Here is a 144179-nt window from a genome sequence, read left to right as displayed (position 1 = left end):
ATCCATGGTGACGGTGAGCCTCTGCAAAAACACATAAGATAGTGGTTAGTCATGATTATTTATTGATTTGTAAATCAAAGCAAAGTAAAGCTATAAATTTTAAAAACGATCTAAACCAAACAGCATGTTCCACGTCTGTCTGCAGTCATGATTTACAGCAGGGCTCTGTGGTAAAGAGAAGTGGTTATGATGAAGTGTTTTATATCAGTAAGGAGTCATTAGTGGTGTACGCCATATTACGGGTTGGCCCTGAATACAGCTTTACTGTTGAATTATCTGTCTGAGCAGGAGACAAGAGAGCTCAGGTCATTCTAACATCGTTTAGAGTCACTGTCAGATTTCAGCACTAATGTAAAGCACTAATGGTGGATTTATGAATAACACAAGCCTGAGGAGCACCCAGAGTAGCCTACCATAAAGCTGTGCCACCTAATTGAGATAACTGAAGAGTTTAACCATGTAAAAAAAAAAAAAAAAAAAAAAAAAAAAAATTGTTTTCCCCTAAAACGCTGGAAACAAACCATAGTGGCTACAGCAGTGACTTCAAACTTATTTTAAAGCACTTTAAATTGTTCTTAATCCCCTGTGGTGTTTTAATAGGATTTTCTAAGGCTTTGGACCTGTCACAGCTAGTACTTAAATGAGACAAAAGCCATTTATGTAATGATTTTTCGACGACTTGTATATCCTGTAAGACTTTCTCTTTACCATTTTGACCACCAGTTATTGTAGCCTGTAGTAACACAGCTACTTGGTAAACCAGCCCCTTAAATTATGTTTAAACAATAACGAACAAATAAAACTTCAAAATAGAGACTTGAAGTTATGAATAATTGGTCTGCAGGCGGCAAGTAGTCATTTTCAACAAACTCACCGTGAATATAGAAATAGGTATGTTAATCTGATTAGCTGTTGCATAATTCAAATGGGGTGACGTATAAAAATGATAGAAACTGAAAAAAACCCGCTTTTCCTTAAAATTGGAGTGTAAAATGAGAGATACTTACATGAGACACTACGGCGAAGCTGTCAGGTTGACGGTCTTCTTCGCTGTCCCGTTAACAGGTGTGAACCGGTCTTTTCAAACTTTATGCTAACTCACAGCAGGTCATTGTTAAAGCTGCAGACTGTTTGAATGCTCCTGTTTGAGGTTTATATAATGAGCTGACAGAGTACACGCCTTCAGTCCAGTCATGAGACCCATGCTGCCCTAAAAAGCTAATGTTTAACGTGTTTGTAGACACAGAAAAATAATTACAGTTTTCAGAGATTATCCTGCCTTGAATGTAAAGTCCTCAAAATTTCCCCAAACCCCCATGAAGACACGAATGTCTTTTGTTTTGCCTAAATATATCTCCATCTTGTGCCTAAAGAAAAACGATTAAAGTATTTAAGGCTACAGTGAGTTTACAGTAATTGGGGTTTGTTGTTTTTGTAAATTCAGAGTAATACTCCCCTAACACTTCTGCATGCTATGTATAGTTTAAATAATGTATTTCTATCAATAAGGAAAAGTAAGGTGCATACTTGACCACAGGTGATCTTCCATTAAACATAATGGCCTCTAGTGCCACCTGCTGGTCAGACTTTATATTTCTTTTTTTAAATGAAAATAGGACAGGCGCTGCTCTTTGTTCCTGCAGACTTTTGTATTTTGGTTAAAGGTGTATTGTTCCTATTTTTTTCTTTTGCTTCTTTATGAGCAAAGGGGCATCAGTAGAATTAAAACAACACCTGTATGGGAGCCCTAAAGCCTTGGTTCTCAACTGGTGGGTCAGGACCTAAAAGTGTGTCACAAAGCCATTTTCATGGATAAAAATGTGGGTAAAAAAGTCTATGTTGTGCTATTATTTTGAGGGACATGTCTCCATTTCTTTGTTGTGTCGCATCATTTGTTCCAACCCATGACCAAAATACCTTATTTTGATATAAAAAACAACCAGCTGTAATTGAAAATTTAAGACATTTTGGTCCCGATTTGTCATAAAGGAGTTGGTGGTGGGTTAGGATAAGGGGGTCCTGGATGTCTGCCTGTAAAAAAATGTGGCAAAAAATCTATGTTGTGCGTTTATTATGGAAGACATGTCTCCATTTCTTTTTTGTGTCGCATAATTTGTTCCAACCCAAGTCCAAAATATTCTTATATCAAAAATAACCAGCTCTTATTGAAAATGTAAGAAATTTCAGACTTGATTTGTTGTAAAAGCTAGACTAAGTTGAGAACCAATGCCCTGCAGAGCCATTTTCTTTTAGAGGAAGATATACTTTAGCATTCCCTCAAGGAAACATGCGACATGCATAGACTGAAATACATGCACATGACTGTACATGTGCATGAGTTTTAGGCATGTAGGGCATTAATGATTCACTGCAGGGCTGACATGCCACAACCTAGGACAGGGGAGGGCAGGAAGACGGCTAGACACAAGATTGACATATGTCAACACGTGAGCTTCTCAGCAGTCAAGGTCAAGCTCGACAGCATCCTTTCTGTCTGGGACTTTTCTCCCCTGGTAATATGCCCTGAGACCCTCAGCAGTTGTTGGGCCCTTGGGATATCTTCAGCATGAACAGGGGCTCATGGCAACCCTACTGCCTGCCTGGACGGTACCCTAGGCCATGCTTCCTCGCCACATCCACCCCTTACTCCACCCTAATGGTGTGGACTTGGTTAATTCTGCCACAGATTTTTTTCCCCATGCCCCTGGTAATATGCAAGGACATCCAGAGCACAACCGGGGTTGTGTCAATCCACCTTAATCAACACATCCATTTTTGGCCAAAAACACACCTAAAAGTTCTGCACAGTACTGTACAAACAGGTGGCTAATGGGCACGAACCAGTGGACAGATGGCAGGGTGAGTGCTAGGGCCAACAAAGGAACACTGTCTGAGTGATTCAGTGCCTTGCTCAAAGGCACATTGGAAGTGAATGGCACCTTTCCAGCAACCAGACCAAATTTTTTACTTGGTCTGACCAGGAATCGAATCGGTAACCCTTTACATTCCTAGCCCATGTCTTTATTTATTTAATTATTTAGCATTTATTTGACATAGACACACAGTAACATTGATGCTGTGATATTTAATCACACACAATTTACCGACTGAGGTAGTGTTTCTCAACATCTTTATGAGTTTCCATGTTTTCCCAAGATAAGAAGTCATTTCTGGTTGTTTCCCCCCAACCTTGACTTATGTTATTTTGAAATAACAGATTTCCTGTCATAATGAGTCGGTTTTTCAATATCTACACAAGACTATATATTTTTTTAATCTAGTGTTGCCAAAATGTTTACTTGTTTTAATCTCAGAGTTTCTAGTTAATTGAGATTAATCTTGATGTGACAGACTTTCAGTTAGTGTTGACTTAGGCAGCCTCAGTGGACAAAGCTGTACTACTACTTGATTTTACACTGTATGTTTATAGTACTGTTTTCTGACACTTTTACCAGTCAGATGTCTGTAATCTCTGATAAAGAAAAAATCAGTCTTGTTGCTGATGGTCTCATTTGCATTTGTTGGCCATAAAGAGGCTTCTGAATTTATTTTATTCTGTTTTCTAACCATCTCACAGCTCCTCAAAATAGCTTTAAGTATAGACAATTAATAACCACCTGCATAAGTGAAGCCTACACAAGCAGAACATAGACAAACCGTGACAGACTGTGTTACTGATCAACTAGTTATTTAACATGAACTGCCACTTAAATGAGAAACTTCCGTACACCGTCAGGCCTCCTTCACTGTCAGCACATTTTGGCTCTTTTCCGAGCTGCTACACTGCCTCCAAATCTGCTGATCGCTTCCTCTTCATTATTCATTTATCCGGGGGTATTAACGCCTTTCGAGTGGAGTGGTTTTACATCTTAGAAGTCAAAAGTGCACACAAATGATGCTACCTGTGTGGAATATTTTGACCTCTCCAAACCATGTGACCTGTCTGGATGGCAGTGACTCACAGCCCTGCTGAAACAATGCAAAGTTTGTGGAAAATATTCTACCCGTTATTAACCTAGAGCATGTAGGAGCTTAAATGACAGGCTTCAGTTAATGTCAGAGGGCAAATCCTGTGACAGAGGCTACGATTAGAAAGTTATACATCAGTTCATGTTGGTCAACCAAGAATGAAAAGAATCCAATAAATTTGCATTTATGAGTGTGAAATAATGTTACAGATGTTTAGACTGTTAAAGAGAATTTAACCATGACTGTTTGTTCAATTTATTCATTATAGACGCTTGTCAACTGTGGAACAACTTACTTACTTAGGCCCAAAACCCCCTGCATTGGGAATAGGTGATGTGCGAGAGCCCTCCAGCATGTTCTGTCCTGAGCTTGAACCTCTAGTTGGTTCTAGGAGAGGTCAGTCCTTTTGGGGTCTGCCTGGAGGTCTCGTCATCAGGTGTTTTTTGGCCTGCCTCATTTTCTCTTCCCTTGTGGATTTCAGGTCTGGTGTTGCTTGTCGCTGGTTTTATGAGCATTTATGTCTGATCCATCCCCATCTTCTCCTCCCGATTTCATTTTCTATCGGTAGGTGGTGGGTCTTCTAGAGATCGATGCTGCTGATTTTTTCTGGCCTGAATTTGAAGGATTTGTCTCAGACAGCTGTAAATGAAAGTATGATCCTTGTTTATGGTGGTTTTCGTATTCTCCATGTCTCCAAACCATACAGCAGTCCTGACTTTATGTCGAAATTAAAAAGCACGATCTTTCTGTGCTGTAAGATCTCTCTGGAGCTCCTGATGTTTTTGGAGATGAGCAAATGTTGCCCTGGCTTTGCTAATTCATGCTTTGACGTCTGCATCTGTGCCACTTTGTCTATGATACTTCCTAAGTAGCTGAAGGACTTGACCTCTTCTTGTGGGCTTTCCTGTGACTGGCTCTGTGAACTGTGGAACAAGACAAATGCTAATTCCCCTAGATACAGCCATAGAAGTAAAACAAAAAAACAAAAAAACAAACAAAAAAAAAAAAAAAACATACACTACAAAAACAACAGCAGCTGGAAATGGCTAAATGTTTGTTTTCCACCAGCATCTTGGTAGGGAGGTTCCTGAACATTAGTAAGTAGGTAAAAAGGATGCAGCATTTTTTTACTGCCTCATGTTGTGTGATGAACTAGAATTAAACTGTAATATTTGTCACTTGCATGCTTTTTATTCTGAGCCCAAGACTGTTATACCCACCCTGTAAGAAGGAGCACTACTTCAGGTCATTCATTCCTGCTCCTGTCAGTTTTTAACACCATCAGGGGAAATTTCACTACACCTCATACAGATGAGGGAACATAAGTGTATGTATGTGTAAATGATGTATGTATATATGAATCGATATGCACAATATGAACACTACTCCCACGGTCCCAAAGATGTTGCAGCCACCTTTCCAATGTGTGCAATCTTCCTCTTCTCTTTAAACGTATGGTAAATTATTAGTATTATTTTTCAGACATGTAATGTTACCTGGAATTTAATCCCTCTTTCACATCAGTGCCATGCACACTGTGTGTGTTTTTACTTATGATCTGGCCTGGTCCTTCCACAAGCGAAGGTGTACATATGAAAACAATACTGTTATTGTTATCAGTACTGTTATTTTTGCTATGCTGTATTGTAGTACTGCTGGCACATTCTCTTTCTTTCTTATTACTGTTATAATTTCCAAATTACTTGTCCCTCCCCTGTTGAGTCTTTGATACAACCAAATTTCCCGCAACAGGGATTGATAAAAGTTTATCTTATCTCTACACAGGGTGCATACTGTGTTAGGTCTCTCACAGCCACCCTAACAATGATGGAAACAAATCCTTCAGCTAAACGCTGGTTAGCAAGCTAGGCTACACCAGGGAGATCAATAATGAAGCTATGATTTAAGCTAGCAAAGCACAACAACGTGGTGGGCCTAAATTACTCAACACCAAATAAATAGCATAATGGTAATGCTTGAAAATGACTGTTGAGATTCATTAAATTGATAAATGTTATTTCTAATTTTATAAAAGAACATACCATGGGAACAGTGCCAACCGTCAGGAGTACACGGGCTGCACCACTCAAGTCTGCAGGGGCACCAGCAGAGGGCGCTTATGTTACACGAGGTAACAGTATTAGTGAAAAATCACAACACGTTTTAAACAATATTTTCAAAAATATAATTGTAAATAACTGCAAGTCAAATGCAAGTGGAGTAATTAACACTACTTTATACAGGTATATTTTTTTCCCCAAATTAACTAGAATCCAAAAAACACTTTTAAATAATACAAGGCTCAGATATTAAGTTAATAAATGTTCAGTTGTCTGAAATATTTGTCATTTTGGTGCCAAGTTAGGGCATATAACAAAATAATGCAGGGGGGAAAAAAAAGCAAAAAACATTCTCTACAAAGAAAAATTTAGCTAACATTGGCCACTGCAGACAATTATTTGTAGTTGCTTCATTCCAGTCAATTTTTTTGTCCATTTGTTTTGTTTATTTGTTTCTGCACCCCTATCCTGAGAGGAAACATAAGAAAATGTGATCAATTTTCTTTTACTCTGCCCTCAAACACTTAGAATCAACACTCACACTTGACTCACTGATTTGTTTATACTTTTTACTCCAATTTAGAAGCATGTTTAGCATTTCTTCTGTTGTTTTTAAAACTATTATTCAAGTTCGATCAAATTAACTATGTCAGTAATTCCATATAGATCCATATTAACAATACAAAATGTGTGCAAAAATAGAATAAAACATTCTGAATGTTTAATGGGGCTTTTTAAACTTGGGGGTAAATTCACTTTGCAATTGAATTGTTGTTTAATGAAATCTCCTGCATTCAGCAAGTCCAAGTTTCAGATTGGTGAACACCCAGCTGTCTGACACTTAGCAACCCTTATTTAAACAATCTGATAGCTATCTGTAATCATTTAAACACAAAAAGGTTGAACAAGAAGCTTGAAAACAATACAAACAGCTGCACAACAGTCATTCAGGACAATCATGTTCTCATGAGCTTAGCGCTGTAATTTTGAGTATTTACTAAATTCTTCCTGCTTTGTTGAAAGGGATCAAACGCCTGACTGACAAAACAAAGAAGAAGAACTTTCCCAAGGACTTGGCCTATCATCTGCTCTTCACTGCAAAACCTAATTACCACTGCTGCAGTCAAATTCAGTTAAATGATGTTTTCTATCATGTAGGAGCTCCACAGGATTGCAATTATGTTTTATTGTTCCCTGGAGCAATAATGTGCATTTGTGCAGCTGCTTGAGAAGTTTTTCTGTTCACATTCTCATGACCAGCTGTTCTGCATGGCTAGAAATTCATCTTTCAGCTTGAAATATATCTGAAGAGACTTGACTGAAGAGACTTCTATGTGACTTCTATGTGACTTTGCATATATCTTTGAATAATTAGATATATAACCAGACTTTTAATATACCCTATCTTTAAAAGGTAAAAACTCCAAACTTTAAATTCAGCAGACACATAACAATGACACAAATAATATAACTTTAAAAATAATGGATTTCTGATGAATAAAGCAGCAAAGTGCAGCAAAGTATGATGAATGAATGAATGAATGAAGTGTGATGCAGGTAAAAACCTGGCATAAGATCGCCCTCTAGTGGTATACTGAGCTTTTTTCCCTCTATATATCCTACTTTGTTTAATTTCTAAAGGTCGCCCTGTCAAACAAACTCTCCACAACAACCAGCTCAACTACAGCGTCGTTTTTATCTGTTTGTGCAGCTCATCATGCAACATGAGAGCATTTGTATTTGACATTGTTTTCTGTTTTAAAGACTGGCATACCTCAGGGCCTCTAGATGGCATCAATGCCCCTATTCAGGTTACACTGATGGATGAAGATACTACATGTGGAAATACCAGTTTAGGCACTTAATGAGGAGAAGTATTAAACAGAAGTTTGGACTCTATTTACCACTGTGTGCAATCATTTATTTGAATATAAGTGCAATATGAAATATGTTTAAGGAAGTCTTGTGCATTTGTTTCAATGTAAAAAACTCACCCATTTGGCATTCCCCTTCCTCTAAACCCTCTTAACAACTTTCGTCCACAGGATTTTCAACTTGTCGTAACATTGACCAGATTTCACACTGAAAAAATTGCCCAACTCTGTAGTTTCAAAGACAAATGCTTTTTCAAATGTTGCTTATAATATTTTAAGTTCGACAAGATAGGGCATGCAAATAAGCACCTGAAGAGCTCTGCTGGTTCTCATGCTCAGGCCTATGTTAGCCCAACCCTTCATTCCCCTCTTCCCTCCCTCCTGTGCCTTGCCAAACAGGATCTGTAGGATCTTACAGAGTCATTTTCTCAGGAGACAGGAATGTCAGAACACAAGGCCTGCTGCCTGCTCCGACATGCATCCAACATTCCCTTGACTTACAGGAAAAAAGCCCCGAATGTGTTGCTCATGCATCCATTTAATTTCCACTCAGTGTGTGGCAACAAGCTCTAATGTTAAATGCTACGTGTGCACCAGACGTGCTGCAGACTCACACTGACTCACCTATGAAATTAGGTTGTCTGGTGCACCACCCTGTCCAGCTTTTACCAGACTACGTGCATGTGTGACCCTTGACTTTCCACAGATTTTACTCACTTTTGTTACGTTCATATTGCTGAGAATAATAACTAAAATGTCACTTGTAAACCCACATATTCATAAGGTACTAAACGAAATGTATATCACACAAAACAATGAAGAAAGTTTGATGTTTTTATTTTAAAAGTCTTTTTAAAAGTCTTTTTAAAAGTCTTTGTTTTGTATACAGCTTAAAAGCATATTTTATACAGCAGATAGGCAAGTCATTGAGACTATAAGGCACCCAGGTGTATCAGAATATAAATATAATACAATAAAAGTGTCAAAAAGGCTGACACAACAGAAATGTAAAGGATTACTGATGATTTTTCAATCATCCCATGTCACCCACGTCTACAGAATCTTTTTATTCTGATGCTATCCACAAGCAAATGGGAGAGAAATGAAACACAAAGGACATCCTGATTCGTGCTACATTCGTCTGCGTCAGTTTTTCTCAGACGGGACACAAGGCGCTCCAAAGGGACAGCACTCCTGCATCTGATCCCTTGCCCTCTCAATGCTAGCGCTGGCTTTTGCTCAACAAGCAGAGCTGCACGCAGTGAAATGTTAAAAGTCACAAAGTTTCTTTTAAGATCTTTTAATTGATGGACCAGTGGCTGGAGGTTGGCGATGAGCTGCTGGCGGACTCTTTGTAGGTTGGGGAGTGAGTAACGCTCGGGCTGCTGGGGGGTGTGGAGGAGCAGGAGGACGACTTGGACTTGATCTGCAGCCACTTGTCTCCCAGTGCCTTGGCAAAGTGGTCATCGACCGAGACGCTGATGGAGAGCTGCTGGGAGCGAGCTGCTTGCTGGTAGTTAACTCCGAGACTTCTCTGGAAATGCTCCTCGACCACATGGTCGTAGCTGGATTTGGAAATCACTGGAAGAAAGGATGAATGACAAGGTTTAGATACACACCTCAGTGAGTCAGTAAAAGTGAGGTTCATTATGATGTGTGCATGACTATCAGGGAGTGACCGTCTGCTGGGTGAGATCACTCAGAAAGTGAGAGACTGACCTGATGAGGGGTTCCTGTGGATGTCAGACCTGCAGAAGGGGTTTCTGGATGAGGAGACGCATGTGATCACAGAGGGGCGCATCTGAAAACAAAGACATGAAATGTTATTTGAAGCTCCTTTAGAGCATTTTATGAAACAGTAAAATTATATTTAAATGAAACTGCTGCCAGGGGGTAGGTGGCAGACAAGGCCCTCTAAAACAACCCTTGATTAAAATTTCCACTCAAAAAATTCCCTGAGTGATATGTCTGACTGTTAAATGGCAGCAGGATGGGATGCAGATGGCATTAAGGTGAGGTTGCACCCCTATCCTTATCTTCTGGAGGGGTAGTGAGGCTTCTGATTGGACCTGTGGCTCCTTTCCTGCGTGTTTTTCCCCACTCTCTCTCCCTGACATCTTACACTATATGCTGTCCTGTCCTCTCTGATTAATGGCAAAACCTCAACAACTAAAAAACAAACATGTCCAAAACAAAATCAGCAATGAAATAAGAACTACTGCGCTGTCCAAAGGAGGAGCCAAAATCAAGTTGAAACCAAAAGTTCCTCACAAAAGTGTTAAGACTTTCTTTCTGCATGGCAGAAGCCCAAGTCTGTGCCCTGTGTTCTTCCCCAACGTTAAATATCTCCTAAACCTGACTGTGCACTTCATCTAATCACAAAAAAGGCGCACAATCCAAGAACCAACCTGATCTAAAAAGCAATTAAACAGGTTGGGTTTGCCTGTGGAAAAAACAGCTCCCTCCCAGTGTGGTAGCACATGCAGGTCAAAGAGAAAAACAGTCTGTTTGGTCTTGTTGATGGCATTCCTCCCTCCATCGCTCACATTTTCTCCCTAAATCCGGCTGGATTGCATAGCTCGGGCAAGCTTGGGCCTGTTTATGCGCTGAGTACAGATGGGAGATGTACCACTGCGGTGGGTAGCCTGGAGCTAGACTACAGACTACAAAGGGACATACAGTACGACCACTGACATAAATCATAAAGGCCTGAATATCTGTCATCTTTAGGAAATTCCCTTAGGAGATGTAGAAGTGTTTGTTTCCTGGTGATTTACCTGGATTTGAGTGTTGGCAGGGCTCTTAGCCTTCTCTTCTGTGCTCTCTGGTTCTTTCCTTGGCTTCTTGATGAGGGCGAGGGGTTCATCCATGACTGGTGTGTAGTAGACATGGGTGGGCAGAGGGCTGGTGGGGCTGGGGGTTGGACTCCAGGTGGATGTGGGACTCTGGGGCCTGTTAAAGATAGCTGGTGCTGGCACTGTTCTTTGGACAGCTTTACCGATGCTTCTGCTCAGCACACGCTCTCGCCTAAAACAATCAAGAGTCAGACAATTTTTCGATGACTTTTGAATAGGGAATTTGCATCTTATAAATCATATTTAAAGCATTCAGTATCACTGGATGTATGACAACAAAGTGACACTAACCTTTCCTCCAGTGTCAGGCCTCTGTCATGGCTGCGCTTGCGTTTGATTGGATACACAGTAGGGGCTCGAGCGCGTTCATTTGTGATGTGCCTGAATCTGTCCTCGCTTCTGAGGTGAGGCTGACCTACAAAAAAAACAAAGTTTACAATTTGAATGAAAAGGCTTGTCAATCATTTCACAACAGATTTGGCTTTGCTCATGGGCTGGATCAGTAATCCAGGTAGACGACGCCATCATTTACTGGCATTGATGATTTTACTACGCCGACAGTAGTTTGTCACCCTGTTGTAGTGACGCACCCATGTTTTGATCCATGAGACCGACCTGCATGGCAGCAATTCGTGGGAAAACATTTTTTTTTCTTTTTGTCACCGTTAATTGTAAACTCCGTTAACTTGTAGAACTCGATCAACCTGATTGGTGAGGGTTACAACACGACACAGCTGATTCAGTGCTAACGGTAAATGTTGTTTTTCTGCATGATGTTTGGCAAACAGCCCTTTCACACAGTGAAAGGGCCATTTTCCAGGGCAGAATCAACAGCTTTTTGTCATGGGAAGTGACATACATCACACGGCTTTTAGGGTTCAAGCACCCTGGTTTGGGCGGCACCCCTGTTGGAAAGTGAGAAAACATAATCTGGGTTTTGCAACAAGTTGGGACACAGCTGTATTAAGATGATGATGTCAAGGATGCGTTCAGGTAGTGAAATTCACTTTATATTGGACTAGGAGGTTATGGCTATTAGACACTAAAAATGGATGCCTTTATGGTTGCATTCACATTGCTTTTTACTTCGATCTGATTTTTTTGTTCACATCACTTTTTGAAAATGTGGCCTGCATTTAACTTATGTGAGAAGGTCATGGATCCACATATGAAAAGATGGTTCCATTTAATTTGAACTGCTCAAACCATCATAGAAAATCAAATCTGAGTCACACAGGCACATAAAAATGAAAATGTAAATGCCACTTTGACCTGCTTTAAGAATGCAGCCATATACTTACAAAAGCGAGTAAGACCTTTGTTATTAAAGTTGACTACTTAATGCAGTCTTGTACCCAAGTACATACCTAAAACATCCAAACTAATGTGGGCTACATGAATGAATGCACTTCTGCACACTGCAGATATACCCTTTGTTACATTTCCCATAGCAAATTTTCTAAATGAGTGAAACCTTACCTCACTTCAAATAATTTAGATGTGCCAAAAGTTTTTCAAAGGAGCTTTAAACTTGCTTTAAAGGGAAACATACTAAAGTTTGAATGAATTTGCTCTGATGTGTTACAAATCAATCATCTCACATGTTTACAACTTGCCCTGTTTAGCATTACACTGCACTATAATTGCACTGTCCTATTGTTTGGGTATTGTTTGACTGTATGCACCTTAAAAAGCACATTGATTGGGCATTTAAAGCCCCTTAACTGTATTCAAATGAGCCATTCAGTGCTATAGACATCACAGTCACATCTACTGTTATTGAAATGAAACACTTGGATGCAAAACAGTAAAACAAAGGATTTGTGCATCAAAATTGCATCCTGAGTGCTCAATCCCATTACACATTTTCTTCAGTGTGAACACCTGAGAGCTGCTGAGAGCACAGAGCGCTATTGTGGAGGGAGGGAGGGAGGGAGGGGGCAGGTATAACCACACCTATGCTGATTTTCTAATGCCTGAGGCATGGATATTTCTTCCTTATTATCAGTGGGAATACGTGACCTGACCTTCTGGTTTCCTGCCTTTAATCCTTATCAAGGATGTGGAGAAGAAAACAGCAAGCTTAATCAACATTAGGGAAATTTTGTTAAATTTAAAGGGCCTTTAAAACATAATGAGCATCAATGAGTATGTTTCTTTTTATTTTATGTCATTCTCCTTAAGGGATTTTTCTCTCTTCTCAGTGATAAAAAAGCTATAATTATTACATAAAGTCTGTCTTAAAGTTGATTTTCTCTAATTGTCTTTATTTCAACCATGTGGCTGTCATAGTTGTTCTAGATTCTGTCAATTTAAACGTGAATGTCATGAACACAAGGCAAAAAAAAAATAAAAATAAAAACAGAAAAGTGCCACACTTATTAACACTGATAACATTTAGTCATGACATTATGTTTAAGTATTATTTTATAGCATAACAGAGACTGAGATTGAATCATTATCCATCATTATGAGACCTTATAGTAAACAAAAATCAATCTCACCTTCTAAAATGTACACCTTGAATCCACTGCTCATCCGAGTGATGTATTGGAAGTTAGCGACTGCCATGTCTTCTCCTCTTTGTCTGCGTGAAGCCAAACACACACCTTGACTGCAGGAGCGTCACACACAATGAGCCTCAGTTATGGATTGTATTGGAAAAGGTAATGAGATGCTGCGTCTGAGCACGGCCAGGTAAAGGATCAGGTGAGTGCAGATAGGTGCAGTCACTTCCCTGTGACTCATACCTAGCCTCCTGGTTGGCTGCTGTGTGGGCCAATCAGAAGGCCTCGTTTGGTCAGTGTTGTTATTGTCCTAGAGGAATGAGCTCACAGGTGAGTGTCTGAAAGGTAAAAGTGGAGTTGGTTAATGTCAAAGAATCTCAGAATCCACACATCAAGGGAGGATTTTACTCTTAATATGTGAATCATTTGGTCATCAACCATGTTTTTAAATACATATTAAGATCCACTTTAGCCTTGAAGAAAGTGAAGTGTGCCTTTGTTTCCCTCATGATCCAGCACCTGTCCCCCTCCCCTCCTCTCCCCTCCTCTCCCTCCTAATCTGCAATCTCACCAAACTGCATTTTTTCGAGCTCTTAGCCCACCGGAGCTCCAGTCATTCCTCTGACCTGCCTGTACACGCATGCAGCTGCTCTGAGAGCCTGCTTCACCAGTAATCCAAAGGCTTTTGTTGATGGCCAGACAAAGACTCTTAAGTCCTGGAAATGTTGCTGCCATGAGAACAATCTGCCTGAGCATACTGAGGAGTTTGGACAGAAGCAGAAAGTCTTAAGAGGCCACAAATGTAGGCATCTTTTACCACAGGGACCTCTCGAACATGGAATAAGAAAATCTGAGTTAGTGTTACACATACATTTTTTATTTTATTGGTGTTTGCACACTGGACTATTAATAAACAAAATTAATGATTGGCTTATATGAACATTTTCAATTTAAATAAATAATCCTGGTGGTTTTTGTCTTTTTAGTGCCATGGTAGCCAATAAAAAATACTTGCAAAAATAAGAAGTATCAGCACATGTAAAGGTTTTACTGTTGTGAATGAGAAGTATTGTGTAAAATTACATATCAGCTCAACAGTGCCCCCACCAGGTGAAGCACTGCAATAGCATGTCAGCAACCATGCACAAGGGTGCTGAATACATGCATTGCTAATAAGAATACTAAACTGGAGTTTATGACATAATAATGCTGAAAAACTAGTTTGCTCACAGACAGATTCCAAACATTGTTAACATTTAAAAATGTAAAGAATTTGGCTTTAAAATGTAAGGAATGTAACCATGTTTTTCTTGTTTTGTAGCTTAATTACTTCATCTCAGACAGCAAAGTGATATTCTGTTGTTTTCCCTACCATGTGTTTAAGTTTTTCAGCTAAATAAAAGAAATTTGATTATTATATACTCATTTTTTATTATCAGAGATTGGTTGCATCTGTGATCAATCAATAAGTGAACAGTGTCTGCTTGTTCTGCCTCTCTCTCTCCAGCTCAGTGTCTCACACAGGCACACAGACACTGTACAGAAACACTACAAGTTTTCTGTAAATCCACGCATTTTTATGGCACTTCTCCAGTGAAATGTCAACCTCTGCTTCTGTTTTGTAACTTTAGAGTTGCCATGCTGGCTCAGATCTTTGTGGCTATGTTCACACTGCAGGCCTTAATGCTCAACTCTGATCTTTTGCTCTGATCTGATTAGTTTGTTTGCCTGTTCACATTGCAGTTGAGCTCCAAAAGAGCAGATACAGGTGCATCTCAAACAGTTAGAATATCACTAAGAAGCAGAGGCGCTCAGTAACTAAGTACAAATACTTTGTTACCTTACTTAAGTAGAAATTTTGGGTATCGATACTTTACTGGAATAATTATTTTTCAGCCGACTTTTTACTTCTACTCCTTACATTTTAAAAGTAGCCTTGTTACTCCTATTTCATTTAAGCTTGTTTTCATTCCAGCTTGTCATCGTTCAAAAACACACACACACACACACACACACAAAAACAAAAACCTATCCAGATAAATTTCGCCATCTGGATAGAATGAATTTGATTGTGGTTGGATGAGAAGTATAAACATAATATCATTGCGACACCCTATCGGTTTGTATGCGATCCATCGCACCTGTGCACGACACAAAATCAGGTCACACTCCAGCAAGGAAATATCAGACTGACACTTAGATGTACATTTACATTCCAACAAAGGCTATTGATAACATGCCTCTGAAGATTGACTGTTGCACCATTACAATACTTAAAGGCAACTAGTCATCATATCTTCTGCTCCATGAAACACATGTTAATGCTCAGTAGTACACATATATGGTTCTTGAATGTATTTGGATTATACTAAAATGCATTCATTTTCAATGGGCATAAATGCAGCTGAAACAGGTGCATCACAATTTTTTCAACATTAAAATTTTAATATAACATTAAAGTCATCATGGCCTTTAGAAAAATGTTTTTTTGTGAAGGTGGGGTAATGCACTATAGGCCCCTGTGGTGCTGCCTGAGCTTTTGTCCTTAATGGCATTTTTTCCCCCTTACATTACTTTTACTTTTACACTTTAAGTAGTTTTGAAACCAGTACTTTTACACTTTTACTTGAGTAAAAGCTTGAATTGATACTTGAACTTCTACAGAAGTCCTTTAAAAACCTAGTATTTATACTTCTACCTGAGTAATAAATGTGAATACTTTTGACACCTCTGCTAAGAACTTATTTTGTTCCTCTGTTTTATTCAAGAAACTTCCATATATTCTAAATTCATCTTATACAAAGTGAAATATTTCAACACTTTTTTATTGCTATAATGTGAAACTAAATTAAAAAAGAAAATCTAATCAACATATCTTTATTCAATATTTTTACTTTCTTTTGAATGTATGGATTTTTTTTCCCTGTAACAGTCAGATCACTTCCTATACCGCAGCCAGCCACTAGAGGGCAAATGAGATATTTCAGCTGAATATTTCTGTGGCTGCCATGTTGTCTATCACTGGGTTTGATCCTAATATGCTGTATAGTTATAAGTAATACCTGAGTAGGAAATCTGCACTCACAAAAACACCTGAGGCAGAAAGTTGACGCAGAAAACGGCAGCTTTAATCAAGAATGGACTGATTAATATGTGTTTAACATGCATTATATTTGCTAGTAACGCCTGATGATTTCTGAAAAATGGATGAAACACAGAGTCACTCTAGATGAAACTGTTTCAATCTCGATTGTTTTGGGAGCTTTTTGAATAGCTGCAGAGAGTTTATTAAAAACATTATTGGAAAAACCACAACATTTTTTTTCTCTGCACATTTTCTTAATTTGATAATGCTCTGAGGGCCAGCTGGGAAGATGTGGGGGGCCTGAAGTGGCACCCGAGCCGCCAGTTGATGATCATCATGTTAGAATATCACAAAACAGTCCAAAAATGGGATTTATAATACAGAAATATGACCTTCAGGAAAATGATGCTCATTTATGCACTTGGTAATTAACCTTGCAAAGCAGATGGATTCACCCATTACTGTGTTTCTCACTGGCGAATCCATCTTACAAAGTTGCCATTTGAACCTTTTGGGCCCGGTTAGAAAGTGATAGGACCAATCAGTGACGAAAGGCAGTACTTTCGGGTGCAGCGGACTCATGACGTAAGCAAGCAGCAACAAGAGGATGATGCAATTATGGTGGAAGACATTAGCGTGGATGCTGCTAAAGCGTAAGTTTTATCAAAACTTAACGACATTTCTTTGTTAAAAGAAGAACAAAGAACAGCAGTGAGTTGTTTTCTTTTCAAAAACGACAGAAGTCGTGTACTGACATGTCTACAGCCACCATGGTTCGTGTTATGCAGTTCTCTATGGAGTTTACTTCTTGGTAGGGGCGCAGCTCGGTAGCAGCTACGTCACGTGTTTTGTTGCTCTGATTGGCCCATAAAGATGTGACAGACAGAACGTTCATCCAATCCCCTTCCGAGTTTTCCAAACGCTGTCTATGACTGGTTTACCAGATGGATGTGTGAAACAAATCCATCTGGCGTGTCAGGTGACTCAGTAATTGTCTGAGCTCCTTTTGCACAAATGACTGCATCTATGCTACGTGGCATGGAACCGATCAGTCTGTGGCACTGCTGGGGTGTCATGAAGCCCAGGTTGCTCTGATAGCAGCCTTCAGCTCATCTGTACTGTTCAGTCTGGTGTCTCTCATCTTCCTCTTGACATTTCCCCAGAGACTCTCTACGGGGTTTAGGTCAGACCAGTTTAAGTGCTTCATTTTTTACTCAGCACTTGAAGCTTTTTAAAATGTACTGAAGTACAATACTTGCCTCAGGTAAAGGGCCTCATAAGAAACTGCTTACACTGAGAAAAATGAATCTGGGCAAAAGTAAATTCAACTTAATTTAATCTTCGATATCAATAATAAAAATCCAAGTTTCTAGCTTGACATAAGTAAATCTAATTTTGTAGTCAGTTTCTTTTGTTGAAAATACAAGACACTGAATTCTTTCCTAAACAAGAATAATTTGGGTCATGTAAGCCAATCTTCCAAAGTTTATCCACATAACTAAGCCTGACTTTGTTACCTTTACTCAGTTTCATTCTATGTTTCAAAACTACAAAACCTACTTTATCCATGAATAAATGCCAGAAATTTTGGAGAGAAATTGGAGAGGCTGGATTAAAGACTGGATCAATAAATCAATCAACTAATCAATGATTTACTGATGTGGAAAGGGCCACTGTACAGTTCATTTGGAGCTTTAAAAGTGCAAATTCACTATATTTTCCTACCTGCTGGGCTGTTTCACCACCTTATAGCACTAAGAGACAGTTTTTTGTCTTTTTTTTGCATGCTATCGATGCATAAATGAAAAGTTACCCCCAGCCACATGAATAATCCTAAACAAGAAGTCCTTCTATATTTATGTAAGAGATGTAAACAACGACAGATATGCGATGGTATTGTGTTTCAGTCGTCGTCACACTCTGCAGTCTGGGTCTGGGACTGTCTGACTCCCCAGGGCTCTGTTTTGATGTACGGCTCCTGGGTGTCACCAACAGATGGCGCATCACTAACAAACCTGTTTGACTCTGCTGGAGATTAAAAGTCACACCCAGAGTCAGCTAAGGCTAAACAGTGTGTGGGACGCTGCAGCTTTATTAAACTCACCGGGAAGCAACATCACATCAACAACCTGCACCCCGAGGAGTCAGCGGCAGGCTCCTGTCTGACAGAGAGCGACGCCCCTGTCACCCTGCTCTCATCAGCACCAGCATCCCATCAACACAGAGCTGCATCAAGACAGACACACACAGGACAAACACAACAGGAAGTTTAAAAATATTACCTTTACAAGAGTAAAAGAAATACAGTTTTAAATCCTTTAGTCAAACTCTCTGACTTAAGACTATTACTAATTATTGTTTTCTTGTTAAAGTAAATTTGTCTAAAGAAAAGAAATACTAAATTACTGAAGGCAAGGTCATTGAACTTCAAGTTTCACATTCATCATCACAGTCCAGAGGAAAAAACTAGCAAAATTTCGAAGAAAAAAACCTGATAGGTAACATAAAAATGTAATGAAAATATACTCTTATTATCTGTAGTCTTACTCACCACCAGCTGACCAATCCTTGAACCCCCATAACATGACAAACATCTTGTGAATGAGAAGACCAGCTTTTTAGGTCCTCTTCCAGGCATTTATTAGTGGTGTTATTGTTATTTTTATTCTAACATTAAAAAGAAGTATAACAGTCAGTGAATGACTGATAAAGAAAACAGGCAGATATTATGCCCAGCATTAGTAATAGCTAAGGCCAGAAGCTTTATGTTTTCAGGTTATCTGTAAGAATGAATATCCGTCAGATAACCTAGCATACCAGATGGACTGTTTTATAAATTCTTTTTTGTGAACCAAAAAGCTCAAGAACACTTTGAGGGCTTTCAAAAAACTTTGCAAAAAGGACTGCTCTGATTCAAGGATGAACATAGTTGCTTTCCAGGAGCTATGCGAGATGTTTTTTTTCTCTGTGTCTTTATTTTCTTTTACTTATTTATTTATTCATGTATTATTAGTAGTTTTTTGGTCTATTTTTGTATGCCTCTGTTGTTTTTCTGTGTAAATTTTGTGTCTCTTCTATGTATGTGTATATGTCTAAGTGTATCCTTCTGAAAAAGCACAAAAAAAAGGATGAACTGGTTTTTGGAGCTCAAAAGTCAAACGTCAAGGTCACCGGGCTTTCTGTTCATCCTTTATAAGATGTCTATAAAGCACACTTTGACAGTAACCACCTCCAACCTTCTTCTTGCCAGACTGAGTGGGTTGGCCTGAAGGCCTGAATCTTTTAGACTGGTAAAAGTATGTTGCTGCTGAGTGTTATGATTGATAAGATAAATGACGAGACCCTGATGATCACAACATTGAAATTTTGTTCTTGTAGCCAAACTGAAAAAGACTCTTTTTTTTAAAAATTTAACTTAAGAACTTACAGGATGAGATAAGATGAAATGAGATGAGATGAGATGAGATAAGATTATCTTTGATTAATCCCACAATGGGGAAATTTGCAGTGTTACAGCAGCAGAGAGGACAGCAGCATTCAACACACCATGCACACTGGGTTATAAACAATAAATTAACTTCCATTGGTTTAAGCCATGAGAGCCATTATGCACACAGTGCATGTAGGAAGAAAGTGGTAATGAGTCAATTATTGCACCAGGGTATAATGAAAACAAAAATATTGCACCAAGATATAAAACATAGCTGTAGTGCATTATCACAGTTTTTGGAGTGAGAGTTTTTGTAGTCTGTTTACTCCGAGCAGGTTTCAACACTGCATTATAAAAATGCTTTTAAGATTACACTTGATACTTTCTTTTCCTGCATTTGCATAAATAAATATGCCTGGAACAACCTATTTCGCTTCAAAGTCCTTCTTGACATGAATAGAGCTATAAATTCCTACTGTGCCCATCTTATGTAACTTTTTATACTTAAAAATGAACATCTAACAGTTTCTGTCCATTTTTAGGTAGCAGAAGAGAAAACTTGATTTTTCAGGAAGGTTTCAGAATGATGAGGACACTTTGAGAAGACTAATATTAAAAAAAAAATGATGTCGGCTAACTGTAAAAGATGCTTTAATTTAAACATGCAACTGAACTATTTAAGCCGAATGTTGTACTGTTATGCAGGCATATTCAGTATAAATTTGCATTTCAAATTGTTTGAAAATAGTATGTTGAAACTTTCTTTTAAGCTACAAAATTCTAAAAAAGCATGCTTCTGGACTAAGGCTGGATAGTTAATTGAAATTTAGATTCAATCACAATATGGCCTATTGCAATTTTCAAATCTCAGAAGGTAGAATATTTCTTGAACCTGAAATGTGTGTCAAAATACAAGTTAAATAGAGATGTTATGCTCTACACATCATACAAACATTCAAGTGTCCATTTGTGAAAAAATCCTGCTTTATGAATGTTTTGTTATTTAAACAAATATGACAGTTTCCCCCAATACAACAATCAATTTATTCATTAACAGTTTGTTGTTATATAGAATGACTGAATGATTTATTATTATGATATTATTATTGTTATTATCATTATTATTATTATTTATCTTTTTAAAAATATATAGGAAGAAGACGAAAAAATGGCAACACCAATATAGGGGAAAAAAGGCAATTGGATTGTTTTTCCAAATTGTTCAGCCGTACTCTGGACCCTCCTAAATTTGGGCTAAGCTCACACTCCAAGCTTGGCCTTTGGAAATCGGCACAGGCCAAAAGTTTACACAGGAGCTTACAAAATAACATGAAGTAAATATGATTTTAAAAAGTCAGTTACGGCTGACATCTTTTTGTTCTCATAAATAAGTCTTGAATTTGAAACCCTACATAAAAATACAAGAAGACTGCATTCTACTTGTCTTGCGTTTATTTTGAAAGCACTAACCGGAAGTCGTCCTCCTCGCAGTACCTAGCTTGATCTGGTCCAGCCTCGCAGCCTCCTCTCCCTCAGGATGACTGGGAGTGACGCAGGGCAGACGGTACTAAAAAAACTGGGGCTCGAGGGGAAGGACAGCTGAGCGGAGTGATGCAGGACGGACTGAAGCTTTGATTTCAACCGCTCGAGCCCGGTGTCCGCGTGCACAGAGGACATGAGAGTCACCTATGTGTAGTGTTTCCTGTTACAGAGAGAAAATAAGAATAGGCATCATCACTTAAGCTGTGGGCGGATCATTTAAGGATACACTCTCAGGTAGGTTGTTATGACACTTACTACTGATTGGTGCTTGTTTTTATAGGTGAGTTAATTCACAAAATTACATTTAAATCAGATGTGAGTGTGAAAGAAGGATTTAATCGTGTGAAGCTTTTTAAAAAGCTATTATCAGGAGTCTAGGTAATTTACTGTTTAAATGATTAGCTAATTCCTGAAGCTAATCAGTCACGATTCTGTACTCAGATTAAAATAACAGCACCTTCTTGATAACACAGAGTTGTCTCTCTTTAGGTTGCACTGATCCTCCTTCTGCTCATGGAAAAGTAGCCTAGTCATCCCATTTTTTCACTGAACACCAAGTTGTAATCTGCACCCAGCTGGAGGGTATTTGGACACCCCTTTCCGTCATTTTATCAAGCTTCCATCATGAACTACCTGCGTCGACGACTCTCGGACAGTAATTTCATGTCCAACCTGCCCAATGGCTACATGACGGACCTCCAACGCCCCGACCCTCCGCAGCAGAGCCCCGCAGTGTCGCCCGGGCCGACGGAGAGGCGTCAGTCCACCAGCCAGCAGCAGCAGCCTGCGGGAGGTGGAGGTGGAGGCTCCGGCTTCTTCTCCTCCATCTCCCACGCTGTCAAACAGACCACGGCTGCTGCTGCAGCCACCTTATCCGAGGCAGCGGACCGCGCAGGAGTCTCCAGCAGCGCCAAAGTCCTCCTGGTTATCGACGACCAGCAGACCGACTGGTAAGAGCAGTGCGCAGTGCCAGCACGGTGCAGCGTCTAGACTCAGATGTGTGCCAGACTGTGGGCTGCAGTGGCCTAACATCGAGAAGGTCATATGATTCACTCAGTGCTGGGAGGTATATCACGTGCAGCAGCCCGCTGGCGTCTAGTTCAGACCACAAACACCTTGCTGGTTTAAAATTGAGCCATGGAAAAGGCGCAACAGATTGCAGGCAGAGAAGCCATTTTCAGTATCAGCTTGTATCACAGTGCTCGTTCATGCTGACATTAAAACGATAGCATCAGGTCTCTGGGCGGGCTGCTGCCACCATCATGATTCAGTTGTTTCCACACTGAGTGCATGTAAGGACACCGCACAAGAAATATGCATGCACCATGTGTAGCTGAGTTTCTCTACCTAAGCAAATAGGCTGCTGCTGCTGCGTGCTCATTAGAGCTTTATTCACAAGGCAGAGGCGAGACAGTCAGCTATAGTAGGTGAAAATGACACCCCAGGGGGAAAAATAAACTCTACAGTGCAGATCTATGCACCAAGACATCAAAAAGCCTCCAGTATCACAATACAGACACCTAGTGGTTCTCCCCCTCACTCACATCAGCCATTGGATCGGTTTATCTGCACTGAAATATGCAGTTTATAAGCTGGACTGGTGTTTATGTCCTTATGTTCAATTTTTATTTCCCTTTGTCCCAGATAGGAAAAACCTGCCCCCTCCTTTATAGTTAATGTTGCAAGTAGGATTGCCAAAATACAAATACTAGTAAAAATCAAATGACATTGATACCTGTATTGATACCATGGCAGCAAAAGTAGAAGTCCAAGGCACCTGTTATTGGATAGTTTGTGTTTCACAGGAAAGCTCCTGCACCCATAAACAACATAAATAAATTGCATTTATTAATTGCAGTTATCCGTGCATTACTCTGTACATTGATTTTTTTGGTGTTTCTCCTCTTTTAATAATATTCATCAGCAGTGTGTTGTACAAAGGTGCCCAGATAACATCACTCGCTTTTTTTTTTTTTTTTTTTTTTTGCAATTACATACGATTTAAAGAAATAAAGACATACTTGGGGGGCTGTAAATATACCTGGGTGGCCCACCCAAGTATTGTCTATGTGTGTGAAACACTGCTTTAACATTGAATATGAATTTATGCAATTTAGGGCTCAACTAATACTGGTTTTTCAGGGCAGATACCAATACCAATTATTTGCAGGATATGAGAAAGACATCTAATATTTGGAACAAATGTGCAGCAGAAATGCACCATTAGAAAGTGTCTTTAATCTAAAATTAAATATTAGAATTACAACTTGATAGAGAGAAAACTGCTGTGCAAAAAAGCAAGGGTACTTCATAAAATATTTCTAAAGATGGAAATCTCTGTAAATGGCACACTTCTGACTGTTCTTTAATGTATTAACCAGTCCCACCAGTGCCCTCATTTTTTCACTACAGTAATATTAGCAATGCCACAGAGTTAAAATACTCTGTTCAAACTTTAAATATTGCTTCTCCTGTAATTGTGACAAACAAAATATACTTAATGCAACAAATGTAAAATTACATTTCAGATTAACCTCTGGTGCGTTAATGTGTTCATCACTATAATGTGGTAAAAGTAGAGCTTGTTTAGACTGACTAAGATTTGGACAGGGGAGGGTAAAAATAGAGCCAGAGGGGAATACACACCTGGTGTGGCACCAAAGAAGTGCACTTTTTAATTTATTCATTCTATTGGCAATAGGTTAAAAGACAAACAAAAATATAGACAATCCAACAAACGTTAAACATAAGCCTGATTATTGTCCAGGCTTGTAACTGGTCAGTTATTTAGACAATTTTGTTTTGATTTATTCCCTTGCTTGCCATAAGGTATAAAATGAGGAAAAGGACCTAATTTCTGTAACCTTGCTAAGCAGATGGATTTGCCAGATTCCATGTCTATCATCAGGCAGATCCATCTTCATTGAATCAGCGTCAGTTGAACCAACCAGCGTAATTTAAGGAGAACGCAGCGGTAGCTGTTGAGGTTTAGTCATACCGCGAGCCAATGGCTGCCACTGCAGTAGCAAATAGCTGGGCTGTAGCTAAAGTATAGTGACAGTTTTATCAACTGGACCACATTTCTTTACTAAATAAAGAGCTAAGACCAGCACTGAGAGATTTTCATGATGTAAAAGATGTTATTTGTTTTTCTGTCAACCTGCTTTGGCATGATTTTGCAATCGTACTGTAAGCTGGTGTATACAGGCCCCAGGGTAGCGATTAGCTTGGATGTAGCTGTAGAAAAGCGGCCGTTTAATCAGACCTTGACCACATTTCTTTATTAAAACAAGGGCAAAGAGCCACACTGAAAGCTTCTCTCAGCAGAGAAGATGTATATGCACATCTCCTGATAGGTTTCAGCATGAATTTGAGCCACTGACAAGCTCTGCTGTTCAACCACTATGGCAACGCTAGCTAGCCTGCATAGCTCAGGTTAGTACTGGAACTACAAAATGCTCTCACCTCATTTGTCTTGTAGCTCTGATTAGACCATCATGAATGTTACAGGCAGAATGTTCATCCAATTACCTTCCAAGAATTTTTTGAAAACTCCTGCAATTCCTAAATGCGTTGTATGGGAGGTTTCCCAGATCAATGTGAAATATATCCATGCAATGGATACATGAAGCAGTTGATCTTGCATGTCAGGTTACAATTTCTGATCCAGCAAAAAGCTTTTATTTAACAAAAGACGAAATTAAAACAAAATCAAAGATCAATACTGTGGTACTGTTAGCCTGTTCTATGATAAAAATGTCCTTTAAAGCTTTGGTACTCTGTCATACTATCAATCATTAAATTAGTGGCTGTTTTGTTTTAGGACACACAATATTAAAAAATATCAAAGTACTGAACATTTTGACAACCTTACTTGCATGGTGCCTTCAAAAAGAGCTGAAAACACTTCACCCTACTGTGTTGGCCGGCATTACCCTGTCACAGCACTTGCTCTAAGTGGTATTATGTTCCACTGATGTCAGCAGGTGCTCTGTGTTTGAGTTTTTTGTGAAGATTTAAGATATTATTGCTGAAGTAGAACATTTCAGCAGCAGAGAAATGTTCAAAATGATAGCTTTTTGTCCTGTCTGTAGTGAAACAGCAATTGGACTGAACACCTCCTTTCACCTGCAGGGTGAAGGTCTTCAGAGGAAGAAAGGTCCATGGAGAATTTGACATCAAAGTAGAGCAGGTAGGACACATGTATATGTCTTCTTCTTTTAGAACTTTCTTCACCTCCAACACAATGACAGGGAAGCTCTGAAAGAAAGAAAGTGAGTTAAAATAAATCAGCCCAGACTGTGAACTTAAGTGTGTGTCTGTGTGTGTGTGTTGGGGGTGGGGTGGGGGGTTACATCACTATTTCAGCATACATTTAGTCAATGGATCACACAGTCTCTGATCTATGTGTGTCGAGACAAAGTGAAACAGAAAAAAACATTCCTGCCGGTGTTAAATGTCTTTACTTTAATCCTATTTTAGTTTTAAAGCAAACCAAAATAAATCTGTAAGTCACATGATGAGTCATCCTGTTTACTGACAGGTCTACTTGTATTCCAGGAGCACTGATCAACCACAGGCATAATTAAGAGATAAAATGATTAGTGTTTTTTCACTACATAACAGATGAGTCATTCAGTACAATGGCTGTTACTGTGTTCAAAGAGAGACATTTGAGGCTCAATCCCCCAGGGATTCAGTGAGACAGAGGACAGAGGCCCTGCACTCATTCACTGTTTTTACTTTTCCACATTTAGATGAACATTTTGTTTGGTAAGCCTTCCAAAAGGTCATTGTGTAGCATTTAAATCTAAGCCTCAATAATGACAGCTGGCTCTATGTGAATCATAGCAGCTGACCAATTACTATTTTTGAATTATAATACCTGGCCTGGTAAAAATACACCCTCTTGAGACCCAGCAATTCTCATGTTTAAGGCTATTTGTTGGGAAATATCCATTAATTTCCATACAACTTCGGTGGTATTTATTTGAAATGTGTCTTGGAAGTTTGGATGGATTTTGGGGAATTTTCTTAAATTTTTATAGGAATTTTCATAAAGAATTTTGGGGATATGTTTGTAGGCACTCTCATGGGACTTTGAGGAGCTCATTTGAATTATGGGGGGAATTTGAATGGAAATTTTCCTTAACTTTCTATTGAATGTTGGATTTTTTTTTTTAATTTTCCTTGGAATTTTGGTTGGAATTTACTGTGAAATTTTAGGGAATTTGCTCAAAGATCTTCTGGAATTTTCATGGAGTTTTTCTGAAAAGTTTTATTTGAATCTCTGTTTGTTTTTTCCTGAAAATTTCATTAAATGTTTGGGGTATATTTGAGGGCAATTTGGGCTTGTTATGTTTAAGAATTTTCACAGAATTTTTTTTAATAATGTCTTGGAAATTTTGGGGAATTTAGAGGATTTTTTGTGTTTTTGAAATCTCTGATAATTTTACATAATGACTTAATACACCGTACATCTCTTAATGACTGACCCGGACCACACAGACAAAACGTACGGTCAAAAATTTACTCAGTAGTGTTGTTTCAGCAGGATCAGGGCCTTCTGGAGAGATGTGCTGTTTTTGGTTACTCATTAGGTTTTAGACATATTAGGCCCCACTTAACCAAAATATGTGGGAGAAACTAAAAGTGCATTACAAACAAAAGCTCAGGTCTCAGGAGGAAATACCGATAAAGTGACGTTTAATCCACAACACACCCAGCAGCCGTTTAGGGAGAGCCTGAGGCATTTTCCTTCCCTCTTTTTCTGTTCTTCTACTTCATGTTGTGTTCATGTTTCCATGATTTCCCTGGTGACTCCTCAAAATGAAGAACACACTAGAGTCTTACGTGTCACCCCTGCACCCTCTTCAACCTGGCTGATATATAGGAGAGGTAGTCATTAAATGTTGTTGCTGCTGTTCGTATTTTATAGGCTGTCTTGTAGAGACTGAAATTGATGTTTTCCTTTTAGGCGGAGTTCTCTGAAATCAACCTGGTGGCCAATGCAACAGGAACCTACAATGTAAACATTGATGCAATCAGAAGTGGACACAAGGTTACAAAGTGAGTACACTGCCAAATATTCCTGGTTAAATAAATTTTATAACCACAGTGCCAAACATTCCTACCAAAATTAGTTAGTGCATGTAAGCTCAAACTCAAGATAGATTTTCTTGATGTTTGGCAAATATTTTTAATTATTACAAGCAAAATAAGCCATATTTCCTAAAAAAAGTTTTTTTTATCTGGACCTATCAAGGAAATGTGGCTTAGAACAAGTACAGTTAGATTTTTTTTTTTTTTTAAAGAAGTAAGACAAATGCAAATGAAAGAGTTTTTACACTGTGAAACTCTATTACAACAGCACTTACAGGTAAGTTACTCACTGCTGCTCACTGTTTTGAACAACGTTTAATGTTTTCCTAATGTCCTCTCTCACAGGTCCTTTAAACCAGACTTTGTGCTGATCAGACAGCATGCCTTCAGCATGGATAAGAATGGAGACCACAGGAACATGGTGATCGGCCTGCAGTACGCTGGACTGCCAAGTGTTAACTCTTTACACTCAGTCTACAATTTCTGTGACAAACCCTGGGTGGTAAGAATTACTAAAGACAGTAATTTCCTCTTACATCAAAACTCACATAAGCCCCTTTCACATGTGGACTGTGCTCCAGAAATTTCCTTGCGGGGAGCATCAGTTTACGCTTTATGCTCAGTACGAAGCATGTTGTACATTATTACAGCAAACAATTTTGTATATGAAAGAAATCTCAAAATGTAGAGTTTGATACCCAGGCTCACTTGTCTTGAGACCCTGGGATAACCTAGGATAGGCTGGAGAAATACTTGCTGTAAACATCATGTAAGTCACTGATCATCAACTGGAGGCCCGGGGCTACATCAGGCCCCCCATAGCTTCCCATCTGGCCCTCAGCCGCTCAATTAAATTCAAAAGAATACATTGCTGTATTTAGGGTATCTTTTCTTTTTTTCCTTTTAAGATTCCTACAGATATTTAAGCAACTACAAAAATAAGTGAGATTGAAACATTGTTTTAAAGATCTGCTTAATGTTTGATCAGCTTTATAAAAATCCATCTATTATTAACCATTATTAGCAAATAAGAAACATGACAAACTTACTCTTAAGTCCACTCTTGATTAAGCAGATTTCTGTGTAAATTTAACAGGTTGGGGGGGGGGGGTATTTTTCACTCCCTGAGAATTAAAAACAAAATATATTTTCTTTTATGTGTTTGTCACCAATGAGGATGCAGCATATTCACATCAAACTACATGGTAGTCACAGAAACATGTGGCTCAGATATCTCAATTGCCCTCTTGTGGAGCAGTATAGGGATTTAACTGTGTGAATAGAGACTGAGTTCACTGCTAAAGGCTAAAAATAAGGTACATTTCAAATAAAATAAAATTATTTAGACAAAATTGTTTCTTTTATTTAGTTCATTCAACACGCCAGCCCTCATGGTGTCTGCATAGACATAAGCAGGCCTTTGTACAAATGTAATTGATGACCCCTGATGTATGTGGGTGCATGATGGTTGCCACACATCACATGTGTGTTGGTTTGACATGTTGGCTGGGCTCATCCTCAAAAACTAATGCAAAGCGGACAATCCTCTACATGTGTTATTGCCACTGCACTGAGACAAAAATGCCTGCCAAACTAGGTGGTGACAGATAAATTTGGTCTTAAAAGTTGATGTTAAACCTGTTAAAATATCGAAAATCAGATCACTGTTTCATATCAACCAATGACCATGTAAACTGGTGACTTAAAGTGTCTGGCTGTTTGGATTACTTTAGTTTTTCATTAAATACAAATCTGAAGTATATTTTGACATAATAATAAACACATGCAGTCTGGTGATAGCCACCAGTTAACATGATCATCAAATAGGCCGAGACACCGTGGGTCTTACGACCATGCACAGATTAAAATGTGTAAAAAACAAAGAGCAGGCGATGTGTTCTGACCTTCAGTCATCAGTCTGAGCTTATCTGATCTTACTAAGGATAATTAATTTTCATTTTATCTTCATTCTGATTTCAGAATTAACATTATAATTACCTCCTTGAGTTACATCCCACACATCAGGTCGTTGTCTACAGCCTGAGTTCTCTCATGTACCTGCAAGAGTAGTAACGTGCATGGTGTATAGGCAAGTATATTTACAAGAATGCTCATGACGCAACTGGATGCAATGCAAGGTGAAACAGCAGGTATATCTCCAGCCATGGACCCAGAACTCACTGGAAGGGGTAAATATCCTTCCTGGCCTGTGACTGCCTTTGAATCCCCCAGGAGGAGTGAGAAAACGTTGCCAGGTAGAGGCATGTCTGATTCAACTCAGTCTGCAGCCACCGCTACCTGTCTTGTGATTTCTGCAGCATCCCTTTTATGCCATGTTCTATTTCCTCCCACTCCCCCTTCTGACTGATATTATCTCCATCTGTAAGGGACAAGCAAGTGATTACAACGTCAAAGGCAGGCTGTGTTGAAATGTTCTACAAACTTTGATGTGCAAAAGGGGCTCTAAATGTCGGTAAAAATCCTCCATCCTTCATGTTTGTGTGTATTTCAGTTTGCTCAGATGACTCGAGTCTTCAAGCTGCTGGGCCCAGAGGAGTTCCCGCTGATTGAACAGGTCTACTATCCAAACCACAAGGAAATGGTGAGTCCTCCGCCATCTGCTCTCCTCCTCTCTCTCCTCCCCCTTTTCCACTAGTGACTCCGTGCTAACAAGCCTTAAAGAGACACGCACAGACAGGCACAGGTCACATTTTAGGAAGGTCATTCTCTTCCATGTCAATACTCCATCTCATGCAGCAGCTGAGACCAAAGTAATTATCTCGGGAGTGTCTTTTGGTTGGATGCAGTTTTCATTATTTGTGTGCTAAATCAGTGTAGTTAAACCGAGCCTGTTGCAGCAGAGCAGACGTGTCCACCCCTGCAGTCACAGGCTGACAGCACTGGGCTTGCTTTCAAGCTTCAATATGAATCACTCCTGTTTGTTTTAAATGGATGGAAATAAGAGTTTGAGGTGGTAAGTGTTAAAATGTGATCATGCTGTTGTTTTAGATTACCTCTCCTCGCTTCCCTGTTGTGGTAAAGATGGGCCATGCTCACTCAGGAATGGGAAAGGTAGGACTTAATTCAAGAAACACAATTTTACTCTGACCATTTTGTCTATATATTAATATTTGTACATGTGATACCCAAGGTGAAAGTGGACAATCAATATGACTTTCAAGATATTGCCAGTGTGGTGGCACTGACCAAGACTTACGCCACATCTGAGCCGTTCATTGATGCAAAGTATGATGTCCGCATCCAGAAGATTGGTGACAATTACAAAGCTTACATGTGAGTGAAATTAGAATATTAAAAAGCCTACACATAGGTGCAATATTGTAAAAAATTAAAATAAGATAAACATTCTTGTTATCAGGAGGACATCCATTTCTGGAAACTGGAAAACCAACACAGGCTCATCCATGCTCGAGCAGGTTGCCATGTCCGACAAGTAAGAGTTCTGAAATGCATATAAGATATGGATATTAATCTTAAAATGACTCAATGTACTATTATACATCTGTTTAACATATTATTGCAGGTACAGAATGTGGGTGGACTCTTGTGCAGACATCTTTGGAGGGTTGGATATCTGTGCTGTGGAGGCATTACATGGAAAAGATGGAAAGGACTACATTATAGAGGTAAGAAGAGAAGGCAACACAGTGATGTAAAGGAGATATCATTTATTTTAAGGAAAATGCATCAATTCTATCACCTTGTTTGAATCGTAGGTTGATGATTGCTCGATGCCACTGATTGGGGACCAGCAGGATGAGGATCGTGTTCAGATTGCAGAGCTGGTGGTTTCTAAGATGAGCCAGATAGTTTCTCACTCCTCAAGCCCTTCCATGGTCCGAGCCGCAGGAGGACAGCCAGCACAGGTGCTCAAACCACAGCGATCTCTCACTTTCATTTATTTTTGCTACTTACACTAAGTCAAGTCTGGACCCAAATTCAAAACAACAAACAGAGAGCAAATAGGAACAGAGAGGAAATAGGAAAAGTATGTTGAACCCTGAAAAAGCGATCATTGGATGAATAATTAACATTAATGCATATGGATACATAATGTACCAGCATAAATAATTCAATGATTTAATATATAATTAAACACATATATGCTCATGTGTTGGAGGTTTCTATCCATGCATGTTGTTAAAGATTTAGAAATCAAAGACCTTGAATAAAGTAGTTGAATTTAGGTTTGTGGCTGAGCCGTTCCAAGCCATCCTGGCTGCAGACCGTACATCTCTGATGGACACTCACAGACTGTTCATCTGAGAAGCCGTATATCTCACAAAGGAAATACAGGCTAAAAATTTCCAAAATAAAATTGGATTAAACTTCCATTTAAGGGAAGGGTAAGGGTTAAAGTAACATTTAGGATACTAATTGTTAAAAGTTAATAACCTGACCTGCAAAACCTTATTACAAAGAGTTTAATAAAGCTGAGTAAACAGTCTGCTTATAGGAACAAAGCTTGTTCTACATGAAAACAATCCAACGCAGCAGGTATTGCTTAAGTAGCTCCATTAGCTGCATAAGCTATGTAGATAACATAGCTACATAGCTTACATAGCTACGTAGATCAGGGATTCCCAACCTGGGGTTCAGGCACCCCTAAGGTGTGTGCCAAAGATCTCGGGGGGTGCAGGACCCTGTGTGCTCTGATGTAGTCAAAATTAGATGTACATATATTATTTAAAATTCATGATTACAGACATGATGTACAATGTCATATTAGGGCCAGCCTAAAAGATTTTAAAACATGAAGAGCGTGGAGGATCTTTAGTCATGATCAAGTTTATGTATGTTGACCTATTATGTTGGGATTTTGTCAGTGAAAACAATTAAAATTTATGTTTAATTTTTCCAAGTGGGCCCTTGGGGTGCTTAACTTTCTTAGATACAAAGTAGAGGGGGCCCTAAGAGGAAAAGGTTGGGAACCACTGATGTAGATAATGTAGCTGAAGCTAAGCTTACAAAGCAGCTAAGCTACATAAATATGTTATCTATCTAGCGACATTAGCTTTAGCTGTGTTTGCTAAAGTGCACACTGCTAAAGTTGACTTGGCTTATTTAGTAATGTTAATTATGTAGTTAGCATAGCTGTGATAGTTTTAGCTAACAAAGCTAAAGCAAGCCACTGTTTGTGTAACTACTTCTAAAACGGGTCCATACATATTTTTATCACAGATTAAACTTCTGTATTTTCCTCTGATTTAAAAATACATGTTGCTATGTCTGTGATGTTTGCAATGTGGTTAGTTCATTAGAGTAATGGCCAGACTTTGTTTATGAACACAGTTAATTAAAAAAAATCTAAAAGTGGATTTTATTGTACTGGCAAAATATGGCACTTCTTTTTTGAGATATACAGCATCTCAGTTGAACGGTCTGCAGCCAGACCCCTTTTGAGTTTTTGTGAAATATGTTTATGGAGATGTTTGAAACAATAACAGTGCATTAATAAAGACAAAAGATGAAGCTAGGCTATTAAAACACCTACGACAAGCATTCAGTTAGTGATGAATATAAGCTAAACCCCACACAAGACACTTTATGATAACATATTATGGTTTGTAGCTTTGTACCCATAATCCCATGATGCCCGATTAACGTGGCTGGTTATATACAAAAAAACAAACAAACAAAAAAGTCAAGTCCACTGAATAAAAGTAGCCTTTGAAAATTAACCTGACTTATATTTGGTTCAATAATGTATGATCCTGAGGGAACATAGAGGAAACTAAACCATCAGTATCTTGTATAGATTTTAGACTGAATTTGTTTGTATAAATGGGTGTCTTTAGCATAGGTTTGGAGCTTTTTGGCAAATTTAGGGGGATTTTATCTGGGCTGCCCATAAGGGGGGATAAAGGGGTAAGGTTTCTGGGGTCCAGCAAAACATTACTTATCAAAGTAACAGTATGCACATTTTATATTTGTTGCTTCAGAAAATGTAAACAGTTTAAGAATGAAAACCTCCATACTTGAAATGTTCTGAACTTTTTTTCTTTCTTTCTGTGCAATGGTTATTCCATAGGCTGGGTAATAGGTAGTTTTTGGAGGACTTAGCTATGCCAGGACCTGAACAAAAGCCGAGACACTAGAGAAGGGAAAGAACAAAGGACTTTTTTTTTTTGTCAGCTTCAAAGTTGACCTGAGCCTTGGAGATGAATGGTGGCCAGGAGGCTAGTGCTAATGTTGTTAGGCCATGCTTTGAAATCATTTAATCGGGTTTGAGAAGGGCCTTTTTATTTGACCAATGAGGGGTCTTGTAATTTCAGTGGGCAGGTCTGAAGAGACAACACATATAGAACGGGCCAAGTCCTGACTGCTGGAGGAGACAGTACAGTAACAGATGACAACTCTGACATGATATAATGGCAAACGTCTTACAACTTGTGACAGAGTGATTTCCTGTTTAAATGAAGACTCTATTTTACCCTTTTGATAATGTTGCTTGATATTGCTATGTGTTTATAGAAGGCAGTGTCTCCTCAGCCTGTCTCACAGTCCAGAGTACCACAGACTCAACAGCGCCCCTCACCTCAGGGTAAGACCATCACTTTCTACTAAAAAAAGACTGATGTTTTTGGTTCTTAAGAAATGATTTTTTTTCTTTGTTAGTTATTTTATTCAAGTCGAGGCAATGTAAATGAAGATCTGTATTTGTTGCATTATATTTTCCCCTGTAGGTGGTCCTCAGCAGAGTCCCCCATCCCAGCAGCGTCCTCCGCCTCAGGGCCAGCCCCCTGCGCAGGCCCAGCAGTCTGCTGCCAGTCCTGCTGCTGATGCTAGCTCTAAAGCTAGCCAACGGCCTGCAGGTCAGGGAGCCACTCCAGGTCAGAGACCTTCATCTGGTCAGGGCTCTCCTCAGCGAAGCCAAGGGGGTTCACCTCAGACTCAGAGGCAGCAGTCAGTCCCTCAGCAGCAGAAACAGCCGAGGCCCGCACAGCCTCCTAGGCAGCAGTCTCAGGGGGGCACAGTGCAACAAAGGGGTCCTGGCCAGCAAGGTCGTCCTGGGTCAGCCACCACTCAGCAGCCCCGACCAGCTGCTCAAGGCCAAGGGGGCCCAGGTGGACGGCCCCCCGTTCAGCAGAAGCCCCAGCCTCCACAGAAGCCAAGTCAGGACAACACGGGCGGCTCGCCACAGCTGAAGTAAGTAACCGTGTATGATAAATGATGTGGGATCAGATTTCTTTCATTTTTAATGAAGGAAACTTCACAGCTGACCTGAACAGAAGATCCTTCTATACCTCTGCCTGCATTGAAATGTGCATGCCACATGGGAAATTTATTCTTGCTCTTTGTTGACAAGTTATCCACCTGAATGTGCATGATTTATTGATTTTTACATTTGTCAGTCCTCCAGCAGCAGTTTCAATAACATTTCAGATTTGCTGTGGAAACTGATACATAAATAAAACAACAACAAGCTAAAGCTGGCTTGTTGTTGTTAGCCATACTCAATATACCGCATCTTTTGTTCATGTTATAATACAGAAGAAAAACAAATCTAAATGTCAGTCAAGATAAAGCAGTGAGCCAGGCTTACACTGCCCCTTTATCTTTATTAACATGTCAACATAACAGTGACTTTCTAGTCTCAAACAGCTTTGTCCTAAAGCATACCCTGGTTTTGTCCATTGTACTATAAAGGGGACCATAATTTGAAAGATGAACATTGTTTTGAAACAATTGAAAATTGTGACTGACCATGGGAGAGAAATATAAAACTATTCATCAAAGTAATATTTACCTAGTAATACTAAATTGGTTCGTAAAAGTGAGTGTCATCAGTGTAGAGGTGGATCTATATGACATATTAAAGGAGTTTTCACTGATAACATCAATAAATAGTAATGTACCATTAACAAAGGTAAGTAAGGTCAATGAAACAAAAGTATGGAAAGTAAAATAAGTGACTGCATAAATATTCACCCCCTTTAAAGTGACTGACCTCCTTCATCAAAAGGTTCGGCCAAATGGTGCTAGTGCAGTGAATGTTTTTCAAGTGATTGTAGTATAAAGACACCTGTGTCTTGAAGGTCCAGTCACTGGTTTATCAGTATTCCTGGCTACCATTGCACCATGAAGACAAAAGAACACTCCAAACAACTCAGAGAAAAGGTTATTGAAAGTATACATCAGGTGATGGATACAAAATTTTTTCAAGGATTTAACTGAACATCCCCTGGAGTTCAGTTAAATCCATCAACAAGAAATAGAAGGAATATGGCACATGTGTAAATCTGCCTAGATCAAGCTGTCCTCAAAAAACTGAGTGACCGTGCAAGAAAGAGACTAATGAGAGGCCACCAAGACACCTATGACTACTCTGAAGGAGTAAAAAGCTTCAGCAGCAGAGATGGGAGAGACTCATCTTCACCAGTCTAAGCTTTATGGGAGAGTGGCAAAGAGAAAGCCACTGTTGAAGAAAACTCATATCTTGACTAGTGTTAGCCAAAAGGCATGTGGGAGACTTCATGGTCAAGCTGAAGAAAGTTCTTTGGTCTATTGAGAACAAAATGGTGCCTTTGGCCATTAGACAAGACACTGTGTTTGGCAGACACTAAACACTGCATGTTACCAAAAACACACCATCCCCACAGTGGTGGCAGCATCATGCTGTGGGGATGCTTCTCAGCAGCCGACCCTGGAAGGCTTGTAAAGGTGGAGGGTGAAATTAATGTAGCAAAATATAGTAAAATCCTGGACGACAATCTTATTCAGTCTGCAAGAGAACTATGGCTTGGGAGAAGATTTATTTTCCAGCAAGACAATGCCCTGAAGCATACAGTGAAAGCTACACAGAAATGATTTAAAGGGGACATATTATGCTAAAATCACTCTTTCAAGCCTATCTAACAAAAACATGTGCCTCTGGCCTGTCCACAATCCCCTCAAGTACCAGAAAAATCCATTCCCTCTCCGCTCTCTCTCTCCACCTTTCAGAAAATATGTGCTGAAACAAGACGTTCTCAGATTTTCCCCTCATGACCTCATGTGGGGAGTAAGCACCGTCCCCGGGTTTGGTTGGCGCTCCCCACTTGGGAGAAAGTTCCGCCCTCCTCTCCTGATCTTCCTCTCAGCTGTCAGCTGATGCATTAAGCCACATGCATTTCCTGAGAGGGGCGTGGTCAGGGGCGGAGTCAGACAGCTCAGTAACATTTAAAGCCACAGACACAGAAACAGCTCATTCTGAGCAGGGCTGAAACTGAGAGATTTTTAGACAGAAAAATCCTATACTGGAGTGTTTTTTCAGCAACAGACTTCACAGGCAGTTTTTGGGGACCTCTGAGACCAATATAAACATGTCTTTAAAGAGTAAAATATGTCCCCTTTAAAGGCATCAAAGTAAATGTTCTGGAGTGGCCAAGTCAGCCCACAGCCCAGAGCTCAATCCAAAAGAGAATTTGTAGCTGGACTTGAAATGGGCTGTTCATGCCAGATTCCCACAGAGCTTGAGCAGTTTTGCAAAGAAGAATGGAGTAAAATTGCAATGTCCAGATGCACAAGCCTAATTGAGGCCTATCCACACAGATTCAGTGGTAAATAAACCTACTAAATACTGACTTAAAGGGGTTTAAAATTTATCTTGTCACTTATTTCTTTTTACATATTTTATTTCATTGAAATTACTTTGTAGAAATCTGTTTTCACTTTGACATTAATAATTTCAAGTTTAAAACCCAAAATATTTTGACCATGATTGATTTACAAAATCACTAAAAGGGCAAAACAACCAAAAGGGTGGGTACTTTTTATAGGCACTTTATATTTTCTCTCACCCAGTCAGGCAAGTTTATATAGCATCTTATAAACCACCTTTCAGACACCATGCAATCCAAATGCTTTACAGAGACATAAAATAATTTTAGTCAAGGCCTTAAAGTCATTGCACACAAAATTTCCTCAGTTGAGATGTAAAGTGGCCCCCTGCTGGCCATTATGAATAATGTAAGTTTAGGTACTAGTACATAGTAGTAGTGCATTTTTAAAATGGGCAAAAACTATCAGAAAACATACCAAATTTCATCTATGCCAACCAACATGAACTAAACTCAAAAAGCTTTTATTTTTTAACAGGGAATGACACCAAAATCAATTTTCAATCAGAAGCTGTCAAAGCTGCACAATTCCACTTATGTTTCCTAATTTGAAACCCTTCACACATTTTATCAGAGGATTTTTCTGCAGAAGATTCTGTTTTATTGCTTCTTGTGTAGCAAAACATACTGTACCAGATGGCTTCATGGAAACATAACAAATGGTGCTATTTTTAGAAGCAATTTATCAACTAGAACTCTTTACGCTTTCTTGAATTTGGCATAGAACATTCATCATCATACCCTGATGAAACACATGCATTTCTTTACATCCTGAAAAAGTAATTCACTATTCTTATCATATCAGAACTACTCTGAAATGATAAGCTAATACTGAATGACAGCAGAATGAATGTGCTGTTGTTTTCTTTATCTAGCTCTTTCTCTCCGGTCTCTCTATGTCTCTGTCCTGCCGTGCTTCAGTCTTTTTCATTCCATGGGTTTGCTGCATGACTTTAATAGCCTCTTCCTCTCCTCTATTGCCGTTTTCCTCTCTTTATAGCAAGTCCCAGTCTCTTACCAATACCTTCAACATTCCAGAAACCCCGGCGCCGCGAGCCAGCCTTAGCCAGGACGAGGTGAAAGCTGAAACCATACGCAACCTACGCAAATCTTTTGCCAGTCTCTTCTCAGACTGAGACGGTAAAAGAACCCCCTCCCCTCCCCTCCCCTCCTCTTACCGACAGAAAGATGGACAGGAAAACCGAAGGAAAGATCCCCCTCAACCAACAAGGACCAACAGAACTCCGTCTACAATTCATGTACATTGACCCTGATATGAAAATGTACACACTGACACCCACACTGCCTAAAATCTTTTCAAATGAGCAAAAAGTAGAAGAATACACAGAAAATTTAGCTACTAATGTCTGAAACATTCCTAGCTTTACTTCAAGCAAAAGTAAGTCATTTACTTATGTCACGCTACACAACACAAAAGCCTGTATATGCATGAGCACACACGCACAAACACACACAAATAAGAAACGAGACACAAAACTTGTTTGCTGGTGCCGTAAAGTCATTGTGATTCTTCAGTTTGAGTTTTGGCTGGTTTGCCGACAAACAAGATGAATAAAGGGACTGTGTGAAAATTATTCAGGACTTCAACATCAGAAATGTTATTTCAGGTGTAACTCCACAGCTAAAGTAAAAACAAAAGTACTCCAACACTTTCGTCATAAATTTAACCATTTTATTGCAAAATGGATGTACAGTTTTACTTGGCAGAGAAGGCTCTGCTCAGTAGATGGCATGGCTAGAAACCAATAAAATTAAATGAGTTCAAAAGAAATTAATCCACAGTAGCATGAATCTGCAAATGAGGGTGCAGCAAGCTTTCAGCCATAAAGGAGGAGGCTGGGGTGGAGGAGGTTAAGCTTTGCCAGCAGCAGCATAGTGCGTCAGCATTAATGCAAGCAGGGATTAGTGAAAAGTAAATTATGTTTCAATAATCCTCTGTATTGAGAGGAAGAGCTGTGATTGACTGTGGGAGCTGGGAGGCGATAATTAGGCCATCAGCTGATCATAGCTGGGTGTATGACTACCATGTCCTGCATGAACTAACGCTAGGCTTCAATATGTGAATTATCAGTAAATAATCAAGGTATACAATCTAAAAAAATATCTTGCGAGATAAACATAAAAATACATGCAACAGCAAGACTAGGCCTGCTAATTAAGCCTGTCAGTGGGAACAGGGATAAGAGAAGCTCTAGTATGCTGTTTTTGTTCCGGCTTAGTATTTGAAAATATTATTTTTAATGGCAAACTTTTCAAAAATACTGCTGACCTCTTTCAAAAGACCAGATCCCAATTAAAGTTATCCTAGCTGCAGAATGGATATTTTCACTCAACCACATTTCCTGAGCGCCTTTCAAAATGCCTTGGAGGCCCATTAAAATAAAAAAAAAATATGCCTTTTATAAATGAATCTTACAGGAAATGAAAACTTTGGGCAATATACTACTCTTTCTTCAACAAAAGCAACCACCATCTAGCCTTTTCTTTTCTTTTACACTTATTTTGTACCAGTGCAATTTACTTAATTTACATTCATAATAACATTTAAAACAATGTTAACTGTGAAATCCATTCAACATTATCACAAACAAACCCAGCTTAAAGGGATATTTCACAATTTTTTGAAGTTGGGTTACATAAGATAAAAGTAGGTTTATTAGCCACTAGATATTGCTCCTTTAAAGAGAGCACTCCGAGGGCACCAGCAAGGTAGCTAGGCTGAACAGTGCCTAAAGCCAGTTTCAGAGTAGTTACGTGTCTGCTGGTGCAGCTTTCACACCAGGCACCATGCTGCATGTTTACCACTTCTCTTTGCTGTCAAAGCCCTCTCATTATTCGTGACTTTTACCTCAATAAAACCCCATACAACTGGCTTAATTCAGTGTACGGTGGAACTTTGCCCATACCTATTCAAAATAAAAGCATTTCGTACGTACGAAGGGAGTTTCTCCAAAGAAATGCTAAACCAGGCTTTTACTTAAAACAAACACAGGAAGTGTACTTGTACTATGTTTATCATTGGCATGATGTACTGTACAGGTGTGGAAACAGAAAGCTTTAAGAACAACTTTTTTAAACAGACACATTCAAGCTTGTGACGTTCATCAGGGTCATCAAGAAAAAGACTGCAAATATATTCTACTTATGTAGATGAACATATTTGCTACAGCTTGGTTAATATGGCTCTCAATATCATTTCCTGTCTATTATGGCTGATAATTGGTCAATACAAAAATAGGTGAGATCTCGATTCTCTAGGTTGTCATGTAAGACATCAGGGGTGTGAGATGTGACGCTCATGCAAGCAAGGTTCAAGGTTCAAGATTCAAGGTTCAAGGTTCTTTATTAGTACCCTAAAGGATCAGCGTCCAAGAGACAAAAAACAACAACAATGGTTCACAATACAAGACACAATCCACAAAATACATGAAAAGCTGACATTAAAATGCCAAAACAAACTTTGAAGATTAAAACCAAGTCATGATAAAGTGCTCTAGACGACATCCATTCTAAAATAATTCTCTAAAAGTGCTTTTGAAGGCTCTCTAAAATTATACAAATTCCTTTCTTGTTAAAGTGCATTATCTTGTGCTTAAGCAGTCTGAAAATTAACATGCAAACCACCTGAAAATCAAGCTGTGTCGAGGCCAAGGCATGCAACTCACGCATCCAGTCTGAAACGGGCTTAAGACAGATACTGTGCTGTTCCAATGACATGCTAACTGCTAAGCTATATGTACGTCTGGCGAAGTGCCAGGGGCTACTAGTGGCTGGAGGCTTTAATACAGTTTTAAAAGAGCATTTGTTCGGGATTTCAGGCCCATGTTTATATAAAAAAGCTAGGTAATTCAACTCAGAGGGCCAAAAGAGAGTGGGGAGAAATGTCTGTGGAAACAGGTGAGCAGGAGAGATCCCAAGCTTCTTAGTGGGGCAGGTTTGTAAACTTTGACTCTGTGTTTATGAACCTGAACGGTCATCTGTCATTCTTCATTCTCTTGTGGCTACTATAATTACTATTATCAAGTAACTTTTACAATCAAACTTCCAAAATATAAAAAAATCAACATAATTGGGTTATTTCCACAAAGTAAATGCTACCCAGTCTTCCATCTCAGATAGTTAAATTAGCTACACAGCTACTTGCCCAGAAGTCAGAGAGAAAAAGAAAAACTTGAATAAGGGATTCTTAAAATTTTAGATCTAATGTGTTGTGTTACTCATTACGACAAAAAACGAATCTCATTACTCCAGCTCTGCTTACCTTACATACATAAGATCTAAAAGACATTGGTTGAATACAGTATTTTCTATATTCATTCAGCATTAATGATGCTGATCATTTTGGAGCCTAATAATTGTCACACAGTACCTAATTCATCACCGCTGCGCTGATAGGATGCCCAGTGTTTAGCTAAAGCTAGCTCTGTCCAAGATGTTGACTGCTCATGGTGATGTCTTAGCTGCATGTCAACAGGAGGCAATGGTTGCATTTTCCAACCCCTGACATTTGCGCTTGTAACTGTGTCGTCACACGTAGATGAATTAGTTAGTGCAGTAAGCTCGTAGGTGTTGTGAGGATGTTGTTGCTGCCACTTTCTCCACTTTTTATGACCTTATGTTTTTGTCGCACAAGAACAAAAAAAGCCTGAAAGCATTCCGCCTCAATGCATGCCTTACACAAACAAGACGCCCAATCAAATGGAGCTGTCTCAGGGATGTCCAGTTGATTGTGACACTTGTATGTGGATGAGGGTCTTCCATTACGGTTTTATTGTTGTTGTTGTTAATCAGTGATGAAGGAAAAGCATGCATTATAATGAGGTTGAATATTATTTTATAAACATTTGCACAAAGAGTAAATTGCAAAATGATACTTGAATAGAGCGACAGTGAAAGGTGCATGAAGTCTTTACAATCAGGGTTATTTATCTGTTACCTGACAAAGCAGTGAGGAAAGGTCTATGAACACCTTGTATTAACATTCTGAGTGATGCAATCACAGGTAATACAATACTTTGTAATGTATTATCTCTCCTTTAAGCCTGTTATGATGTATTTATACATCAACGTGGGCTGTGCACAACAATATGGGGCATTTCATCGCTCACATAGATCCTGAACGTTACAACACATTTCATATTTCAGTAGAGACAATCCTATAAAAGGACCAGAAGTAAGGGTGAGTGGAATTCTTGCTAAGGAAAAATTCAAATGCCCTGTCCATTACTTAAAAGTATTTTCTATTTTTATGAACATCCCCTTTTAATGCATGGACAACATTTCCACAGGCTTGTAATGACGTGTTTTATGATAGTTTATGACAGCAAAGCACAGTGAAGATGCAGATATCTCTTAATCTGGCTGTGTGGGTAAATCATACAAATATTCATGTTTGATTCTTTCATTGTTGACAGATACTCTAGTCTGCCTAAGCCCTTATGTTTTGCTGATAAACTTGTAGAGCTGTGGTTCTCAACTGGTGGTTTTGGACCCAAAAAGTGGGTCGTGGACCTGGAAAAATGTGGCAAAATAGTCCATGAAATACCAGTCTCTGAACCCACCAGCACCTGTCACCATGTGCTGCTTTACTTCTGGCAACAGAAGAGAATAATTCGGTAGTTCTGGTGAGACCAGCAGTTAGCATTCAGCAACTTACAGGCATCATTTCCTTTTCCGTGTAATGTTCCTTATCACCAGAGGCAGGGATGCATCTGAGCTTCTATGCTCTGCAGTATTTAGATTGGATAATGTGGCGGGTGGCGGGTGGCAGGGGCAGCTTGATGATGTCCAGATCACTGATCTGGACTTTGCTGATGATGCTGTGGTCCTTGCAGGGACTGTAGATGTCCTTGTGGGGATCTTAACTGGCTGAGGAGGCTGAAATGTTGGGAAGGCATGTCTCTGGTCAGGTCAGGGAGCATATGCCAGTTCAACATTACCACGTCAGCCATTGTCCAGTCTTGCACCAGGCCCTTGTCCCACCTCTCTAGGTATCTTCCCAGTGCTGCTCCTGAGGTCTGACTAAACCCACCTGGTCCTGGGTGCCTAGTATGAGCTCAAACAGGCCTTGGTTGCAATAAAGTGTAATTTCAAAATGTGATAAAATGGATGTGATTAATCTCATTTAACTACAGATATCCTAAGATTTATTGCAATTAAAGAGGTGTTGGATCATTAAGGAGGGGTAGGTGGGTCATTAAGGAGGGGTAGGTGGGTCATTAAGGAGGGGTAGGTGGGTCATTAAGGAGGGGTAGGTGTGTCCCTTAGCCAGACCATTGAGAACCACTGCTATAGAGGAACATTGGGCTTCATGATCAAACTAAATTTTATATCTTGTAAACACTTCTGTTTAAAACACTCACACACCAGTGCTCATTGTGAGCAATCGTACCTAAAGCTGTCCACTTGTGATGAGATCATCCTGTGAACATGATAATATCAGGTGTAAACATGGCTGAAGAGCTGCTGTGTCAGTAACAGAGGTGTTGTAGGAGGATAGAGCACAGGTAGGGTTGGTTCAGGTAGAGTAAGTGAACAAAGATTATTAACAGTTTCATTGATATTCCCTTTATTTGAAGCAATGAAATGTACTAACCTCCGACTGTAAACCAGCTACAGACTAAGTGGATGTACAGCACATTTGTATTTTATTGAAGGGTTTAATAAGGGAATGCAGTATCATTTTGCACTGAAGTAACTGCAGTCCTAAGTCTGTATCATTTGGTGCAAGAGTTTTTGCTTTCATATGTGCTGCTTGGTTTTCAGCTAATTCAACGTCTACAAAAAGAGGCTATACAGTAAACTATAATGCAAAAGTAAAGGAATGTCACCCATGGGATACATCTCTGCAGTAGATTTAGCACTTTTCACCCTTTCTTCGCACAGACAATTGTTTCTTTGATCACTTCTCTAAAATGTAGAAACAATACTGTTTCCAGGCACTAAAAAGTCTTCCAGAAGGAGTTCTTTCCATTTGAAAGTGGACGTTTTATGGCAATATCATGCTCTTTAGAGAAGGCCTAATAGCCAAATGCATAAAGGAGTCCTGGTTCCCCTGCTGAATCTCCATGCTGCCTGTGATTATCAGTCTGTTTGTGTAGCCACAGTGACCCCTCGTGCTCAATGGTGCATAAATGTGTGAATGTTGTTCTGTAACCAGTCAAACCAAATAGATGTGCTGTACAGAGCTCAGAGTGATGCAGATCGTCGCCTTTATCCCCTGCTGCTATTTGTGCTTGATAGTATATTGTGTGTCTCTGATCTTTTTTTATACTTTATTTGAATTGTTTGCTCTTGCTTCATTTTTCTATGAGGTGGGACTATCTGGGGCTTGTAAGTTTATGCATTCAGGGCTTCATTTTTAATTTGACAATGACTCAGCGTTAGTTTTAACGCCGTGCAGCTGACTGCCAAGAAAATCAGAACGAGCAGCCTGTAATTCATGAAAATGAGCCATCAAAAATTAGCACGGATGGTTAAGTTTGAACATTTCTGTCACTCAGAGGCCATATTAAGACATAAAAATCACCACGGCCACTCCTGAGACTGACAGGATGAGCTGCGACAGAAGTAGTTTTATGTTTTTGATATTCACAGGTTTTCTTTTATTTAAAGAAGTTTACATTGTTTATGGTGGATATATTTGACTGTGAATGTACTTTATTTTCTTTGTTTACAGCTTGTTTTATTGTTTCTAAATGCATTTAATAACTATTGTGAAAAAGGGATATCCTTTTCTTTTTGAGGTGAACTGATTGTCAATCAATGCCTGCCAGATCATAAATGTAAGTGCAAGACTCAAACAGCTGAGGTTTTTGCCAGTCAAAAATAAGAAACTGCATATTGTTAAATCATGGTGGAATCTTGAATTAAATGTACAAAATATTTGATGTTATATGCAATGTAGCTATATTATGTGGAAATGAGTATGTTATTGAAACATGCACATGTCAAATAAAGTCTATGACCAAGAATGACTGTTTTATTTCTCATTAACTGAAGACAGATGAGGAAAACGTCTTCTGGTTGGTTCGTCTGTGAGGAAATTTTAACTGGTTATTAGAAAAGAAGAAAAATTATTATTGATGCCTTTCAACACACAAAAGCAAACAACTCCATCAAAATAAATTGAGTATTAATTGATTTTTCTCTTTTTTATGCTCTGGCTTAGTGTAGCCCCCAAGTCAATTTCAAATAATTGAATTATTAACTTTAAGAAAACAGGAGAAAATCTGAAATGAAAGATTCTCTTAATTTTTCAGCACCTGTATATGGTGCGTTCTTTTATTTTATTTTATTTTATTTTATTTTATTTTATTTTATTTATTTTATTTTTGCATGTTATTGAAAATTTTGAAACGTGTTTTGAATTTTTTGGGGGAATTTCTTGATTTTTTAAAATTTTTTTAAATTTTTCTTTAAATGTACTTTTGATACAATGTATGTGTTTGGTCTTTTATTCAAAAGTCAAAATTATTCTTCCATTAATTATTTTTTCTTAATTTATCTTATTTTTATTTTTTTGTTTTATTTCAATTTTTTTTTTTTATAAATTAGTTGATTTTGTTCCTTTGATTTTGTGTTTTTTATTTAGTTCTTCCTTTTTTTCTTTTTAGTTGTTTTTATTGACTGCAAGTGTTTCTGTAAATCTTTATATTCAACACTAAATGCACTTGTGAAAAAACAATTATGGGAGTAAAATGACAAGCAACTATCATGTTCCCTGCTTTGTCAAAGAAATATAGAACTGATCTGAATCTGTTTATCTCATTAAATGAATATTTTATTTGCACTAGATTTTCAAAAAAATAAATGTTGAAATAATCTATTTTCATGAAATCATCAAATTCTTCCTTTCACTGAATTATCCACAGTCACAGGGTTAAACTGAGAATATATATTTGTAAGAAATGCTGTGGACCTTTCTGGGGCCCTCAGGGGGTTGCGAGACAGTGAAGGGGGGTCGTGAGATGCTTTCCAAAAATCAAAGAGCAATTTCATATAATTTAAAATCCTAAATTGGATCTGTTATTTTAAAAGAATATTGTTTAAATGAGTTTAAATTAAAATAAAAACATAGTCATTAAGTGATATGTGTGCTTTGCGAACCCGTGGGCTATACAATGAATCAAGTCACTTGAAGGGAGACTCACTTAGGTAAAACTCAGGAAGAAAGACAGGGCTGTGACAGCAGGGAGACAGCTAAGAGACAGCAAACACAGCTCTGGGGGAAAAGCCATGGTGGCACACGTTGAAGCTGACACGTGCCGCATTTTCTAATTTTTAGAACATACAAGGCTGTGTGCATTAACAGTGTGGTTGCAGTGTGCAGAGTGTGCAAGGATGCTGACTAGACATGATCAGAGTATAAAATATGCAAAGAAGTGGCCAAATTTACATGAGATAGATAATTTAAGAGAGTTGATTAGTGCAATATGCATAACAGCTAAGGTATTTTACCTCAGAGAATCTTCTTACAGCATTTGACTTACAGTGAATGGATTCATTACTTGCAGGATTTGAGTAAGGTAAATAGAATAAATCAAAAGAGTAATGAGTATGGTAAGAAGATTAATTAGTGCAAATATGCACATGAGGCCAGGAAAACAGCCTTAAAGGTCTTAAAATGTTTTACATTTTTCACAGATGAAAATAACAGAAATAAGATGTGTTTGCAAAGAAAGAATTGATCAGGGTTTTGCTGATGAATCAATATCAGTAGTCGTATCGCTGTGGCCACAAGGTGGCGTGGGCCTGCAATCTGACTACTATAGACCCCAGCTCTGCACACTTGTGTTATGTAACTCATTTACACCCTTTAATTTTCTGTTTGGTTGATCAGAGCTGTTAATTACATCACATCACATTCATTTGACCATGATTTAGTCTAAAGCAGCTTACAGTCTGAGCATCAGAGCTCGATAGGAACATGAGCAGAGTGTAACATACTCTATAGATATACTGCTGTAGCTTCATTCTTGAGTTTTAGTTGACTAATTTTATTACATTGACAGTAGTGTTGTGTCCTGCTGTGTTTATAACTCAGGTGAAGTCTCATTTTCATTGCTTTATTTTGGATGTATGTTTTAATGACACAATGCTGAGTCATAATCACCTAGAAAGCACAAATACCAATGTGTGTATAATCCTATTAAACAAAACTAATCTGGCACATATGAACAAATGGCTCACTGCATGCCACTTATCACAGCCCAGCCCATCTTTTCTTCTTGGAAGAATGGCCTAATTCATGGTGTTTGAGGAAAAACACATGCATTATGCTCCAGTATCTTCTGGGCTTTCATTAAGCCTGCAAATCTGAATGCAGCAGCTGCAGCTGAGGGAGACCAGTAGTATTATGCACCCCACAGTTGGAGGGATGACCGCGTTTCATCGGCTTGTTTCGTGTAAATCAATGAGTGCAACCACAGCTGAAACAAAACCACTAAAATTGAGATATTTCACTTCACAGAGTAGCCTGCCCTGAATATTTTGGCTGGTTGGTTTCCTGCAGCGAGGGAGGGGAGCTCAATTTTAATCACCAAATGGATCAATGTCTTTTCCCCTCAAAAGTTTTTATTGCAGACAAAAGTGTCCTGAGTGCAAAATCCAATTTGCAGGCAGGATGTTATATAGCAGCTCATGAAAGGTCAGTGTGGATTTTTACAGCTCTCTATGCCTGCCTGCATCTCTTATCTAGCTGCCCAGTGAGCCATACTTTTCCCTTTGCACAAATCCTCTCTCACAAATCTAGGCTTGGTTAGCTGCAAAAGTGCTTGTCTGATAAGGTAAGACATCATATTAGAGACTCAAAATCATTTACACTTCATGTTCACATCTGGGGCAGTCTTAAATGACTGGGCCCTGAACAGCCCTGTGAACAGGCCCTCCCCAGATGTGATTTATTAGGATCAACAAATGTGTGTTGCCATGACAAAAAAATAACAAATAATAATAATAATAACAATAAATAATGCCATTACAAAGCAGCAAACAGGTATTTGAAGCCGCTGGTGCCTCTGGAGTCCCATGAACCTCAAGGTGTAGGATCCTCCAGAGGCTTGCAGTTATGTATAAACCTACTATTCAGCCTAACTACCCTAACCAATACTCACAAGCAGAAATGGTTGCAGCGGGCCTAGGAATACATGAAGACTCATTTTCAAACAGTCTTGTTGACTGATGAGTGCCGCGCAACCCTGGATGGTCCAGATGGAGGAGTAGTGGATGGTTGGTGGATGGCCACCATGTCTCTACAAGGCTGTGACATCAGCAAGGAGGGGGCAGAGTCATGTTCTGGGCCAGAATCATGAGGAGAGAGCTGGTAAGCCCCTTTAGGGTCCCTGAAGATGGGAAAATGACCTCAGCAAAGTATGTAGGGTTTCTGACTGACCACTTTCTTCCATGGTACAAAAAGAAGAACTGTAACTTCTGTAGCAAAATTTTCTTCATGCACCATCTCATGCCGCAAAGAATACCTCTGTGTCATTGGCTGCTATGGGCATAAACGGAGAGAACCTCATGGTGTGGCCCCATCCTCCCCTGACCTCAACCCTGTTGAGAACCTTTGGAGCATCCTCAAGCTAAAGATTTATGAGGGTGGGAGGCAGTTCACATCAAAACAGCAGCTCTGGGAGGATATTCAATTAATAGTTAAATGGATGCAAGAATTGTGAAGGCGATATCAAAGAAGAGGTCCTATATTAACATGTAACTTTGCCTGTTAAGATGTTTTTGATTGAAATAACTTTTGATTTCTGTAAATATGAGCTCCTAATGCAGCAAATTCAACAAATGACCATTTTCAGTTCTTTAAAACTCTGTTGTGCATAATAATGTGGAACAGTGGATTTTGAGGTTTTTATTTAAAAAAAAAAATTGTTACTATTATGAAGTTTGTTCAAAAACATTTGAATTATGCTAATGGCTGATGACTTGAAAAATTTTCTGACTGTCTTTTGCATTAATATTTAGGAAAATAGAAAAATATAATTTGCAAAATAATTTGGAACGTGGTGTAAAGAGGGGCAACAGTAAATAAAATGTACATTCAGCTGAGCTCCTTGGCCCCCCCTACAGCTGGGCCCCAGAGAGTAACCCCCTTTCCTCCCTTACAGACAGCCTTGTCTAGGGGTAGGATGCCCTGAACTTTGTTTGAATGGGAGGAAGGGGTTGTTTCTTTGATCACCTCTCTAAAATGTAGAAACAATTCTGTTTCCAGGCACTAAAAAGTCTTCCAGAAGGAAGACTTTCTGAACAAGACCCCAAGAAACTTGAACTCCTTCACCTGAGGAAGAGGCTCACTTCATACCAGGTGGGAGCAATGCTCCTTTTTACAGCAGAGAACCATGGCCTTAGACTTGAAGGTGCTGACACCCTGACTGCTTCACACTCTGTAAACCGCCCCAGGGCCTGCTTGAGGTCCCCAGCTGAGGAAGCCAACAGAACCACATTATCTGCAAAAAAGTAGAGATGGAATTCTGAGGTCCCCGAACCAGAAACCCCCTTTCCCCTGTCTGTTGAGATCCTGTTGCAGTGGCGAGGAAAACCTTCCCTCTGATGGGCAGGAACCTCGAGCAGAACCAGATTCATGTTGACAGCCGTCTGCCAAAGCCATGCTGGGGTTGGAAAGTGACGGATGGTAGGGGGTAGGGGGTAGGGGAGAAGCAGGAGAGAGAAGAGGGGGATGCAGAAGCAGTCCAGAAAATACGATTTCCTCCTGTGCAGTCAAACCTGAGGAATAATCACTCTAATATAACTCCTATGACTTTGCAGGTTTCAAAAAGGGATCCAAGGGTGTTTCCAGAGACAGTTTTACTCTGATGTCGACAGGACAGATATAAAGGGGAGGGGCCATTGTGCTTGGTCTTGGAGTTATTTCTAGATCTGACCCATTTAAACAGCCTGGAGAAGCTGCAAGCACAGGTGCATACGTAATTATATACATTAAGTGTCAAAACCCATTTGCACATGTGGTTTGACGGGTGGAGGTGCAAACTATGCAGGATCTTAATGTCACTGGTGCCTAATCCCATTTGTTTCCTTCATTAAAACAGAAAAAGCAAGCGTTTCCAGCCATTCTTGTCCTTTTGTAAAGAAAAAAAAGGAATCCAAATGTCAGTGGACAATTCAGATGTTTATCCAGCTCTCACATGGGGCAGCTTGAGTGGGAAAGGGTGGTTGTTACAGCTATTATACATGGCCTACAGACCCGCACAATTAGTGCAACTCAGTACTGCTTTGCATTGTGCTGTCGTGGGACGGCGAGTAGACACATATCCATATTTAGAAGGACCTCATTGATTCTCCCTCAGTGGGGCACAAAAGATTTGTTGTCCGTCCAGTCTTGAATAGCTTGTCCTTAATGACAGCCCTGCTTTATAGAACCTCCTGCTGCCCTCAATCACTGTTTGAAAACGTGATGAAACTGAGCCAGAGTAGTTTGCTCTGACTGTAATATTCTTGATTCTGTGCTGTTATGTAACCGTATCACTGTGACAATGCTCCACCACAAATAATTCACACCACCAGGAGAAGAGGAAGGAAAGAGCACGCAGCAAGAGGCCTGCTTTAAATGTGATTCCCCTTTAACAAACCTGCACACATGACAGAGTGAATTCTGAGCCAAGATGGCAGATGATGAGGGATGAGAGAGGAGTGTGTACAGTAAAGATTTAATTAAAACTCACCACGGGATGTCTTACAGTGACTCCAGAGACAGCTACAGAGGAGTTTGTGTTTGCTGGCTGCAGCTGTGAATAATATCCACACTATTCTTACTATGACCTACATGAAGCCTAGATAGAGGAGGATGGGTAAGCAAGCCCACGTGAACGCATGCAGCTCTTACTTCACCGTGAGGCTGCTGCAGGGCTTCTCCTTATGCCAAACCTTATGCTACCTTTAAATTGTCAATCTATGCTGGAGGAAATCTGGGACATGAGAGACATCCAAGCTGAGCATCCTTACTAAACACACAGTGGAAATAAAAGCACACAGCTCTGTCCCTCTTGATGAGACTTCTGAGAATGTTTCTGAGTAATTTTCACCTCCTGTGACGTAGATTTTCTCCATGGAAGACTCATCAGCACTTTACCTCACTCCCTTTGAAATCAATTCACTCTCTTTTGCTCCTACTCACTGTGGGTTGCCATGGAGACCGCTCCCGAATGGTTTGGCGTGCACATGAATTTGTTTATGAGTGTTACTTGGTGTGGACTGGAATGTTCTTTTTTTGTACAGCCAAAGTAAGCACAATTTGCAGAACAAGCACAGGAATATTACAATCAAACTCTTATTTTGTCCTATTTTAAAGTGCTACTGGAGATGTAGGCCACCTCTACGGGGACTTATTACGAAATCACTACTATTGCACACCTTTACAGCATCAGCTACATGAGAGAAACTAGTAAGAGTTTTCTAATAAAGTCAAGTGCACGTGGGAGAAGCCGAACAATCCCTTGAACTTAATCTCGTCTGATCCTCCAGGAATCAAAGCTGCACCAGCGTTGCTTTACAGTTGCGCTGTTGAGCCAAAAGAGCATCCAAATACTTCACTTGGCTGCTTCTAAATCCTCAAAGAAGAAGAAAAAAAATACAACGGCATGCTCTGAGTGGCGTGCGGCCTATATGAACTACGTCTGGGGTTGAGAAAGTTGAAGGAAAGGATTGAGCGCTTTAATTTGTAGAGGATTTAATCAAGGTTCATTTGGGATTAAGGGAAGACTGGGTGCAACTCCCTCTGAGTCTTTGGATTCACCACTGCTGCCTTTAATATGGAAGTCCCATGTGGACATGCATCCATCCATATGTTTGGTTCACTGGTACCAGCCATAATCTCGTTTGCAGTTGTACAATTTCTGTTTTCTCTTCCTATCATACTTTTGTGGAAAACATTTTCTGACAATAGGATATTTTTCTAGTGATCATGTAGAAAACAAAACAATAGACTGGCCATGCTGCCACTGCCTACAGTAATGAAGCAAGTTGTCTATTTCTGTGGCTGTGTCCCATTTCATTAACCTTGTGAAGCAGATGGATCGGCCAGACTCCACGTTTGTTATCAGGCAGCTCCATCTTGCAAAGCTTCAATTTACAAAGGTTGTGCTAGACCCATAAACAGTTCTGACCAATCAGCATCACTTAAGGAGAACAAGGCAGTAGCTATGGGTGAGGCTAAGTTGTGCTGGAAGCTGATAGAAGTGGCTGCATGGTGGTGCATCAATTGGTGTAACATTTAGCTTGGATGTAGCTTCAGTATAGCTGCAGTTTTATCTGGACTGGACCACATTTTTTTATGAAATAGAGCAAAGAACAGCACTGAAAGCTTTTAATGATGGAAAAGCTGTTTTCACTCTTCTGCCGACCTGCTACAATGTGAGTTCGCAATTGTTGCAAGTTAGATTGAGTTGAACTAGAAGATGGTTCATACCAGACCTATTCAATTAGAGGCCCGGGGGCCACACCGCCCAGAACCAACACCTAAGTGGCCCAGCCCGTGGTCATGCCAGAGATGCAGAGGGCAACCTGTTTCGCAAGTCTTCTTAAATTCCCACAGTATTTCAGACCGTGAATGCAACACTCTGCGTAGCCTAGCAACAGTCTACCGACAATGCACTGCATTGTTTTGGAGCGTGGCTAGCGATGCTGACAGAAGTAGCCCCAAGATACTGAGTATAAAACATGTCCTTCAACTGTAGCTACAACTGCAAAGTAGTTCTAGTTTTTATGCACTTTACGATATGCCTGGGTAAGATGTGACCAAAATAATTATTTACAGAATTTCATTATATTTTTTTATTCTGTTTATTTCATTTTTATTCAAGTGGAAAAAAAACAACATTTCTACTACCTCAGGTTATGTTCAAATACAGCTCTGTTGTTGTGTTTCTTGCATTTTTGATGTGCTTTTGTCATGTTGCCAAATTTAAAAGGGAGACTATGAATAAAAAGTGCATATTTTTCATCAAATTGATCTGTATTGGTTTGAAATTTGACATTACCAGCTGCTTACTGGGCACCAAACATGCCCGGCCTGGCTACATTTCTTGATTGTAAAATTTGGCCTGGTTGGATTTGTAATTAAATAGTCCTGGTTTATACAATGGCTCCTGCCAGGGTAACAATTAGCTTGGATGTAGCTGTAGAAAAGTGGCAGTTTAATCAGACCATGACCACATTTCTTTATTAAAACAAGAGCATAGGGCAACACTGTAAGCTTCTCTTGCCAGGATGTTTATGCACATCTCTCTGCAGAGTTTAGCATTTATTTTAGCCGTTGAAAAGTACAGCCATTCATAAACTTCGGCAGTGCTTTCCTGTAGAGCTCATGTTAGTACCATTCAGCTACCTCCGGTCCTGAAAAATGAAGCCAATGCAGAAGTGCAAAAAATTGCAGCAAGTGTCCATTTGAGGCTGCCTGCAGAAACACTGGAAATCACATACACAACAAATGCTAAAAAGCTGTTTTTTGAACTAGAAATAAACTAGCAGTAGAAATGCACTTAGCTAATGTCTTCATGAGCACACACTGTGCGGGGGATGAATTTTTTGTATCCCAATTGTTTCAACTATATTTAGGAAAAACCCCACTGCGCACTGATTGGCACGTCTTATTTCACTGACAGATCGCTTGATAGGCAGATGCTACCACTAGAGGGCTAGCTTTAGTGATAGCTCAGCAGACAGGAAGTCAAGCTCAGTGGGTGGGCTCTTGTATGCCGTTAGGTTGATCCAAAGTTCGGTTGAGACAGAGATTTCAATATGGAAGCTGCAACTGATTGGCTTCAAAAGCTGTTTGAGTCCACCTATTGTAATCAAACGGCTGATGTCACACAGGCATTGTCCAGTTCTTTTTACAGTCCATGGTTAGTACTGGAGCCACACATGCCTGACTGCCTCATTTTGTCTTGTCGCTCTGATTGGCCCGTCATGAATGTGACTGACAGAACCTTCGTCCAATCACCTTCAAAGCATTTTCTGAGAAGTCCTTTACCAAACACTTTGTATGGGAGGTTTCCCAGATGAATGTGAAATGTATATCAATTCAATGGATCTATGAAACAGTCTATGTGGCATGCCAGGTTACCATTTCAGGGGTAGCATCCTCCAAGGACCCTGCATTTTAAGCCTTTATGTTCAATACATGTATGGAGCCTTCTGCCTGTACTCTGACACTAACAGTGTCATTGATACAACCCTAACCATGCCTATGCATGGTTGCATTCATAACTTCTCTTTCCTGATAATATCAACAGCTGCACTGGATAGCTTACATAACATCGCTGAACTCATCGTATAATTTTAGATATTTCAGTTTCAAAGCCCCCCTTTCATACCACTAGCCTTTTGACTGAGTTTAAACCACTTACTTACATTTAAAGTGTAATAGACCCCTATTTGAAAGCCTGCCACTTCAAATGAACTGACGTGTGCTAAAACTTGAGATATGATGATGCATCCTGCTGGAAAAGGAGGGCACATATGTCAGGTGCAATAGAAGGACCCTTTGAAATGGGACAGCGTCCTACTTTAATCTTACCCTCTGAAGAATGCAGCCCCTGAATTGTGACAGCTATTTTTTATGCTTCTGCAACTCTGGGGATATAAGATAAATGGGTTGACTTCCTGTAAAGAAATGTAAAGATTCAGTCATGTTCATAAGTTTTAGGCATGTTGGGTACTAAGGATTATCACAGGGCCTGATGTGCCACAAACAAGGTCAAAGTCAAGCTCGATGGCAGCTTTTTTGTCTGTCCTTTTCACACCTGGTAATATGCCTGGAGACAGCTGACGGGTTTCTGGCCCTGGGGAGATCCAAGGCATGACCAGGGGCTTGTTGCAACCCTACTTTCCACCTGGATGGCACCCTCAGCCAAGCTTACTTGCCATACCCACCTCTTACTCCACCCTAAAGGTGTGGACTTGTTTTTTTTTCAACAGATCATTTTCCCATGCCCCTGGTAATATGCAAAGACATCCAGAGCACTACTGGGTTTGTGTCAGTCCTCCTCTTCCCTTGATGGTGCCTTCAGGCAGCTTACTTGAAACATCTACACCTTACTGCAGCCTCAATTCTCAGCCCAAATATGCCTTAAACTTATGCACAGTCCTGTCAATGTCCACTCACGGCCTCCGTAGTTCATGCCCTCTGCATCAGAGCATCTAAATATTTCACAAAGGGCACTAAAAGTTCCTGTAAGAGCTCAAGGAACCACCCACATGCAGACATATGTCCATCTAAGAGGTCTAAATCTGGCCGTGTGAAATATTCACCACTTCAAGGAGCAAAGTAAACATCCTCAGCTCTCCTGGGGATTTCTTGTAAAACAGAAGAAATGCTGAAATGTGTTTTCCCTCTCTTCCCTCTTTAATGTGCTTTTCTTGTTTCCTCTCACATATCATCAGTCCAAAACAACTGAGGCTGAGCATTGCTTTGTAATAGGCTGCCACACTTTCTATTTTAGTCTGGACTTTGTAAGCAGTGGCCTTGGCTGTGTGTGCATCCCCGCATCTCTTATGTAACTTCCTCGGATGGGAACAGAAAAACCAGAGAGAAAGTTTGTAGATAGCTGTATAATCTAACATTGAGTTAATTGGAGACAGCTGGAGAACTGAGGGTTGTTTACAGTGCCAGCATGAGTGTAGGAACAAAGCAGAACATCCGGGTTCTTCCTTATGGCTCATTATGGCGGAAACGTCAGAGCAGCATGGTAGCCTGTTCCAACAGTGGAGGCAGTGTTTCTGTTTGAATGTTGTTACTTTGAGGTGGTGGAGGCCTGATTGATTCCTGTCAGAGAGGCCTCTAATCAACACAGAGCCATTGATTTCTTCTCTGCAGTGCCTATACGACGTGCCTGAGACACCTGCTAGCAGCCAGCTGACAGACACTCTGCTCACCAACAGCTGACACAAACTGATGCCAATGCACCGTGCTGAAGAGGGTGAGTCACACATGCTCGGCTAGATCCCACTCTCAGGAAGGCTGGATGCGGCACAATGCGAGATCCGCTGTAATGTCAGTCTGAATCATGTCTCTTACACGTGGAGTGTCACAGACGGAGGCTCGGCTAGCTGGAAGGGGTTTTGTAACTGAGATAGATAATAAAGAATGGTGATAATCGTCTGTGCTTGAGCGGTGTGATGCTATCTTCTCTAAATCGACGACTTCTGTCAAAGCTGAGTATCATTGCCATCTTCAGCCCCATCAGCACAGTTGCTTTGTGGTGATTTCTATCTGCCCTGAGAGTGCTACAGTAAGCACTTTTCCAGCAGCAGTCACATGCTCCGGCGGGCTGGGGCCGAGGCTCACAGCCAGCTGTCCCCATCATCAATTCAGACAATGCAGGAGGTGGAGAAGAGGTGAGACTCTAGGGCAGATGCGTGTGGCACCGGATGGGCTACAGGGTGCACATGATGTAACTTATCTTTAACCTTGGAAGACTTCAGACAACAAAGATAGTGTGCAAGCAAGAAGGAGCTCTTTGTTGTATATAATCATATTATACCATGGACTGCAGAACACTGCATGAGTGTGCACCCATTTTTAGAGGTTCCATATTCAGCATTGTGACAACCTGGATCACATCAACTTTTTCCAACATCTGATTATGACATGATGTATGGCATTTGTCATGTATTTTGCAGCAAATCACACAAATCCTTTCAAGTTTTCAATTGTAAATATTTGGAAAGCATCTGGAACTCTCCCCATTGGCTGTATTAAAACTGACAGTGCTTCTCTGTCTCCTTCCTTTGTACTGAGATAAGCCTGGATACCCCTGCAATGGGCACTGGTACACAGCATGGATGATGTAAGGAAAGGGAGCTGGCTGGGTGAGGGGCTGAACTGACAACACACCCCTTTAGCTAACTTTTTCACACAATTATCTTGCCAATATAACGTGTTTGTTTGAAGAAGACACAGCTATGTTCATGTTGTGTTTTCTATTTTTTCCTCTACTCTGCTGCTCTAGTTGAGAACCCTTTACATAGCTTCATTTGTCAAATAGCTGCCAATCATGACTTGTTTTGTCCTCAAATAACAATAATGCATTGTGTAGCTGTGCTGCTCACTGTCCACACTGCATACTTTAAATATTTAATTCTTCGCCCTGTAAATTTCAGTTTTCCTCTTATAAGACATCCGGCCCTTTTAGAGCGTAACATTTCAATATATGAATATACAAATGAAGTAATTGAATTAATGCACAACTATGTCCACTTTGTAAACAAGCAAACAAGCTCTGTTAAGTGAGGAAAGTGAAAGAAAATCAAGGAAATATTCATTTCTGGCACTCCTGATGCCTTGTCATCTCCCTCTATCCTTCTTCTTTCCCCTTCTATACACAAGCGACGGAAAGGAAAATAGCAACGTGGTGACATTTTGGCCGAAGACCGTACATCTCTAATGGCTCATTTCAACATACATATGTGACTGATGTCTGTGTATCCGTAAATATACGGACAATGCCCCCCAGGGTCCAAGGCGAGGAACTTAACTTTCTCAAGGATCAATAAAAAAAGCTGTAAACTACCTGTAGCAGCTGGGGAGAGGATAATATTGTCTGTTTTTTGCCATTACGCAGCTTGGAGTCTGTTTACTTGAATTACAGAGATAAAACAGGACCAATACTGCATCTCAAGAAATAATTGTAGAAGTTGGCTTACCAGAAAAGCAGCATATACTTCAGAACAGGCAGAGCTAAGCTTACTTGTTTAGCCATTCAAATGTTTGTTAATATGTTAAATAACACATTTTAATTAAACCATCCCTTCCAACTGTTCACTTAAATGTTTGAATATATCTGACACTACCAAAACAGTCTTACCGTATTTGATATCAACTGATAAATCCTGATATATTTTATATCAAAGTTGTTAATCTGAATGCATTTTATATTAAGTAATATAACAAACAAACATATGCAAAAATGCACATAAAAGCAGCCATCACAGTTTCAATCAGCTTCTAAAGTCAGCCTGCTGTACTGAGTAACTTAGAAGGATTTAGAACTCAAACTCAGCCTGACATGAAACATCAGGTTTTCAATCCATTTATTGTTTCATTTTTTAATTACTTCAGGGCATTTTGCCCATAAAACATTCAAGTAAATCGGAGAGACAGAATAAGGAAAAGCCTGCGGTGAAAAAGCCACAGGCCAGACTTGAACAGGCCGGTTTGCTTGAATGCAGACTGGCCTTAAAGGCCCTTAGCCACAACAAAGCTAACCAGCTAACCACGTGGCCAATCAACTGAGGCCAGCGTTGATTTTTCAGTATTAGCGAACAACCAAACTTAGCAAGCTCACATATGGTTTATTCCTACACTGCAAGCTATATGAGAACATGAAAAGTTTTATGTGGAAAAGCTTAAAACATAGTGAGCTAGCACAAGCTAACCGCTGATGTTTAGCACCTACCTGTCCAACAGAAAGCAGCCTAACTTTGTGTTGCCTCTCTTCCTGATGCCACTCCCCAGCAGCTGCTCTCCAGCCATAGGTTCCCAAAATCCAATTTTTTCCATGTTTTTTTTTTCTACTAGGTTTCAGCTGCTCTGCATTTCCAACAATTAAGCACTCCTACTTCCAGCAGATCCTCCATGGCTCCTGGACTGAAAAAGACTGACGTGTTTTCACTGCAATAAAAATACACACTGCCACCTACCATCCTCAACATGAAGCACAGATTGACTGACTGTGACTGTGAATTACAGCAGTAATGCAGCATGGCATGGAGGCGATCAGTCTGTGGCACTGCTGAGGTGTTATGGAAGCCACGGGTGCTCTGATAGTGGCCTTTAGCTCCTCTGCGTTGTTGGGTCTGGTGTCCTGCATCTTTCTCTTCACAATACCCATAAATTCAGTTTGCTGGCCAATCAAGCACAGGGATACCATGGTCCTTAAACCAGGTACTGGTACTTTTGGCAGTGTTGGCATGTGCCAAGTCTTGTTGGAAAATGAAATCAACATCTCCACAAGCTGGTCAGCAAAGAGAAGCATAAAGTTCTCTAAAATCTCCTGGTAGACGGCTGTGCTGCCCTTGGACCTGATAAAACACGGAGGACAACCACTAGAAGATGACATGGATCCCCAAACCACACTGACAGTGGAAACTTTACACTGGACCTTAAACATCTTGAATTCTGTGCCTTTCCTTTCTTCCTCCAGACTTTGGGACCTTAATTTCCTCATGAAATGCTAAATATACTTTCCCCAGAAAAGAGCACTTTGGACCTAGTCTGTTTTGTCCTTAGCCCAGGTAAGACTCCTCTGACGTCTCTGGTTCAAAAATGGCTTGACACGAAGGAAAGCAACAATTTTAGCCCATGTACTGGATATGTCTGTGAGAGTGGCTCTCAAAGCACTGACTCCAGCTGAAGCTCCCCCAAATTCTTGAATGGGGTTCGTTTTACAATCCTCTCAAAGCGGTTATCCCTATTGCATGTGCACATTTTTTCATATTTTTTTTTCTATCCACTCAGCTTAACATAAATGTGCTCGGATAAAGCACTCTGTGAACAGCCAGCTTCTTCAGCAATGACCTTTGGTGTCTTACTCTCCTGTACAGGGTATCAATGATCGTCTTCTGGACAAGTGTCAACTCAGCAGTCTTCACAATGATTGTGTAGGCTACTGTTCCAGACTGAGAGACCATTTAAAGGCTCAGCAAACCTAAGCAGGTGTTTTGAGTTAATTAGCTGATTAGAGTGTGACACCAAGAGCATAATATTGAACTTTTTCCACAGTATTGATTTTCTGAGATACTAAATTTTGGGTTTTCATTAGCTGTAGGCCATAATCATCAAAATTAAAATAAATGAACACTTGAAGTTATTTCAAGTGTTGGAAAATATCAGTCTGTGTGCAATGAATCTATATAATACATGGATTCCACTTTTGTATTGAATTACAGAAATAAATCAACTTTTTGATGATATTCTGATTTATTGAGATGCACCTGTATCTGCAAACAACAACAATGACTTAGAAGTACAATATTATCTGAAGTTCAGGTACTTGTGGACATTTTCAGCTCCTGCTCTTATTTTAGAGTAGATCCGACTTTTGAGAAAGCAGTGGAAATCCTTTAGCTTTTCTTTTGAACTGTGACGAGTACTGAGCGTAAAGACAAATAGAATGAAAAACAAATGATAAGACTGCATTATAATTTAATTTATGAGTCAAAAAATGAAAATGAAAAAGCATTTCTAATAATGCATTTTAATTTTTTTAAAATAGCCAAACCATTTGAGTTGTGAGAACTATTTATCAGAGTATTTAAAAAAAAAAAACAACAACTTTTCTTTCTCAGTTTGACTTACGTTAAGTAACTTGCATGTTTGAAGATGAAAATTCCTATGACAAAAGTGAATTTTAATCATTTTATTTATGAGTCAAAAAAAAATCATCCATTATTGGAAAATTAAAAAGCTTTTCTGTTACTTTATTTTTATTTTCAAATTAGACTTTTCATTTGAATTTTTGTTCACTACACTTCACTTTCACTTCCATGAAAATCAACATTGATTTTCATCATTAAAACCCCACGAAAAAATGCCTACTGCCTAAGAACTTAGTATAAACTACTTAATAACTGTTATATTATGGTAAATATAATTTTGGCAACCTCAGAGAAGACAAAGCCCTGTGACCTCCCTGAGGTCTTTGGAGCCCCACCTAGGGGTCCTGGACCCAAGTCTGGTCTAACTCAAGGCCATATGGGTCAAGCTTTGATGAATTATCAATATCAATAGATCTGCACTGATCAAATTTATCAATTATATCAGGTCAAAACTGAAGGGAAGCTCTTTTGGTAACAGAGTGACCTATACACCATTTTTAGCATCGTTATAGCCTTAGTTTGATACTTCTCTTGATCATACATGATAGAATTTAAATGCCTTTGGCAATGATTGTCACTGTAAACGTTTAATAAAGATGTCCCATTTGGAAAGGGAAATTATAACAGGTCTTTTGACTGATCATTTTGAAGAACCCATAAAGAGTTGAAAGCCAACACAAGTGGTCTGTTGGTGAGAAAGAATCATATGGATCAGCCCTAAATAATACAGTTTCCTCTATCATAAAAATAGCAGGAAGTTGGCACAAGACTTATTTTCCTCATCACCATGCATACTGTCCAGAAGTGTAGGAGGAAGACAGAAGTGACCTTAAAAGTGTAGGAGAGGCCCCAAGTTGGCAGCCAGTTTCTAAGTCTGTCTGCAAACTTTCTAAAAATGTCAGTGTCAGAATAGTTGATTCTCATGTTGAATAAAACTGATATCAGAGCACCTCTGACTGCAGCCTGAGCTCATCTAACAGCAGCTCTCCCTCATGTGTCCATGCAGCTGTCCTCAGGGCTCCATGTTCTGAGATGAGACCGCATTGCTGCTTCGAGACTCAACACCCACCTCCCGCCACCACCAACCTCCTCCATCAGCCCCCTCCTCCTCCCTCATCCTGAAAACACGCACAACCACGCCCCCAGAGGCACGCGCACAGGCGCAGGCAGGCTCAGACACACCTCCTCCTTCCCCTCCATCACACACAAACACACACACAGCAAAAAAAAAGGAAGACATAAGCGAGCGTGAGAGCATCGCTGGGTGAAGTAGGAAACATGTAAGGCAGCATGAAGGACGCAGGATCACAGCAGGTGCGGTGAGCTGCTGAGGAACAGGCTGCTGCTCCACCATGTCCACCGCAGCGGATCCACTCACTGACGAGACGGTAAGGCCCCTAACTCATTCACTCTCCGAAATCTGACATTTCTAAACTATGTCGAACTAATTTTTTCAGCCTATGTCCTTGTTTGAACCCGCGGCCCCTTTCTTTTTTGTCGCTAATGATGTCATCCCGCGCTCAAAGGCGTTAGGTCAGCCACAAAGGATGGAGGGCCGCTCGTGCCGCAGCACCAAAATAAAAAGGGGTGCACAAGTGCGTTAGAGCAAGTAATTTGGTAACGCTTCAAGGCTGAATGCGCCAACTCTGTGTGGACCCATGGGGAGGCGAATCTGCATTATGTTTGTTGTTGACACCTCGTAAAACGAGTAAAATACGCGCCTCGAAGTTGTTTTAGGCACAAATTGGCAAACAAATTTGAACAAGCTCAGTAAATGTTAGAGTTTTTGTGTGGAAGTATCCTGAATTTACCCAGTAGACCAAGAAATACAGCCTAAATCTCTGCAAATAGGCTACTAAGGCGGCGGTACATCCTTTGATAAGGTCAGGATAAAGTAGCACTTGTTTGCCCACACAGAGCACATTAAAGCCATCCATATTGATTATTATGAGGCCCATGTTTTTTTAGACTGAAATTGTGCCCTCTGTGTGCAACTCCAGGAGTGCTTCATGGTTTCTTTGCTGTAGCCATGGAGACAGTACATGGCATGTGGTCCTCCACTTGTGCTCGGAAAGTGCAGTCCCTATTGAGTAACAGCCTCAGAGCATGAAGATGAGTTAAAGAAGGAATGTGTGCACTTAATAAGCCTATTCAGCTTTGCTGTCCTCGCATTTAAAATTCTACTGGTTTGTATTTTGTCTGAAATCAGAGCTATGAAGCACTTTTCTGCTAAAAAAGCCCCATAATATGTAAACAGGTACATACATTTGCATCTGTGGTGATGTTATTAAGGTCCTATTGTATATCATTATGATGGTTGCTTATCTCTTCATATGTGATAGTGCTCTTAAATCACTTAAACAGAGGCTTTTCAGGCTTATTAGTTCATAATATCCTTGCAAATATCTTCAAACAGCAATAGTGGGAGCTACTGTTCACATCCATCAATTCGATAAATCTGGGCGGCTGTAAAACAGTTAAACTAAACCAACGAACTGCTCACCCTACATCTAATTAAACCTGATTTATTCATTTTGAATATTGAAACAAATAGGCCACATGCCATCTTAGTGGTACCCTACTTCAGTCATTCAAAAGGAAGAGGAGGGAGAAAGTAAAATCAATTCAACCTTTTTTTTTTTTTTTTTTTTTCCATTTCAGTGGCACGTGATTTTGAACTTCCGTATCCTCGAGTGACTCAGAATTACATTCGTATTCTAATGACATTCAGCCATCAATTGGACATGAGTCACCATAATCCAAGTGAGGATAACAGCTGGTATAAGTACAGAGTGTATCCTGTTTTTTCCCCTTAAGAATAGCTGTCTTTTTGGGCTGATAGTATTTCAACAGGATTTGCAACGACTTGGTCAAATCAATAGCTTATAGGATTTCAGAAAAAAGCAATTTAAGACTATTCATTTCAGCTGATAAATATAGAATATTAACAAGAAAAGCTGGCACTTGAAATCAAAAGCATCTTTCAAATTACGGCAAAAAAAAACCCCCACGTTTGCTGTGTTTTATCTCGTGTACATGCAAACCTAGCACTCAAGAACTGGTTGTATGATGAAAGGTGACATGTACGGCACTGTATGCCTTCTTTTATTAAACCGTCTCCGTGTTGTTTCGTCTGTCGAGGTTGGTTGTGTGAGAGCAGAGGGATATTTAGGTGTGCTGTGGAGACATGACAGAGAGACGGCTGGTCAGTCCTCTCTCTTCACGGTGAACAGATGGTAACTCAGGGTTAGCTTGTGGGTGGGTGCCAACAAGAAAGCCCATGTGTTTATGACACATAAATCCATTGTTGAAAAGGCAGCGTTTTGTCTGTGATATTCGAAAGCCTAAAAAAGTACTCTGGAAGCAGAAGTGACAGCATTTTTCTTTATCATATTTTTAAATAAAATGTTGACGATTCAAAAGCAGTAGTGAGTAGTAATGCCTGTTACCCCATTTTAAAATAAACTTAACACAAAAGTAAGGAAATTTCTGTTCAGTAGATCATTTCTTTGTAGTAACAATGCTTCCTGGCAATGAATCTTATACTGATGGAAAGCCCGTTCATTTCTCTTTTAAATGGTGTCAGATTTGTAAGGAACATGCATTTGTGGGGTGAGCAGCAGAGCTAAATATGTGGGTTGCACCCATAAAAAAGTTCGCCACATCTTCTCTGCCAATGCCAAACAGCTTATTCTGCAATTGACTCTTGTTTTGGTGTTGTTTGGTGGATTGGATTAATAAAGTCTGAAGAAACAAGACATTTTAACCATTCATTCATTCATTTAACAAACAGGTGCCTCAACCAGCATTTGTCGCAAGTCAGCTGATGTGATTGTGTTGGTCACTTTGGCACGAACAGCATGCCCAAGCTGATCCCGCAAGTGTTCAATAGGGTTAAGGTCAGGACTGCTGGCAGGACATTCCAAGATCTCCACTCCCAAATTCTGGAGGTAGTCTCTGGTAAACCCCGCTCTGTAGGGGTGAGTGTGGTCATCTTGGAGGATAGAGTTCAGTCCCAGACTGTGAAGATATGTGATTGCCACTGGTTGCAGAATCTCATCTTGATATCTCTCTGCATTAAGATTGCCTCCAATGATGACAAGTTTTGCCTGTCCAGTGAGGGAGATGCCGCCCCACATCATCACACTGACCCCACCAAATGATGTTACTCTATTGGTGAAGCAATCAACTTGGTGCTCTTGTCTTCTCCACACTCTGACCCTACGATCCAACTGCCATAGGCCAAATCTGGATTCATAATGGCATTCATAATGGCACCTGATTATTGTCAGCACCTGGGGGTACCAGAAGCTCAAAACAAGAGTCAATAGCAACAGCAAAATAAGCTGTTTGGCATTGGCAGAGAAGATTTGGCAAATTTTTCATGGGTGCAACCCAGGTATTCAGCTCTGCTGCTCATCCCACAAATGCATGTTCCTTACAAATGTGACACCATTTAAAAGGGAAATAAACAGGCTTTCCAACAGTATAAGATTTATTGCCAAGAAGCATCGTTACAACAAAAAAGTAATCTACCAAACACAATTTTCTTACTTTATATTACATAATATCTAACTTAAAATTGATTATGATACCATGGTTGTCTATTACATCTTACTAGTCATGGGTTGTACAATGGATAATCAAATAAGAATGTAATAGAAAACAAACCTTTTAATCTGATTGACAAGACATTTTGTTGTGTTGTGTTTTTTAACTGTGATTAAAGATAATGCCATGAAATTGCAAATGTTGTTTTGCATTTGCCTTGACTAAAAGATGTGTTCATATTAAGTGGTGCAAGATAATGTGAAATGTCCTCTTATTGGTTTAAGATTTGTATATGATAATTGTTTTTTTCAGCAGCTCAGATATGAGTTTATATTCTTACTGTTGGCCTGAAATTAACTACTACACTTATAAATCCACCACCAATTATCAATATAATTCTGTCCTGTGTTGCAAAGTTAATAGTACAGATTCATTAACATCGATTTAGATTATAGTTGCTTTAAAAACAGTACAATTGAAAATATCTACAAAGTAATCAAATCAACTGGATCTTACTCTTGTTTTCTGCTTCTCTTTGCATTGCTAGACATTGCATTGATTTGTACTTTTCCATTTATTTATTTCTTCTTACAGGCTGTGTTGATCTTGAATCACACTGGATGGAGAGGATTGAAGCTTCTTTAAGATGACACGAACGCATCCCCCTGATATACTGGCATCGACTCTATATCAGGACTTTACTCTACATCCCCTCACTGACTCTGTTTCTCCACAGTCCTCTCAGCGATGTGACTCAAAAATGATTGACAAACCAGAAATCATTAACAAAAGACACTGCCGCAGCTTTGACTTCATTGAGTCGCTGGATGACCCCCAGTCCTTCTCTTCCTCCATGGAGTACCCTTACAAGAGGGCCGAGCATCAGACATTGAACAAAGATCTAATGTGGAATGGACTTGATCAACCTGGGCACCTTCGCTTTTCATCTCCTGACCTTTTCAACACCAGGCAGTTCCAGCAGCAGCAGCAGCAGCAGCAGCAGCAGCAGCAGCAGTCCACCCAGGACAAAACGAGCCATCTTACATGGTCAGATTCTAAAAAGAGAACAAGATCTAAAAGTACTCCAAGAATCAAGGCCACCCTCACTCCTGTGCCCATCTCTGTGTCCCCTCCAGGGGCTGGAAAAGGAAGGGATGCACCCCAGGCTGTGTCAGATACTTTGAGGACTTCTGAAACACAACGTGAGGCTTACTCCTCAAACAGGGCTTTCTTGAATGATGTGCATCCCTCCAAACTGCAACACCATACTCCTCTCTATGTTTCAGACTGTTTTGAGGAGGATAAACCAGAGAAACCAGCTATAACCCCCCATGTCAGGTGCCGTGTGGACATTAAACCAGATGCTTCTGTTTTGCAGCACACATCAAGGCAGGTTCCTAATCTACGAACTGACCATCTTTGGCAGAGATACTCTCAGGCCAGCAGTAGAGGTTTATATGTACCACGACAGATTGTTTCCTCACCAACGCCCACTCCCAGCGAATGCTACAGTGGAGATTTTAGGCAGGGATACCACTATACCACCAGCATGTCTCCCATTTCTTACCAGCATTTGGACATGCACAGGATGCCATCACCAACAGCACCATATCTCAGCCAAGAACAAAGAGCTTACTCGAATCCAAACATACCAACCAAGTTTTTCTACACAGAAGACCCTGTTCGGTATTCAGTCCATCCCTACTCTAGAGCATACTACCAGGATGATCGATCCAGCCTAACCAGCCATGGTAGTACAATGACTGGTCCATATGACCCAAGGACTCGCTGGGTGCACACTCTTCCTGTAAGGTCGTACTACACCGACCAACTTTCCAACAGAGACTCAGTGAACTCTGTATATAGTAGGCCTTACTCCACAAGTGAGGCAGGATCGTACTTCTCTCAAACTCCACTGTCCAGATCTTTTTATGGAGACGATAGCCGCTTCAATCCATACCACATGAGTAACCCAAGGTTGTTTTATCCCAAACCCTACGGTTCCCCTGAGGAGCAGTACTTTCCGAGGCCATATCATACCGAGGGTCGCAGACGCCCTCGAATGTCCCAGGCCTTTTCTGATGACTGGTATCGCTCAAGCATATCTGGCTACTCTAATCAGTCCTCTCAGATCACACCTCCAAGAGTTGGACAAGACCCTAGTATACCGCCTTGGTTTGCTAACAGCTGTTTTGAGAGCAGCAGACTAGGAGCAGAGGTCAGGAATCACTCAAAGTCTTGGGATAATATTCTGTTCCCAAGGCATGACAGAGAGCAATCAGTAGCTCGTGGGCGGAGCTATGAGAATCTGTTCTACCAAGCCAGGAATGGAGCATCCTCTGATGTTACATCTCAACCTGTTATTCTTAATCTCTCAAGTTCTCCAAGGCGCTATGCCGCCCTTTCGCTCTCTGAAAACTCTTTAGAGAAAGCCTCAAGCAACCCCTGGAGGAATCCCAAGGGCGGGCACTGGTTCATCACTCCTGAGATCACTATAACAGACAATGACCTGAGTGCGGGCAAGAACAAGCGGCGTGATGTGCACTCTGTCAGCTGGGATATGTTGGATGGCGAAAAGACACCATCTCCTAGAGTGATGCATCAGAAGCAGCAATCCAACTCAGCGGACACAACCAAAGACAGGAAACACAACAACTTCTCCCTTCAGCAGAGTCTAGAGCAACTGGATGAGCTCTTGGCTGATTTGGTCATTGATTACAAACCGCCAACTAGCAGGAAGTCAAGTGAAGACCTTATAGACCAGCTTAAACAACTAATCACTGAAGATGATGACAAAGACCAGTCTTCCTCTGGACTTGAAAACTTAGGGAGTCCGAACACTCCACTTCCATCTTCCAAATCCAGCCCTGACACTATCAAAGACCCTGATAGTGGGTGCGATGCTTTACAAAGGAGTGCAGAAGAATGCTCTCCAGACCACAGCACAGATGAAGATGACACAATGGTGTGTGCTAACAAAAAGTGCAACCGAACCGAGAACATGTTCAACGCTTGCTTGTACTACAAATCATGCCACAGTTGCTACACTTTCTACTGCTCACGAAACTGTCGAAGAGACGACTGGGAGACCCACAAAGAAACTTGTCTGTATGGTCGTGTCAACAGTGTTTGCAGACACTCTCTCAAGTTCTGCAGAGAAAATACAGAGATCCACAAAGCCTTTTCTCGGGTTGCAAAAGCTGGTTACCTCTCCAGAGGAAGAGGCATCCTTTTTCTGGGTTTTGCTAATCCAGAGACAGCTGACAACTTCCTGCAGGTTGGGCTGGAGAGCCTCCTCATGTCACCCACGTACCTTTCTCTCAGAGAGCTGGATGGCTTCAAGGACAACCTTGGTGAATACTGCAAGGAACTGCAGCTGGCAGGGAATGAGTATGACCCCAATGAATGTTTTCTTTTGAATGTATCCATAGCTGTTGGTGAACTAGTGCCTAACAGACCTTCACCCAGGGTCCAAGCACCAACAGTTCGCAAATATGCAAAGGTGTCCTTGGCGTCCTCGAGCCCTGACAAAAAGGTGCTCAAGAAGGAGAGTGAAATGGAAACACTCATCCTCACTCCACCTCCAGGCACACCGGACATTGATAAGGAGGGCGAGGAGGGAAGAAAAGCCAGGGAAGTGTGCTTTGTCAATATCCAGCGTGAGCTCAGGACCAGGGGAGTGTTCCTTCGCCACGAGTACCCCACAATCTATAATCAGCTGTGTGAGTTTGTCGAGAGTAACAAAAGGTTCACCCCGACTACAATTTATCCAATAGATAAGAGAACAGGGAAACAGTTTATGTGCATGATCATGGCTGCTTCAGAGCCAAGAACACTGGACTGGGTGGGTACCCCTCATCTCCTGGATGACATTATATAGTAGAGCACTAATTAGTAATGATGTCAGTTACATTAAATGTACATACTGTAAATACATGGTGTGGTTTAGCAAATTTTAAAATTGATATGGAAATATGTTAATATACGTATGTGACCAAGCTCTCTTTCTTTCTCTTTCTTATATTTCTGTTGCCACACTCACTAACACACACACACAAAACACACAGACAGTGCATACACACACTTTCAAGGCTGTCCTATGTTGCATTTGGCTTATTTTGATCCTGTTGCACTCTGAAGAGTAAATAGCCTGCATGTAGACTAGGCAAAATCTCAGTTATCCAGGTGTTGAAGATGTGAACATGTATGATCTGTGCAGTTTCTGCTGAAAATGTTTGAAGCACACAATATTTATGATGAAATCATGTTATTGCAACCATAAAATAGTCACAGGCACAACCAAGACATTCAGTATAATTTCTCCAACAAGTATCATAACAGAGATTTATATTATACCTTGTTGCAGTGGTTGTAAATTACAACTCCTTAAATACAGACGTATTACTTCCCAAGTATACTGTAGTCTTGTGGATATATTTTCAATTTTCAATTCTTAAATCTCTTTAAGTTCTTGTTTAAAGATAAAGAGGTACAATCAAATCAACAATTTGTTTTCCCACGTCATTAAAAATGTTAAACTCATCTCATCTAATTTTAAGACTTGATTTCATTCTTGTGTAAATTGCTTTGTTTGAAAGTGGCCTTCAGTCTAAAAAATGCATTTGACACAAAGCAATGTATAGATTAAGCTTTTTGTAAAGCCTTGACAGCTCTGGACTTAGGTTGTTTGAAATACCATTGTAAATGAACAATTATTTTGCTCAAAGCATGTTATTTATATTCAGGTATTTTAATATTGATATTGCTTAAAAGTTGAATTTATTATGTTAATGAAATACCATTTGATGCTTAGAAATGTAAGAGGTATATATATTGAATATAAGATCATTTGAACATCATGAGACCTTATTGTAACTAGTACCACATTATGTTCTTAAACAATATGCAATAAAAGAGCAACCTTAACATATTTATTCTAAAATACTATTTTATTATTATATTGAATAATCCCTTGGAGCCAAGTGGCTGTAAAGACTTTGTTTGCACTAAAACTTTAAATTACAAAATGAGAATGTTGTTAACACAGCTGCAGCACTGAACACTGATATGATGATGATTCAATGATATGCCTGCTTCTGTTGCCAACGTCGACTAATCTAAGGTTGCTCTTTTACTTGATGATATATATCTTTGTGCAAGACCTTCCTCAACTTTCTATTTTGTGATGTTTATAACCCATATATAAATATATAATAAATGGAATCTAACAAGTGACCTGGCTTTCCTTTTCAATCTTTGGTGGGAAAATATCAAAAAGTGTTATATGAGAGTAACACAAGAATATAAATTTCCTTTGAAATAAAGATTTTTCTGACAAGTTTTAGTATAAATATAGGCTACTTACAAAAATATCAGTTAAATCACCCAAATTTAATATTTTTAAGGTCCATTATTCCAATGCACCTTTATTAATCTACCTGATGTCAGAGTATTAACACATGGTCAAATCTAAGAATATCTGACATAAAGATATTTCTGAAGAGCAATCCATTTAGAGCAATCATATTTTAGATGCAGAATTAAGATGAAATGAGTTGATAACAGATTTGCAGAGGAACAATCAAACTGGTGAACACATGATTTTTGTCAAAATATTAGTCCCTGCTTAGCATTACCTGTATTCCAAATTCATGACTCCATATCCTGTATTATTTCCCCTTATTTTAAGGTAGTGGTTTGAGTTTCTAAAAAGCAGCTGCATGAAGATGTTAATTTTTTAAAATGTATATTATCAATAAATGTTCTTAAATCTCTGTGATTCATATCACTGTATCAGATGTTTTACTCCATGACTTTCATAATTTTTATGAAGTGTTATAAGATCACCACCTAGTGGAACAATGTGTGTATTACACAATATTTTCTGTGCTGTCCTGAACCCATGCCATGTCCAGAATAGACTGGATCAGACCACACTATACCATAATAACAACTTTGCACTGTGTTGTCTGAGTTGAATAACCTCTCCATCCCAATATTAAAATGGAAGTATTGAGGTGTTTGGCCTGTGTTGTTCTGCTACACTGTGATAGCACAGAAATGTCAGCTAAATGTCCCGTCTTGGTGGCCCAGTTGTATTTCTTGGTACGATTAGAGGGAACATCAGTGTATTTTTGGATAATCCTTTATGTGCAGACAGTGTGTGGTAATTTGCCGTCTATACAAGAATTTTCTCAGTGGCTTTTATTTGATTTATTGTTTCATATTTGTCAGTGCATACATGTGCTTGAAAAGATATTCCTTTGCTGTTTCATCTTGATGCAAGGCAGCAAATTAATCAGCAGAGTACCAAAACTAAGATACAGCATGTGAGCATTTGCTTGTGTTGTGGCTCACAAAAACAAAAACAAAAATGAAGAATTCAGAAACCACAACATTTTAACAAACTAAAAGTTGGAGTACTGTTTCATACAGGGCTGCTCTGCTTTATCACATAAACAATAATTACTTGTAAGCTTTGACTGGTGACAGTATCATATGCATCAGTTCACCGTATGACGTGTCTTTTATGGTTTCCTTTCACTGAAAAACACAAAAAACAAACAATAACTGATATAAAATGTGTATGTGTGTTAAAGGGTCCAATCAGTTTTGAATTCACTGAATTTCAACAAGAGCAACCTACTCTAAAATCTCAGGAAAGCAGATTATATGTACCCACTGATTCAATGTACAACTTTTCCTACCCATAACGGACATCATTTAATATATTACATTGTAATGATTTGATACTTCAGATTTCTTCAGTGATCACATTTTATTGATGGCAAAAGCAACATAATTGTAGCTTTATAATAACAATTAATCAAAACCTAAGGATTCCAAACGGCCTTCCTCATTATGATACCTTTTATGTAATCCTTCCTTTGTGAGCTAATTTTTAACTTACACAGCTTTTTTTGCATGTAAATACATCCCCCAGCATTGTGTTTTCTGCATTAATGTGGAATCTCCCTTTAAAGAGCCTCTGCGCATGCGGGCTGCGCATGTCTCCTCGTGATGACAGCAAATGACAGCACTGTTCGCTTCTGCAGAAGGCAGTGTTAGACGGCTAACCGCCAACAAACAACCCCTCTGATTTGGGAAATCGTCTTATCAGCTGTGTTTAGACAAACTGTGAACAACAACTACACGGTAATTACGTTTGGTAAGTTACTGTATTCATGTTAGCATGATTTCTTGATTACATTTAAACACTCTGGAGCTTGTAGCCAACAGCTAGGCTAACGTTGCGAACTAGCATATCGTTAGCTTACCTTGTTTAACTGACAAACGTTTAACTTGGCTGACGTTAGCAGGCTACTGCTATGTTAGCCAGTTCACCAGCTTACTGCCTATGCTACTTCAAATGAGTAAAGATACAGGTTGGCTTGGTACAAGACACCTACCTGGGTGTCTTTCCTTGTGTCAGTTTCCTTCATAGCATTCAACGTTAGCTAACCTGGCGTAGTTACGTGGTTTATTTATTAACGTGAGGATATTGAGCTCTCTGCTGCTCATCAATGCTAAGTTAACTTAGCATTTGGTAACAAACATTCTCCTAACCCAGCCCATGTTGTTTCGCTGACTGTTTGGCTAAATCTCAGCTGGCAATCACACCATCAAGTCATAGCCTGCTTTCATTAAACATCATAAATATTTAATAAGTGGATATTACCATCAATCCTTGTGATACATCAGTACCTAAATTGACTCCCATTTAGTCTAATATGGTGGTTGTTATTATTATGTAGAGACAGAAAACTCCAGGAAGTTAATCTTTAAAGGTTTTCTCTTTATCTAAACTGGAGGACACTGTCAACAATACCCTGGTTTGCAATGCTATTTTGCTCTCTTGGCTTTTAAATGTGTGCTTGGTTTAAAAACAAAGATCAAAGAAGACCCAGCTGAGTAAAACTGTTTTTTTAGTTTAGTTTTTTTTTTTAATAAATTACATAATTTTTACAAACTAGATTCTCAGGCATCATTTTCTACCTGACATCAGGACTGCCTTCTTCATACTATGCAGTGTAACAATTCATCCCATTTCCAATATTATTGTTTGCCTAAAGCGTGGTTTGTCTGTGCTGCAGTTCCTGTTCGATTTGTAAGGTTGTCAACGTTTTTCTTACTTTGATACTCTAAGATTCCACGTGTTTTAGAATGACACAATCACTGTTTTTTTTTTTGTGAATGAAATGATTGAAGTACCAAATGTATGAAAACTTGCTTTGATTTATTAAGACAGGAATAGTCAGGAATAAATCTATCAACATTTAAGTGCAAATTCACAAAAAGAATTTGATGTTTTTTTTGATGATTCAAAACAAGAAATTACTCAATAATGGGGTCCAGGGACATCTTTTGTTGTTGTTTTGGTATTATTATTATTATTTGGTATTCATATGTATGTGTTTATTGTGCCATTTGCTGATTTTTTTTTTTTTTTATTGAGTTACAAATATGTGGTTTTGTCTTGGCCATGTTTGACAACAGGGCAAGGTCTGACCCACCTGAACAGGTCTTCAACAGGGTCTGAAATCTAGACTTGGGTTGAATCCCATTTCTACCCCTTAGCCCTTATCTTAGCCCTATCCCTTGGTTTTGCATGTTCAGGTCAGGTGAAGGAGTATCCCAATTTCTCTTTTGAATTGAGGGCTAGGGCTAAGGGCAAAACAAAGATTTTCCAGGACCGCACTTGAAACCAAGGAGTATGATGAATTTCCCTCCATGCACTATGTTCAATTGCGAAATGGCACAATGGACTATGAAGGAGGCGCATAAATGTAAAAATATTTTCTGCATAATGATTATAGAAAACACAACAGTTGTGTTTTCTCTTATGTTCAATCTTTAGACACTGGGGATGGGGATTTAGTGTATTTTTGGTATGTACACCTGTAAACAAGGGCTATTAACTGTATAAATAAATGGAGAAGATCAACACGGAGATTCAAAGTATGAACGAGATGGTGGAAGCTTTATTGTCACCTCTGATGCACTGTTTATTGGCAATGTGTGATGATGAACAGCAATCAAGTGGCGTCTCGTTTCTTAAGGGTAAATTACCACTCTGTTTCAAAGGGTGAGGGGAAGGGGTAGAAATGGGACTGGCCTTTGATGTGCACCTTTACCCTGGTTAGCAGTTTTTTCACATAACTATTCAAACAGTTATGATCACAGTAGGTTATTGTAAAATAGCAGGTTGAGGGTGCTGAGTTCCGTTATAACTTAGCTCACAGGAATTCTAACTCCAGCATATGCTGGTCAACTAGTCAACAGTGTTCAGTGTTAATTGTAGTTATATGTTTATCCCTAAAATGTTATGTAAAATCCACACTTTAACTTTATTTTTAGCTGACAAAGACTGAGTGTCAAGTTTCTGAAGAATTTCAGCTTAAATTCTGTTTCCCAAACCGAAGGTGACGGAGGTTTTTAAACAGGTCTAATTCAGCCCTTCAATTCTATTTGGTGTGGAAACAGTTACAGCCGAGATTGCATGTGTGTTGTATTTTTTCCTCACTACAGTTTCTTGTATTCAGAGTCATTTCCTCACCTCACCCACTCACTGAATCTGAAAATCTGACCCAATACTCAAAGCCAGCTTTCATTTCGTGACAGTTCCCCTTGTTGGTGGTATGCAAAGTCAGAAAGTTTGAGGTCCAGTGCCCTGCTTGCATGCTGAGAAAGTCCCCTCATAAGGCTCTTGGAGTCTTGGTTTTCTGCTGCTGAGCAGTGTAGGTAATTATTTGAAAGGGAAGTGTGAAGAGGATGTTAGCTCCAAACCATGAGTACCTTTCGTAGAAAGTGAAATCCTTTGAATATCTATAAAAAGTACTGTGTTTCATATGTGCTTGTGTGTGTTGGTGTGTATTAGATCATGCAGTGGGAGGAGAGGGCTGTGTTCCAAATACCTTATCTCAGCTGCTGTGATATTTACTTGCATTTTTTCCCCGAGTGCTGTCTTTTTGCTTCGCTTTTTAAAAATAATTTTGACCTTGTTGCAGCTACTTCATTATATAAGTGGTTGGACTTGCTCTGGTATTTAAATCCTCTGTTTTGCCTTTGCCCTGCCTCTTGTCTCTTATGCTTCCTTGTTGCTATAATAATGGCGCTTACACAGATGTCACAGTTGAATTATTTGGTCTTATTGTCTCTCATGTTACAGAAGTCATTGCCCTTCCTGCCGCAGCTACTGTTTTCCTCACGCAGCTCAGAGGATTGCAGATATTGCCTTCCCTCAGTCACACTGTCTGTTGTGTGGTTTCTCTTCTGCTTTAGAGTTCCTCAGCTCGCTCCATGTCTGACTCACCAGGTAGCTTTAAATGGAGCAGATTGTATTGGAGCTGATGGGCACTGGAGGCCATGACAAATGGCAGTTAACCTCCCTGCTAGCCACTTAACAGCTAGTTGCTTTTTCACTTCCTTTCAACTATGTGAGGAATGTGTTTATTCAAGAACACAAGTACATACATGGGAGTGCTCCACTTTTGAGCCAGCTACCTGTCAGCTGAATACAACAGTGACAAAGAAAACTATTAGCGTCTCTTTTAGTATAACTCCAGGTCTTTGAGTCCACAACTTTACCAACTGTGAAAAACAGTAATGTGTAGGCCCTTCCAGATGCCCAGTTATAGCCTGTCTTTACATTTTTAAGAGATAAAAGTACCTGAGTCTATTGTTTTTCTCCTCCTTATGTCCTATTCTCTCATAGAGGTGTATACAATTCCCCCTAAACCTCTGAAGCCACACATTTGTAACTATAGTACTTAAGTAGTTCTTGTGATTTGCAGGGTTTTTGCAGACCACGGAGCCATTTGATGATTTCATCTGCTTTAAAATAACATGCCGTGATTGTTATATTTGGGGCTGATGCTCATACGATGTTTAAAATGACAATTTAGCCAATTGCTGATACTGATACCCATACTTCTTTTAGTGTAAGACTCCTACAATGGCAACATTTCTCTTTCGTTTTACCCTGAAAACAGATCAGTTTGTCCAACAGGTGACTTCTTATGACAGGTGAAAAATCTCTTAATTGATTCAGTGCTTAGGTAAACTCAATGATTTCATTAAATCATTTGACAGATCAACATTTGCTACTTATATTTTTCCATGCCACATTATTTGCAGATGGCAGATGTTTGTCAGCAGGGTTGTTTACAGGTGATACTGATGCTAAATCAATGTATCAGTGCATCTTGACTCATAAATAACCTGGCACGCCAGATGGATTTGTTTCACACATCCATCTGGAAAACCACTCATAGACAGCATTTGGGAAAGGGCAGAGTCTTTGAAAAAAACTTGGAGGGTGATTGGATGAACGTTCTATCCGTCACATCTTTACGGGCCAATCAGATCAACAAAACAGGTGATGTAGCCGCTACTGAGGTGCATCCCTGTCGAGGAGTAAACGCCATAGAGAACTACATAAAGTGAACCATGGTGACTGTAGACGTGTTTTTGTCGTTTGTGATAAGAAAAAAAACTCACTGTTGTTCTTTGTTCTTCCTTCAACAAAGAAATGTTGTCAAGTTCTGATCAAACTGGCGCTTTAGCAGCATCCACGCTAATCTCTTCCACCATAACTGCACTGGCCTCTTCTTGCTGCTTGCTTACGTCACGACTCCGTTGTACCTAAAAGTACTGCCCCTCGTCACTAATTGGTCTTGTCGCTTTCTAACTGGGCCCAAACGGTTCAGACGGGAGCTTTGCAAGATGGATTCACCAGTGAGAAACACGGAAATGGGCGTATCCATCTGTTTTGCAAGGTTAACTCATAAATACTGTATTGAGGAGTCTTCCATGTCCAACCCTTCATAGACAAGCAGTCAGTTTAATAAATGGGACTATAATTGGCAGATTATATGTTTAAATAAAAAAACTAATGAAATTGTTAGACAGCCAGAAAAAAAATCTTAAATTGCCATCACAGCGTAACTCAAACAACCTATAAGCACATCTTGATTTATTGCATAGCAAATAATACACTTTAATGAAGTTTTGCTGCATCCCAAGTACATTTTTTATAGTTGTCAGCAACCAAAACTTTCATGTAGAAAGTTAATTCTCTTCGAAAATTCTTATTAATTACATTTATATAAAGCAGGCTTCTACTGTGTGTTACAACTGGAGGAGGAATAGTGTTAGACAAACATTTTGATTCATGCTTGTGTCTGCTTACAACTGTCTTATAATGTGTTGTAATCATTTACTGCACATTTATACCATACTCATTTATGCTCCCCAGGAGAACTTGAAGTCTGCCGTTGTTTTCATTTAGGTTTACAATTTAGTTCAGTCTGATATCAAATCAGTATACAGGAGCAAGCACGGCCATGCTTAAAGGGATATTTTTGTATTTTAAAGGTTGGGTTGTATAATGTACTTGGAAATAGCAGTGCCGTTAGCCTCCAGTGTTTTCAATGAGCATTGCCCCTTCAAACAGGATACACTTGGGAAAGCTAGGTTATACGGTGCTACAGAGGGGTATAGTTGCTCCGTGTAATTTAGCCAGTTCTAGGTAAAAGTGGGCCAACAATGCTGGCTTAATTGTACTTTATATAAGAGCTTAATGGAAATTTGTCATCCAAGTAAGGTTATGGCTGTTGCCTTTTTCTTCCAGTGGCTGATGACTAGACCAGCTGTTGAAGTGGAAAACTGAGCTGAAATAAGTAGTTCTAGATTAGTTCCCTGTTCCTTCTGATGAAGCCCACACAGCTTATCAGATATGCTGAGGCAGAAGAGCATGTAGCATTTCTTGCAAAATAGTGCCAAACACAGAAGCTTTCTAGGTGAAAAATAAAATTCTTACAAAATTTTGATATAAAATTTAGCCAGCATTGGTTTTTTTGGCCCATTTTTACCTTAAACTCCCTAAATTACACAGAGCAACTATACTTTTCTGCTGTATAGCCTAGCTTCCCCAAAAATTTCAAGCAATGCTCACTTGAAATCTCTGAAGGTGAATACCACTACAAATGCCAAGCAAGTGCCTTATTCAACCAACCTTCAAATATCCCTTTAGGTGAGATAAAGAGTTATAATTTTATTAAACTTGACGAAATAATAAAAAGTTTAGAAATTTTTAATTAGAAAATGTTTGGTACTTGTACAAAATACATTAGTTATTTTAAACTTAACTGAAGAACTTCTGTAATTTTATGAACAATTGTGTTACTCTATCCATTATAATGATTAAATGCTGAAAGATTTTTTTTCTTCCTTTATCTGAACTATAGCTGTACCCTCTAGCAGCTTTCATGAACACAAATAAATTATTTCATAGCTTAAAACATTACCAGAGTTTCAACAAGAATGATAATAATTTATAACAGTAATTAGAGATTTGTTATCATGGTTTATTCTTGGTTTGCCAGTGAAATTCAGTGTGCAGCTCATCAGTTTGTATTTAAATCTGCAGAACCAATCTGATTTGTCAGGCATATCAACAGCAGTGTTGTGCTTGTCTGTTAGCTTGTGAGCAGTGCCACTGCCTTGCAGTCATTCCCACTGAGAGGCAGTTTTCTCCAGTCTGGTCTCATTCTCCTTCCCTGGGCCATAACTCCACAGTTAAATCTGTGTTTACTATGTTAGCAGCAAGGCCACAAAGAGGCTTTTGTGCAAAGGATTCACCAAGAAATCATTCAGATTTTATGCACTCGGTTTGGTTTGTATGTCTTGGCTGTATATCTGGAAAAGGGGAGAGCGATTTGCATATTCTGCTATGAAGCGTCTCTTGAAGCTTGTGAAAAGGGTGCTTTGGCTGTTGTCGTCGGGCCAGTGTGTGAAGCACATGGAATGCAAATGATTTCTTGTATGACAGGAACATCATTTTAAGCCAGTGTTCAGCTGGTAACTTCATGAAACTTTCTTTTGGAAACTTCTGGGGAAAATATGTTGTTTTCTGCTCCTCCTGCAAAATCTGTTTACTATCAAATGCATAAGAACCGCTTGTGTATACTGATGCTTTCTGTTACATTTTCTACCAGAAACTGTTCAAGTGTTGAAAGTTTGTTACATGATGTCATAGTTCAAAGCTACAAGTACACATACTTAACAGCTCAACGGAAAATGTGACAGTAATAGCATTCCATCACTGACTGAAAAAAGTTGTTTTTACTCTTTGATTGATGTACAGTCTATGAAATTCCAACAGATTACTATACTCAGGCTTTAAAGGGTACTCTGGGGTTTTATTATTCTTTTCCCTTTAATATAGAACCTACAGAGGACACAGCAGAGTCTGTGAGCCTGTTTACAGTTTCATTCGCAGTGGTCCCTCATGGGCATTGGGATATCAAGTTTACTGCACATAGAGTGCATATAAAAGTATTCACCCCCTTTGATGTTTTACCCTTTCATTGATTTTATAAATCAATTATGGTCAATTGGCTTTTTTCACAACAATAGAAAAATCCTCTTTAATGTCACAGTGAATAAAGATTTCTAAAAAGTATGTAAGTTAATTAAAAATGTGTAATTTAAATTAAGTAACTGCATACATATTCCCTCCCTTCAGATCAGTATTTAGTAGATGTACCTTAAGCTGCAATCACAGTGCTGAGTCTGTGTGGATAGGTCTCAGTTAGGCTTGCACATCTAGACACTACAATTTAACTTCATTCTTCATTGCCAAACTGTTCAAACTCTATCAGGTTGTGTGGAGGTCTAGTGTGAACCGCCCTTTTCCAGTCCATCCACAATTCCCTTTTGGATTGAGGTCTGGGCTTTAACTAGGCCTCGCCAGAACATTCATTTCTACCATTACAAGCCTTCCAGCTGCCAAGAAGCATCCCTACAGCATGATGCTGCCACCACCATGCTTCACAGTGGGTATGGTGTGTTTGTGGTGATGTGCAGTGTTTGGTGTTTTGTGCAAAACATAGCTTAAAGAGGTTTATGTCATTTTTATGTCAAAAAAGCCATATTATATTGACCATGACTGATTTATAACATCAATAAAATGTCCAAGGGGGTGAATAATACTTTTCATATGCACAGCAGTACGTACATTCACACAATGCGTGAACAGTAGACAGTGTTTAACGGGAACTCACTTGCCTACTTCTGATGCAAATAACAGCTCAACCACCATTTCTGTGGTTCTCAGGCTTACCGGGACTAGGCATCCTTGCATGCTTTGGCCAGTGAAGCCACTGATGATACAAATGACTGGGGTTGAATTAGCCTTGAGCTAAGAGTCTAGCAGTGTCTCTTTAACTGCTTTTCCCCATCATTTTGCCATAAACATGCTTTTTAAAGGAAATGGTGACAGATGTACTATTCAGCAAATCGACCATGTGGGATACAGGTTGGACAGGAGTTACCCCTCACTTTGATAAGGCAATATGGCAAGTGTTAAGTGAGTTGGATGTGTTGTCGGCAAAAGAGCTGATTCTGTTTTGTGAATAACAATGATTCTTCTTCATGACAGACTACCACATTCAGGGGTCACATCTGATACATGTCAGTTCACGTAGCGTCTGCTCAACCAAACCAGTCCGGATGAAGGTATCACAGAGTGATATAGTCTGGGCTATTAAATATCAAACTGTCTTCAATATGCATTCAGGTGCACACCTAGCATTAAGGATAAACAGTTGTACCTGGATACCATAAACGCTTGTTAATGTTAGGTCTGACAGGTTCTTTGATGTCCTTTAACTTATCATTCATTTTGCCATAATGCATTCACTAGAATTTCTACTTTAGACCTTTTTGGCTTGATAAACTCATAATTTTTAACTCTGTACCCCAGTTAAAATAGTGAAAAACTTTCCCAGAAACTTATTTACATGTATTCTTTGATCTCACTTATGAGCAAACAACTAAAAAGTCAACCTACAGTGATATGAAACAGAGGACAATGGTGAGTCTCTTCAGTGAGGGCTAAAATAAAAACAAAAAATCTCAAGAACCACAGTGGATTTAACAGTTTGCTGAATCCTGCCTTTTTTCTTTTCATTTGTTTATGTTCAAATTTAATGTAGCAGACTTGCCTTAAAACTGTTTTTTCATTCTTCAGCTAATAAGAGGTTATTTATAGCACATGATAAGATTCAGTTCCACTTATTTACCTCATTCACATGTTTCCATTACATCTTGTTCCTTTTGTGCTCCAGTCATCAAGCTCTTGGCGTGTGTGAGCTGGTGAAGATGGTGAAGCCAGACATCCACACTCTGGCCCACCACCTGAAGCAGGAGCGACTGTACGTGGCATCAGAAAAGCAGCTGATCCAGAGGCTCAACAGTGATGTGCTGAAGACAGCTGAGAGGCTGTACCGGGCCGCATGGATTGCCAAGCAGCAGAGGATCAACCTTGATCGACTCATTCTCACCAGGTCAGATCTACCATCATGAATCACAGAGGTGTTTAAATGGATAATTTCAACCTGTTGTTGTAGAAAACTTGGTCTGAGGCCTGGTTAGCCCAGCCAAAGACCAGTTTTGGGATTAAGAGGTGAACAGTGTGGCTCTGAAAAATTTAAAAATCTATCAGAAACTCTAAAACCAATGTATTAACTCATTTAGCTCACCTGTTGGCTAAAAGAAAGTTGAAATAGTGATTAGTAGTTTTTCAGGGGAGTGTTTAAAGTTAATATTCTTGTTGATAAGCATATTTTTTGTCTGTTTTTGATAAATTAGACAATATTTAATTTAATATTACAGATTCAAGAGATACCGTAACAGTCCTTGAATACAAATACAAGTTTAAGTTTGATAGTGCACAGTGTTCTTAAGTGCCCTCAGCATTGTCACTTCATTTAAAATCAACTGTCACATAAAGGGACACTGCAGAGCCTGCATGTAATCTAATAGATGTTCTTGCCTGTCTTGAGGTTGATGTATGTCAAACAGGGTTGGGTTTGAAGATGTGCCATCCACCACACAGAGAATGCAAGGATAAACTCCTTAGTTTTAGTCGTGTATAAATCTTGTAATAGAGAGAGAAAGAATTATAATACTGACTGTTTTTGTTAGAACAGCAGATTTGATCTGATATGATATTAAACAATTGTGTCCTACAGTGCGGAGGCCTCGCCGGCCGAGTGCTGCCAACATGCCAAAATGCTGGAAGACACACAGTTTGTCGATGGCTACAAGACGCTGGGCTTCCAGGAGACCATCTATGGCGAATTCTTGGCCAGGTTGAGAGAGAACCCCAGACTGGTGGCGTCCTGTCTGGTGGCAGGAGAGAGGCTGAACCAGGAGCACACCCAGGGCGTCATTCATACTGTTTTCACATCACTCTATGGCAACTGTATCATGCAGGAGGACGAGAGCTATTTGCTGCAGGTCGGTGACTCTATGTGTCTCTGGTGTTAATCAATTACAAAGCAAATTAACAGCCTCTCAGTAAGAAGTTTTTATATATATATATATATATATGTATATATATATATTTTTTTCTTTTTTTTTTCTTTTTTGCCAGGTGTTGCGATACCTGATAGAGTTTGAGCTGAAGGAGAGTGACAACCCTCGGCGGCTGCTGCGGCGAGGAACCTGTGCCTTCAGCATCCTCTTTAAGCTCTTCTCTGAAGGCCTGTACTCAGCCAAACTTTTCCTCACCGCCACCCTTCATGAACCTATAATGCAGCTGCTGGTGGAAGATGAAGATCACCTTGAGACTGACCCAGCCAAAGTAACGGAGCGCCTCACTCCAGCGCAGCAAGAACGCTTTGGAGAGAAGGGCTCAGACGGGTACAAACAAAGAGTGCAGGTGGCTGTGGAGGCTAATGAAGCCAAGCTGGTCGCTCTGGTAAACAAATTTATTGGCTACTTGAAGCAGAACACCTACTGCTTCCCCCACAGCCTGCGCTGGATTGTGTCGCAGATGTACAAGACTCTGTCCTGTGTGGAGCGTCTGGAGGTGGGCGAGGTGCGCACCATGTGTACGGACTTGCTGCTCACCTGCTTCATCTGTCCAGCTATAGTTAACCCAGAGCAGTACGGCATCATCTCAGATGCCCCCATCAATGAAGTGGCCCGCTTCAATCTCATGCAGGTCAGAGACACAGCAGGTTTTCTGTTTGCAAAACACTTGTGAGAATCATTGTGAAGCACAGACCAATTGTGTTTTTTTTTCCTCTCCAGGTGGGGCAGCTTTTACAGCAGTTGGCGATGGCTGATGATGATGCTGACCCAAGACGGAAAAGCAGTTTGTCCAAATTTGATAAGGTATGTGAACCACTGTGCTGTTTTATTGATTTCACTGAAACAAATTGATCCTTATACCCACTCACCTTTCTATAACTTTGCCTTTAGAGTTGTGTTGCTGCCTTTCTGGATGTGGTGATTGGAGGAAGAGCTGTGGAAACCCCACCCATGTCCTCAATGAACCTTCTCGAAGGCCTTAGCAGGACTGCGGTTTACATAACCCACAATCAGCTGTTAGTGCTGGTAGGTTCTTTGAAATTAGACAGGTTCTAAATATAATACTATTAGAGCATACACTGCTTTCCACATTATTATGCAAATGACAGTTTTCTCTAATTTTCCAAAATATTAATGCAAATGACAGTCAGAATATTTTTCAAGTCATCAGCTGTTAGAGCATAGTTCAAATGTTTTTGAACCAACTTCATAATGATAACCAGTATTTTGAAAAAAAAAATAAAAACCTCAAAATGCACTGTTCTACATTATTATGCAAAATGGAGTTTTAAAAGATTTTTTAAGTTGTAAAGAACTGAAAAAGGTCATTCATTGAATGTGCAGCATTAGGAGGTTGTATTTACTGAAATCAAATGCTATTTCAATCAAAAACATCTTAACAGGCAAAGTTACATGCTAACATAGAAGAAAATTGTGGCTGATTCAGAGAAAAATATTCTGACTGTCATTTGCATTAATATTTAGGAAAATGAGACCAAAATGTCATTTGCATAATAATGTGGAAAGCGGTGTAATGCTCCTAGAAGTTCTGGTGAACAATTCCAAATCAGCCCAGAGCAGATCTTAGCTATTTCCCACAAACTCTTTGACTTGATCATTTTCCTAAATAAAGGGCAGCGTTCAAGAAGAGGAACTACACAAGTGACTCGCTTTTATTTGTCAGAAGTGACTCATAGAAACCAATGTGAAAGTCTCATCAGAACTAAGACAAACACACCCTTCAAAATAAGTTTTGATAGCAGCATTCAAAGAGGTATTTTTCAATAGCCCCTTACTGATAATAAATGAGAATTGCAGAAGTTTGTCTGGAAAGACTGCTTGTACATCAGCTTACCATAAAATCCAGTGAATTAGATGCACTTTTACTACCCTTTAGAAAAAAAATGGCTGCATCTTTTCTTGCACTGTTAGGACCACAGGTACACCTTCCATCATCACCCACAGCATATAACCTGACACAATCGAAGGTTCAGCCCCATTCATTATATTGCAAGTGGTTCCTTCTCTGCACAAAATATGCAAGTGTTGTGGACTATGCTGATGATGCGGCTTTATTACCAGCTTTTCTCCCTCATTAGGTCATAATAATGCATGTAAAGAGAATGTGGTATGCTGTTGAGAAAAAGACCTAGTGGTTTGATTGAAAAACTCCTCATTTAAACATTAGAGCAGCAGAGGTTGCATGATTGTGTTTCTATAATTCATAACTATCACTGTTAATGTGGGCTGAGTTCAACTACTATAGTGGTAGCAAGCAGGGTTTCAACTCTGCTGGGTGAAAACTGACTTCATTAGACAGAGATGCACAGAAACTGCCTGTTATGAAATGCTGAACACAGTGAAAATTGTCACTCGCAGTCAGCAAAAAACATTTAACCCCCAGGAGACATGCAAAACAGATTCTGTCAGACAGTGTCTTATTTTCTGGTGTGACTTATATTATGGACTTTATAGTAACTCAGAAGTGCTGTATACCATTAAATGTATCTGTTTGATTGTTAAGATGTAAGGCAGCTCACCCCAGAGTTTCAGCTTGGGTGCATCTACCCTGGAATTTCAAAGAAATGCCTTTAGAACATCATGGACAGGGCTGGGAGGGGAAAGGATATGACACCATGATCACTCACTCCCTTTTACTGTCCCTGTCAGCCACATTGAGTCTGTGTTACTTTTGCTGTTTTGATTATTAGCCATAATGTCATAACCATCTAAGTTAGACTAACCACAATCTATTTGAATGTGAAATGAGGGTATACATAGGAGTGTAAGCTAATATGTTTTTACCTTCATTTTAAGAAAAACATGGTTTAATCACCATCTTGGCAAAAAAAAAAATTGCACCGCCCATAATCTGAGATTATCACAGCAGCATCTTTGATTGATCGAGCCCACAATAACCCACAAAACTTCCATGTTCAACTGAAACACTGACTTAAATGGTTGTTTTTAACCACAGCCATTTTAAATGGTGAAACAATAATATACGAGTGTGGAAATCACAAATGTGTGTTTTATCAACCTCATTTGAAGAAAAACACATTTTGTGATCTTGAGTAAAAGATCTACAATACCCTCAACGCTGGAGTGTCACAGCAACATCTTTGATTGATAGAACCAGGGCAATGTCACTTTCCTTTTTCCAGAGTGACCACACCCTTGTTTGGGCAAAAACAAGCTTTGTTTGAATGATGGTAGAGACAGAAAGAGTGCTAGCAAAGAGGTAAACCACTATTTTGTTGGATTTTGAATATCAATTAATAAACCGTGATTTACCACGTTTTTAATCCTTAATTGAAAAGGGAGAGTAAAGGAAGAGCTCTGTGTCTTTGGGCTGAAACTGGAGATTATATGGTTAGATGTCAGACTGTGACCATGTTTCTACTGGTTTTAAGCCACTGATCACTCTGTAACAACAGAAGCTGTAGTCTGCTTGCCTATAAACAGATTTTCCACACATTTATTAGTGTATTAATAACGCCATTTGTCCGTTTTGACTGAGAGAGTCTGAACAGACACTCTTATACACCTAAAACTCTGTTCCATTATAATTTTAAGATCCCAATCATTACTCTGAAATGCCATGCTTTTTTTATGCATAATCCACTATCTATCAGATTTGGACTTTCAATGACCATAAATTTGTGCATTATATATATATATATATATATATATATATATATATATATATATATATATATATATATATATATATATATATATATACATGTATTTTTTTTTATTACAAATGACCCAAGCATTCCAAGCAATCAATTGGCGGAGTCGCCATAACCGGCAAATTTCAGCCATCAGCTGCTGATGACACTTGTAAAAAAGTAGGCGATCACTGTTGATTTCTGTGGTGATGAAAGCTGGCACAGATCTAATAAAGAATATAACAATTTTAATACATTGTTCTCAGATGTTGAGGTTTGTACCCTAACTGATCAACAGCACTACTAAATACCCATATACATTGGTTTTCATCTGAAAAAGTGGTCTAGGGGTTTAGTTTGTCTTTAACATGAAAACTGCATGTGGCTTCTATGCTTATTCTTTTCTTCATTCATTGAATTCCTTTAGCCAGTAACAGTAGAACATATCTTTTGTTACCAGCAACAGTTTAGACTGACTAAGAGCATTACTTTGACAAAAACAAATTTTTCTTTTCACACATCTCATCAGAATGATTGTTGACCTCCCAATGATCGCTGCTCAAATGAACACCATCTTTAATTCCTGCTCAGGTGGACTATGTGCGGAGTGTAATGGCCGGTGATCACCTTCGTGAGGAGGAGCACATGGCTCTGGAGACCCTGCTTGCAAACGTGCCCCAGTCTCGGACTGTGAAGAGCAACAGTCTGGAGCTCACTCCCTCCAACACCCCCCAGCTCTCCCCAGCCACCACTCCGGCTAACAAGAAGAACAGGCTCCCCATAGGTACCTTCCTTCACCATCTCTGTCCTCAAGCCAATTTTTCTATGTTTTATGATGGATGTATTGATGTGCTCATATGATGCAACCTCTTGTAATCTCTCTAATGTAATGCTCTCAAGGATATTTTGCTTTGTGGAAAAATTACAAGTAGGAACAAGACGTAGAAAATAGAATTGAAATATTTTGTCTAATGAGAAGCAAAATAAACAAGTAGAGCTGAGTGGTGATGGCTAGTGAAAGGCCTGCGTTTCGTAGGAAGCTAATGAGCTTCTTCTCAGCTTGTTATAAAGATAATTAGCATGGCCTGGATTGAGGCTCAATTACAGAAATGACAACCAATTAAATTACCAAATATAAATGAACTCATTTTAATTGGAATGGATGGAAAAGATGCATAGACTACGTTCATTAGCATTCTCAAGACAAATGATGCTGCAATAACGCCCCCTTAATTAGAAATGAACCACTTGTGCTTGCTTCTCTGAAATATGACATTTAGACATATAATCCTGATACTTGAAATACTTAAAAGTCTGCAATATACTCTTTCTTCAACTCCCCACCTTGTCCTTCTTCTTTCCTCTTTTGCTGCCAATGAATGACCAGGACAACACTTAGCTGCTATAACATCCTGGGATCCCAGCACCACCACTCTGTCTGCTCACATTCCATTAGTAACCCCTTTTGGTGGGTAGCCTGTCAGTCGTAGAGCTGGAGAATACTTAACCCATGTATCTGTTGTTTGAATCGGTTGCGTGTTAGATAGCACTCATGTAGTCCATTCTCCCAGCTGCACAGTAACCTCGCTGCCCTGCCACTGTTGCCTAGTGCTGCAGTTGTCCATTTGCTCTCACCATGCTTGCTTTGCCTTGCACATTGCTGTGGCTTCTTATTAGGGAAACAATGTCTTTGCACTGATTTTGTATTTTAAGTTTTTCCCCTTTTTGCTTCCTCATTCAGCAGATTATGGCTTTTCATTACCAGGTAGAGTGGGGAAAACAATCTCCCATCTTTCCTCCATCTGGTCTTTGCCTTAGTAGTGGTTAAGTATGAGAGACTTGAGTGCAATCCCTTCCTATTATTGTGGTTCAACAATAGTTATTGTAGTAAGATTGGTGGTGAATGAATGGGAGGAATGGTGAGTTTTAGATGTACCCCACTGAAGTAGTATGCTGTTAATGAAGCATTTATGACTTGTCTTTTTCTAATTCTTTTGATATTGAGTCTCCTTAAAGGAGTTGTAAAGAGTATAACCACTTGTTATAAGCAGGAAACACCACCCAGGATGATTGTCATGTCATCCTGATTGTGTTAATGTAACTTAATTGAGATGACTCTGGAAGTTTGTTTGCATAGTTCTTATTTTAAGAAACTTTGTGAAAGAGCTTAAGGTAGAGCAAAAGTCAGACTTGTCTTTTTGTATGAATGAGCTGCTTAGCTGTTTCCATGTGTAAGGTCTGGTAGGTATTTCAACATGCACAAAGTGTCATGTTTAAGCAAATGCCATACCAAATCTTTTTGCACATGATTTAGAAGTTCCTTACACTAGCACTGTGTAAATATGTTTTTTCCAACAGAATAGCGGATATTTCATCATTTGTTTGCCAGAAACATCACGAGCAAAGCTTTTCTATGCGCTTTTGTGTGTGTTTAGCTTAACAATTTTTGCACTGTGGAATATACTTTAGAGTTCTTCCCATGTCTAAAAAAAACACTCATCCTTTGTTGATTTCAACTAACTTAAGCCTGACATCAAGAAACTAGAGATAAACTCGTCTTCAATGTCACACAGATGTTCAGTTACATAAGAAATACATTCAAAAGGTCATTTGAGCATTGAGAAAAATGTGTATGACGCCAGAGTCATTGTTATTGCTGTTGAATAGCAGTTAAAGGTTGTTGTGACATCCTAGACGAGATTCCCTGTTTCTGTAGACTTCGGCTTGTTAGCTAGAGCTCTTCATCTTCACAATAACTAACTGGCTCTATGATAAGTAATTTATTCGTAAATGTAAGAATTATAAAATAACAACTTTTTCCCAATGTTTTTCCTCCAACTGGCCAACAAGCAGCAGCGCGGAGCCGAAGCCGTACCAACATTGCCCAGGAGGGGGAGGCAGAGGCCAGCTCACAGGAATCCCTGCAGGAGCTGATGCCAGAGGAGGTGCTGGTGATTTCTCTAGGAACTGGTCCTCAGACTGTCCCTGGGATGATGTCAGAGAATGAGGTAATGTGACTGGAATTAATGTACTCATTTGCAGGAGAGATGATGATGTTGTAAATTCAGTGTCATATTTTTTCCTGTCACTAAAGGGGAGTACGGCTCCTAAGAGTCTGTGTCAGACATTTTTTAGTGCTTTGTGTGTGCTTGCAATGTTCAGGAACTGATAAGAAATCTTTATTTCATGTAGGACTCTCGGCAAAGCTAGTTTGCTGCTCACTATAAATGATTTCTTAAGTTAATTTTTAAAGAATGCTTATCTTCTCTTTACGGCTCTTTAGGTTTTAAACCTGCAGATGACTGATGGGGCGCAGGGTGACGGCCATGCTGATGACACTAAGCTGCATGGTAAACCAGACAAAACCCTGCGCTTCTCCCTCTGCAGTGACAACTTGGAAGGAATCTCAGAGGGTCAGTGTGCAGCCAGATGGCAGGAATACACTTATCCTTATTCTCTTATACTTTTTCACAGTTATAACTTAAAACCTTGGAAATAAACCTGTATTTTTATTGATTTGGGGTAAAGTGCTTTACCAATTAAACCCAGCAGACTAAAAATGATAGGAATTAATTTATTTTACACACACCGATGTGTTTTTTTTCTAGGGGTATCAAGCCTTTCAAATTTTTAATTGCATTTAATGTTGGGATTTTTGTTGATTATTGTGATCAATCTCCTTTTATGTCACATTTTGGAATTCCAGTATTTGCATTTAAAGCTGTTTTTGTAACATTTAAATTTTTTGAGTAGGGGTAATCCACAGCCTGTTTGGATACAGAACGGCTTTTATTTTGAAACAAAATTAGGAAGTTGGGATAGATCTAAGATTATGTCATTAATTTAACCTCGGAAGAAGGAACGTGGTAAGGATCGAAAAGGAAGTAAGAGCACAGTATTAAGTGAAGTATTTCTAAACACAAGATTAAGGTGACTTTTGACTTTTTGATTTTTAAACTGAAATGAGACATTAAGGAGCAGTGGTGAACTTATTTAGCATCACTGTGGCTGCAGGGAGAAGTTATATAAGTTGCAATGGCTTAACCACAAGTGCTGAAAGAAATAGTAAGACATGCGATTAGAAAACATTAATGCACTAATTATGGTTCCCGATTAAAACACCGATGTTGACAGCCCTGGTTTATTGAAATCATACCTAATAAACAACATCTGACTTTACAATGTAATCTCATTCATACTTTTCCCTCAGGTCCATCCAATCGTTCTAACTCTGTATCGTCTTTGGACCTTGAGGGAGAGTCTGTCTCTGAGCTTGGAGCTGGACCATCAGGGAGTAATGGAGTGGAGGCTCTACAGCTTTTGGAGCATGAACAAGGTGTGTTTATATCACACAGAACATGTTTAGTTGGAAGTAGGGCTGTCACGATATCAGATTTTCACTTCACGATTATCGTGAGCAAAAAAAGTCATGATAACGATATTATCACAATATCAATAAAAATTTAAATAATAATGGGACAATCAATCAAATTTATCTTTAACTTTATTTATGTTGTGTTCCCTCTTTTGGCAGATGAATTACACTCAAAATACCTGTCTAAAGAGGTACTGAGACATTATGAAAAACAGTAACTATACAACTGCATATAAAAAGGGCAATTACGCTCAATAGTTAGTTAAAAGGTAACCAGATGAACTGATAAACAGAAAATCCACAAGGTGCAACATCTGCTATAACTCCAATATTAATAGAAACAAAATCATTTGTGGATAGCAGGGGACACAGCATTTGTGTGCAACTGAAGAATGACAACTAATAACTTTGGAATAATCCAGTGTCTACTGAACAATCCCTGGCATATTTTTCTTTTTCTGTTTCCAAACTGTGTTCAAGTGGCACTGGATCATTTACATGATATTATCATATGCACATTTTTAACATGATATTGAAATTTTATTTTTTAATACCACGATTATTGTCAATACCGGTATACCGCGACAGCCCTAGTTGGAAGTACAGATATGTCATTTTCAGGTGTCTGAGGACGGTCGCTTACTGACTACAAGTCAGGGTGCTTTCACACCTTACTGTTTGGTTCGATTGAAGCGAACTTGAGTTTGTTTGCTGAGCTATTTCAGTCTATTCGCGCTGGTGTAAAACCTCACCACCCAACTCTTGTGTATACCAAGCAACCAGAGCAAGACTGCTTGAAAAGGTGGATCTCAGTCAGCCTCCATTCATACTCTGGTTCGGTTTGTTTGTGGTGAAAACACAAATTGTCCTTGATACAGTCTAGTTCAGGAAGCATTGAGCTTTTCTGAATTAAATCAGTTGCCGTAGCCAGAGGAATATGTGTATAAATCTACACAGAACTGAAATAGCTGAAACAATTGCAAAAGTTTTTTTTTTTCTTCATCTCATCAGACTGCAGCCTGTATTAGAAATATTACAAAGGTAAAGGCATCAAAGCTACCACATAAACAACACATAAACTTTACCAGGATTTATATTTATTGGTTTACTTTTGGACAAAAAAACATGATCCGAGATTAATTAATGAGCTGACACACACATGCTGTCCATGGTGCTGAAGTCCTGTACTATCGTAGCTCTATACCTTTCCAGACGGACAAATTATGATCAACATTATCATCATTGCTCCTCTTATACTTTTTACATTTATTCATGTATTTATTCAAGACTTATTCATGACTCAGAAACATTTATTTCAAATGTTTTTATCTCAGGTGGAAGTGTCAAAGCTGTATGCAGTAAAGGTATATCACTAAGAGTAAGAAATAGACCAATCAGAGAGCATTTCCCTAGCTCATTACAGGTTTTGGTCTGCTTGTAAATGCTCCCATGTGAACACAGACCAAAGCTGACTGAATGTAACAAAGTGGTCCTTGATTCGGACCAGATCAGCTTAGCTAGAGGTGTGACAATGCCCTCAGTCTGACACGCTGTCTGTCTCCTGCAGCCACCACTCAGGACAACCTGGATGACAAACTGCGCAAGTTTGAGATCAGAGACATGATGGGCCTGACGGATGATCGGGACATCTCTGAGACGGTCAGTGAAACGTGGAGCACTGATGTGCTTGGCAGTGACTTTGACCCCAACATGGATGAAGATCGGCTGCAGGAAATAGCAGGTGGGGCATGGCTGTGTTACTTGTACTGTTCACCCCTTTCATCATTAAGCACGCTGATTGATGTACACAGCCTGAGTGATCATTGCAAAGTTTATGAGATGAATTAGCTTCATGTAGGGCCCCCGTCTGATTGCTGATTAAGTGGTTTTAAGGGAAATGTCATCACCTTGTGGCGTGAGGGGGAAATAGCATCAAGAGGCAGGTTTTCAATTCAGCTGAAATCATACAAAAATTCTTAAACACAAATCCCTTCCTGTACAGCTTTTTGAATGCTGATCCCAAAGCAATGAGAAAAGGTGGGAACTACTGCTTTAAATAATGAATTATTTTATTTTTATATCTCAGTATTATGCTTTTGTTATACAGAAAAACCCATCAACAGTAGGTGGTTATATTCATCTTTTTATTATGTGGGTCTTAGGATGGGGCAACTAAATATTATGTTATTGCTACTTAGTCTTAGATTTTACAGAATAATAATTTCAATTTAATAGAATGAAACAGGAAAGTGAATACATCATATTCAAAGAAAGTATATGTTTTACAAGTCCCTGAAAGTGTATCCTGGAGTAAGCTTTTATTAACAGTGGTCAGGGCTAATAAGGGCATGCATTATTAAAATATGCTGATATAAAAGATACATTTCTTTATTTCTTCAGTAGATAGTGGTGGGTAAGCTCAGCTTCTGCACCCTGTAAAGCCAAAAGTATGTCATTATTGCAAACCCTGTGAAGATAACCGACTTATCTAATGTAAAATCAGATATACTTGGAGTATTAGTCCATGTGGTCTTCTTTCCATCTCATCCTATCGTCCCATCTCCACCGCCTGAATCTTTTTCGTCAGAGCCTCCCCCCTGCCCGTCTCTCTATCCTTCTCTCTCTCTCTGACATTCACTCGGTCCCTGCAGTCTTATTGACCTTGGTTCCTTCTCATTTGCATCCACCATTTTTCATTCTTCGGAATATGGCGTTGGGGGACTTTTCCATCATTAAGTGAATTTACAGCGATTTCCTTATGTGTTTTCTCCAAGGGATTGGGTTATGAGATGCACATTAAATATCCATTAATACCTCATTATCCCACTGATAAGATTACCATGATAATGAGGCAGAAATTCTAATTGTTTCACTTCTTGTTGTGCCACTCATTTAATCATCCACCTGAAAGACAAGTACTCTGCGCCCCTACCTTGAAGACTGTAAACACGGACAGCGGGATAGAGCTCTCCCACCGTCATAGAGAGCCCTGCCCCCGCCAACATCAGCACACACTGTTGCCTGGGTGCTGGCATGCATACACGTACTCGTAGTGTGCGTGTGCCATGAAGTGGAATCATGACATATCAGGGGGCAAGGCTACCACAGGCCGACTTTTTGGTCCTGAGCCTTGGCCGCAGACTCCCTCTCACACCTGCTAGCTGTTTTCCCCCTCCTCCACATTCTTCCGCCTTGTTAAGCTCCAGCCTCTCACATGGAGATTGAGGGAGACTGTGCTGAGGACTTTGTGGGAAAGGGTGGGTTAGGCAGTAATTTGGTTGTGAGTAATGCCAGGCTTAATCAACAGCTCAAAGTCATGGCCCTGGAGGCCAGGGCAGGGTGAGATATTACCATTAAACTCTGATCTTTGGCGCTGTGGTATATGTGCCTGTGGGTCCCAGCATGAAATGTATGTGACCTCCAACTCTCTATGTGTGTCTCTTTACGCAAAGATCAGTGTCTCTAAAGCCCTGTTCTCACACAGGGTTTGTTTAGTATTTTTGCTTATGTCAGCAGGCTTTTTCACAGTGTTGACTGAAAGTGTACAGATGATTGAATGGGTTTTTAATTAAGATAAGGACTATAATCTGTTTTAAAAGAGACATTGAGACAGTGTAGCATTCACTCCAAGTGAAATGAATAAAAAAATAGAGATATTCTTATTGATTAAAAACCGTATCAATAACACTATTGTTCCTTTACTATGTTTGTTAGAAAGACAAAAGAATGTACATTTTTAACAGAAGTGGCATAAGATGAGTAGAGCTTGAGTTAAAAAGTCAGAAAGGTCAAAAGCCCATCTGTTATATAATCACAACAAAGTGTTTGTTTTCTTGGTGTGACATTTGAAAACATCACAACATTCTGTTTACGTACCCATAATTGCCAATTTTTCAGAGCTCACCCTGAAAACATCATATTATAACCAATTGTCATCTTGTTAAGTTCTTGTTAACTCCACTAATTCACGTTAATTCTGCTAATTTGACCACAGATTTCACTACTTTATATGCTTTAACTTTGTTATGCAAGAAAGGATAAAGTAAATTAATATTCTTCTCAAGTAAAATTACAGTTGCTCTAGTTAAAATGTACTAAAGTAATAGTACTGATCTATAAATTTACTCAAGTAAAATTAAAAAGTGTTTGAAGAGGAGTTGTACAGTAAGACATGGTCTTTCCTTGATGGCAGAGCAACAAGAGAATAGATCTCCAGCTGGGTTGTTCAGGAAAAGTTGCACCTCTTTAATAAAGTTAAATATACAGAAAATGGACAGTGTTAATTGAACTCATATAGAATTAAATTAAACACTTTAAAAGTGTCTATATTGGTCCATATTGTATGACTGCTGCAGTAACTCTTGAAAATCTGTGGTAAGGTGGGTCTCCTCTGGCAAGAATAAAGCAGAGAGTCAGCCTCATAGCAAGGAGAAGCATACTGATGAAAGATATGCTCTGTGCATCTTTTAGGAACACCTGAAGTCATAGGTGGAAACTTTAACTAGTGGATAACTTCATCCATGGTGCAAATGTTTCTCACCTCAAAAACAACAGCAATCCACCAGAGATATGGCCAAAAGATTCCCAGCAGGGATCACTGTACAACAGGGAACATCCAAACACAACTAAACACATATAAAACACTGCCCAAGGGCATGCTGGTAGCCCCAGATTTTAAATGGCAGTGGGCAGAGCTTTTATTAATTGACTCTACAGAGTTGAACTAACACTGGTGGATATAAACTGTCAAATTCAGCACTGAAGACCATTTCAGTCGGAATGGAGTTGGAATTACACTCAATCAACTCAGAAATGTTTAACCCTGAGGTATCAACACTCCAGTTTTTGTTGTTTTGTGATTTGGAATCATTCTCTCACTATGTGCTGCTTTGGTCAACAGAGGTGGAAAAGTGCAAGAGTATTGTACTAAAGTAAAAGTACAGTTACTCTGATTAAAACTTACTTAAGTAGAAGTAAAAGTACTGATTGCAAAATGTACTCAAAAAAGTACAAGTACCCCAAAAAATGCTCAATCATAGTATTCTGAGTAAATGTAACATTCCACCCCTGCATTATGCTGATGTGTTTTGAGCTTATGATCCTCCCTACAAGAAATTATTTATGTTTTTCCAGTAGTGATAAGATAAAAATATGTCACAGAATTAATGAGGCTCGCTTGCAGTATTAATAATCTAAAATTGACTCTTTGATTTATCAAATTGTATTTGTCAGATGTAGTAAATTTTAAGATTCCACTTTGGGCCACGGGAAGATTAAAATATTCTTTATTTTAAACATTAGAGAGAACAATAAGTGTTCTAGACTTAACTATTCCATACATTTAGCCACTTTTAGTTCAACCTGACTGTTTATGAAATAAGTACAAGATACTTTTGCCCTATTGAAAGCAGAAGTGTTCAGAGAAGAGACCCCTTATCTCACTTGTGCTACTGATAGTTTAATCTACCCCATGACTCTTAGTTGCAACAGCATTGCTACTTTCAACAGATCCAGGCTCTGTACATGCAATCTCCAGGTAGTGGCAACGCTTAAGCTGCCTACCCTGCTTCTGGCAGGCCTCCCCATGAAAACTATGTAGACTGATGGGCAACAAGAGCCAGTTCTTCACAGGGGTTATCAAGTGGGAACCTCCTTTTGCAAGTGTTACATCGAATTAGTCTAACAACTGAATCAAAAGGGTGTGAAAGCATGGCCAGTAAACCCACATCTCCAAACAGTGAGTAAAATTCATGCAAGTTGAGGGATGAAGAACTGCTTACATTGAAGATTTTATTATAATAGACTGTTTAAATGTTTTGATTGCAAATTCTTATATTTTGTTAATGATACTGCAATTAATTGAACAGCCCTGCCATCTAGTCTTGGAAATGTTTATGAATAGAGCATCGAATATTATAAAAACACATGCACCTCCATGCCAGACACCCTCTCTGTAGTGGCACTCCCAACCTTATAAATGCTGATATTTAAAATGTGAATAATTTATTAGACATAATTACCAAATATGAATCAATGACAACACACAGATGTTTTTAAGGAACAAAAAGGTGCCCTCAAGATGACTTTCAGAGCATAGAGGTGATATCTTGCTGGTCCAACATTTTTATGGAAGAAGGTTAACTCTTTCTCTCTCTCTTTCTCTGCTCTCAGGGGCAGCTGCAGAGAACATGCTCGGCAGCCTGCTGTGTCTTCCTGGCTCAGGTTCAGTCCTGCTGGACCCCTACGGCTCCACCATCTCAGAGACCACAAGCGAGGCCTGGAGCGTGGAGGTTCTTCCCAGTGACTCAGGTGTGTAACCACATTCATTTTATCGTTGTAGACACTCTTTGACTTCCCCTTTTACTCCCAATATTGTCTTGATTCTTGCACTTTATCTCCATGACAGTCTAACATGTGTGTATGCATGCATATTTTTATTTTCCATATAGTGGGGGTTGGGGCACCAGGTGTGGTTGCACAGCATTCCATACCAATAAATGTGCGCATGCATCTGTCATCATATTTATGCACACTTGCCTGTATTTCAGGGCAGATCTGCTTCTGCCAGTAAAAGGCAGCTCAGGGTTTCCTTAGAGGGACCACCAGGTGTGTTTGCACCTGTGGTGGAGCAATTGGGAGGGAAGCACAAGGACAGCAGCTGTCCTCACTTTACATGGTGTCAGTTTTTTACATGTCTAGACATAAACCTGCTTTACTTTAGACTCTACATGTTGTGTTATGATGAAAAAAGATCCAGGGAACTAGTTGACATGAGTTTGGTCACTGCACCATTCCATATGGTTATAATCATATAAACTATAGATGATCTTTTTTACTATGAATGAATACCTTTATTAATAAGAGATTATGATATCAACTCCCCCCGTTGAAAACCAGTGTTTTGTGAAAATCACCAGAGTGTTTTTATTACCAACATTAAGTGTTTCTTTGAAAAGCCTGAGCCTTATGTTAATTGAAGTAGTACACCACTTCAATATGTGCAGCGCCGAAATGACATGCATGAGTGTCTTGATTGCTTTTTGTTCCGTTTGCTGCCCCTGTTCTGCTCCGTAATAGCACGATAGGAGACTCGCTTCGAGTGCAGCGCTTGTTTCATGGCTAGGCAGCAGAAAACTACACTCTGAAGAGCACTTCACCAGCACATTATTACTAACGAGCATGCAAATGAGTACTGCTGTTAGTATGGAGCCTCTGGGTTCGACCCAACAGCTCCGTTGGGTAGCCGAAGAATTGGCCGTACTAGCTTTATGGTGTGGTTTGGCTGTTATAAGACATGATAATGTATGCTTTGTTTGATTTCTCGCATATGTGCCCACTTGGTTGCCCAATAATCTTAACAGAAGGGGGTATGAAAAGCAGGATGACCATCATGTAGCATTATCACAAGTACAGTGGATTATGAGTTTATTTTAAATAGAACTTTATGCACACTTGAAGTAAGAAAGTTCACCTCACATGTCTTCTTTTCTAAAGAGAGTTTTTATATCTTTTCTTTCTTTATTTGCAGAAGCCCCAGACCTGAAACAGGAAGAGCGTCTGCAGGAGCTGGAGAGCTGCTCAGGAGTTGGCAGCACCTCAGATGACACAGAGGTCAGAGAGGTCAGCTCCAGGCCCAGCACACCTGGTCTCAGCGTTGTTTCAGGTATGAATCTTTACCACTTTTTCCCCTAAAAACCCCATCCTGCGACTTGTGCTCAGTCATTTCTACTTCTGTCTTTCTATCATGCAGTTTCTTTGTCCTCTATTAATGAAAAAAATCATGTATTTCTGTTCATTTTTAAAGTCTAGTTCAGTGTCATGTTTCAACCCCCTGTAGGCTGTGTGGTAAGCAGCCACGTTGCTTGGAGGGTAGTTAGCAAAGTGTAGTGGGGTCAGTGTGAACTTTTCTGTATGACACAGGCTTTTGTTGGCTATCTCCTCAACGGGCTCAGGTGGACATGCTTTTTTTTGACACACTTTGTTGACACGCATGAGATAGTATCCTAGATTAAGAAGCCAGCGGTGATGTTCCTGGCTCAGCTCACAGGAAAACGTCCCACGGGATCCCGTCGATGGATAGTCTGCATCTGATGATCACTCTTATCTTTGTCTCTCCTCTAACCCATGGGAGCTTACGCTACCAATTTGGAGTTCCCAGTGGGTTCCCACCTGAGATCGACCATGCAGCATCAGTCTAAAGAGAAAAATGTCCTCTTTTTGTCTGTGAGAGACGTTAAACATGCAGGCTCTCTTTTTTAGCTGCTGCTAAGCCAAAGTTTACTCTGTCCACTTCCTTTTGTCCTGAATGTCAGCACAACTGTTTTTGTTGTTTTACCCCTCGCTGCAGGGATCAGCGCAACCTCAGAAGATATCCCAAACAAGATCGAGGACCTGCGGTCAGAGTGCAGCTCAGACTTCGGGGGGAAGGACTCTGTGACCAGTCCAGATGGGGAGGAGTCAGGCCACGGTAGGAGAGTGTCACATCCACACTAGGCAACCTAAGCCATTAGTCTGGTGTTTATCTGTCCCAAACATCATCAAATAGAGCTATCAATAACTGTCACTTTCACAGCTGCCTGAACACTAAATAACAGCCTCAGTTTTCTACATTTTTAACTGTTAATTAAAGAAGACATTAAATATTCTTTGTTATCTGTCAGGAGATCACATTAGCTTTAATTTAATGATGAAATGACTTACTTTTAAAAACAGCTCTGTGATTTGGGTAGTTACTCCTACTAACTGTCTTGCATGCTCTTGTGTTTTTATAGGAGCACACCATCTGACATCTCCACCCTCACAGGCCGATTCCTTACTTGCCATGTTCGATCCCCTCTCCTCGGGTGAAGGTAATTTGCACTCCCAGAATGCACTACAGACAATCAGGGCCAGAAATCAGCATCATTTAATCCTTGCACTAATGCTGAGGGCTAACAGAACAGCTTGAACTCTGAAATAAATTGAATGAGCGACTTTGCCCCAATTACTGGATGTACAATTAGCCAAAAATGTAATTTAAATTGGCCAATTTAGCATCTCAGATTTCTTTTATCCATCCTCGTTCTGGTGCATTTTGTTTGCAGTGTGGGTGGAAAAGTATGAGAGAGGAATGGTCGTGGCTGTGTGGCAAGGTGAAGGGATGACAGGTTGAGAGACCTCACCCCAGGCTCTTTGGCACTGTCCCCTTGTCCCACTGTGCTCATGGCACGAGGCTGCCATTGGAAGCTTTTCAGGAGAGAGAGTGTACCCTTGGAACAGGTGGCCTACCTATACCTAGGGCTGATCTCCCACCAACACCTCTCTTTAACACTCTCCCCTAAATTTTCATGTGCTTGTTGTTTCCTGGTTTTGTAATGTGAAGTAAACTACTCTTTATGTTGAACAGAGCAGCACCACATTTTAGTTAAAGTTTTGTAAAATCTCATAAGTATATTTAAAGATTTTAAAACCGTTAAACACAAATATCTACCAAGGGAAATAAAACATTTTATTGAAGCCTGTGCATTGAGCTGATAAGTGAAAAGCTTAAAGCTCAGAGAGAATTCAATGAAAACTGCTCATACTGAGTGCACAGGGATGTATAAATATTACTCATTTTCATCTGAAAACAGTTCTATTAACTCTACAATCCTTTATTTTCTGTCTTTATTACCTCAGGCTCCTCCACTGGAACAATAGTGAGGCCCAAAGTACACTACGCCAGGCCTGCTCACCCTCCCCCTGATCCTCCTATCCCTGAAGCAAGTGCCCTGGGGCAGGAGACGCGCCACTCTCTCTTCATGCCTCACTGCCTTGCCCAGGCTGAGCTGGAACACACCAAGCAGCGCCACTCCTTCCCCGACAGGCTGGTCCGTAGCCGCAGCTCTGACATTGTGTGCCCCGGCCGCCGGCCCACAAGTGACCCAGGCCTTAACCGGCGGGTAGCGGTAGAAGAACGGGAAGGGACTGGAGCCTTTGCCTTAGGACCGTCCTCATCACCCAGCAAAGACTCCCTGAAAGGAGAGGTAAGAGACTACTACTGCTTAATGTCATAAATGCTGAGAATCTGCTTAAAGATTGGAGATTTTGCTGAAACTTTTTGATATAAAGTGTGGTAATCAACATGTATTATTTCCTCCAAAGGTTGAGGACAGGAAAGACAGTGATGATGAGAAGTCTGATCGTAATAGACCATGGTGGAAGAAACGATTTGTGTCAGCCATTCCCAAAGGTAAGCAAACAAAACACCTCAGCATTTAAAGCGTGCCCTCTTCTCTTAACTAAAAAATGACCTTTTATATATTTGAAAGTACTCTGTTTGCCCACAGCACTGCTTTATTTTCTTGTCGCAGAAAAAAGTTCTCTTAATCACAACTGACAGGAAATATCACACTTTAAGGAGCCGAGCAAAAACCAATTTATAATGTGAGAAAGAGAATGATGATCCATGTTGTCCACTCCATTGCTGACGCTCCAGTTGGAAAATGATGTTTCTTGTTGTTTGAAGTTACACCAGAGACGTGTCCGGTCCTTTTTCCCTCACGTCTCGCTGGCTCCAGATTTATATAGACTTTTCAAAGCTAATCAGTCATCAGAGGAGCTTTAGCTGTGTAGATTGTATGGCTGTAGCCCTCCCAGCAGTGCTGTCAGCCAGCGGCTAATGGTCATTAGATAGACCTTTCTGTCATCAGCACTGATAGATGACACATCTCTTGTTGCAGTTCTACTCTACAACCATCTCTCATACATCTGTCTGCGAAATAATGAGCTGTGCCCACACACAATGACTGCTTATTACTCTTTGAGATAATGATGTTTCTTAAGTAAACATTACATTGATATTCATAAAATGGATGACAATATGCACGTGGAGAGGAAGAGATACTTGAAGCTGAAACCACCAATCTCCAGTCAAACCTCTGTAGAGTCCGTAGTGTGTGTTTGATGCTCTGCATGGTGACACACAGTCATGTTGAGCAGAGTGGCAGCCTGTGTGTGAAAGGCCAACCCTGTCTGTTGTGTTCCTCACAGTGCTGTATTGGACGGCTGAGAGTGATGTGCCAGGTAACATTTCCCCACTCTCGTTGTTGAGCTAGCTTATTCTGCTGGAGCCAGCGGCTGCTTCTTAGAGCTGTAGAGCTGTGATGTGACATGATGTAGCCTGTGTTCCTACACCCACAGTTCTTATCCATTCACCTGATTTACCACCATCTTTTTGTATTTGCAGCAGTGTCTTTCCATTTTACAGTATGGAGAGTACAGAATATCAACATAGAGACTCCACCCAGTGTTTTCTGTGTGTCATCAAACTTTTAGACTTTAGCTGTTTTCATTTAAACTTCTGAAAATTTCTTGAAAATATCAGGACAGCCTTCCCCTGAAATTTTCCAAAGTTTTTATTCACATGTGCCCTTCATTGTGGGAATTTTTGGCCCTGTCAGAGGGTAAGTCTCTGGGGTATTAGATGACTTTAAAGGTAAAGCAAAATGTTTACAAGAGGCAGCACATAAAGCTGTGACAACTTTTTTTTCCTCTATATATCAATCTAAGGTATGATTGGATCCACAGTTTCAATTATGGAGCAGAAAAGCTTATACTGTTGAGCAGAAAATGACATTAAGCTGCTTAATATGTGCGCTAGGAGTGGGAGGTAATACAGCAAAACAGTATCCCAGGCCAAAAAGACAGCTAAACCTGCACCGCTTGTTGTAATGTGATCAACTGCAATTAACTTTTTCTTTCACCACTACTCGTCAGCAGTGAGAGCGGTAAGCCAGGTAGCTAACCCAACGACACCACTCATGCCGGTGTAACTACGTAATTAACAACAATTAATAAACGTATGTTCTTCTTTTTTCAAGTTCGATGGCTGTAATAACAGCTACATAGCAGGTTTACTCACCATCTCTGTCGGCTGCCTGGGGCTTTAACACAAGCTGTGTGCTCCTTTGGCTAGTCTCGGTTGCAGTTCTGTCAGTCATGAGTCAAAGATCCAGGCTGTGGTGTTAAACGAGGTCAGAGAGACCAAAGCTGAGCTAAATCAGTGATAAACACGCTATTCCCATCAAGTTAGTCACCAAAAAATTGCTTAAGTCAGGAACAGCTTAACACAGCAGTAGAGACAAAATGGGAAACTACAAGTGCATTGAGAAAGAAGTGAGCACAAAGAGACTTAAAAAACATTTTTCTGTGATCTTAAACTCAGACATAAGTTCTGTCAAATGTTTGTTTTAGAAGGCGGGGGGAAGATAGAGTTAAATGCACTATGTCTTTTTAATTCTGTAATGCTGTGTTATGATAGCGTTACCATAACAGGCAAGAAAAATACAGTGGTATATTTAGGCCATGTCACCCAAGGAGTAAAGTACAGTAACTTCGTAATTGGATGGAGCTTGCCACTGTTGGCCAATGTGAAAACAATTAATATTTATAAGCCATCTTTATCTGTTTAAAAGCATGCAGAACATTACTTCTCATTCATAGAACCTGTCTGATAAAACTGTGGATTCTTATTTCTCATATTATGTCTGGGAGGGAGGGAAGAGGGAGAAAAAGAGACAAAGCTTTGTTTGATCCTCTGTCCTGACATAACTCAGTTTGTCAGTCAAGTGTAAAAACAATGCTGTGACTATAAATCACTTCCAGCGACTCTGTGATAAACATCTTGTTTGTTTGTTTTTTTTTCTTTTTTTGTGAAAAGATTGAATGAAATGCCTGTAATTTTTGAATTCCTGGTGGTAATACTTCATACCACAGGAAAGTTTTGGGAAGGTTAAATGGTGTTAAAAGATTGATACTGCCCATACCTAATGTGCGGCACTGTTGTTCAGGATGCTCATTGGTCGCATCACGTCGTCATCCCCTCCAGCATTCCCTGCTTTCCCTTTTACCTGCTGTGGTTTCACCCTGCCTTCACACAGAAATCTCACAAGAGAGCAGGGTGAAACCACAGCAGGTAAATCATGGGTTAAATATATGACTATTTGCATTCACAGCCCAGAAAAAAATCAGGAAGTTTTCAGGAGTTTTGTGAATGTATGAATACAGCATCTGTGTCTGTCTTGTTTTTCCAGTTTACAGCTTTGTTTTCATAGGATAAGCATAAGCATCTTTGCGACTTTGTGACAAATTACAGTGGAGTTGTGATATTCTGGTATGAACCACAGGGTCTGTTCAACCATTTCAATATTCTTTTTCTGTTTGACACAACACTTTTTTGGCACAATACAACCCAACAATGAGAATTTTAGTGAATAGTCGGCAGGTGACGAAATCACCTTGGAGTAGTAGTGAATGTGGATTCAGTCTTTCTTATGTCTCCTGTACCACAGCTCCAATTGCGGCATTTAGGAAAAGGGAAAAACAGGAGAAAGATGACATCCCTCAGGAGCGTGTCCCACAAGGTCTGTGTTGTTTTAATCACATTCTTGGTCATTTTGTAGATGTCTATGTTGTTAAGTAAAGACTTCATGTGCTTTGTTCATTGATTCGTTTATCAGATGACCCCATGCCCAGACAGACCTTTCAGGCGCAGGCAGCTGAAGACATCCTGGACAAATACAGGAACATCAAGAGGACCAGCCCGAGTGACGGAGCCACGGGTGGAGCTTCGTACGACGGAACAGGAGGTCAGAGAAAAACACTATGTATGTCAGGCTGCCAAAAACACTTGCATAAGAAAAATATAAGTCTTGAATATTTCCGTTTGTGTCTTTAGATATTTGTGTTGAAGAAAATGTGCACGACTCCCCCAGAGAAGACACCCTGCAGAACATTTCCACAGATGACCTCCCGGACTCAGCCAGCCAGACAGCACAACAACATGACTCCAAGTTCTCTTTCAGGTCAGCTTTCCAGACAAAAACACAAAAACAGAGCTTATTTAGTAAGTAAATTTGGACTTTGCTTTTAATAGATTAATAATGTGTATTTCAGTGATGCCAAGAAGAAGTTAAGGTTGGCGTTGTGCTCAGCAGACTCTGTTGCTCTGCCCATCATGGCTCCTGCCACTACTCGAAATGGGCTGCCTGATCACATGGATCCTGAAGGTAGACAGTCCAAAACTCAACATAGCTCACTTGTTTAACAGTAATTTCAGCTCCTTTTTTGTTTTTGAGATGTACCAAGAAGTATATCATTGACTTGGCGTGTAAGCATCTTGCTCAGAGCTCTCAGTTGGTAGCAGAGTACAAACTCTTAAAGTTGGCAAGCGTTTGAAAGTGTCCTTAAGCAAGGCAACAGATGTCTATCAACTTCACGTTCATAGTCACCTTCCAAGGTTTGGGGCAAGGTTGAAGGAGTGGGGGATTTTCTTAGACAATAATAATGATAACAATACATTTTATTTATAAGCGCCTTTCTCAACACTCAGGGTCACTTTACAGATAAAGACAAGTCCCATATAGATATGTAAAATATAACATTATTAAACAATGTATAAATTACGTACATTCATGCAGCCAGATAAAAATACTGATCCAACATTTTAGTGAAAAGTCACAGCAGTTGTGGTGTAGCACAGAAAAAGCTTGGCTTTCTAAGCTTTCATGATAGCAGTTCTGTTTTCATTAGTACACCCTGAAGCAGGGCAATGGCAGGCGGAATCAGCGGTCATCAGCCAATGGAACTCCATATATGTGTTCATCAGTCACACAGGAGGTAGCAGGTTGATTGGAGCAGTGCCGTCTAATGCTGTCTTCCTATTGTACTCTCCCTCAGACAATGAGATCGTCTGCTTCCTAAAGGTCCAGCTTGCAGAAGCCATCAACCTTCAGGATAAGAACCAGATGGCTCAGATCCAGGAGACCACACGCTGTGTCAGCCGCTTTGACGCACGCACCTGCAGGAAACTACTGGCTGCCATTGCAGAAGACTACAGGTAACTGTGGAGATAATTAAAGCTCATTTAGGGTCTTATTTAATTATTTTTTTTCTTTTCTGCTCAGTGCATAATGTTTTAGGCAACTGCAGAGACAGCTAATAATTATAGCACTGTTTTTTGGTGTGCTCTCTACAGAAAGCGGGCTCCGTACATCGCTTATCTAACCAGATGTCGTCAGGGTCTTCAGACCTCGCAGGCTCATTTGGAGAGGCTCCTCCAAAGGGTGCTCAGAGACAAGGAGGTGGCTAACCGCTACTTCACCACGGTCTGTGTTCGGCTCCTCCTTGAACACATGGAGTCAAAAATGCTTGACTTCATCAAAGGTATCTAAATTTTCATTGTAGTTAACTCAGCTCAGCATGTTGACTTGTTAGCTCTTCATTTGTTCTTACATCACACACTATCAAAACAAAACCTGGCTCATTTAAAAACACTCCCTTTGCAATAAAGTATCAGCTGCAGCTTACTCCTTTGCTGGTGTTGAATCTGTTGCTCCTCTGCTCCCCTCCAGCGTTCCAGGGGTGCACAGCAGCAGATGACAAGACAGCAGCAGTGGAGGATTTTCTGCGCTACTTGTACGGTGCCATGGCCCGTGATGTCATTTGGCAGTACGCTAGCGAGGACCAGCTGCAGGACGCCCAGATGGCCATCGAGCGCAGTGTTATGAACCGCATCTTCAAACTGGCCTTCTACCCCAACCAGGATGGAGATATTCTCAGAGACCAGTGAGTATCTGGAACCAAACCAGAGACGCACACCCACAGTCATTCCAGTGCTTTGCTCCAGATTTTATAATAGAAGGTACCCCCAGTCCAAACTGGGAAGAAGTTTGTCATACAAAACCTTAGCAATAGTTTTATTTTTTGAACTTATTTTTATCATTATTTTTAAATCATTCACAAAATTAATGATAGGCAATGAGCAGCCGTACATAGAAGCATAATAGTACATTATGAAACGTGATGTAAAAATGTTTGTCAGCATTAAGTTAGAATCATAAAAACTTTATATCATGCAGAATCTTTACAATTAATGTGGCTGCCTCTATATCACTCATCATCTTCTTAAAAGTGTCCTATTAGGCCAAACCATTCAGTTTTAGGTCCTTTTGTTATTCCTTCCAAGCAAAGGGAGGAGCAAACTCAAAAGCCCTTTCCTTATTACAGTTCTGGCCACTGGAACAGGCAATGAGAAAAGATCCCAAGACTGAAGATTATAATTTAAGTGCTTTCTTACTGATGTAGGTTAGAAGGTAGGAAGAAGACAGACCCAAAAAAAAGCTTGTAAATAAAGAATATGTGCATGCTTTAGTCTACATGTGGACAAAGAAGCCCGCTCATACAACAGTGATAATTGTGTAATTATGGCTATTGTGTATATTATTTTGGTCAGATGTATCTCATTGAGCTACAGTATATTAGTCATAGTCATGTCTGATATGATGCTAGTTTGTGTAACATTACAGTCTAACAGTTGCTTTGTATGATTGCACAAAAATTGTTTTCAATTTTTTTTTTGCCATGTGTTTAAATCCACACATCATCACTGCCTCTGTGTTTGATGATCATCCATTCAGAATACGAAGAAATAAAATAGACATTTTAGCTGCCATCGTTCAATGGCAAGCCACACAGTCAAATTTGTTTATTTTATTTTGAAGCATTGAAGCTATTGAATCATTTTCTAGAACTGTACGAAAAATACAATTTTGAGGTATAATTTGGTTTTAAACATTTGTGTAGCCAATATCAAATATATTTCCTATTATATATATTATATATTGTATTCCCACACTGCTCTGCCCCCTTAGTGATGCTGTATGTAGAGGCATGAAGGTGGATTTTTGTAGCAAAAGTAAACAGCATGGAGAACCAGAAAACTTTGCACACCAAACTATTTTTGGAGGGGCTTTTTTTGCCCTTATTGGATGGGACAGTCGAAGAGAGACTGGAAACATGGGGAGAGAGGGTGGGGGAAGACATGCACCAAAGATGCGCTGAGACCGGGTATCAATCCTGTAGCCAGTATGTTGAGGACCCAGCCTTAGTATGGTTGCCAACTGAGCTCAACCAGTGCCCATAAAGAAAATATGTTTTGATTGAAAGCATTTGCAAGTAATAAGAACAGTGTCAACTTTGGGGTACTTGTATCAAGATTGATATCAGAAACACTGCTCTGTTGTACTGAACACATGTAACTAAGTTCTTGTTTCAAACAGGCTTTTCCATGAACATATCCAGCGACTGTCAAAAGTAGTGACGGCCAATCATAAAGCTCTTCAAGTTCCAGAGGTAATTACTTTACATTTTCATCACATTCATGGATCTGTGTCAAAGAACCAGACTTGTCAGTCCAGTTAGCATCACAGTTTTAGTCTTGGTAAGTTATTGAACTGTTTTGTTTGCAGGTTTACTTGAAGGAGGCCCCCTGGCCCTCCGCTCAGTCTGAGATCAGGACCATCAATGCGTACAAGACGCCCCGAGACAAAGTCCAGTGTATACTGCGCATGTGCTCCACCATCATGAACCTTCTTAGTCTGGCCAATGAAGACTCCGTCCCTGGAGCCGATGACTTTGTCCCTGTTCTTGTCTTTGTCCTTATAAGAGTGAGTATAATCTGACTCCATACTATCACAATTTGACACTACATTGAGTATGATACTGTATTTCAAAGGTCACTCTTTATTTAGTTTAGATTTCTACTTTCACTTTGATCACTTTTTGTCTTTTGATGAATGAAGATTAAGAATAAACAAAATTCTTCCCCAGATGACTGCTGTTTGCTAACCTGTATGGATATATTTTACATATTTATGATTATAATCTGTATGGTGTTGCGTGAGCTTCCCTCTGCCGCTAATGTGAGCCCATCCCCACGTCTCCTCCCCTCCAGGCAAACCCGCCCTGCCTGCTGTCCACCGTTCAGTACATCAATAATTTCTATGCCAGCCGGCTGAGTGGGGAGGAGTGCTATTGGTGGATGCAGTTCACCGCGGCGCTGGAATTCATTAAGACCATCGACGATCGCAAGTGAAGCAGAACAGCCACCTGTATGGGCAGACTGCGGGGGAAGGAGCCGGGAGACTGGGAGACTTCCCAACCAACTGCTCCCTCTGCACTGCTTCTCAAACCTGGCCCTCAGCCTGCTCTTTATTTGTATAGCTTGTACATAGCCAGAGACGTTGAAAGATTACAAAATATATATTACTGTACGTACGTGGATAAATCCAGGTTTTAGCCGTCTGAAAAAAACAAAAACAAAAAAAACGGCCTTGGGGAAAATGATTGGCCAGATGTTAACTTTGAACCTGATTTAGATTTTTCCTCTTTTTGTCTCTTTAATCATGTTTCACTTTTGGGGTCTGTGTGAGGAATTGTATATAAACACAGCTATCAATAGGACATTAAATCAACCTAAAAGATAATCCTATATAAAGGGACCAGACTTCCTTGATGTGATCACTGATCTTTATTTCCCCCCGAGTGAGAGGGAAGGGCTTCCAATTAAATTGCAGTATAATGTTCATTAAATTCATTGTAACGTGGGGATTTACAGCGCGTGATGGTTACTGATGGGATTTAGGGACTCATAAACACTGAGATCAATTCACAAAAACCATAATACTCAGAGGGTAACTAACAGTCGGGCAGCTTCTTTCATGAAATGTTTACTTCATCTTATTCCCAAATACAAGTGTGGCAGTAAGAATTTGGACATAAGGGCCCACGTATTTATATGAAATAAAATGTATTTATTTCTGTAATTCTATTTAATGCTTTGTTTATCTCATTTGAAAAAGAAAAAATGCATATCATGCCCGTTCGAGATGTCTGAAGCAAGTGGTGTTATTGTAATAAACTTGCTAGAGAGTTAGGAAGGCACCTTAGCGATGAGTTGCCCATGGGTGGGGACGCAGGGCGGTTTGGAAACAGGGTCGACCCGTGCACAGAGAAGTGGCGGCATTTTATGGAAATACTGAAAACAGTGCCTTTGATATTGGGCGCTCTGTACAGGTAGTTATTTTTAACAGTTTTTCTTTTTTTTTTTTTTTTTTTTTTTTTTTTTTTTAACCCAGCGTAGGCATTATCCCCACCCGACCCCCACGTACAAACACTCCAACGGGCCAACCACACGTCACCACATAACTGATTGTCAAGGCTCAGTCCCTTTAATGCACTTAAGCAAAATATCCCCCATTCAATATGCTAGATCCTACCTCAGAGTTGGAACCAATGAGCCTGCTATCAGTCTGTATACACTTACTGTCCTGCATTGGTTAACAACAGAGCTGTGGATCATTTTTGCACTGGGTAAAAATATGAAAACATTAAGAGGAGGGGAGGAACGTTGAATATTGAGCTGCTGTGATGCCTGTTTTGGTCACATCACCCTTAATTAAGTCATGCCTTTGTTAGCCAACAAAGACATTTTAGTTGCTAATCTGATACCTGAGATGCCTCATGTGTTTGCATGGGCAGTTTATTGGATATTCGCTCTCTACCTCCTCCTAAGTTCAAGAAAGGGACTTGTGTTGATGTGCACTTATTTTTTTTCCTAAGTTGGCGTGCTGTGTTAACCCAGTGTCATTGTAACTTTCCAATTATAGTACACGCATGTCTTTAAGCATCTGAAAATGACTAAAACTTTTCCTCTCCTGAAACCCTCTGCTTCATTTCTAGCGCACATTTGTATTATAGTTTAACCCATTTCTTTTCACGGCAAATGACCTGACAGCACAAACGCAGTAGGATAGCAGAGCAGATAATCAACACTATTGACTTGTTACTGACTTTATGCTACAGTGGTTGGCGTAGTACGTGTGTGGTTTTTATCTAGTGAGCCTGTGTGTGTGAGATGAGTGTGGGATTGCTTGACCCTCTGCCTCCTCTTGCATGAAGTCATTGGATGGTCTGTAGCTTCTCCATCATGATAAACAGTAGAATAGGATTAGTATGTGCCACAGGCCAGTAATTGAACCTGCAAGAGGATGCAAAGCTCCTCTTTGTGTCCGTGATACTTGCATATCAGAACTCGACGATTTATTTTGCACAAAACAGATGTGTTTTCTTGAACAAATTTACAGGGAGCAGTGCATTTTATCACAACTTCTAGCCTTTGCAGCCATAAACGTAAACATTGACTAACATTTGAGTAGCTAAATTTCGCACCTGACTGTTAATCTTTGAAGCATCAAAAAGCAGTTTTGCAACCGTCAACAAGTAGCACATGCACCACATATATCTGTGTATGTGCAGTGTGTTTCCTTGCAGAGTCTGTGTAATCAATTTGATGAGAAAACCATGCACTGGAAAATCAAGTTGCAGGTTGCATCTATACTAATTAGGTTTATGTGATGTCACTTTAATTGGAAATACATACCCCACATATCTGATGAAATTATTTGGGACCTGGCTTATGTTTCTCCACAGACAACAACTGACAAACTGATCAAAACAACACATTATTTATACACATGACTGTGATGGCAACGGTAACTTTAGCTCTGATTGTATGCAAAGTAAACAGACCAAAGGGCTGGTCTGTTCCTCAAAGCTTTACTGCTCTGCTCCCTGTACAATTAAATTGAAAGGCAGAGCAAAGAGTTTTACATCTTACATCTAATTTTACATTTAACTGTAAGCTTGCACAATTATGACATGCGGGGAAAGCCGGTTTGTCTTTACTGTGATTAATGCATTATGTAATTCTTTAAAAACAATAAAAGAAGCAGAAGTTTTTCCCTTTTTAATTCTTCTTTTTTTTTTTTAGATATTTTTTCTGTGCAGAAGAATGACATGCGTACTGTACTGAACACAACACTGTGTCATTATCCTCAGACAGTTGTAGGTATATCTGTCCGACAGTTCACACAAAAGGAGAGATTGTGGGTAAATTTATGCATGGAATATAATTGTTAGTGGGGGCAGTGGAGCAGCATCATCCAATCTAGCAGCCACAAATAGCAACCTCTCAGCAAACATTTCATTACTGCTGACAAGTGTACGCTGGATTGTAATTGGAGATATCCCCTCATCTAAAAGCCCTCCTTACTTCACCGCTTGCCTTCTCTAATACTCCTCCTTTTTTTTCATCATAAACTTCTTCGCGGGGTGCTTTGTGTCCCCTGATGATATCTCGCAAGTGTTAATTTAAATTCAAATTTTGGTGTGTGAAGTTAATTAGTTGCATAAGCCAGTGGCTAGATAGGCCAGATTTGGAGATTGGATCTTTTGACTATGTGGCACCCAGCTGATTTGAGATACAAGAAAGCTTGGTTTTGTTGTGTATTATGCTGCTCCACATACTGTATTATTATTGGCTAATACCTTCTTTAGCTGCAGTGATATCACACACATATTTGGTGTAATAATACTTCCAGATCTTCCAAAGTATTAGTGCATGTGGAGTTTTTTCCAGGAGATTGCTGATGGATCAAGTGAAGATGAAGACAACTGAAGGTGTTATTTCTTTTTTACTCATCTGAGTTTCATATTGATATCATACATAAGCAGGCCTGAGGTCTTACACAGATGGCTGTGGGACAGATGATCAGTCCAGTGGGGCTTGTGCTTGACTTCACACAGTGGTCTGCTACTTCCTGGTTGCAGGAGAACAGCAGAAGAGGAGTCTTACTTAAAAGCTCTTAATTTCACTCAACAATGGGAAGTCACTGGAAAAAGATGATAATGGAATATAGAGCAAAAATCCTATTTGTATCACAAAGAAGTGGAAAAAACCTAATTAAGGTTTTAGTAGAGATCTACAAGGTAGTGCATATTGACTAAAGGTATCTCACCATATGTACTACTATTACATGTAACATTACCAGATTTTTTTTTCTTTTTGAAAATATCAACCTTCTTCTAAATCAAAATTGTTTTTCATTCCCAGGGGGGAATTTGTACATGGTTATTCTTTTTTATAGCATGTAAGCACAAATAAATATGGGAAATATGAATAGAAGGCACATTTTACTGATGTTAAATAGACCATGTACGTTACAGTTACAATACAAGGGTAGATAGATGGGTATAAATCAGATATAAAAGCAATCAGTAAAAAATGATGGATCAGTGCACATGAATAAAGATAAATAAAATTGTGACATAAAGATAACATTAAATGCTGGAACTGGGATCTATAATAAGATTTATAATTGGTATTCCTGGCTACCATTACACTATGAAGACAAAAGAACACTCCAAGCAACTCAGAGAAAAAGGTTTTGGAAAGTGTAGTCAGGGAATAAATACAAAAACAAACAAAAAATGGGTTCAGTTAAATCCATCATCAAGAACCAGAAGGAATATGGCACATATGTAAATCTGCTTAGATCAGGCCGTCCTCACAAGCTAAGTGCAAGAAGGAGACCAGTGAGAGAGGCCACCAAGACACCATGACCACAACAACTTTTGCCCACGTTCTCACCAGTCAAAGCTTTATGAGAGAGAGCCAAACAGAAATCTACTGTTGAAGAAAACTCAAATCTTGACTAGTGTTAGCCAAAAGGCATGTTGGAGACTCCGTGGTCAAGTGGAAGAAAATTCTTTGGTCTAATGAGATTAAAATGGTGCTTTTCGGCTATCAGACATGATTGGTGGATACCAAACACTGCACATCACCACTAACACATCATCCCCACTTTGAGGCATAGTGGTGGCAGCATCATGCCTTGGGGTTGCTTCTCGGCAGCCAGCCCTGGAAGGCTTGTAAAGTTAAAGAGTAAAATGAATGCTGCAAAATCTACGCACATTCTGGACAATCATTTTCCTTCTGCAAGAGAGCTACGGCTTTGGAGAAGATTTTATTTTACCAGTGTGTGGGTGAGTCAAAGCCAAGACCTCAGTCCAATAGAAAATTTGTGGCTGGATTTGAAAAGGGCTGTTTACGTCTGAGCCCCATACAACCTGACAGAGTTTAGGCAGTTTAGCAAAGAAGAATGGAGTAAAATTGAAGTGTCCAATTGTGAAAGCCTGATTGAGACCTGTCCACACAGACTCTGTGCTGTCATTGCAGCCAAAAGTACATCTCCTTAATGCTGACTTTAAGGGGGTCAATCTTTATGCAGTCACTTATTTTGCATTTCATATTTTTGTCTAGTTGCCATTCCTTTGCAGAAATCTGTTTTCACTTTGACATTTATTTCTTTTTGTGTGTATGTTGTCAAAAAGCCAAATTATATTAGCCATGACTGATTTGTAAAATAAAGGGTAAAACTTCCAAAGAGTTGAATATGTTTTACAGGCACTGTATGCAGCAATGCACATCAAACACACAAATATAAACAAAGCCCTTCAACACCTTCAACTTAAAACATTACAATATGTTTCTAGCTCTTGCTTTGGTGTCGTTCTTGTCTTGTTTCTGCTGTCTGAATTGTCTCCACATGGCAATGTTGTGTCCAACATTGTGTTATCTGTGTCATATCTATCACTTGTATTGTTTTGGACCACTTAATAATAATAATAATAATAATAATAATAATAATGATTAAAAAAAAAAACAACTATTTCATGAGATGGGTGCGTAGGAGAAGAATTAATCTAGAAAGACACTGCAAAAAAACATGATTTCAGCTTCTTAATATTGGCTGTCTGTGATCTTTATTTTGCTTGCCATTTTAGCAGAACATGTACAAATGTCGTCTTATTTTATATGTCTTATCAAAGTTTAATATTCTGGTATTTTTACAACCCTACAACAAACAGCGTCAGCATTGTTCCAGACTTCCCATGTTGTGCTCTGTGCATGTCGGTGTAGTTCTCCATGTGACCTGCAGATGGCAGACTCGCCATTCCTGTGGACGGTGTGCAGTTGTGGTGAGAGAGCGGCTCAGACAAAGAACTCCACGGGGCACGACGGCCTGACATTTAAAACCAGAGAGACTCGCTGTCTGGAGCTGGACCTGTTTTGTTTATGGTGGGTATTCGTCAAAAAATACATATATTATTGTTATTGTTATTATCAGAAGCATTAATGTCTTCAGCCTGCCTTTATTCCAATATAGGCCCCTTAATGGGACGGACACTGAACCCTAAAGCGCTCACCTTAAACGTAGGAAAAGATAAAGAAAATAAAATGCTTGTGTTATTTATGACTACGCACGTAAAATTAGTCATACACAAAGATTCATCGTGAGATGAAAAGTGTATCCAAGTATCAAGCGCGCGCCCTCTTTCCACCCCTCACGAGCACACTGTTTGTACTACAGGTACATACGTGCATGTCTCGTTGGGTTAACCTGCAGGTTGTGGCGGGAAATCTTCACTAAACACAGAATAAACAAAACAAGGCGGCAGCACGTCAATTAAATTAAATGTGGGGGGCATTAGAGGAGAAGGAAATGAACGAAAATGTCAAATACACATATTAAAACTTAAATGAAATAGCCGCGAGGACACAGTCATGGGAGGAGATTAAAACTCAAAGGGATACCGAGTGTATGTGCCCTGAGGAGGAAATACTGTAGTGTAAGTGAGCAGAATTCTCGGTGATAATTCCAGCTTAAACTACAGGGACAAAGGGCTGAAAAGGAGATTGTAACAAACAGAATAGCTGTGGTTCTTTGTGAGATAACTTCAGAGAGTCCATATTAAATCATGTAAATACAGAAGTCATGTTAGGTATAATGTAACACCTTTTTTGGCTTTAAGACTGTTGGAATTGCTTAAAATAGTTGGAAAAAAGACAAACCCCACCCTTTCTTTTACTGCGCACCACAAAGGATATCAATTAGTCAAAGGTGTCACTTACAGCGGTGCTTGTGAGGCTCCTGCTCCATCTTTATATTGTGCTTATCATTAGAAAAAGAACAATTTTCCCCTGCACGGCTAATCACCTATGAGAAATAAAGAGTGGGTGGTGACATCAAATTGAACGGTGGAAATAGAACAGGAATTAGATGCACTTAGCCATCACATGTTAATGGCAGCAATCAACAGCCAATTACCCAGCGTACTTGAGTACCTTGACAAGTGCAGGTGTAGCCTGCGACAAAAACAGGCCTCTTTCATGCATTTCCATAAATTGGACAGTAAACTCCCTCTTTGATTGAGCATGCATGTTTCATTGAGGTTGCAATTAGGCTGTATTGTTGGGGAAGTGTCAAAGGAAAAAAATATCCCTTAAGGGCAGCAGTAGCGTGCATGTAAATCAATACAGCTGTTATTAGTTTGCATTAAAAAAAACTGCTCAGAAAAATGTTCGTATTTCATATACATATTTTCTGATTTAAACGTTTTGATATAAACCGTGTTGGCAGGCAGAGTATTTGTGCCGTGGTGTTGCTGCCTGGCAAAGATCTCATTGTGAATATGATACAAGCTGAAGATCTTCTGCTGATGCTGATGATCTTTGTCACTGGGGTGGATTTCAGGGCTCAGATCAGAAAGCACACACACACACATGCATGAAATGAACACATCATCTCTGCTCACACTGTGAGGCCAGCGTCCCGGTATGACCCACTTTGATTATTCTGTCCTTAAGCAACAGGTGACTGGGCTTCCCTGGGTGTCATCTGTGTCGTTGGCCTCTGTTCAGACGTTGCGTTCAGGACCCAGGGAGAGCAGGCTGGCAACATGCCCGATCTACAAGTGAGCTGTCCTATCATTGACATCAAGTAAGCCCGAGATGTCATGTCTTCATCTTGTGAGAGTTCAATCCCCCTTTCAGGATGGATCAGGCTCTCTGTCGCTGCAGAGAGGCTGTGCAGATAAGTGTGGCGGGTCATACGCTGCTTCCTCTTCAGGGGGAATGTCTGGAAAATAACCCTTTGGATACAGGCATGCTTGATAAAGGCTGATCATGGAGTAATAAATCGCACTAATGTGTCTGTGCGCTGTCTACTACACATGGTTTTAATGCACAAATGCCCTAATGGATGGTGTATTCTTACAAAAGCACTGGCTGCTTTTTCTGCATGTTTGAGCCCTGCATGACCTGATATTCAGGCTATAGTCCATCTGGTGGGCAGCACAGTATGCTACAGCTGTGGCAAGCTCTGATTTCAACAGCTGGCCCACAGACCGACACTGAAGGGTTCCTGAGATGTAGGAAAAGAAAAGATGTAAAGCAAAATGTATGGATGTTCTTGAATCTTCAGAAAAGAGGATTTTCATTGAGACTTGCTGGCATTGTTGCAAAAATTAGTCAAAGTTAATATAAATAATAGGGCTGTCAAATGATTTATCTTTTAAAATTGCAGTTATTCCTTTTTGTTGCATTTTGAAATCCCACTATCAAGCTTTTAAAACTCCCTGTTTGGATACAAACCTGCTTTTATTTTGACAAGGATGTGGACTTTTTGGGCAGATCGAAGATTATTGGTAAAAAAAAAAAAAAGTGAAATTTTTGATGACTTTTGACCTTTTCACTGAGCTGTTGTCAAGTGGACAAGTTTGTTTGTTTGTTTATTAGGATCCCCAATAGCTTTTGTCAAGACAAAAGCTAGTCTTCCTGGGGTCAAGTGGACAAGTTAAAAGTCATCTGGGCTTGTGTGTGACATAAGTCAGCGGTTCACAAAGTGGGGGTCGGGACCCCTAAGGGGGATACAAGACATTAAAGGAGGGTTGCTGGATGCTTTCCAAAAAACCAAGACAAGTTTTAAATGATTTAAAGTGGTATATCTTAATAATTATTGTAGAAAAATATCCTTAAAATGAGTTCAGTTTAAAACAAAACAGAAGTTAACAAGTAAGATTTGTGCTTTAATGTAAGTAATGTGGATGAAAGTCCTTAAAATGTAAATTTGTATGTGATGTATTGTGAACATTTGCTCTTACCACCTCCAGGGATGGTGGGGGTCCTCGGTTTCTGGCACTGTTATTTTGGGGATCACGAGCATAAAAGTTTGGGAATCTCTACCCTAGGAGGCGCTCTCTAAGATGCCGATCCTGAACCTTTCTCTATCTGTAAGTTTGCTATTTGGTTGTTTTCACATTCTTGCAGTTCTGCACTAGTTCTGTTTTCTTTCAGATTTTTCCCAGTTTTTTAACTCAACTCGTTCTGTTCATTCTTTCTGTGTGTGCGTAGATGCATGTGAGCAGAAAAGAAAAATATACAACAAACTCTGTAAACTGATACAAGACTTTAAACCTTAGGAGACATGCTAGTTTTGATAGCATGCCAGTAAAGCCACATTTTGTATTGCATTCACTTTGTATGATTTTAAAGTTTTCCCTTGTTTTTTGTCAGTAGGTCAGTTAGAACAGGAAATATGATCATTTCAATTTTAAATAAAATTAAGTGGCATTTTATGTAATTTTTTTTAGGGGAAAAACAGATTTTTACTATCTAGTAATCATTCACTATAAAAATGCAGTCCATTTAATTTAAATATTCTTGTATTATTGTTTATAAAATATTTTACACTAGGATAGTTAAAATGCAGAAATATATAATACCATATTATTTGTATGTAATTGCATTTCTATGCATATAGCTTGATTTTAGCTCACTTATACATCTTTTTATGTTTAATTCGCACTGTTTTGGAATCCCTCAAAGTCCATGAATGCAAAATATATTTATTCTCTGTATACTTAAGTATGAAGATTATTTTAAACTAGGGCATTGATTAATGCAGACATTCTCAGACTTTTATTTAGTCCACGACCCCTGAAATGAAGGTGCCAGAGGTCGGGGACCCCCACTAGTCTTAAAGTTTAAGGATGGTTGAAGTATAGTTGAACACAGCTGTGCACATTCAAGAGTAGTCGAGTGCAGACTTACATTTAAAGGATTTTTTAAACATCACTTTGATTTCAGCATAAATCAAATGACCATGCTTTTATTTGCATTTAACTTACATTTAACTTATTTATGCATATATTTTTTTAATAAAAGTGGGTAAAATACAAAATTTGGAAAAATTTATCAATATTCTTTGTTTTTTTGGAAGACATCTGGTGACCCCCTCTCAGTGTCTCGCAACCCCCAAGGGGGTCCCGACCTCCACGTTGAGAACCACTGGATTAGTGAGCAAAAAACACCTATAGATGCATGTGTACTTCTGTGCAAAAATATTTATGTTTAACTAGATATTTGCAATTTTACAACTTTTTTTTAACTTATTTTTTATTTAAACATAAGCATACAACAAAAATATGCCATAGTCACATGCTTTTCTTTTTAACAATATATCCCTTAGACATGTTCCTTGTTTTCTTAACATTCCAGCTGCAACAATTACTTCTGCTTAGTGTGCCCAAGGTACACACACAATATGCAAAAATAATATACAATTGACAACAAAAAAATTTAAGAGGACAAAACAAACAAACAGGGCCCAACTAAAAACATCATACCCAGGTATAAGAGTGTCAACCATCTGATTGTAATACACTTCATGGCTGCAACTAAAAGGATTTGGAGTAAATATGCTGCATCTCTGTTGATGTTCTTAGGTAGTGCACCAAGGAGAAAAACCATAGAGTCTTTGGGTATCTCATGATGAAAAACTTCTTTGAGAGCATCAAATCCATCCCTCCAGTATACAGTTAGTTTTGGACATGACCACAGACTATGAGTATGAGTGACTATGTGCTGTCCACATTTTCTCCAACACTCATCTGACCCGGTTTAGATCCATTTAACTGTGACTTGTGGTGTTCTAAAATATCTAGTCACAATATTCCACCTAAACCCTCTCCAGATGTTAGAACTGGTCACTAAACATGCTTTCCCAGGTTTCAAAAGTAATTGTTGTGCCGATTTCAGCCTCCTACTTTTCCTTTTTATGTGAAGTGTTATTTGAATCCATCAATAGAAATAATGTTACACACTTTTGAGATCACTCTCTTAATGTCATTACTAGACTGTGTCTCTTGGAAAAAGAGCTCCAGTTGAGAAGGATTTTAAACTTTCTGAATTTCTGGATGTGTTGTCAAAAAGTGTCTCAGTTGCAAGAACTTAAAAAAATCAGTTCGCTGGAGTTTAAATTCAGTTCTTATTTGTTCAAAAGATTTTAGTTCATCATTGTGGAACAACTGATTCAGATGTCTTTGTCCATACTGAGACCAGTCCTTGAACCCTCTTTCTCCATGAAGTGGTGCCAAGCCTCCAAGATAACCAATATCAGCCATAGATGATAATTTCTTTTTTTTTTTTGGTAATTTAAAAAAGGCCTGTATAGTTCTCCAAATTTTTAAAGTAATCTTAGTCCATCCACCCATTTGGGTCTTTTTTAAACACATATCTGAAAACGATAATTTTACAACTTTTATGAGTAAGTTTGCAACATTGTCTAAATTTCTAACTCTTGAAATGATAATTTCATTATATTTTGATATTTATATTTTTTGAGTAACTATTTTGAAAAGTCTGTTTTTTTAAATGTTTTTGGAGGTCCTGTATCTAATAGAGTATGTTAAAGTAGAAAAAAAAAATCATAAAGTTGAAGTTGAAGTTAAAAATGATATATAAGCATGGCAAACATTTTCTTAGTGATTTACATTTTCAAAAGAAAAGTATTTATAAAATGGTAAAAACACCCTCTGGACTTCAAGGGTTAATATTACCAATCCTGCTCAGATTTCTCTGATAGTTTTTTTTTCATTGTTTCATGTATCTGCATCCAAAAATGTATAACTAGTGTGCTTCTAATTAAAATGATGAATCTATACCTGATGGTATGACAGGAGGCTAACAGTGCTAGGAGGGGTCCTCGTGTTAAGAAGATATTATAGAGCAGTGGTGTATTTACTTAAAACCACTGTGGCTGCAGGGAGATGTTGCAGTGACTTAACCGCAGTGTGCTGAAAGAGACGATAAAACATGAGATTAATGCAATAAAAAAATCATCAATGCACTAATAATGCACCTTAATCATGCAGCATTTAATGCATTCATACATTCATGCTGACAGCCCCAGTAAATGCATCAATTTTGGCTGCATAAAGATGTTTTTATCATTATTATTCAATAGCCTTGGTAAAATAATAGCCAGTAAATGACTTATAGCAGAATGTTTACTCAAAGCAAACATATTTCATAATATTCAATATAGTACAATACCACCATTGACAGTCCATTAGCTTTTAAGAATGACCCTTTCTTTTCCTCCTCTTTCTCTCTCCTCTGTTTGCCCTCTGGCTACTTGACTTGTTCTACTTGACTCCTGAACCATTTTAATATCAGGCTGCCATGGGTTTCCTTCCTGTAAGCCGTCGTCTTCATATTTCTGCTTCTGCCCTCCCACAGCTAGAGATAAAAACTGGACTTGTTAGTGTGTTGTTGCTACAGCATCCTGGTTTGTATTAATATACCAGGAGCTAGTGACCCTGTTAATAGTCCTTTAAAAAAATCCCTGTAGAGCAGGCAAGGAGCACAAATTTTGAGGAAATATTTTGCATTAATTAGATTTGGATATTTTATTGCATCTCAAAAAAATTACCTGCTTCCTCTTGTGGATGTAAAATAATACAAAAAAGAATTATTGCTTCTATTTTTAAAGCCAGAAACTCTGTTTTTAGTATCAAATGCAAAGAAATACTGTCAAGAAAAATATCAAATAAGTTCAGCAGTCTTCTGTATTATATATTTGAATGTATTCTAGCTTTACAATGTTAGAAAAAATCTATTAAATTCAAAGTGCCAGTTCAGTTTTGTTTTCATGCTAAGTGCTACAGCTAGTTAACAGTTCATATTAATCACTTTTGAAATGACATCAATAAAGCAGCGCAACGGAAAAATGGCAATTAAGCATTTATTGGCCCAACGTGATCAGTGTTGTCAGAGGTCATGTGCACACATCAGTGGCAGTATGTGTGAGTGCATGTGCAGTTTGTGTGCCTGTGCATGTTAAATGTGGCCTAACTTTCTCTCTATGACAAACAGCCTCTATAAAAGACGTCTCCCTGCAGAAGAACCTCTTACGCTCTGTCTCTCCGTCATTGGCACTTCATTGCTTCCCTGTAGAGGAGTCCACAATGCTATATATTAATTAAGGGTTTCAGAAACAATAATGGCGACAATAAAGACAGTCCTCCCTCTTTGTCCTCGGCGTTGTGCCGTCAGACGACATTAGGAGGCATTTGAAAGAGATAGGGGAGGAGGAGGAGGGGACCGAGGGGGAGATGGAGCTCCTTCTCTCTGGAATGTAATCTCCCTGATGTTACATGGTGCAGCCTAAACTGATAAATTGCAGATTAAATGGCGGCCACACTCCACTTCACCCTGCAGCCCACACCACACCCCCTTAGTTGCACACATTTTTGCTATTCACTGCCTTCTTGGCCTGTCAATTCTGCCTAATCGTGAGAGGCACTAAAACACCAGGTCCTGACAGAGCCAGATCAAGAATGATGAACATCTCTCAATGGCAAAAGACTCGTGCTCCTAACTCTACTCGAAGGCTCGCATCACTTATGCAGAAATCAGCGGCGTGCCAGCATCCAGGAATTATGCCTGCTGACAGGAGATGCATGAGGTATGCATTGTGCGGCTGCAGCAGCCTTGACAAGTTATGGTTAACTGCAGCCATGGCGACCCCGAACACAAAGGATACAGCCGCTTATTAATGGTGGAGCATCCATGTCAATAATCTCTGCTTTTGGGTTGTGTCCAGAGTCATGCATCTTGCCATTACAAGTAGCACACACACTTGGCTTCACAGCATAAACATACACACGCAGAGCCCACGGTGTGTATTCTCTCTGGAGTTATGGGCCGGAAAGCTTTCTTTTCCTATACAATGAAAAGCACAGCAGGTTGAAAAGAATGAAAGGTGAATGTAAATACCGATGCATACACCTGTGTTTAATTATTTATCTGTTTCCTGCCTGGGGGGAGGTCCCCCCCACCCCAGCCTGATCCATAAGCATGAATACAAAGAAATAAGTCATTAAATTCCTTACCGCATGTTGCTGATGTCGTCTATGGAAATATTTGTAATGTATATTCTAATTTTTCTGAATAAATTAGGCCGAGGTGCATTTCCATGTAAATTTATTCAAAAGCCAAAGGAAGAGGAGTGTGGGGGGTGTGCTAAGATCTGCCAGATTATGCATAATTGTAGCATTGTAGCCCTCATTTCTACATCTAGCTTCGTATTGCGTGGTCATTAAATTCTAAAATAATGGCAACCTCACAGCTTCTCCGTCCTAATTGCCCCTTCCATACAATTGCCTTCCTGAGACAATATGATGAAGTGTGCTGTAGAATGTGTTAATAAGATGGCATTTCTAACCGAGGAGGACAAAGCTGCTGAGTTCTTCTTCTCTGAATCGGAGTGACTTCACTCACTCACCGCTGATCTTATTTGCTCACCTTTTTCTCTGTTTGAAGCCTCTGAGGCGGCAAACAAACCGAGCTCGCTGCAGTGCTGACATATCAGGAGGAAACTGGGATTTCAACTTGTCTCCACTCATTTCAATACGTACAGAAATCAAAGAGGGGAAAAAGGCTCATTAATAAAAAGACATGTCTCTAATCCACTCAGAGGTTGGAAGGGAAATTTTTTTAATGAAATGCAACACGTTACCTAATTGCGCGGCTGCATCAGGAGATCACTATACATTTCAAAGGAAAATATGCATAAATTTCAAATGTGCTATCTCTCAATTGAGACCAGATAGGAGTGAGAGGAAGAGAAGGAGAGATCAATCTCTGTGATGATGTGTGAAAAGGGCGAGCTCCTCGCCTGGCATGGACTTTTCCTCATTACCTTTCATTTGGCAACTGAGCATCTTCCACTTGATACAAAATAAACAACTCCAACACAACATGATGAGGATTTTCAGCCGTCTGTGGAGCCTGCACAGCCTCATCCAGCCATATTTGTAAACACACATTTCAGACTGAAAGCTTTAGCTGCACATGCATGATCGAAGGTTATTATAATGAGTTTAAAGTGTCCCCCAGTGGATGTTTGGTCCATGCTGAGACTTGCTGGACTCATCACCAGCAGTGCCCACACACACACAACACCCCAGAGTGCTCTCCTCGTAGCCTCACCCACCTAAACATCCACTCTGACGTTCAGCCGTGCTTCATCTCCACATCCTTAAAAGCAGAAATTAATGACAAGCACAAAGCTGCTCATTTATAATTGCTTCATTATACTGTTGTGTTCTCCTGACAATAATGGTGTTGCTGGTGTTTTTCTAATTATATGGCTTTTTTTTTTTTTTGCTCGTTATCAAGGACTTCAGGTAATTGTGGAGAAAATAATGACTGCCTGCCTGCATTGCTTCCTCTCGTCTCTCATGGATTGCACATCACAAACAGTCTCAGTGCAGCTGAGAGCCTTATCAAGGAGGCTGCTGGGTTTCCTTTTAGAGCCGACTCCATTTACACTGCGAGTCATCAGAGGCCTGGTGGCTCAAGCGTCCCTAATGAGCAACTTGTATTCAAGTGTTTAACTCGAGGTTTATGACAGATTACAATTAGCTGCTTTTTATTGTGCTTGAATCACAGACTTTATTACCCTTACAAAATGTTGGATTTGCTAAACCCAGTTATGTCAACAATTGCCACCAAACTCAGTTAAATACAGTGAATGAACAGGTCTAGCTTATTAATTTGTCAATAGTTACTCCCTCCTGTTACTGCTGTGTTGATTTATGCAAAAAATAAGAGAAATATTCCCACCCTGATCTACGACAAGAATATTTACATTGCTGGTTTCAGACATCAGCATTACAAAATCCAGCACAAAAAGATTTCCATACCAATTTTACTCACCAATTCAATACTGTATGCCCCCTGACAGTGTTACTTATGAGGTTAAAATGAACATAACTTATTTGGCTGAGTGGTTATTTCAGACAATAATAGATAATAGAGTTAAGGAATTATAAAAGGTAAAACTGACAGAAAAATGCTGTACTTAAATACACCAATGATGTAATTGACCTTTTTAAGGGCATTTTATATATTCTTGGGACTGTGGGGCACCATGATGTATCTTACCTATGTCTCTAAAATACATCAGTTATTGCAGTTGCTGTATTGGGATTTTACAACAGTAGTGAGACACGCTTTCTTAAAATTGTAATGTACAACAACATATATCGTAAAGTAAAATTGTATTGCACTGTAACGTATCGTAACATTGTATCATAACATGTCATAATGAGTTATGTCGTAACATGTCGTGTCAAAACATGTCGTATCATAACGTGTTGTATTGTAACATCGTACCCTAACCCTACCCTAAGTATTGTAACATTTTATTGCAGTGTGTTGAATCATAACATGTCATCACATAACGTGTTGTATCTGAACATATCGTAACGTTTCGTATCATAAAATGTCGTATCATAACATATGTTGTATCGTAACATCATATTCTAACATAATGTATTGTAACATTTCATCACTTGTCATATCGAAATGTGTTGTATTCATAATGTATCATCATATAACGTGTTGTATCGTAACATATTGTAACACGTGTTGTAACACATCATGTAATAATGTGTTGTATCGCAACATTTTTTATCGCAACGTGTCGTATCGTAATGTGTCGTCACATAACCTGTCGTAACTTGTATTGTAACTTGTCATATCGCAACGTGCTGTATTGTAACTTGTCGCATTGTATCCCAACATCGTACTCTTGACCATATTGTAACATTTTATCATAACATATCATATCGTAACATATAATGTTCTATTGTAACATTGTACCGTAAGATATCGTTTTGTGACATTGTATCATAATATGTGGTATTGTAACATATTGTCTTGTAACATTTGCATTTGCATTTAACTTTTACATATTGCATTGTAACGTTTTGTATTGTAACATCATATTGTAAATATTGTACTGTAACATATTTTAATGTATTGTATCACATTAAATATATCCTATTGTATTTAATCATATATCATATAGAAACATACCGTGAATTACCCTCTAAATCCCACCCCAGGTGCAAACATAGAAACAAAGAATACTGACTTAAAGGTGTAATATACAGAATTTTTGCACTGAATTGTCCATACTATTCAGAAAATTACTACTCCTGTGTAATATCTATTTATAAGTTGAGTAATTATATCACCTCAGATATGTCCAAAACTTTCCAAAGCCAAAGGAAATTTGTAATTTTAGTTGTTAAAGGGCCACCATGCACTAAAACTTATCATATCAAATCATGCCATGTCATATCGTAACACATCATATCATACTGTACTATATTTTACTGTAACTGCATCATATCATACTGCATGGTATTGCATTGTATCCTTTAGTTTCCTATCATATCTTATTGTATTGTATCATACCATATCGTATCATATTGTACCATTTCGTATTGTATTGTAATCATATGGTATTGTATCATATTTTTTTTTTATATTTGATCCCATTGTACCGTATTTTATTGTATTGCATAGAAATATATTGTATCCTTTACTAGATCATACCTTATGACATAGTGTCATATGGTATTGTACCATGCTTATGTTGGATCATACCATGTCATATTGTAACATATCTTATCGTATGATATGGTATTTATGTTGTATAGTATGGTATCATATCGTTTTGTATCAGACTATATGTAAAAGTATCATTTGTTATCATATCATAACATTTCTTCTCATAGCATAACTCCCTGTATTGTATAATTACAGAATATTGAACCACAACATCCCATATTGTATCGTATTGTATCACACTGAACTGTGCCAAATGGTCTCATATTGTAATCATATGGTTTTGTATCATATATCTTTCCATTATGTTGTATAATATAGTATTGTAAAGAAATGTATTGTAACATATCATACCTCATGATATAGAATCATTTCGTATTGTACCATAACTTTTCATACCATATTATACTGTCATATTGTAACATATCATATTGTACTGTATCTTATCGTATGGCATCATATTGTGTTGTACAGTGTTGTATCATACCGCATAGCATCATTTCGTATCATACTGTACCATTTCGTGTCAGACTGTATTAAACCAAGGTATTGTGAGGTCTTCCTTAATGACACCTATCCAGCTTATGCAAGGCCTGCACCTTGGTCTTTACCATCCTGTAGTCCTAGGGTCGAACTTAAGAATAGCTTTGGTAGGATGTTCTGGTGGAAGGTGGAGAACTTTATCAAACCAGCGGATGTGACGCTGAATGAGGGGGGATGCTGCGTGCTGCCGGCTATCAAACCCATTAAGACTTGCTGCAAAGACTCAATGGTGCTAACTAATACCTTTACATAAATTTTACTCCAATCAACAAGTATTTTAAATGTTGGCATTCTTAGAGGACTGACTAATCCTTACTTAGTTTACCTTTTCTACACAGCTTAGGAACATAACTTCAAAGCACATGCTTAGGTTTTTTGAAAAAGAATCAGACACAATATCGATCAATAACTAGCAACTAACTCATGTTTTTTTCATGTTTGCTGGTTGTATTGATATCTCCTGGACTTTGACGTTGGCTAAGAAAATAAAAGTAGTTTTCCTGAGCTAGTTAAACTACAGCTGAATAAATTGAGTCTAAAAACAGGCATCAAACCCATTCTGCAGCCATATAAGTCTGGTATAAGATTTGCAATGGTGTCGATAACATCACTAATAATGCTGTCTGTGTGCTGTGATTTCTCTCAGCTGTGGGGAGATTAGTGATTTGCATTTAATACCCGGTGTGCTCTGCTGTTCCTTTTTCATGCAACATTGCCGGATATGGATGATGACATTATAATAATTAAAGAACATTATGGACAGAGGGCGCTTCCCTATTTGCTACGGCGCGTAATGGCGGCCAACGCTGTTATTTCTATTTGAAGAATGCATCCAAGTGTGAAATAATAATATTCCCTCCAGGAATACCATTGTCATATTTTATTCGTCAGTATAAAAAGATGAAACAGAAAAACATGATAAAAAAGGAGCCCTCACTCTTCATTTCCATCCTTCTTGCTGTTGTTTTTTAATTCTGCTGTTGCAGCATCCAGCACCGATGCTGTCTGAAAACCTCAGAGGCGGACTTAATTAGTTGCTAAGAGAAAGCTGCCAGTGGTGGGAGCACAGAGAGAGTGGGGCACATTTTAGTTTGCTCTGAACTTTGCTAATTATCAGGTAGGATGTAATTTCCTCCATTCCCAAGAGACGCCCAGCAGAGAGCTGCACCAACGAAACGGAGACAAACAAGGCTGAGCTAGAAAAAGTATGAAAAATTGTTGCGAACCAATCCTTTTGTTACTATTTCTGAGTACTATTGTCTGTGCTGTGTGTGGAGGTGTGATTTTATTCTGTGACACATTGTGAACACTACCTGAGAAGGTGTGGGAGAGAACGTTTGCACCATCATGGACAGGTGGAAACAGGATGTAGTACGGCTGAGAGTGGGAAAGGCAGGCAGCAGGGCTCATATCATTTATATCCAGCGATGTCTGAGCAGTGACAGCGACTGTGTTTAGCAGGTTCCTATCCCACATGCATCACATTATGATTCTGAAGTGCCTCAGACGAAAGAGGAGGTTGAATTGCCGTTGACCTGAGTGAGCTAAAATGACATAGATTCAGACAAATAGAGCACTGAGCTAGGCGGGAAAACAAGATGGATGTGTAGTGGCAGCACATCTGCACAGGCTCCCTCTCTCACACTGTGTGTGTGTGTAAATGTGTGTGTTTGGTGAGCCCAAACTTTTGACATTTTCCCCAGACAGCCCACATCTAAAGCTGTCTGGCTGCACACTTAATAGGCTTGCAGAAGGCCTGCATGCTACTTTAAACTCTAAATATTACGCAATTTCTCATGGCACAAACACGCATTTCTTTTAATGCTGCCCTGACGCACAGAAGCTCCTTTAACTGCTCACAACTGGAGTTAAAATTTAAGAACTATTCAGAGAAATCTCTGTGTGTTCTGAAATGTCAGTGTGAAGTTTTCAGAGCGGCTTTTACAAGCCTCCCAGTTTAAATCTTGGCAGACTCCTCTGTGTGAGTGTATCTCCATGGTTGCGGCGTCTAATATGCACGCCCCAGTGCATTGAGAAAAGAGAGTACTTCTTCCTCACTTGGTTTAATTGTCCCTCAGAGACCTGTGGAATTGGAATCTAAGTGGAATACCAGTCTCTTTTTCCAGCCTCAACCCCCAGCACCACCTCCACCCCCACTTTCCCGTCCTCTCTCCGGGGTTGGAGCGGGCTTTCGGAGACTCTTGATTTGGTCCTGTCTTTATTTCATCACGGGCCTCTTCTCAGGCTTGCTCCTAAAGCACCACGGCGTTCGGCTTTATTAACCCCCCTAAGCAAGAAGTACCTAAGGGAGGTCAGACACTGGTCGTTAAAAATCTATTGTGACTTGTCTGAAAAATGAATAAATGAGCACATTATTTCCCCCCGTTCCGCAGCCCCGCTACGCTGTTTGTCTAATCAAGTGCGGGAGCGGGCAAAGTCAACCAGGGTTGACATGCACATTTTATTTAAGTTTTTGTCTGTCAGAGGAGTTTAAATGTGTAATGAACAAAGGAGTGGTGATTTGAAATATAATCCCATTACACTGATGAAATTACAAAGACGGCGAGAGTTCACAAATCACGCTCATTGTTTTCTATCATGAGCGATGCGGCTGTTGAGGTTGTGGCGCGCGGAGGAAGGGCAGAGTGTGAATGAATAGTGACAGCACAGTAAGGGGATTGGGGAGTGCAGCATGGCCCCGGCCTCGCTGCACCTCCCTGTACTGGGAGATGCTAAAGGGCTTTGTTCCTGGCTGTGCAGTGGCTCAGGATGAACCCATTAAAACCAGTCCAAGACAAAATTAGATCGGCAAAAGAAGTTATGACTGTGTCTGTGTAAAGGTGGGCGTACTCACTTTCAGCAAAGTCATGCTGACAAGTTAAATGAAATAGAAATGACTGTGCTAAAGCTTAGCGCTCAGTCTAAAAGTATATTGTTTCATCTCTAGAACTTTTTTTTTTTTTTTTAAATTGACTTCAAAGACATTTACACAACCTTTTACCACACAATTTGCAAGGAACTTAGACCTGTTTCCAGTGTTGGGTAGTAGCGTGTCTACAAATATAGTAGTTTAACTACATTTTCAGCACCTTTGTGGTAGCGTTATTTTCTAAATAAGATAGCTTTGCAGGAGCTTAGCTGATTTTTTTCATCAAGTAGTGCAGTAGCATCCAACAAGCTACGTTTTCCCACGATAAAATGAGAGCACAGCAGATAGTAGCTTAGCCCTCTGTCTCAGTCCAAAATCAAACTTTTAGGGGTTGGTAAAAGTCACATCCTTAAATGCACATCTCTGCTTAGCATGAATTATCTCAGACAAATCCCTTAATTTATCCAATGTGAGTGCAGTCGCGTTTTCATTTTATGACCAAACATATCACAGCTGTTGCTGGGTGTCAAACACGCCCATGCCCATTCATTTTTATGGAGCTGAAGCCCACTCAAGGGATCGGCCTACTACCTGGAGCCCTAAGACGGATGCAGATGACAGGCACGGAGCACAGTGTGTGTGTTTGAAGTCAACTTGGAACACAGTCTCTTTTTGAAACTTGAAAACATGAAATGTAATGACTTGTTCACTTGCTTAAGACATTATCACTAATCCGGGTGGCATGGTCTAGTGGTTCTCAACTGGTCTAGCTTCAGGGCCCACCACAACCTCCTTAAGGACAAATTCCCACCCATATTCCATTAGTTTTTCTATCATAACCAAATGCTTGTAGTCAGAAATGTGCCATTTTGGACTGAAATTGAACAAGATGTGACGGAACAAAGAAATGGAAACATATCTTTCAAAATAAAAGCACGTCATAGACTTTTACCTACATATTTTTTTCCAGACACACATCCGCTATCACTGAAAATGACTTTGCTACCCCCAGTTGAGAACCAAGGGCTTGTCTCTATACGTAAAGCACAGCAATGAGGTAAAACGTGTTCTCTCCAAGTTTGGTCAAATAGTTGAGTATAATAACAGCAACATGCAGCAAGTGAGCCTGTTCTGCAAAGCGTCTCTGTTGGCCTGTGTTTAACACAAGCTGTGAGCTGCAATGAATTGACACAGTTCATCTTGAGCCCAACTGGAAATTTTCCTCTATAAACCCTAGAGATAACCTTGCAAAACAGATGGATATGCCCATTTCCATGTTTCTTACTGGTGAATCCATCTTGCAAAGCTCCCGTCTGAACTGGTTGGGCCCGGTTAGAAAGTGACAGGACCAATCAGCAATGAGGGGCAGTACTTTCGGGCATGGCGGGGTCGTGACATATGCAAGCAGCAACAAGAGACCGGTGCAATTATGGCGGGAAGCCATTAGCGTGGATGCTGCTGAAGTGCCAGTTTTATCAGAACGTGACAACATTTCTTTGTTTAAAGAAAAACAAAGAACAGCAGTGAGTTGTTTTCTTTTCAAAAATGACAAAAGTCGTGTACTGACATGTCTACAAACGCCGTGGTTCACGTTATGCAGTTCTCTATAGAGTTTACTCCTCGGTAGCGACTCAGTCCTCGCAGCTCGGTAGCAACTACATCAAGTGTTTTGTTGCTCTGATTGGCCTGTAAAGATGTGACGGACAGAACATTCACCCAGTCACCCTTTTTTCAAAGGCTCTGCCCTTTCCCAAACACTGTCTATGAGAGATTTACCAGATGGATGTGTGAAACAAATTCATCTGGCATGCCAGTTTACCCTAGAGATAGTTGTGCATGAAAATCCCATTAAATCAGCAGGTTCTGAAATACTCAAACCAGCCCGTCTTGCACTAACAACCAAGCCACATTCAAAGTCACTTTCTTCCCCATTCTGATGCTCAGTTTGAACTTCAGCAAGTCATTTTGACCATGTCTACATGCCTAAATGCATTGAGTTGCTGCCATGTGATTGGCTGATTAGCTATTTGTGTTAACAAGCAATTGAACAGGTGTACCTAATAAAGTGACCAATGAGTGTACATCAACTTTAAAGTTGGACAACGTCAGTAAATAATGACCGAGCTGTTACTTTCTCTTTCCCAGTCCAGTTTGTGAGATCTCATCTAGGTTTAGTCTAGCTGTTCATGCACAAACTGCAGAAGTCCTTTGATGTCTGCGTTTGATACACAGGCTGCTAACAGTCAGGCCCATGGCTCAGAAAAAAGTTGCATCCAACTCTAGGAAAAAAAAACATCGAAGAAACTTCTATTTTAGTTTGCTACAGCTTTAATTGGAAGCCTCATATGCCCCTTAAACAACATCATCTGAAGCTAATAAGACTTAAAAAGTACATCTGGCTGTAAAATGCTTACCATTTTTAACACTAATGAACTGAGGCGTGCAGTGGAGATGGCCAAACTGCAGGGAGATGTACAGTATATTCTGGAGAATTCCCCCCGCTGCACAGGAGCTCATAAAACACATCTGAAGACAGGAACTTGTATCTGGTTATTCGTGTTTAATTGGAGGCGCTGAGTGATGCAAACTAGCTTTTAATACCCTCCCCTGCTGCCTGACTACAAGTAGCATCCATGTTACTTCCCCTCCTTTTCCATCCATCCTGGCTGAAATGACCAAACAGTGCTGAAACACTCCCTGCTAACTCACCTCTAAATGTGGCAACACAACGTGTGAATATTAGAGGCTAAATACATCTAAAGGCCACAGTTTTGTTTCATCTACTGGCAACTAAGGATGTGTAGAAGTACTTGTGACAGTCTTCTTACTCATGGGAACTTTATTAGATCATGTTATTTTCAAATGATTTTGGGTGCTGGGATTTATAATGTGCTAATTGTGTCATCAGTCCCAGTGGGCTAAGCCTAGTGGGCTTGTGGCAGGGGGGAAAAAACCAACATGTGAAGTGTCATCTACATGATGTTTTAAGTCTTGATTCCACTGAGATGACAATTGCATAATTCAAAACAGAACGACAGAAAGGGTCCGCTAAACCTCCAGACTATAGGGGCCATTCGGTATTAATTTTCTTTCACTGTCACACATGTTCTCTGACAAGTTTTGTCACATGTCCATTTTTTTTTGTTAAACGTTTGACACAGCGTTCTGTCTCACGCTTGTCTTTGAGGCTCCGTGTATGATATAATCGCTCATCCTGTAAACATGAGAACAGATTGAATAAAGAATACTTTGCTTTCCCTTGGCCCTGGAAAACACTTCTGTCATGTGCTGTCCACGCTCATCTCAGCTCAGGGCTGGCTGTGGCGCCTTTATTCAATGTGACAGAGGAGAGCTGGGGACTCTTTCTCCTGGCACCCCGGTACGCGCCACACTGACACTCTCCTCTGAAGTGCCACATTAATTCTAATAAAGCGCTGCCTTACCAGGGTCCACGAAGACCAGAGCTGTTGGAGGGGGGGCAGACGCTCGTATAAATACCGGGCTTAATGAAGGGAGGCAGTGGTGGCGCAGGTGGTGTGGCAGTGCAGGTGGCACCTCTCGCCCCGGGCTCTTGGGTGAGTCCGCTGCCACTGCCACTCCAGGGGGCACAGCAGCAAAGATTGCATTTTAATTACCTGGTACACCTTGTCCTCCGGATGGGTCACCGCCTTGGTGGGAGTGAGTCTGCAGACGTGCGGCTTTATCTCTACCTGCGTGTTTACAATGAGATAAACGTTGTAACATAACACTCCGGATCTTGTTCATGCTCCGCTCGTCACCACTCAACATAACTAATTCTGTAAACGGACGAGAACGGCGGCTTCCGTGAATTATGTTCACCTCTATCCCTGTGGGGAGGCATCCATCCAGCCCTAGTCATTGCTAACCCTCCCCAAGAGGAGCTCCATCCACAGGGAGGTCCACACCTGTTTCCTCCCTCCTCTTTCTGGAAAAATCATCCCTCTTTCTCTTCCAGTGGTAACTCAAAACTCTTGACATTTCAAATGCTATGAGTTTTGTGCAAGTGGCGTACCTCAGTGAGAAATGATTCCTGGTTCATCCATTCCTCCTGCGTGTTGAGACCCCTGTACAGATGGGAGATGAGAGGGCGCGGATGGGGGGGAAAGGAGGGAGAGAGGGATGGTTTGTATGTCCAGGACATGTGAAGACCCCACAACCCCCCTTCTCTCTCTCTCTCTCTCTCTGTTTCGTCGTCTCTTGGGACGTTTCTGTCAGCACGCAGCAGCACAGATGTTGTTGCATTGTCTGGAGCACCAAAGCCCAGATCAACCCAACTGGGAGCTTCTACTCATTAGCTATTGTCTCTGTGTGTCTGACTCGGCCTTTGATGAATGCAGCAGTTAGCCCAGGATCAGACAGCAGACAGAAAGAACAGAAAACCAACCATCTACCCATCTAAAAGATAACACCTCGGTTTGTCCAACATGTTTTCACGAGCATCGCCAATTTTATTGTGTCAAATTAGGGTTGATTTAAAAAAAAAAATCCACCCACAGATGAGGTGAATCTTCTCCTTCATGGTCTCGGCTTCTTCTGCACTCAGCAAACACACTATATCATCTTAAGCTCTGTATTTACCATAAAGAGCAGGGGCTCTAAGCTCTGGAAAACAAAAGGGCACCATGTCTGCCACTTGGAAACTCTGCTTCCCTCTTTGCTTACTCACCCAGAGAAAGGCCATGCTATTATTTATTTAATTCCCCCTCCTCCTTCCTCCTCTTCTCCTTTCCCCTGCATGCATGCACCCAGCCAGCCAGCCAGCCGGGCTATGAACACATTGCGGGGCCTGAGGGCAGTACTGTGGACAACCTGCGCTGTGCTCACATGGCTGAGCAGAGCGCGAGTGAGGAAGACTGGCACGCTGAAACCAAACAGGTGTATGATTCAGAGGCGTGAGCTGTGAAGGGTGAATTTTCTTATACAAGTCAATGTTGCTTTTGGAGCAAACAGCGTCTTGGAGCTGTCCCAGGAAACATTTACACGCACTGTGACTTTTTTCCTCTCAGAAGCCGAAATGCATTTCTTTTGTTTCAAGGCTTCAGAGAGTTTTACATCCCCAGTCTTTCTTTGTTATCACTCTGGGATTAAAGGTAAATACTGCCTTTAAATCATTCATCAACATGACAAGGAAGATGTAAGTAAGGCCATCTGGGATCCGCGTGTTGCTAATACTTGTGCTGATTTCAAACAGAGATGTTCATCCTGTGATGAGTTCTCAGTTTGTGTAGGAGGCCTCTTCATTTAGCTGCAGACTGCCATTGTCACAGCTCTATTTGTTGATTTCATGCCAACACAGACTCGTCACTTTCTATGCGTCATCATACGTGTTTCACTGAGAGAAATCTGGCCAACTCTGTTCTGGAGAAGTTTCAGAATGTCACAGTTTATTATACAAAACACTATCTCAAATCTGGAAATCATTTTCAGTGCTTTTGCCATTTTGTTAAATGTTTCAAAATGATTCAGCTTGAGTCTTGGCCTCATTTCACCTCCAACTAATGCTGGACCTGAACATCATAGGCATCATATATGATGATTCAGATAGCCTATCTCTGCCTCAAACATCTAGGGAAACAACACTAAAAACTTCTAATCTCATCTTGAAATCCCTGGATTAAACAATTATTGCACACTCTGACAGCCCATGCAACCAGCATTTTAAATCAGCCTCAGGTCCTGTTAAAATTTCACATTAATGATATGTTTTGGGCATGCAGAGACCAAGTGACTGCACTTGCATTTATACCATGCATTAATAATATGTCCTCAGTATTGACCTGATATCAGGACTCACCTGCCCGGCTCCTAGCAAAACAACAGCGTGTGCATTATTTTCATGGCACTCTAACCATGGTAGTGTTTAATTAATGAAGCACCCTTTCCCAACTTATATTTGAAGAACAATCTTTGAGGTTATGCATTGTGAATGGCATTGAAAGAAAGAAGAACAAAGCAGTGCAGCGTTTTCTCCTCGTCAATTGTTACGCAGTGACGGTGGAGCACAATCCCTGTCTTCAAGCAAGCATCTATGAACTGCGCCATTTAAGATATTGTCAAGATGCTGTAGTTTGACGACCATAGCTGATAACTAGTTGTTAAAAAGGCTGCACTGTGGGGCCGTGCGCATTTGTCTGCTCCACAGGAGTCACAATCCAAAAAAACTGTTGCACTTGGATCTTGCAAACTGAGTCAGGTGCGTTTGTTTTTGCTGTCACTGTGAAAATTTGTACAATGTGGCAAATTGTTTCGTACCATATTTCCATGGTTTATATCCTCATAATAAATTAGCAAACTTTGGTGCTTAAAGTGAGGTTTCGGTGCGAGAGAGAGGGGAGGGTTGGGCGGTGATGAGCAAGCGAGGTGGAAGCAGCGGGAACTGTTTTGAATCGTCAATCACCCATTTTAATGACTTGGACTGATGTGAAATTTTGCATAGAACCTGTTCCGAAAAAACGTAACAACAAAAAACAACGATTTCGGTGTCAGTGTGCAGACATGATTAGAACAACATGAAACGGACTCATTGTGCAAAGGCCTTAACACTGCATGCCAACCTGTATCCCTCTGTGACGTACTGAGACACCTGCTGTAGCCTCTCAGTGTGCTGTCAACACAGAGACCGATGCACTTTCACTAATCTATGGTGTCGAGGTCAGTAAGAGAGCCCACTGGCTACAAGATTTTTAATAGATTAAATAACCTCCTTGATAGTAACCTTGTAAAACAGATGGATACGCCCGTTTCCTTGTGTCTCACTTGCGAATCCATCTTGCAGAGCTCCTGTTTGAACCCTTTGAGCCCGGTTAGAAAGTGACAGGACCAATCAGCGACGAGGGGCAGTACTTTCGGGCGCGGCGGAGTCATGACGTATGCAAGCAGCAACAAGAGGCCGGTGCTGTTGTGGCAGAAGAGATAAGCGTGGATGTTGCTAAAGCGCCAGTTTTATCAGAACTTGACAACATTTCTTTGTTAAAAGAACAAAGAACAGCAGTGAGTTGTTTTCTTTTCAAAACCGACAAAAGCTGTGTACTGACATGTCTACAGTCGCAATGGTTTGCGTTATGCTGTTCTATATGGAGTTTACTCCTTAGTAGGTGTGCACCTTGGTAGCGGCGACAACATCACGTGTTTTGTTGCTCTGAGTGGCCTGTGAAGATGTGACAGACAGAATGTTCATCCAATCACTGTCCGAGGTTTTTTTCAAAGCCTCTGCCCTTTCCCAAACACTGTATATTGAAGGTTTTCCAGATGGATGTGTGAAACACATCCATCTGACGTGTCAGCCTACCTTGATAGTCCACATGTGAAAAATGGAAAAGGTCTATGCATCTGTCTGTGTGTGCTGAAATGCAGGCTCATCGTCATCATTCTAGTCTGTCAAAATGACGGACAACCTTCAAAATTCTCCATCATCCTTCAAAAAAATCTGTCAATCATGGAGCATTTTCAGTTAATGCGACCTCTGATCGGGCTGTATTATCCATAAGCTCAGAGGCTAGCAGTGCCTCTTTAACAGCTTTTCTCCCTCATTTTGCCATAGATTTGCCTATAAAGGGTACTGTGATACACTAGCAGGGGTGTTGGTCAAACTGAATTGACAATTCAAGAGACAAGTTAAGAGGTAGTCACGATGTGTTGTTTGCTTACAAGTCAGTTCCAGTTGCTGTCTCTGTTGTGAATGATGGATGCCAGCCCCAGTTTGAGAGATGATTTCCCTTTTCCTCTTCTTTTATCTTTTTTTCTCTTTTTTTTAAGATTTTAAAAGTCAAAATGGTACCAAATGAAGAGCTAACCAGTCTGTGAACATATTCATTTCTGCTGTCAAGAAGTGCATTTTAATATGGGTGTTGATGGGACTTCCAGCATTTTTAGAGTCAGACTCAAGTTGGCAGTTGAAGTTGAACTACAGTTTTTACACTTTATTTTTTCACACTGAATTGGCTTCATTTTTCAGCATTCAAATAGCGCAAATGCTCTTTTGAAATGCTTCTGTATCCTAATGTTTCTGCAACTATCATTTTAGTGGGATGCAATTAGAGACCCATTCCAAGGTTGTTACAAATGAAAAAGCTTATAATCAACTATTCCCTATAAGGACAAAAGTATTTCATCACTTGACCATCACATCAACAGGAACTGTAATGACATTGTTCTCAAATATATGTACTTCAAAATAGAGTTGGCCTCCCTGTTGCAGCTATAACAGCCTCCACTCTTCTCAGAAGGCTTTCCACAAGATTTTGCAGTGTTTCTGTGGGAATTTGGGCCCATTCATTCTGCAGAGCATCGATGAGGTCAGGCTCTGATGTTGGCTTGCAGTCTCCACTCCAGGTGCTTGATAGGGTTGAGGTCAGGGCTCTGTGCAGGCCAGTCAAGTTCTTCCACACTAAACTCATCAAACATGTATATATAGTCCTTGCTTTGTGCAATGGTGCCCAGTCATCATCGTCAAAAGTTATTTAATTCATACACTAAGTTAACAACAGAAATCAAACAAAACAGCCAGGGAATGATAGGCGCATGAAAAGGACATACCAAGTAAGCTTCCAAAAGCTTTTAAAAGGGTGTCCTAACATGAAACAATACCAAATACGTACAACACATAAAAACAACAAATAACACAACAACAACAACAACACAATAGCCCCTTAACAGTTAACACCCCACCACATAAGGCAGTCTGAATAAGCATGAGCAACATCAGACAACAGCCATCAGTAGACCAGTGTCAGTACATTTAGATGCAGTTTAGTTCAGAAACACAATAAAACAAAAATCAGTCATGAATAGAAAAGGAACTTCCCAAACTGCACAAAGAAAGCATAGCATTGTCCATAATGTCTGGTATGCTGAAGCATAAAGATTGGCCTTCACTGAAGATAAGGGGTCTAGCCCAAATCCTGAAAACAGTCACAGACCATTATCCCTCCTCCACCAAACTTCACAGTTGGCACAGTGTAGTAAGCCAGGTAACGTTTTCCCAGCATCCCCAAAACCAAGACTCACTCATCTGATAGCCAAACAGAGAGGCGTGATTCATCACTCCACTGAATATGTTTCCACTCATACATAGTCCAGTGTTGGTGTGCTTTACATCACTCCATCTGGCGCTTGGTGTTGGACTTGGTGATGTGAGGCTTGCGTGCAGCTGCTCGGCCATGGAAACCCATTTCATGAAGCTCTCACTGCAGTTTTTGTGCTTACATTAATGCAGATGGAACTTCAGCACTCTGTAGGCTGTTGTTATGCACTGTGTGCCTTAGCAATCATTTGCCCCACTCTGTGATTTTATGTGGTCTTCGGCTTTGTGGTTGAGATGCTGTTGTTTCAAAAAGCTTCCACTTTCTGGAAAATATCACTGCCAGTTGACGGTGGAATATCCAGCAGGGATGAAATTTCACAAACCGTCTTACTGCAAAGGTGGCATCCATCACAGCACCACGCTTGAAGTCACTGAGCTTTTCAGAACGACCCATTTTGTATCAGAAATGCTTGCAAGTGAAGACTGAAAAAAAAACAAAAGCACTTTGAGTCGTCAGAGGAGTAGAATGGTGCTATACAAGTTCAAATCCATTTACTACTCATATTTAGTTTCCAGAGAGCTGTTTTAATGTGGGACTCATTGTGTTAAAGAGAACTGACTATTTTATACTGTTTTTGAGTTCATTAGCTCTGTATTAGTTTTCACAGCATCTCTCTGATTCAGATGGATATGACTGATGTTCTCATTTAAAGCAGTAAAGAGTTCTACAAGTATTACGCTTCTTTTTAACAGCTAACTCAGAATAGATAACTTTCAAATTGAAGATATTAATGCTAATAATGAGAGATAAATTCAACCATTTCATGCTAAATTTTCCTGCATGAATACAAAAAGATCTGACCTGCAAACTAGGAGAGCCCAGTGTTTAATAATGTGGTTTAACAAGAAATCAACAGAGTGCTCCACACTCTGAATACAGAAATGACACAATGTCCCAGAGGAGTCTCTAAAGAAGCAGACATAAATCTCTGTGCAGTCACTCCTTGAAGGCTAGACCTTGGGGTTAAGATAAGAGACCATGTTAGCGGTTATTAAGTGAAAGTTTCCAATCGATAGCCAGAGAGACGTAATCAGGGAGGGTTTAATTGCAGAGGGGAAGACATCTATTCACCTTATTGCAGCAGCTGTCCAGAAAAGCTTCATTTTTTTTCACCCCAGAGTCTCCCTCCCACCAGTCGACCTCGGCTGACCTCCTGAAAGGCTGTTCCTCGCACCGAGCAGAGGCGTCAGACGTTTAGTGATATCACTCAGGTTTTATTTTGTGACATTTGTATGACTCATCTCTCTGTGGTATCGCACAAATTACTGACGCCAATGCATAGTGAAGAGAGGACTTGTTTTCTCACTCTAAACCGCCCCCATTAGCCTACACTTACAGGGTTATTTATTCTATTGATGCACGCTGCTTAATACAATGCAGACAATCCCATTTACTTTCTACCTAACAGCATAAAAAATGTGACGCATGACTTCTTTGTCACAAAAGTAAGAAACAAGTGAGCTTTGGGGAAATGTTTATCGACTTTCGAGAAGGAACAGAGAAACTTATGAATACAGGTCCTTTCTTTTTTATGTGACTCTGAATTCTCTGAAGCATTAACCTTTAAAAATTAGATTTACATCTACATTTGTCAACCTCCTCCTGGCAATAAACACCTCAGAGACTCCAAACATCTCCCATGACCTCAGAAAATATTCTCTCCAGTTATATATCAACCATCAATTACAGCTCGTGCAAAATAAATTTAGGGTGCGCAAAAATTATAGCATTGCTACATCCTGTCCAGGGGAAATAAAGTACGATGATGCAGCACAAACTGAAGGGACTCCTGAACAAAGAGCAAAATTAATCTTGTAACTCTTCCGTACACAAATCAACTTTAATTTCATTTTTAAATTCACAAACAAAATAATTTATTTTTCTTTTATTAAACACATTTCTAGTTTGTCATGTCCACGGTGTTTGCCTGGAGCCTGCCAGAACAGCAAAACAGCGGATATTTAATGTGTGAGCATGGATTTTTGGAATATAATGGATGGATAATTGGAACTTTAACTTTTTCAAAAGACACTTACTGAAGGAAACTGATGTGATATCTCAGACTTATTTGTCTGAACATAAATTGACTCACTGCAAATAGATTACTCCACATCAAATTAACTATATGGACAAAAGTATTTGGCCACAACTGTAAATTATTGAATTCAGGTGTTTCAATAAATAAACTCAAGCACACAGCTATGATGTCTCTGTTCGCAAACATTTGTCATACAAAATGGGCCGTTCTGAGAAGCTCAGTGACTTCAAGCGTGGTACTGTGATAGATGCCAACTTTGCAATAAGAAAAAATTTTATCCCATAGACAACTGTAAGTGATGTTATTAGAAAGTGGAAGCATTTAGGAACAACAGCAACTTGAAGCAGCAGACCATGCAAAATCAGAGCAGGGTCAGTGACTGCTAAGGCGCATGTTGCATTAGTCATTGATGCTCTACTGATTCCATACCTGAAGATTTCTGAACATCCACTGACATTAATGTAAGCACAAAAACAGTGCAGCGGGAACTTCATGGAATGGGTTTCCATGGCTGAGCAGCTGCATGCAAACCTCACATCACCAAATCCAATGCAAAGTATCAGATGGAGTGGTGTGAAGCACACCAATACTGGACTGTGGAGCAGTGGAAACGTGTCCTGTGGCATAGCGTAGCGAATCATGCATCTGTATTTGGCAGTCAGATGAGGAGTGTGTGCATTTTGGACAATGCTATGCTTCAAACTTTGTGGCAACAGTTTAGGGACGGCCCTTTTCTATTCCAACATGACTGTGCCCCAGTGCACAAAACAAGGACGATGAGTTTGGTGTGGAAGAACTTGACTGGCCTGCACAGAACCCTGACCTTAACCCCATCAAGCACCTTTGGGATGAACTGGAATGGAGCTTGCAAACCAGGCCTTCTTGTCCAGCATCACTGCATAAGTGCTCTACAGAATGAATTGGCACTAATTCTCTGGAAGCAATCCAAAAGAGAGTAGAAAGTAGAACACTAATTTGAAAATAATGCCATTACAGTCCCTGTTGGTATAATGGGCAGATGGCCAAATACTTTTGTCCATATAGTGTATCCTGGGGACCAGCCAAGTCTTTTTTACTGAAATAAAGCTAGAGATGCAGTTTGTCCAATTTAATGGCAGCTGATCATCAGGGGTGTAACTGGTGGGTGGCCAAGGTCACCCAAGAAATCTGATTAGCCACTCCAAAATTGTACATTTTGATTGGCTGTGTGCTTTTCAGGGGCAAAACTTAGGTTCAGTCCCACCACACTCTTGCCCCTACTACTCAGCCCTACCCTTACATTTTGTGTAGTCACATCTAGGGGTAGGGTGCCTCGATTGTTGTTTGGATTAAGGGGCTGGGTGAAAAGCCTGGGATACATTTCCCAGATGCCCACTCTTAACCCAGTGTTAAAGATATCTCAGAATGTATTGCAAAGCAAGTACAAGTTTGCTGTAATGTTTATTAAATTTATCATGTTTATTTCTTCCAATAAAGCCATACTTAAGGATTTTAAATAAAAGGATTCAGTAAAACAGATAATTTGATTCTTTCTGGACACATTTTTTCAGAACACAGTTGTCTCCTTTTCCTCTATAAAGAGACAGAGCTACATGATGCTGCATGATCATTATAACAGGAACAGAAACCTGCTTATTTATTCCTACAGCAGCTCTGTTAAAGCTTGTTCATTTCTGGCTCCATGTGCTGCCTGATCACCAAAATCCAAAGGCAACTCATTGCGGGGAATTTCATGCCATGAAAACGTTGATGATGATGTGAATGGATGGTTGATGCCGTGTCAAATCTAGTAGATGTCAGTAAATTGGAACATATGTTACTTAAACTATAACATCATGATAATTCTCCTCCAAGATGGCTCATAAAACCAGAATTTATTAGGCTAAATCTCGGGTGATGATAACATAGATAATTTTTAATGGAAGGTTAATGCGAGAATCAAAAGATAAAAATGGACCCTTTGGCCCTGTATCAGCTGGATCCTAGAAAATCGGAGCCCGTTTTTATGCACCGTGGGGTGTTCCCCTTTCATTACATTTTATAGCTCCAAGCATAAAAATATACGGAACATTTTCATGGCTAATAAAACCCCAGATCTTTACATGATAAGCAGGCTGGAGACACACTGTAAAGGAAATCTAGCTTCTGCAAAGAAAAAAAAAAAAAAAAAGAAATCCCTGTGCTATTTGTCCCAGCATGCAGAATGAGGAGTGTGTTCAGCTGCTCGGGAGCTCAAACCTCCTCCCAGCGGAGACTCTGCTCTGACACAAGCACCGAGCGCTTCCTCTATTCCCACAGACGCACTTTTAAAATAGGCCACATTGGAGAAAACATGACTTTTCACTATTCTAATAAATGGGAGCCTGCCTGTTTATTATTAATGACATCCCAGCACACTTTTCAGATTTGGTTGGTGTTACGCTGTGTGAGTAATTTATATTCATGCCAGCGTGAGAGCCTGCGTGTGTATGCTTACTGTCTTTTTACTGTCAGCTCTGTGTAGTAGTGCCATGAAATTTTAATGTTTACCAGGTCAGTCCTGACCTTCTTAATCCTCCTGGTTATTAATATGGTAAAGCCAACACAGAGGAACAATTAATCACAAACACCTCTTTTTCTTCCCTTTTTCACCTTTCATACATATTAATTATACTCAGCTGCCTTGGGCTGAGGAGTGCATTAACATGTATGTACCCAGGCAGAGAAATAAGTCAAAAAGCAGCGCCTCTCGGCCCCTACAGCGAGGAGGTACTTCCCCAGGATTAGCCTTACGACGCTGAGTGGCAGGAACTTGAACATGACAGAGCACTGATACACTTTCTTGTCCAGACAATTATCTGTGCCCTACTTTTTAAAGCTAATTCCACGCACAGCCCCCCCAGGTTGTGTGTGAAGCCTCCTGGTGGGGGGGCTGCGGCGGAGGGTGTCAGTCACAGGAGGACCAGACTGCCCCCAAGCAAAGCTGCGGGTCCCAGCTCAGAGGGAGGACAGGAGGAGGAGGGGGCGAGGGGGAGGGATGATTGAAATAGAAGTTGAGATGTAGGACACATAAATAAAGTGATTTTTTTCCTGAAATACACTTCCCTATTTGCACATTTACATAATACTCCACCACCACGCATACCATCACTTCTATCAGCCCCCATGGTATACAGTCATGTGATGATGCACGGAGCACCAGATTGGATAAAAACTTACATCAGCCGCCTAAATATTAGCAGGGATACTCAAAACATCATGTATTCTGCAGGTAAATGAACGGTATTGTTTGTTATATCGCTGTAGAGGCTTAAATTCCTCCTAATTGTGCTGGATCTCATCTCAGAATACTGTAAGCCAACACATGAATGCTGTAGGACTACATTTCCCATCACACCTGAGATACAGGGCTTCAAGTTAAGACTGTAAAATCTCAAAGTTTTGTGAGTGTTTTTGTCCAATTCCTTGTCAAATATATTTTTCCTTTTTTAAATAGTGAAATATGTAGAACTCGTAATGAGGCATGCTTTAAGAAGAATTTAAACAAATTAGCAAAGAAATAAAAAAACAGCCAGAAAATAAAAAAGAAGGAAAAACATTTAAACTTGATGGCCTCCAAGGTGTGTAGATATTTGTGCTGAGGTTGTGGTTTCATAAAGTGGATGAAGGGGTCGATCTTGAAACAGACATGACATCTCCTTTAGGACATTTTTTCTTATTACAGGAACTTAAAGTAAGAACATGTAACTTCAGAGTGGAAGTCAAGTAGATGTCCCCCTTTTGTACCAGTGTCTTTGTCTAAGACAAAGCTTTTCTTTAGTGAAACCTCCACTGTCCCTCAGCACATCCCCTCCACCCCATACTCTCCCTCTGTGCTGATCGAGTGCAGCAGTCTTTATGAAGGTGTCCTCTGAAAAAGCAGTCAAAAGTTTATTCAGTTTCAATTTCTTTGAAGTATTTCATACCAAAATTGAGTATCGTCTTTGGTTTGTAAAATCTGTTGGTTCTCTT

General features: G+C 39.8%; 5 protein-coding genes across 12 annotated transcripts in view; 3 read left to right on the top strand and 2 right to left on the bottom strand.

The window, feature by feature from the left end:
• Positions 1-1160, bottom strand: part of slc20a1a (solute carrier family 20 member 1a) — an 11142-nt gene extending 9982 nt beyond the window's left edge. Inside the window, exons 1-2 of the mRNA XM_041786456.1 lie at positions 1008-1160; positions 1-21 (exon numbers count right to left, since the gene is read on the bottom strand). The exon at positions 1-21 is cut by the window's left edge and continues 582 nt beyond it. The gene's annotated coding sequence lies outside the window, so the exon portion shown is untranslated. The remainder of the gene's footprint in view (positions 22-1007) is intronic.
• Positions 1161-8724: 7564 nt separating this feature from the next.
• vgll4l (vestigial like 4 like) lies at positions 8725-21389 on the bottom strand. Of its 2 annotated transcripts, XM_041788563.1 has the most exons (8): positions 21251-21389; positions 18455-18576; positions 13509-13603; positions 13263-13345; positions 11050-11173; positions 10681-10930; positions 9623-9704; positions 8725-9484 (listed from the first exon to the last, which is right to left on the bottom strand). In XM_041788563.1, exons 4-8 carry the CDS (start codon positions 13327-13329, stop codon positions 9204-9206), a joined length of 804 nt encoding a protein of 267 aa, XP_041644497.1. In that variant the 5' UTR covers positions 13330-13345; positions 13509-13603; positions 18455-18576; positions 21251-21389; the 3' UTR covers positions 8725-9203. The 2 variants fall into 2 exon arrangements, with proteins under 2 accessions (XP_041644497.1, XP_041644496.1); XM_041788562.1 differs by having other exon boundaries at positions 13263-13603.
• Positions 21390-21946: 557 nt separating this feature from the next.
• Positions 21947-38797, top strand: syn1 (synapsin I). 3 transcript variants are annotated; one of them, XM_041788560.1, is made up of 13 exons: positions 21947-22272; positions 25457-25514; positions 27300-27391; positions 27770-27926; positions 29937-30026; positions 30434-30496; positions 30576-30718; positions 30804-30878; positions 30969-31071; positions 31162-31311; positions 33923-33989; positions 34132-34594; positions 38048-38797. In XM_041788560.1, the coding sequence occupies exons 1-13, from the start codon at positions 21947-21949 to the stop codon at positions 38181-38183; spliced, it is 1923 nt and encodes a 640-aa protein (XP_041644494.1). In that variant the 3' UTR covers positions 38184-38797. The 3 variants fall into 3 exon arrangements, with proteins under 3 accessions (XP_041644494.1, XP_041644495.1, XP_041644493.1); XM_041788561.1 differs by having other exon boundaries at positions 33920-33989; positions 38086-38797; XM_041788559.1 differs by having other exon boundaries at positions 33920-33989.
• Positions 38798-61620: 22823 nt separating this feature from the next.
• unm_hu7912 (un-named hu7912) lies at positions 61621-70188 on the top strand. The gene is made up of 2 exons (XM_041786681.1): positions 61621-61796; positions 65554-70188. Exon 2 carries the CDS (start codon positions 65606-65608, stop codon positions 68837-68839), a length of 3234 nt encoding a protein of 1077 aa, XP_041642615.1. The 5' UTR covers positions 61621-61796; positions 65554-65605; the 3' UTR covers positions 68840-70188.
• A 1795-nt stretch (positions 70189-71983) lies between these two features.
• On the top strand, positions 71984-110999 carry gapvd1 (GTPase activating protein and VPS9 domains 1). 5 transcript variants are annotated; one of them, XM_041787267.1, is made up of 28 exons: positions 71984-72114; positions 81090-81308; positions 81996-82263; positions 82400-82972; positions 83062-83145; positions 83233-83367; positions 86607-86799; positions 87403-87483; positions 88869-89023; positions 89299-89428; positions 90226-90351; positions 91958-92131; positions 96562-96699; positions 97919-98053; positions 98738-98857; positions 99162-99239; positions 100048-100394; positions 100513-100600; positions 103701-103772; positions 103869-103997; positions 104087-104213; positions 104305-104417; positions 105088-105247; positions 105386-105573; positions 105762-105975; positions 107469-107541; positions 107658-107855; positions 108143-110999. In XM_041787267.1, the coding sequence occupies exons 2-28, from the start codon at positions 81124-81126 to the stop codon at positions 108281-108283; spliced, it is 4425 nt and encodes a 1474-aa protein (XP_041643201.1). In that variant the 5' UTR covers positions 71984-72114; positions 81090-81123; the 3' UTR covers positions 108284-110999. The 5 variants fall into 5 exon arrangements, with proteins under 5 accessions (XP_041643201.1, XP_041643200.1, XP_041643205.1 ...); XM_041787266.1 differs by having other exon boundaries at positions 71990-72127; XM_041787271.1 differs by lacking the exon at positions 87403-87483 and having other exon boundaries at positions 71990-72127.
• Positions 111000-144179: the final 33180 nt, after the last annotated feature.

This window comes from Cheilinus undulatus, linkage group 5, assembly GCF_018320785.1.
Source record: "Cheilinus undulatus linkage group 5, ASM1832078v1, whole genome shotgun sequence".
In the NCBI taxonomy this organism is placed as follows: Eukaryota; Metazoa; Chordata; class Actinopteri; order Labriformes; family Labridae; genus Cheilinus; species Cheilinus undulatus.
Note: the sequence above shows the minus strand (reverse complement) of the source record. Positions and strands in the feature narration are given on the sequence as shown.

Excerpts from the sequence above, each read along its gene's own strand:
- vgll4l (XM_041788562.1), bottom strand. The coding sequence starts at position 13,329 with ATGGCAGTCGCTAACTTCCAATACATCACTCGGATGAGCAGTGGATTC. Across the intron at positions 10,931-11,049 it reads GGCCTGACACTGGAGGAAAG|GCGAGAGCGTGTGCTGAGCA; the intron begins GTTAGTGTCACT and ends TGATTGTTTTAG. Across the intron at positions 9,485-9,622 it reads CCACAGGAACCCCTCATCAG|TGATTTCCAAATCCAGCTAC; the intron begins GTCAGTCTCTCA and ends CCTTTCTTCCAG.
- syn1 (XM_041788559.1), top strand. The coding sequence starts at position 21,947 with ATGAACTACCTGCGTCGACGACTCTCGGACAGTAATTTCATGTCCAAC. Across the intron at positions 22,273-25,456 it reads GACGACCAGCAGACCGACTG|GGTGAAGGTCTTCAGAGGAA; the intron begins GTAAGAGCAGTG and ends TTTCACCTGCAG. Across the intron at positions 30,027-30,433 it reads ATCCAAACCACAAGGAAATG|ATTACCTCTCCTCGCTTCCC; the intron begins GTGAGTCCTCCG and ends CTGTTGTTTTAG.
- unm_hu7912 (XM_041786681.1), top strand. The coding sequence starts at position 65,606 with ATGACACGAACGCATCCCCCTGATATACTGGCATCGACTCTATATCAG.
- gapvd1 (XM_041787267.1), top strand. The coding sequence starts at position 81,124 with ATGGTGAAGCCAGACATCCACACTCTGGCCCACCACCTGAAGCAGGAG. Across the intron at positions 103,773-103,868 it reads TCAGGAGCGTGTCCCACAAG|ATGACCCCATGCCCAGACAG; the intron begins GTCTGTGTTGTT and ends TTCGTTTATCAG. Across the intron at positions 104,418-105,087 it reads TGATCACATGGATCCTGAAG|ACAATGAGATCGTCTGCTTC; the intron begins GTAGACAGTCCA and ends ACTCTCCCTCAG.